The sequence below is a fragment of the Labrus mixtus genome, chromosome 4 (genome assembly GCF_963584025.1).
Source record: "Labrus mixtus chromosome 4, fLabMix1.1, whole genome shotgun sequence".
In the NCBI taxonomy this organism is placed as follows: Eukaryota; Metazoa; Chordata; class Actinopteri; order Labriformes; family Labridae; genus Labrus; species Labrus mixtus.
The window spans coordinates 30402412-30524307 of NC_083615.1; the positions used below are offsets into that span (position 1 = coordinate 30402412).

The following is a 121896-nucleotide window of genomic DNA, read 5'->3' on the forward strand; positions in this document are numbered from 1 at the left end:
AACTGGGGAGTTGGAGAAGTAAAGCGGAAAAGAGTGGGAGAAGAAAAGACACACAAAAAAAGAACCCTCTTGAAATGTTCCTCCATGACGACAGGATTTCCAGCTTGGGTTTATTTTTGCCTCACCTTTTCACTGTCAGGCTTTTCTTTTGTGTTTGTCAGTGTTAGGGGCAAAGATGTAAATTGTGAAGTTATCTCTTCTCGCCCCCATTCTTTATCTCCTCATCCTTCCTGCCCCGATAGTTCGCTTCACTCAGTTTCATTTCACTTGGTTTGAGATCTCTGCCGCTCGCCATCACATCCCTTAAAACCTCTGTTTGAGGTTGTCATTTATTATAGAAGCACTATCTTCTGATTAAATAAAGGAGCCACACTTCAGCTAAGAAACACACATGTTTCTAATCTGTGATGTTCTGGTGAAGTGTGACTGGCAGGGGTCTTCCCCCAAAGTCTTCCAGTCTGACCCCCAGGCCTTTGAATACACAGCCAGCTGTTAATGAGGAACAACCACTGTGTTTATTTCTCAGAAAACAACACACTCGCTTTGTTCACATAGAGAATTAAGCTCATCAGAGTCAATTCAGCGCTTTAGTTTTGACCTTCTGCTCCAGAGCTTTATCAATCTTAACTCGGCAAACAACTCTCTAATCAGCAGTTGACAGTTTCTAATAATTAGCACTGAAAAATGAACTATGAGTATGAGTCTGTTTGTTTGTTAGCTCTGAGCAAAATGTACAACATGAATTTACAAATAGTCCCCCCAATCAGATACATTTCATTTTAAGTTATAGCTGTTAACTTATAGTAATTGCAAATAAAAAATGAGATTTGTTTGCTTGAGTGAAGCAAGAGAAGCATCATTACCCAGCTAGAGAGCTCTCCTTTGACTTTGTACTGAGTGAAGGAGTCATGATGTCGATTTGGGCTGGTAGCAAATGAGAGAAAAATATCTGAAATGTTGTGTGTGAGGAAGCTCTTCCAGGACAGTAAATAAAATATGGAACAACGTTTTAAAAGCCTCAGAATAGAAAGAAAGCCTTTAAGTACACAAAAGTTGATTCAGGCCATACAGTACATAAAGAAAATCATCAATAGTAACATAGGGGAAACAGCCTGGGACAGGGTTAGGCGAACTGGGGATTTGGCACTCAGAGATTTGTCTTGAAAAAATGGAAGGTTACAGCTAGGCTGTGAAAGACCTGGTTCAGAATCAATCACATTCTTGTGAATATCAAGAAATTCACTCCTGCCTTGCCAGCTTGCCATGACACCGGGCTTGAATAAATGGGCTAGCAGGGCTGAGTCGTCACGTCTTTGTATGAGGTTCAATACATTTTTGTCCTTCAAATAACTTACAACAGATTGTTTTAAATTGGTGTGGAACCTGGACGAGCAAATGCACCAAAAATGTTTAAGAAAAACACACAATATCAATAAATGGGATTATTATTTATGTTTTTTGTATTTTTTTATTACACCCAAAGCCCTGTATCCTTCACTGTATATCTGTCACTTTTTCTTTGTTTCAGCTTCAGCTTCAACTTACACTGACTATTGATTAAATATTGAATTAGAAATGATGATTAGCTGGGCCTACTAGGCAATATAGCCATAGTATAAATAGTATAATATACAGTATTTGAAAATGTATAAAAGGAAACTTTAGTGAGACTGTTTTTTACTGTTTTAACACATAAAGCTGATGCTATACATCCTGAATTCATGTACTTAAAGTAATTCCAGGACTTATTTTTATTCATACTAGTTTTACTTCATACTTTTACTTTACTTCTTTGTATATGGAGAATATTTAGAAAGGATTGTCCATATGATAATGTTCACTGTTCAGCTGGAGCTGCTTTTGTTCTAATGTTGTTTTTTCCCTTTACAGAATCCTTGTGGCAGTTTCAGTCTGGAAGGAGAAATCAGAGGGAGGTGCTGGTCCAGGGACCCAATAAAGAAAAGTTGATTATGGTGTTTTACCTCTCCTCTGTGGTAGAAATAATCCTCTAACATCTTTATAGGTTATTTTCAATCTAGTCAGTTTTGTCAACATTTCAGTACTTAGCTGCTAGTGAAGCATAGATTTTTGTGACATGCTTTATGCACTCTTGTTCTCCTGAGAAATAAATTCCTAGAATTAGTATGAGCAACTTTTTCAGTAGTACATCAGTCTTTTGCAACCAAGTCACCCGTCTGCTCTTTGATGCTTTACTCTGATTGTTTTGATAGCATATGTTTCCCATGAAAGAGTATTATTAATACTGATGTGAATTCTCTCCATGGAAGTCTCAACGGCGACCTCTGGTGGACAGAGTTGTCACATCCACTTAATGTCCTGCTGGATGTCCTGCTTAATGTCTGTAGATCTGTCAGACCTCCTTCCACTACCTCTGCCATGCGTTCCTGAGCATGTTTCTTTAATTTGTTTGATTTAAAGGGATACTTCACCCATTTGCATTAAGCTTTGTATCATTAGAAACCTGGTAGTATTTTTGAATGGTCGTGCATCCCGCCCTCATTTTCCCCTCAGATGGGAAATCTTTGTATTTTTGAGTCTGAAAAGAGCTTCCAGTGACGCAGAAATCGTCATTTTGCGTCACTGGAAGCTGTTGTGGTTAGCAGGGTGAAACTACAACGCTAGTTCCTCATATCTTTGACCACTGAAGCTACAGACCAATCACAGATCAGTGGGTGGGACCGACAGGCCGGTCTTGTGCTTTGGCTGCTGCAGCCGCTTTCTGATTCTGATTCTGAACTAGAGGACCTTACTGGGAGTGGCCTGTGGTGCTGTGCATTCTGGGATTTGGTGTCTTTCATCAACATGAGCCAAAAAGACACTTTCTGCCTTTTCTCGGCCAAGAAGGCACCAACTTCAAAATGTATTTCACATTTCTACTACATATATGACCCAATGTCAATACAGATTCATGTTTCAACAGGTGAAGTATCCCTTTAAGTATTAATTTAATTATGATAGTAATTGTTTGGTGATTAGTTTACATTATTAATTTGGAATATGTGTTGTTGATACCACAGAAACCATGGCTTTGGATGGGAAATAAATCCTTTAAACTGCTGCCCTGTCATCTCTTTAATTTGGGGGTCTAATGCGGTCAGTCCATTCTTAAGAAGATGGTCCTTCGAGTCGGAGGCTGATTACCTACATTTTAAGACAACAGAAATGCAAGAGGATAAGAGAAATGAAACTCAATCCTCACATCAGAAGACCTATCCTAGAAGATAGAGGCAAAAACCACAACGTTATGGATTTCAGGATAAAGGATGAATCCAACAAATGAAGAAAAGCTGTCACCACACTTCACATGGATAAAGGGTCTTTGTCAAACATGGTGGAAACACTGAAAAGGAGGAAAATTATCATTTATAATTCCTAATGAATTGGAACTAATTTAAACCTATATATGATATAAAATGTATGAAGCTGGTTAGACATTTTTGAGAAGCCCAGTTAAAGTGTGAATCTACGAGTTGAAGTAACCATGGGGCAGCTTCTTGAGGTTTTACAGATGTGAGAGTCTCTACCAGTTCCAAACAGAAGTGAGAGTAAATGAGTTTGTGTTTGTATTGATTGTGTGCTTTGCCATCTCCCCTGAATTAAATCTTGTTTGGAGAGCTTTAGTCTTATCTCAAATGCAACAATTTCAACTTGTTTAATTCTGCTGTGTCTTGAGAACAAAAGGTGAAGTAAATGAACCATGAATACTCTTTATGTTTGCACTTTCTCCCCCCTCTCTTTAAGCACACAGCCAAGCAACTTTTTAACCAATTCAGTTCTTCATTACGCACTGTTTCCAAAAGTCATGAACATTTATTGAACCAGACTTTTTGTGACTGCTTAATAAGACCATAACATTTAATACATTTTTTATATTATTAAGAAACATATTCACAATTTCAAGCCATATTTGAAGAGGATATAAAGAATCAGTTATTTTTCCTCTGTCTATCAGGTCTTTGGATTATTCTATGCTGTCTTTCAGCCAGATAAATTTGTTCTCTTGATTTGTCATCCTATCCAACATATTCCATCAGTGTTTGAGCCTTCTCAGTATCCTGCTTTCAAGGCATGATGTAAAGCAATCAAACAACTTTGACAAACTCCTACATACCCTTAACATTTGATAGATTTGGCAGCTCACTGACAGCACTTAAATCTCCTGGGTCGATTCTCAGCACTTGTGCTGTCAGGCTGTCCGAATTCTTGGCACCTCCTGCTGACACATCCTGAACTCCTTCGCCTTCAGCGTGAGTTTTTTTTTTCACACTGTGTTTCAGAAGTGTAGCTCATCATCCCTGTTGACTACTCTAATGATCCAACGTCATCTGGAAACGACCTGTAACCTGAAATTATGTACAAGAGCATCAGGTAAGCCGTCGTGCACTGAAGTCAACTTTTTTGATGGATCTCGAAAATCATGTTTCACATCACAGACTGTGAACACTTTGCTTTGACAGATCAGAGAGGAGCTCATCAGTAGCAGAGGGGAACGTGGGAGGATACAGAACTTAAATCCTTGATGTGCAAAGGTCTGTGGACCCTGTGTTTTAGGGCGCACTCCCACTAGGCAATCTGTACCTGTATCGTTTGACTAGTGTGAGTGCTCCCTGAAGTATGGGGATATGGGGAATCAGAAGACACATATAATATAAAAGGCCCTGAAACTCTAGGAAGAGGTGTGCGGCGGCACAGTACACTTCATGCACGAGCACAAGCACGGGTACACAACATGGACAGCCTTCATTATTGAGAAATCCCAGAGTGCTCTGGCTGTATCTGACTAGATGACTCAAAATAAGTCAAGTAACTGTCATGTTCTCTGTGTTATTCTCCAATGTGCAGACGTGGACATGACCATGCGTCTGCCTGTAATTAAAGGCTTTCTATCTGATTTTTCACTCTTAAATGTAATAGAAATCAAGTATATCCTCTGAAAATAACTCTGTGAGTCATGACTGTCTACAATGGGTGTAACACCCGAGTCCCACTGTCTGTGATGTTTTCAGAGTTTTCAGAGTCCTATCTTCAATTTGTTTACATCGGTGGGACGGCCGGCTGACTCCTCCCCTCCCGTATAAAAGTTGTTTAACTGTTTTGGTTTCATGCTGGTGCTCAAGGGCGACATCTGCTGGATCAAAAAATCGCATATAAAGCCTTTAAGCACGCTGCATAATTACGTAAAGCCGTGCATGTGTTGTGTTACGACCTTATGTAGAAGAGGTAACCGTGCTCACTCCTGGAGCTGTGTGAGTGTAGGCCAGCAGGGGAATGGAGAGGGGGGACAATCTGGCCATAGCACGATATGGGACAACTGGGCCCAGTGTGCGCCCTAAGTAGGGTTGCCACCCGTCCCGTAAAATACGGAATCGTCCCGTATTTTTCACTCTGATATTGCGTCCCGTTTTGAGTCAGTACGGGACGCGGTTTGTCCCGTATTTCCAAGATGCCTTGAACTCAGCATCATTCAGCCGGCTAGTTCCTGCCTCCTCAGAGCGTCCGTTGGTTTGTTTGGTTCTTTTTTGGCATGAGCAATGAGAGCTCGTCAGTGATTGGGTGAGAGAAAGTCATGGGAGTCAGAAGGAAACATGTCTGCAGGTGTCTCTGATACCCGCACCGTGCACCACTGAAACGTAAACGGATGCAGAAATACAGACTGGCTTGACAGTGTCAGTGAAAATGAATATAATGTAAAGGAAACTATTGTAGGCCTACTTAATATATTTTCTCCGATGTTTATAGATAGGTTATTCCAGTATAGTTTGGATAGTGTGAACATTTTTCGGTACATAAAACAAGAAGATGACATTTATTTTAGCCAAATCTGTATTCACAGTATGGCCTGGGCGAGATATCATCAATACAACATCAATATATCGACAGTAGACACTTAATTAATACAATAAGAAAATAAATTAGTTCAAACTCATATTAATAGTATCATTCATGATTTCATGAGAAAACAACAAAAACGACAGACAGAAGGACAGAATAAATGAATAAAAATACTATTCAATTCGTACTGTTTATTTAATTAAAAATCTGTCATCCTCTACGGTGGCCCTGAAGTGCAAAACACAACAACAAATAAGAAAACACAACCAGAAATCACACAACACAACCACAAATAAGAAAACACAACCACAAATCAAAAAACACAACCACAAATCAAAAAACACAATGACATTAACTTAAACCGGAAAAGGTAGGTACCTGCAGTCAACAAGGATCGTTGCTGATTGGACGAACGCAATGTCCGTCTTTTTAACCGGAAGTAAATGCTTCATACGCCTTTGGAGCCAGGCAGAGAAATGTCAACGAAGTAAGCGGAGATTTAAAATGCATGACGTATTGCCCAAATTGTGGCAAAGAGCTCCCAGAAAATGTACGGCCGTGGTTTGCAGTGGTTGTGGCAAGAGGTTACGAGATTTTACATCCATCAAGAGTGATTGTATTATCCCCTGTGACTGCTGATAAACATTGTTTGACTCTGAGGCTGTCACTTAAAGACCTGGGGCCTGTTTCTGAAAGAAGGTTGAACAAACCCTCAGTCTAACCCTGAGCTCTGAGTTGATTTACCCTCAGGTGGGAAACTCTGAGTTTTCGGTTTCATATCAGCAGATTTGAATTAGTTAAATAAACTCTGAGTAGGTCCACTCGGTGTTCAGCGCGTGCACCACGACGATAAAAAGCCAACATGAATGGAGCCCCGATTCTACGATTCACCATGGCAACAGGTGACAAAAAACAGATCCTCGTACTTTAACCATCTCAAAATACATCAATATCTTCATGTGGCCACAGGCTACGGCGAATATGAACAGGTTTTAAGAAGGAAAAAAAGTAAAACTGCTGCAGGGAGTTACCCCTCTTTCTCGGGTTTGAGTGACCTCCTCTTCTGAAACGGAATACCCAGAGTTTCCCTCATTTCAGGGTGAACTGACTCAAGAGTTTACACAAAACCTTCTTTCAGAAACGGGCCCCAGATCTGTTAATGTATTTAGATGTTTTCAAACCTTGGAGACGGTTCACACTTCACGGTTCTTGTCCTGATTTTAGCGCCTTGTTTTTTAATTTGCTGTGTCTTTGTTTTCATGGCTTACTCTCATTTGAAAAAAATGCTATGACATTTTATTTACTAACAAATATGATGTATTCTGCATTTTTTTCCAGCAACATATGTTGGTTTTCAACAAATAAAACAAATACCTTTATAAGGGTAAAATACTGGTGTGTACAGATGTCAATTGTGTATTTTGTTGTGAATTATTTAGCTTGTGACTTCTGTAGCATTAATGCACAGTATCTGCTGTTAACATGGCATACTATACAAGGAAACTGTCTACTAGATGTTCTACATGTAGTGTAAATCGTGATATCAGTTCACACAGAAAATAATATTTTGTGCTTGCAAGAATTCCAGTTACCAAACCTGAAAATAGAAAGGACCACATTTGAGAATTTTGGTAGATCGTCCTTTTATTAACAATTAAAACCCTTTATGCCACTTATATGTCAGTTCACAATAAAGACTCAGTAGTTCCCAAAATATAAGCACTTACAGTCCAATCAGTAATGTATGTAATGTAAAGCCATCTCCTGCTAAAGCAGAAACATTTTTTCTCAGCTATAGGTTTACTGTAACATGGAATATGTGGTAAGGGCTTCAGTATAGTCCATATCTATAGCCCAGCTATTTTGTGGCTGCTGTAATCCATTTTGTTCCACAGCCTGTTGTAGATAAACCTGAATGTCTGGGTCACCGCATGAATCAATTGTTTGCCTGGCCTCCGGAAACACATTTAGTTCCCTGTCTTCAACAGCAAATCCACAGTCCCTTGAACCAAACCTGCAAATTCAGACAATAGAATTATGAAAGGGTTTTTTAACCAGATATTAGAAATGTAGTTTGAAATGGCCATTGTTGATAAGATGTGTTTGCTTGTTGATACAGAAATGTGAAAGTAAACAAAGGCAGGTCAACAAGCCTATAAATTATATTAAATACTATAATTTACAAAAATATACAATAATCCAAATATAGTTACCATAACGAGTGCAGTGCAATTTGTTATAATACAATATTCAGTTTATGATCATTTAACTCTGAGTTGATGTGGATTACCTGTGAGGCAACAAAAAGAGTTTGTTTTGGAATCCCTCCAGGACATGAGGCAAGTCTGGATGGTCGAACCCTGTGCTTGTTCCAGAGGTCCGTACATTCATCCAGGTCTTTCTGCAGAAGCACTGGTGTTCATGGCAAGCATTGAAGTGTCCAGAGTCTCCAAACAGGTCCATCCAAAACTGAGATCTAGGAATACATTAAATGCAAAGTTGTTTTTTTTTTTTTTTTACACACGAGGAGAAATGTTTAAATGAATAATCCAGAGGGCTGAGATGAGGAATGTTATCAGCATTTTAAAGAGTGGTCTGAGAACAATAATTCATAATAGTGAATATTGAATAATTGATCTGATCACTAGGCAATACATAGTTACATACCTTCCTCTTCTGAAAAAGGACCACCAGGACTCGATATGCTGATTCCCTGTTGATGAGCCGTAACTGTGGCTTGACGAGCCTCCATAGTAGTCCGTATGTGCATGGCAGAGGGCACATTGTGTTGCTGCAATTGTCCCATTTTCTGTTCCGAGGTCAGTTCTGAATCTCATTGGGATCACACCAACACTTTTAATATACAATTAATATAATTGTGAGCGATGACAGATGGGTTGTTGTTACTAGTTCCACACACAAGCCACATTATTCTCATCGAAAAGCCATCTATACATCCTGAGAGGGCCGATCCAAAGGGTTTCAGTTTGTCATAGCCATCTGCATGCCATATGTAGTTCAGACTCATGGAATGATACGTGCGTCTTGTAAACCTCTGGCGTGTTCTCAAAGCCGTCCCATGTGGATTTAGTTGTTTCAACAAGCTCATTACTACTTCTCGTTTCACACGTAGTTTGTGTTTTTGTTGAAGAACTTGCCACATAGTCCGATAGCCGAAGAGTTGCCCTGCAGCTCAGTCTGAACCTCGGCTAGTGGAGAATAGTTCCGTCGTCTGTACAAACCTGTTTCTTTTAAACGTGTCTTTAGCGTACGGATATTTGAATGTTGTGAAAGGTTGACAGCATATCCAATATCACCTCATATGTATGGCCTGCATCAAAATATTCTCCGGTTTCGCTCATGTTTTGAAAACAACTCGCGGAAGCATGCTGCTTCCGGTTAAAAAGACGGACATTGTGTTCGTCCAATCAGCGACGATCCTTGTCGACTGCAGGTACCTACCTTTTCCGGTTTAAGTTAATGTCATTGTGTTTTTTGATTTGTGTTTGTGTTTTTTGATTTGTGGTTGTGTTTTTTGATTTGTGGTTGTGTTTTTTGATTTGTGGTTGTGTTTTGTAATTTGTGTTTGTGTTTTTTGATTTGTGTTTGTGTTTTTTGATTTGTGATTATGTTTTGTAATTTGTGTTTGTGTTTTTTGATTTGTGGTTGTGTTTTGTAATTTGTGTTTGTGTTTTTTGATTTGTGATTGTGTTTTGTAATTTGTGTTTGTGTTTTTTTGATTTGTTGTTGTGTTTTTTGATTTGTGGTTGTGTTTTGTAGTTTGTGTTTGTGTTTTTTGATTTGTGTTTGTGTTTTTTTAATTTGTGGTTGTGTTTTTTGATTTGTCGTTGTGTTTTCTTATTTGTTGTTGTGTTTTGCACTTCAGGGCCACCGTAATCCTCCCCTCCATGTTACAGCAGTGTCAAAAGCACTTCAATAATACTCTGTTAATGAATTAATGTTAAGTTAATAACTTTATTTGAAGTTTAAGTTAAGTTGTAAATTAGATAGGCCTAGCTAGTAGTAATCATCTGCTGAAGTCCTGTTAGCTGCATTTCATTGTGCACTGAAGTTTTGTGGTTGTACATTTTTTTGGAGAAAAAAAATTATGTTAATAAAGTACTTAAAACTTTAAATATGACTCTTAAATATTACTTCTTTAAAACAACGTTTTAAATCCTGATTCACCACAACTGGTGCCCCACCCCACCGTTGGGCCAGTGGTGGTCAGGCCCCTGTTGAGTTGTCCTTTATTTTTCTGCTTGGAAGGTGGCAACCCTAGCCCTAAGTGACTCCCGGACTTCTGCAGCCAGCCTCAAGTGGACACTCGAGGAACTTCAGGTTTTTGCATTGGCCTCCTTATTCAACAACCAAGGCTGCACCTTGTTGCTCATAGACAGGCCCCCTTATCCCTCTATAAAGAATTCATGATGAAAACAATATGAACACAGATCATGAAAGAGAAAGAAAATTCTCTCGTATTGAAGAAAGTTGTTTGTGGTTCTTTTCTTGTAAGACCTAGAATTAACAGATTTGATATGGGGAATCAGAAGAAAAATAAAATACACAACCCGGGAGTGATTGAAAAGTTTGTTGTTTTTCACTCCAGCATGAAACTTCAGCTGTTTCAGATCAGTCACATCAGCATCTTCTAATCAATAACACATATATTTCCTTGCTTCTTGTTTCTCAGAGAGAGAGAAAAAATAATGTTCTGACTGTATTGGAGGGGATAGACCTGACAGAATTCAGCTTCGAGCAATAACACATGAAATATCTAAGACTCCTGTCCAATCAGTGGTTAAGTTGCAGTAGTCTTAGGGGCTGAAAAAATAAGTAGGGCACCAGTTTATTCAGGGGCCTGGCTGACTTCTGTGACTGAGGTGGCCAAACTGATGCACTATATTTAAAATAGGTGGCATTTGTTTGCACACACAGACAAATGTATATTTACATTTTATATCCTTTAATCATAGATTAAGTAACACGAGAAAATGGCAACATATAATCTTAATCCTTAAAGGACTCAAAAAGAAGATTTTTGTTTAAAGTTACCATTTAAAGTAGCTACATAAAAATTAGCATGAAAACTCCTGCACACTTTTTAACCTCCAAAGGAACATTTATTAGCTATGTTTTGGAACTGAAACAAAGTAAGAGAGTGTGCAGGAGTTTTCAGTCTTCTTGTAAACACATGTCTAAATAGATTCTCTTGTGTGACTCAGATCAAAACTCAACAGCTCAATACCAAAACAAACAAAGAGGCAACCTTTTTTTTTGCACTCAAGAATGGCAGCCTTTATAGTATCCTGTTTTCTCCAGCATCCCAGGGGTCATGTTATCAGGTTGTCTTGCACCTCAGGCTCCTGTAGAGGGCACTTTGTTGAGTCTGGTGTACCATAGGGGGGTGCTGCTAAACTCTCCAACTCTATCATCTTTATTCAGCTTTGATGGTGGACTTTGACATAATTGGGACGTTTAAAAACACTGTAATATTGAAATATGTGTTCTCTTGATTTATCTCAGCCTGATTTTAACTTTGACTTAAATTTGGAATGTAATTTTTCACAGAATGGTTTTTTTTGTCCCCTATCAGTCTCACTAAAAGTTAATGAATGATTTCACTGCCTTTAAAGATATGGATTGATGAGTTCAATTCCTTAATATTTAAACAAATATGCACATTTTAAAAATGTACAGTAAACTCTGTAAATTGTGCAGAAAAAAAGGATTAATCAAAATGTGCAAAACGATAATCACACATGAGGGCTTTTTCTTTTAGACAGACGTAAGAAACTTTATCGTTTTACTTTTTGCAGCAGTTTTACACACGTCATGTGACCTGACAAAATTAACGGCTGATTCAAATAAACAAGTTGGAGGAGGGCTCATGAGACCAGCTGTGGTACATCAGCAGGGGAGAAAATGCTGAAGACTTCTGGGCCTGCTGTAACAACTGATAAACAAAGTTCAGCTGTGTTGAGCCTCTGCCTCCTAGTGGCTGCAATGGGAAACAACAGGTAAGACAGTGAATACAAAGCAACAAATTATGCATCCGGGTTTAAACATAATACTGAACAAATGAGGAGTTAAAAGCAAACCTGGTTCTAAAAATATGAGGCCGGGAGGCAGACTGAAATGTAAAATGTTCATTACCTTTGAGATTCATGATTTCAAGATAAAGTTTCAACTGACATGATTCTCATCAAGGACAGAAAACATTGATATGTGGTGAGCACACACAAACAGACAGCCCCCCCCCCCCCCCCCCCCCCCAACACACAGAGGGTTAAAGGCCATATTTTATTGACTGTTTCTCTTCTTGGCAGAGTTAGATATCTGACAAAATGTCTGCACATGTTCAGGACCTCGTGTATGACATTTTACAGAATTTCATTATTTTCTTACATTAAATTTTGATAAGTTACTTCTCCAAGAACGAGGTATCTCTTCAGAATCATGCAGGGTAGGAATGTGAGAGCTACTTTGTTCAATACTAACAAAGGTCACGCCTATTCTAAATATACAAAACTACTCTTTACAGATGTACTTTTTGGAGTTATAGAAGTTTGGCATGATCACAAATATGTTGGAGCCCTTTGTGAAGCTGCTCGAGTGCCCAATAAAACGTGTAGAGTGCAGTCAATATGAACTTTCCCATCATGTAGACAACAGCTTCTTTCCAAAAATATATCTCAACTTACATAACTGATATAATAATAATAAAATAACAAGAATACGCACAATGGGAAACTCTTACTTAATGGTGTACAAAATGTGGTTTAACACAGCTTGTATTGCTTCTTATGGCAAGTGAATTTAAACATTTCTTATTCTATGAATGTTCATTTAAGATAATATTCTAAGACCAAAATTAATTTTTGTGTGGCCAAAAACAAAAACAATTTCCATGTATTCATCATACATGATCATTAAGATGTGTAGCGTTGTAGATTCTTCTCTCTCGTTTGTGAGAACTTGTGCCATATAAGTACCATTGGACAAGCCTATATTAGGCCAGCCTAGCTATAACAATATACTGTAGCTATGGCAACCCACCTGTCATCAGTAAGATGACAGCATATGTTACGATTTCTGGTTCAGTTTTTTTAAACCAGACCCAATAGTAAGAGCAGCAGACATGGTAAAAGAGGAAATGGAGATTTATTATACAAATACTGATGAAGTGCCCTGAAGACTTGATTATACTGAGGTCTGGTAGGGATAGGCACGCAGTGAGAGGCGGGCAGAGAATGAATAAGACGCTGAGGGGAGGCTGGGATGTGTGGCACTGAGGTGGCAGATGGGGAACGCCGTGTGGCTATAGGTCGTTGGAGGGGAAGGCGGAGCAGTGTGGTTTATTACAGCTCAGGTGGACAGAGGCTGGGGGGTGTGGCCGAGGCACTGAGTTTGGAGGTGGAAGGCGCTGGAAGAAAAAAAAAACACAAAAGCGAAGCAGTCAAAGGAAAAATCACAAATCAATGGAGTTGAGCCAACTATACCAGGTGAAGAGTGGAAACAACCTGGCAGCATGGAAAGTCCAACCAAGGTTCTTAACAGCCATCGATGAAGCTGAAGTGATGTGTGTGTGTGTGTGTGTGTGTCTGTGTGTGTGTGTGTGTGTGGGGGGGGGGGGGGGGGGGGGATGTTGGGGTAGTTCTGAAAAATATATTTCAGAACTACAGTATAAGTAGACAGAACTGTTAAAGAAGCTATATGTGACTTTAAAAACATTACAAATTAGTGAAAAAACAACAGTGGAGCAGCTTACCTCCGTTTGGTATTGGAGTGGTCTCTGAAGCGATCAGGCTGATTCGGGGGGTGAATACTTGTTATCCATAGTAAGACACGTAGCTGGCATGGATTGACAGGTGGGCGCGATGTAACGATAAGAGGCTTAAAACTGGCATTGGAGTGGTCTCTGAAGCGATCAGGCTGATACGCCTCGCCGTTTTCCTCTGTTTTTCTTACCTTTCCACCTTAACCTCTCCCACACAAGTGTGCCTGTAACCACCTCAGAGACCACTCCAAACGGAGGTGAGCTGCTCCACTGTTATTGTTTCAGTTATTAAATTAATTCACGTCTAAATTGGCCTCAAAGAGAGCTTTATCAGTAGCAAGATAGCACCCCTGTTTTTCATTGGGGGGACAAAGAAAAGAACTGTGCACATGTAACTTCGCCCTCATTATTCTTCAACACGCATCATTTTTTGCTACATTAAATCTTACTGTCACCTCACTCTCTGTCACACAGGTGTCCCACACCATATTATTTCCTCTACGAGGGGATACTCGACATTGAAAAAAAGAAGTTTGAGAGCTCTTAATTTTGCCGCCTTCCACTCCTCCACTCACACCCACTGACCTGATTACTCATTTAGTGTGAAATGACATTCTGCAAGCGCCCAAGCTCTGACAGGTGGCTCTTTGTCATCATTATTCCAGAGTAACACACACAAACACACATACACACAGAGAGCTGCTCACTATGCTGTGCTGCTGCTTACAATAACTCTGCACGTACATGAAGGCACAAGCACTGGGACTAACAGAAGTCAGCGTAAATATATGAATGTTTTAATGAGGATGAGGTTGATGCCGTTGGAGTAGTTAGCTTAGGAGTAATTTGTGTTTTAGCAGAAATATATATAAGGAATCTAAACAGAAAGCACACAAAGGCTAACATCCACACACACTATGAGGCCACTGAAAATGAAACAAAATGAGGTATTGACTGTTTGTCACAGAGGAAAACAACATCATTCATCCACAGCAGGGTGACACAAAGCACAGAGGAATCAATCAGGAGCAGGAGGGGAGGGGACTACATAAAGGGAGAGTAAAGGCCAAACTAATGACTGTTGAGCAGCAGTGAGTTGATAAAAAGGAACATTAAGAGCTTTAGTTTCACCTGCTATGCTTTAAGGTGTAACTTAGCTTCTTTATATCGATTTATCTTGCTTCAAATGAACAGTTGGTTTTGATTATAGGGATAAACCAATTGGGAAGATCAGGGATTATACTGATACCAATGTTTATAAAAAACGATTGTTGATTATGAAACTTTTTTTCTTATGGTGACTTTATCTGCCCCCCCAAAAAAAACCTTTCTCTGCATCAGCTGTTTGGTAGGTATGCTAACTCGGCCATAGATTGTAAATATTACAGCCTGAGTGACGTCAGCCATCTGTTCCTGCAGGGGGCTCCAGAGGCTCGTTGGCAGCAGCCGCCATGTCGGGAATGCTGTCTCAGTCTTTCAGCTAACCTAACAACCGGCTGAGAGCTGGAGCTGAGGCGGGGTTTAAGCCTCTTGAAAAACCGTTACATCGCGCCCACCTGTCAATCATGTCAGCTACTCGTCTTACTATGGATAACACATATTCACCCCCCGTACAGTGTGTGCCCATGAGAACAATAACTAGTCAGACCTATTTTGTTTTTGTACCAGGCTGTAAACATGTTCATTTCTGCTGTAACAACGTATTTTTTTGGCCTGTTGTGTGTATGTGACTTCCGGTGTTCCTGCAGCCAGCCTCAAGTGGACACTCAATGAACTGCAGGATTTTGCACTTCCTCCTTGGCTTCATTATTCAAGATCGGAGGTTGCAGCTTGAGTTTGACATGGCAGATAAAGTTTGAGAACCACTTGACTACTAATTCATGCCACATTATTTGCCGATAGGCAAGTTCTTAATTTCTAAAGCTCATGTCATTTGTACACACAATATATCAGTAGAATAATAATATAAACATAAATATGAATAAAATAATATAATATAAGGAATGTAAATAGAGCAATAAGTACAAGAGAGTGTTGTAGAATTGCAGCTATGTACCAAGCGCATGCTGATTAAAAATAAGATGTGTATAAAGCACAAATTATTAAAGAATTTACAAAATAGCGATGTCAACTACAAATGTGCAGAGAGAAAATAAACAATATATTCAATGCATTAAGTTTTGAACTTTTGGAAAACAAGTATGAACAATATAAATGTAACGTTTTGAGAAGAGTCCAATGAATAGACTAAGCAGGTCTTAGATTTTACTTTGTTTGTAGTCATGTTGACTGAATTAGACAAAATGAAATACATATGCAACTTTCTAATACGGTCATGTTTACTGAGTGTGTCAAAATGACTGAGTCAGTTTGATTTCTATCAGAACATTTAGTCCGTTCTCCTCCTCACAGGATGAGCCTCCAATGCTTCACTCCAACTAGATCCTTTTGAAAGACAGATAGACCCGTGTGAGGAGATGCAAAGAAACTGATGGGCAGGAAAAAATCTATTAAAATGCATTTTCTTTCTTCCTTGATTAGTCTGCTGCTACCCAGCGGAGGCTGAACTTTAGGCTCCACCTGCAGCTATGAGGCAATGCTGTGTTTCTCAAAATCAATCTCTTTAATCAAGCAAGTTGTCATCCCTGCAACACCACCGACTCGGCTGCCTTGCACCCCTGAGAGTAAACATTCAAATAAATAAATAAACAAACAAACAAGCAAACACCTTGAGGACATCAATCTTCATTAGGCCAGGACGGGTAGTGCTGAGCTTATTGGGGTAGAAAGCCTGACCGAGGGTTCATTCTTTAATGCTCCACTGGCTTGTCATGTTGTGACTAGTATACCAAACACAGCCTGTTAGACTAGCATGCAAATGTTATTTTATTACACCTCACGGCGAGTCTGGAAGCTGTGAGGGCTGCTGTGCGGCTTCTGAAGGCTGAGGCATTATTTTCTTTTAAAACGATGCATGCAAACCTGTCACTCTGAAAGTGATGTGAAAAGAATTGAATAGTGCACAGCTGAATAATGTTTTCCACTCTCTTTTGGATGGATTCACAAAAGGAATTCAGGTTTGGAGTCCTGATATGTGTGGTTGTTTGTTCATTAAAATACATTGTCGAGATGTTTTAAATATATCCAGGTTAAAGCCTTCATCATGGGTGAAGACTAAGCTGATCACAAAGGAAGTGAAAAGAAAAAGAAAGGCAGAGCAGTATTAACCTGCTTTAGAATATGGCTTATGGCTTATGACTCTATCCACTGTCCTGTCTCTCAAATAAAGCCGCAAAATAAACCTTTAACAAAATATAGCTTATACCTTTGGATCTGCAAAACAGAATAAGTAGCATACTAAGGCCAGAACAGAATAACTTTAACGCAGTGCAAATAAGAATGATTCATTATTTAAAACAAAAAATGTTAATCATGTGCATTTTCTTTGTTTTACATTTCTGTGAACATCTTAATCCCAGGCATTTGAAACACTTGAAACATTTTTTATGCACAGTATGCAATCAGATATGAGACAGATCTTGTGGAATGTAAAAATTGGTTATAGAAAAGCAAAAAAAACAAAAACAAGCAGAGGTAAATAAATACTAAATAATCTGCAGAGCTGAAAATAAAACTTCTAGTCTTCAGCTTGAAAGTTAGCTTTTCATTTTGAAATAGTAGATTGAAAAACAACTACTGCACAACAGCAACCTTTTTCACATCTACAGTCCTTAGGCTCGGTGGTGGTCCACCACCCGATCTGCTGATCTGGAACCCAAAACTCAGAGTTTCCCACCTGAGAGTAAATCAACTCAGATCTCAGGGTTAGACTGAGAGTTTGTTAAACCTTCTTTCTGAAATGGGCCCCATTTCTTCATCGAAGGACAACAAACCGGATCCAACAAAATTTAATTTAAAAAACATCTATCGTTCAAATGTTCACTTGTTTCTTCTCTAACCATTATAATTTATGTGAGTTAAAGTAAATTAAAAAAAAACCTGACTATTCCTCATACCAACAAAATAATATATCCACTGTGTTTAACACAGTTGTGTAAAAAAAAAAAAAAGAAATCACAAAGAAATCAGTGTCAGTGCTACATAACTGTACATGAACAAATAGGCTGTCGGAAATTAAATCATTTAAGGTATAGGAAATAAAGATTAGGAGGTGAGATTTTTAAATAAGTATTCCTCTTTTCTACGATTACCCCACTCATCAGGATTAAGATTAGGCAGCTAAACAGATATTTTCTTCTTCTTCTCTCATTATTTTTTGGGAGGATCACAAACAGTTTAAAGGTGCATACCGCCACCTACTGTACAAGAGTTTAGCATCATGTCATTCACCTTCCATACACTTTAAATGCTGCCTGCCAACCTTGTGTAATATAAGAATGACAAAAGAGCCCTCCTGATTATATCGACATCATTCACCTTCCACTTTCACTGCACTCCCAATACTACTTACAATTTCTTAAACTACCCTAACACCCTACTCCTACTTATCCATTATACCCTGTGAAAACCCCTGTGTTATACCCTGTGTCCCTTAAGAACTCTCATAGTACTTTTTTCTGTGCCCGCTCACCCTTGTTCAATAAACCCTTCAACATCACTTCCTTCATCCATAATCCCAACCAAACAATTAATTCCTAGAACTAGAAAACATTCAAACACATTGGAGAGAACGAATCCCTCTCTGCCGTGGCAATCACACCAAGTGATCTCAGCCGTGTGACGCAGAGTTTATTGGAACCTTTGTGGTCTTTCCTGCTTCAGATCCACTACTCATCAAAGTGCGTTATTGATAACACCTGAGGGCTGAGAGACAAACTGACTACAAACTCCTGTTTCTTTGAAGAGCACAACAGTAGATCACGCACACTTTGACTTTTCAAAAGCTTTAATTTGTTTGTCAGGAGCAACAGGTGTGTTTAATTAAGAGAGCATCTGCTTCAGAAAGAGTATACCTGACAGGGCCACAGTAAGGCTGGAAGGTTTCCAGGACAGACTGTAAGAGCAGCTGAAGCAGTTGTGGTTTGTGATTTCCTGATTAAAAGGTAACTCACTTTATTATCTACTAAAGTGCCTGATGTTATTTTGCCTTTTTTGGTGTAAATTATTTGTGTTGCATGGGCTTAACTTGTCTGATTTTAATATCTAATAGTGAGTGTTATTGGGAGTTGGACTACTCTCTCTTCTTGAATGAGTTTGAGATTTGAGTTCTGATTGGATCCTCCGTTGTGCTGGAAAAGTGCACGTTACACATAAATGATAAACTACTTTTTTTTTTTTTTTAAGTAACCAGCCTTCCATGATTCTGTCAAGACATTTCAAATGTGTTCACTGAGGTAAATTCACTGAGGTAAATCAGCTAACACAAAAACAAATCCCTGTTTTTTGGGGTTTTTTTTGCATTAATGTTCAAAATGACTTCTAAATGTTTAAAGCTGCTATAAAAATGTATTTGAACTGGCTCTGATCTACTGAGTGATGTGTAATTAATTTCATTAGCTGTGAAGAAATTTGCTGTGCGCAACATCAAAGATAACAAAAGACGAAAAACCTTTTTTAAGAAGCTTTTTAAAATACACTGTTTTCCAAACTTACTACAACAAACTTAAATTTATAAAATTGCTGCAGACTTGCATGGGGTTTTGTACATGCCATCTTTCATGCGTCTTCAGTCAAGGAATGGTTTACCTCGGGCACCGACTACTGGTTACTCGCACAGTCTATGTACAGATGCTGTTGTCCTCAAAGCGGGCTTGTATAAATGTTTATAAGCCCTTATAGTTTTAAGTGCTGTTGAAAGGTGTGACAGGGCTCCCTGTCAATTCCGAAAGAAATCATAACCATGCATTAATTATAATTTCCAACAAAAGAAAATCCTTTTTGTCGAGACATTTACTTCAGTGTTTACAGCTCTAGTGTACAGTAACCAGGAGTGAATATTTTAAACTATTTGCCTAGAGATAACTGAAAAAGCATCAGTGAAGTTAACATTCATGGTCCTTATGTGTTTTTCTGTTGTTTTTTTTTTACAGTTAAAAAAACTCATGACATGGTGTGCTGACTAAGCATGGTTTTTAAACCATCTGCAAACTCTTTCATGGTTTTAAAATGTACTAAATCTGTGCTTGGAGTAAATACTTGTGCTCTATCAGTGATGATGAACTGATCAGAACTTGTAACTTTAAGTTGTTGACCATATTTGGAAAGATGATCAAATCTCTTCTAAAAAGAATCAGCACACTGTTTAAGGTTATTATTATAGTGTCCATGTAGTGATTTTGTAGTACTTCTTCAAAGACCACTTTGAAGGTATCTGTCTCACAATCAAAGTATTTGTACTCGGTTTTGTCTCTATCCGACTGGGTGGACTCATTATTTTAAATCAACCACCACTGATATTTTTTTCGACCGTCATTACTGTGATTAGAAAAAAATGCCCCTTTCCAAAAGAAGAAATAACTTCAGTTTATTTGTTGTGTAGTTGGATTTTTATCCCCCAGTTACGGCCACGACTACCCAGTGTTGTGGTCTAAATGAGTGACACACCCGCTGCACACAAGATGATGTTTTTTTCTGTGATACTTATGGTCTTGTTCTTGCGTCGGTCTCGGAACTCTCTAGTGGGTATGTCTGGGTTAGTGTGGTCTTGAATATAACACTACTATGTACATTTGTTTTTGTTCAGTTAATGTATCGCAGAAATTTAATATGCAAGTGGGGTTTCCCTCTTTTTGCTGTTCTATGGGGGAGTATATTTGTAATTTCCTCGGCCACCTTAACAATGCTTTGGAGACAGACAATAAAGGACTTACACTGATGAGGTGGACAAAAACATAACTCCATATAAATGACAATCTTGGTATGAATCTGTTTTGTGTAAATTGGCCATATAATGAAATATATAGCAGTGTGCTTACAGCAAGAGTAAGGTCTTGGAAGTGGCCAAAAAAGAAGTTAATGCAGGTTTAAGGGAAGAAAAAAAACTAACAAGCTTAACTGCAGAGTTTGAATGCACACATTTCCATAGTTCCTGTTCTACACTTTTACAGTGTAAAAAATCAAATTCTGTTGTTTGTTTTCTCATAGGCAAACTTGTTGTGTATCCTGAATCATGGCAGGGTGCAAATGGGAACCAACAAGAGGGATATGGCTATGGAAATCCACGCCCCCTTCAGTATGTCCAGGCTCTGCGGCAGACCAACAGAAAACCCTTGAGAAAGCCTGAGGAAAATTCTTTGGCGCTTGACCAAAATGGTAGAATCTTGTTTGTTCTGGCAGGATAGTCATAGAAAATATATGACGGCTCTACGTCATGCTCGAGCTGCCTACTACTCCTCTCTAATTGAGGAAAACAAAAGCAATCCTAGATACCTTTTCAGCACTGTAGCCAGGCTGACAGAGTCATAGCTCCATTGAGCCTTGTATTCCTCTAGCCCTCAGCAGTAATGATTTCCTGAGCTTTTTCAACAACAAAATTCTAGACATCAGAGACAAAATTAGTAACCGCCTGGTGCTGATACGTCTGATATGGCAGAGACAGTTCCAGGACCTGATATTAATCTAGACTGTTTTTCTCCAATCGACCTTTCAGAGCTAAATTCAATTATTTCTGCGTCGAAACCATCAACCTGTCATTTAGACCCAATCCCAACCAAGCTTTTTAAGGAAGTCTTTCCCTTAGTTAGCAACTCTATATTAGATATGATCAATATGTCTTCACTGGCAGGCTATGTACCACAGTCATTTAAAGTAGCGGTAACCAAACATCTACTTAAAAAACCTACTCTAGCTAACTATAGGCCTATATCCAACCTTCCTTTTATCTCAAAGATCCTGGAGAAAGTGGTAGCTAGTCAGCTGTGTGACTTTCTCCATGACAACAGTTTATTTGAGGAGTTTCAGTCAGGATTTAGAGTCCACCATAGCACTGAGACTGCACTAGTTAAAGTTACAAACGATCTACTTCTAGCTTCAGACAGGGGAATTCTCTCTGTGCTCGTCTTGTTAGATCTTAGTGCTGCTTTTGACACCATTGACCATCAAATCCTATTACACAGACTAGAACAATTGCTTGGAATTACAGGGACTGCTTTAAGTTGGTTTGAATCCTACTTATCAGACCGATCTCAGTTTGTACATGTTAATGATAAGTCCTCTATGCACACCAAAGTTAGCCATGGAGTGCCACAAGGTTCAGTGCTTGGACCAGTTCTCTTTACATTATATAACACACTCCATACAGTTTCATTGTTATGCAGATGATACTCAGCTTTATGTATCAATGAAGCCCGATGGCACCAGTCAGTTATGTAAGCAAGAAATGTGCCTTAAGGACGTTAGGACCTGGATGACCAGAAATGTTTTTGCTAGTTAACTCAGACAAGACAGAAGTTATTGTGCTAGGCCCTAAAAACCTCAGACTTTTTCTAGTGATGTGACTGTCCTTAATGGCATCTAGCACCACTGTTAGGAATCTAGGAGTTCTTTTTGATCAAGATATGTCCTTTAGCTCTCACATCAGTCAAGTTTCAAGAACAGCCTATTTTCACCTTCGTAATATATCTAAGATCAGGAATATCCTGTCGCAAAATGATGCAGAAAAACTAGTTCAAGCATTTGTTACCTCCAGGTTGGATTATTGTAATTATCTTTTGTCAGGGTGCTCTGGTAAGTCTCTAAAGACTCTTCAACTAGTCCAGAACGCTGCAGCTCGTGTACTGACTAGAACTAGGAAAAGGGACCACATTACTCCTGTGTTGGCTTCTCTGCACTGGCTCCCTATACAATCTAGAATAGAATTCAAGATCCTTCTTCTCACTTAGAAAGTCCTTCTGCTTTGGATGGTTCTTCAGATAAAAGTCCCACCAAAAACTACAATAAAGGACCGGAAACTCCAGAAGTTGTCAAGCCAACCTTTCATTTGAGCTTATCTGGTCCTAAACCCCCTCCTACTCCATCTCCAGCACCATCCAGGAGCTATGTTTATTTTCCCGGAAACTTACTGATACCAGCAGGTAATGCTTTTGCTCATGACACTACTAGGAAGCCTGCAAATCAACAGTCAGAATGGGTTCTCTTAAATTCTGCTGGTTCTGTCCAGCAGCGAACAGAACACCAACCTGATGAGCCATTTTATACAAAACCAGCTGATGGCAAACTGGTTACCCTTCCGCCTGGGCATGCTAGTCAAGATACTTCATGAAGTGAACAAATCAGCCAGCCAGCTCTGCAAACTTAAGAGCAACCCCTACTACAATCTGAGAATGTTTACAATGGATATTACAGTTACTGAATGAGTCCTGTAAATGACTACTTTGGAAATAGTGACTATCACCTGACACAACAAATGTCCCTCTGTCTCCTTTGCAATATGAAAGTGATCAAAGTGGACATTATAATGCTGGTCAGATCAAACCAAATGGCAACAACTATGGCCAACTTCAAACCGTGCAATCAGTCAGTCCTCATCTTAACTTCCCTCCTGAACAGTACGGTTACAGCCAGTTTGTGCAATCGATTAGTCATGAACAGGACGTACAGACTGAACCACACCTGAGTCCGATTAGCCCTTCATCTCCAACCACTGATCATCCCGTTTTGAAATTTCTTCATATGGTTATTATAACCAAGAGTCTACTACCAGTGATTATTATGGAAGAGACAATGTGGAGCAAATGGGGCAAATGGATTTCTCTTATCAGTACAGCAGAGATCAAAGTGGATCGATTTCCAGGGCCTGTTGAATTATCAAACCGAAGTAAAAATCCCAGATCAGTATGATGGCACAGAGCAACTGAATGGGAAAACCCAAATACACAAAACTCCTTATTCATGTGGATGATGATGCAGAACAAGATGATGGACAGTACCACTCTTTTGCTGCTCCAACAGTTAACAATTATTCTCCTGATGGCTATCCAACATCCTTCATGGCTATTTACAGCAAGACTTCTGGCATGGACAGCGGACCAATATGCATATCAGCCTCAAGAACAAATGGAAACTGAGCAAATACAGACTCCTGAATCTTTTCCTGAACAGGCTAACTATGTGGGACCAAATGCGGGCGCAAATGTGGGCTCTGTTCAAACAAACTTTGTCCACCAACAATGGTCAGAACCAACCTTCCACACCATGCAAGATGTTTTTTTTTATCCCAATAATGGACCATATTCTATTGACCATTATCAACTTCAGCATCCATTCCAACAGAGCACAGAGTGCAAATATCCTTATACTGAAGGTTCAATACAGCAGTTTAATGCATATGGCCTCAATCATTACACCAACCCTTTACCATCTGCTGTCCCTGATCAGTACTGAGTTCAGCTCTTTGAAATCGAATCATCCATTACATGACTACACAATGCAATCCATTCCTGGCTCTATCGGGAATACTCAAAATCCTAAAGCTGCTTCCTTCCCAGTTTGAGCAAGTCTGTTTTAGCAGCCGACCATAACATTTTCTGCCCAATATGTTCACCAGTGATACCATTAAGAGGGATAGCGCTTAGTCAATGCAAGGCCACAAGCATGAACCCATACAAGAATTCAGCAAAATCATTCATTTGGGTTGAAGAAGTTGAGATGTCTGCATGCACAGCAGACCAACAACAGGCAAAGGGAACACAGGTGGGTTTATTCTGACCTATTTAATATGGGGACTCTCAACACATCCACATCTGTTTACTCAAAATATTATAATGGTGCCTTTCTAATGTTGTTTTCTTCTCTACAGAGAGCTGACTCAATAAATGGAAATGCTTTAGCCCTATCCTGGATGACTCTTTAATGAATGGCTTCTGGACTTCTGTCAGGAAATTTAAATAAATGGTTGAATGTTTTGGAAAAGACATATTCTCTCTCTTGCTTTATTTCTGCATGGTTACTGTGTTTTACCTTCTCTGATTTATCATGGGTTTAAGACAGGAAACATGACAAATTGCTACACATCATGGTCTATCCAAAGATCAACTCACTGACAAGCCCATTTTACTTAATGGTCAATTATTTTTTCCAAATCCAAACAAGCTGTTTTTTAAGGTGTTTGGTTTAGAGAAATTAAAGCCCAAGCTCAGGGACAACTTAGTTCTCATTTAACTCCCAGCAAGAGTAGGAAAAGAATTTGGCAAGTGATTTTTCTCTATTACACTGTATCCAAGTCTATAATCAAGTGTCTGTAAAAATCCTTTCTCAATCCTCTCGTCCTTATATGATACGACACCTCAAAAGGAAAAAGTTTCTGTGTTGACTTACTGAATAGAATGGGCTTATGGTCATGCTACAGTGTACAGTCTAATCTGGCATCCTCATGAATAAAGTGCTTGTTCAAAAGAATCCTTGATCAAAGACGCTCCTGATGTGACAGTCTCATGAGTGAGGTGTATCACTTCAAATGGTTTAACACAAATTGCCAGTTGTATTTGTGCTGTGTTGACGGCACCTGCAAGGTCACTTTGGTGTACAACTGTACATATTCCCACAAAAGTCAATTTGTTTTGTTTGTTTTTTACATGAAACAAGAACTCAATCTGGTGCAACATTATTCTAAAACTGCTCAGTCCCTCCTCAAAACATCTTTGTTGATCAGGGTTCCTTCAAGAACAGCTCCTGAATTTTCTTTTTTCTTTTTGCTTGTCATGACACTTTAAAACCAAACCTCTACGTAAATGTTTTAATTGGTACAGAAATGAATAACTGTACACATAATTTTGCAGTTGTGGCAACATATAACCTCTCCACAACATTCTTTGTTTGCCAAATTGAACACAGAATTTGGAATCGACCATTTATACTGTACAGTTATAGTTCAGTAGACTTCTGCTGCCATTTCTAAGATTTGACAAACTAACTGCAACTTCACATGAACTTTTCTGTAATTCCTCTTTCTGTTCTTAATGATAATTATGTTTCTTTTTTTAGTCAAATGATTGGGTTAACTGTGAAAGTTACTATCTCTTATAAATTCCCATCCATATGTTTTACTGTTTATCTGCATCAAAAGTATAAAAGGTATTTTTGGATTCTAAGCACATGCAAACATGCACTGACCTGAAGCACTGCAGTGAGTCTCCCTAGAAAGATGTGGAAATGTGGTCTTCTCTCATTGTATGGTAGTGCCAAGAATGGGATTAAGCATGCCTTTGATCACAACTGGTACCCGCCATAGAAAAGCCCAAGAAAGACATAATTCCAGGGTGTTAAATGTTGCAGCTACAGAACATTGTCTGCCTGTTTAAAATGTGTTGTCATTGAGTTTTGTGAATGCTGGATCAGATCACGAGTTTGTTTCTCATACCTTCCCTACTTGTAAGTTTAGCTTGTGGCTGTGTCAAGATACGATCACATTGGGGTTTTTAGCAGCATTGAAGGTCAAAGTAGAATCTATGATAACCAACTGTTGCAACTGTAACAATTATAATTACCACTTGGAAGAGCGAGCACAGAGGTAGTTAACCTCTGATCATGTGTTTAATTCAAAACAATGCTGGCCAACCATTTCCTGGAACATTTCCGCTTGATGTCAACTCACCCACTGACCGGACTGACAGGTTGGGAAATGAGAGAAAGAAATGAAAATTCAGAATCCAAACTGATTGATTTGAATCTGTTAATGATATTTGTATGTCTGATTGTGTATGGTTGATTTTATTACAGCTGTGGGAAAAACCTGTTTACACCAACTCATTGAAATGGTGACCAGAAAACGGTGACTTTGGCCTGTCCTTAAGACTGCTGTGAAAATATATTCAGTTTACCTTGTCAGTTAGACATTGTCGTTAATGGCTGTGTAAACAAATGTCTCAGACCATTGAACAGCTTGAAGCGTATTATGAGCTAACATTACATCTGAGCCAAACCTGAAAGGACACACCAAAGATTGTACATAGGCATTAGAGAGATGCTATGGATAAAGAAAAACAACACAAATATAGAACATTTATGATGTGCCTTCATGTCCGAAATTGACAACAGAGGCTGCTGGGTTTTTCTATAGTGTTTTAAAAAGTTGAGCTTTTATTAATTATAAATCACTTTCAACATTTTAGCCCCAAGATCAAGGGCTTACACAGCTGCAGAGATAAAATACTTGTTCAATCATTTAGCTAGTCTGAAAACTAAAGACGCAGTTCAGAAAAAGAAGTCTTCACCTTTCAGCTGAAATTGTGTTTCAGCTTTATCAAGGTTTTTTTTTATTTTGTTCTTTTCAATTTCAATCTCGGTTTGTTGATTTTGGGTTGAAGTAAGATTTTGATCTTTAAATGTAATTAAGGGGAAAGGACATTTGCTTTGCTTCAAAAAGATCATTTTAACACAAATGTTTGACTTTTCTGTTGTCTCATTTTTTTATTATAATACCAAATAATGATACCCATGTTATACATTTGTTGCAATAATTCATATCATCTCTTTTATTGCCCTCAAATATCACAGAACTCTAGTAATGAACACTTAAATGAGAAACTCATTTTTTTTAATAAAAGGAGATCGTACAGTGTTATTGCAGTAATGCTCTGCTGTGGGGAAGCTCCTACAATGGATAATGTGATGAATTTGAGGGAGAGATTATCATTTTATTTTACAGTTCATTCTTAAAGGTGCACTATGGAGATTTAGTAGAGAAATTTAGGAGTTGGAGAAGTGAAAAAATTCTATGCTATATTTTCTGAACTGCAAACACAAACTTCACTCAAAGAAAAAATGGGTCCCTGAACACTGTTTAGAACTTCAAAGATACCAGGAGAGTTATTGCTGGCCCCCCACCATAACGTGTAGCATTTATCTTCAGTGTTCCAGGGACCAGATATTCCTCTGAGGACAGTTTGTGTATAGAGTTATGAACATAGAATCTGTACACTTCTCCAACTTTTACATTTCTCTACCAAAACTCCATAGTGCACCTTTAATGTTTTTAATAATAATAATAACTGACTAAGGTTCCTCTTAAGATATTATTGATAAATAATTGTGTTTTACTCTGAGCACCTTCTTCCAAACTATGCATAGTATAGTAAAGTCAAGGCAAAGGTCTTTTGAAATCAATACCTAGGCAATTACACCTCTCTGCTGTTAACTCTGGATTTGTGTTTGTCCTCGGGCAGCTCAGAGCAAACGGATGCTTTGGTTGACCCTGTGATGTTAAACAGTCATGTCATGCTTACATGCTCCTGTAATGAGTCTTGTTTGACTGTTCACTGAACCTGCCTTCTCTCATGGCCTCAGGCTCTTCCTGCTTGGTTAAGGTCATTTATAAAACCAGCCTCCTTCATCCGTCTCAGAATGCAGAATGGCTCCATCACCTTGACAGACTGACTAGTGAGGACATATCATCTATATTTACAGAATCTGCACAAACAGTTTGACTGTTTTAGGTAAGCCAGTCCATTCTGCTTTCCTGAATGGAGTCACCAGTATTCAGTGACGGTGTTCACCTCGCTGCATACAGACCCAGTCTTCCTCTGTCAGTGACAAATAAAAAGGAAACTGCTGGAGGGTTTGAGGAGTCTGGCTGCTATCAGTGTTACGGTGATGGAAGCAGTATTGCTTCCCATGGATCTGCTCAACCTGGATATGAGACTTTGGACGCCCCACCACACTATGACTTCTATGCCAACACAGGGGTTTGGGGCCGGCGGAGGCGCTTCAGACCATCTCTGTACGAGCTGCATGCAAACTTTGAGGTGAAGAATCTCCTGTTCTATCAGCTCATTTCATTATCTTTTTCATACAACCAGATACATGCAGATCTCACTGTGCTTTTACTTAAAAAGTGAATGCAAGATATTCAGTAGTTAATCCGGCTAAATGACTCCTCCAGCTTTTATTGTCTATCCCTCTTTGAGTTGGAGTTGATCTAAGTCATTTGGGTTCTGTCTTAAAACCTGCTGGTTCTAGAAGTTTGCATACGTTTTGTTGAATCATTTCTATTTATTTAAGGTGTACATATGAATTGGGTAGCACAACTGCAGTCCTCGTCCTGCTGCCACAGTACTGTTTATGTGTGTCTATTTTTGTAATTTTCATTTTACACATCCATTTCTACATAACAATTACATGAACTTTAATTACTGTCCAACAATAGCTGAAGGCACCATTCACAAATCGCCATGAGGCTCAAATGTAATGACTCATATTTCTGCTGAAATGTGCGCTCACTTTAATGTCGACCAAATCTCTCAAAATAATTGAACTCAACTGACATGAATTTTAACTCATATTGGTCCAAAAAGGGAATACAAAATGAAAACTGCTCTGTCTCTGGTTGAGTTACTCTTTCATTGTTGCATTTCCTGAAACTTCCTTTTTTCTCACCACAAGAAGTTTTTAGGGTTAAAACAAAGCGTTATAGACTTTGCTGTTTACAAAGATTGATGCTTTGGGGATGTCTTTTCTTTTCCTCTTTTCTTCTTTTCCTAGAATGACTCCAAACCTCCCATATATGAGGAGACAACAGCTGGACGGATGGAAGGAGGAGACAGCTCTGGGGAAGATGAAGAAGAGCAGAAGGGGCCACCATCTGAGCCCACTCGCTTTGGCTGGGTGCAGGGGGTCATGGTAAATTACGCTGGACAAGTCTGGGTGTTACAAAGAGCAATGGACTGAATTTACTGTCCAATACAAATGCAGGGCCTGATCAATGACAGGATTGCGTGGCTTTGCGTCCGCTTAAAATGTGAAAATGAATTACAAAGACACAGTTCACAATTCACAAACCATGAAGGGGGTTAAATGAACCACTAACTCCGCTGCAGAGGAAACAGCGTCTCTGTGCGTCCGTGCTGGTTGCGAGGCATAGTGCACATTTAGGGAAAATTGGCCCCAATCTATGCAAAAAAAGCCTCAATGAAAGAAGTTATTTTCACAAACACTGGTGCTTAGAGCTATATGCATTTAGAGTGGGGCAAAAACTCAGTTGAGACCAAATGGTAACTGCCCCAGTTTTTATAAGAAATGTCAAACTGACCACTGACTTTAAAATGAATGATCTGCATATACAGTCAGTAAATATTACTTTGACAACACTATAACTAATAAAGACAGGGGTTAAATCAATGTACCTGTCAGCGGCTCAACACTTCATCTGAATTTGTTTTTACTCACTAGAGTTTTACTCAGAAGCTATGTTTTAAACGCTGAAACCCATTTTACATTTTTGAAGTCTGGCACCAAAATAAACCGCCAAAAATGTTCCCCTACCCTCCTAGTTCATCATCTTTAGTGGAAATAACAGCTCTGTCAGGATTTGTGTGCAGCTCTGCAACAGATTGAAGGTGCAGGCAGCTTCTCTCCACATTCCAATGAAAAAAATAGCGCTCATTAGCACTTTATGCTCTGTGAATCAGGCATTGACACAGAGCAGATAGTGGGATCACATGACGCCCATTTTTGGAGCAATTAGTTGCTGCAATCAATTCTTATCCTACTTTATAGGGTCTACAAATGTATCAAACATTAATAAATATATATGTCACCGTAATTGTATAATAATGTGAGAAATGGAGCTAAATATATATATATATCTCTGAGAACAGGGGCGTGTCCAGATAGGTGGCCAGGATTGGCATGGGCCACCCTAAAAATCTGATTGGCCACCCCAAGTGCCACCCCAAGTAACCTAAACTGTGATTGGCTATTTACCCTGTCAGAGGCAGAGTTCATGTTAAAGCAACTATAAGGTCTTTTTTGCAGAAGGCTTCTAGTATTTTCTTTACATATCAATGGAGCATATTTTATTTAAAATTGTAAATAAAAGCTTTGAACATATTTCTCATAAAACAGGTGCATGGGAAAGTAATGCAAAAAGTCTTACGTGAAATGAACTAACTGCCAATGTCTCGGGCATAAAAAGTTGCCTATTCATGTATTTTTTGCAAGTACGACTGTGCAGGAGTTTGCATGCAATTTGTTTGACTTTTTTCAGATCCGCTGCATGTTAAATATCTGGGGGGTGATCTTGTTCCTGAGGCTGCCTTGGATCACTGCTCAGGCTGGTATAGGTATGGCCAACAAAACCTTCATTTAATTAATCCACTTTTCAATGCTCTATCAATGCACTATTCATTATGCAGCCTCTGTATAGCTTTCAGTCATTATTTCTTTTCTTTTTCCTTTTGTCTACATTTCAGGTCTGACCTGGGTGATTATCCTACTGTCCTCTTGTATTACTGGGATCACTGGTCTCTCCACCTCAGCAATCGCTACCAACGGGAAAGTCAAAGGAGGTCTGTACACCCAGCAACACGTTTAAGTTTTTAAATTCCATAAACAAACGATATAACATTAATCAAAATATAAAGAATGTTTCTGTAATATTGTATTGAGTTTGATCGATTTCCAAGACGTATTTCTTAGCGCCACCCCTCTCGTCTTTAGGTGGCACTTACTTCCTGATCAGTCGCAGCCTTGGTCCAGAATTAGGTGGATCCATCGGTCTGATCTTTGCTTTTGCCAACGCTGTGGCTGTTGCCATGCACACTGTGGGCTTTGCTGAGACTGTTGTAGACCTCATGCGAGTATGTGGAGCAGCAGTGTGCAATGTGTACAATTGTACAGTAATGAGTTGTTTATTCTGTTTGTACTCACTTAAACTTTTTACAACTTTTGTTCCCTCAGGAACACGAAGCTGTCATTGTGGACAGAACCAATGACATCCGCATCATCGGCATCATCACTGTCACGTGTCTACTGGGCATCTCTATGGCTGGCATGTCCTGGGAGTCAAAGGTAAGCATTGCAGAACAAATGAGACTACGGTAAACTGTGAGTGCCACTGATAACACAATCAATGGTTGTGACTACATTATTTTGATCTTCATCAAGCACTTCACAAATAACATATTGCTTTATCTTGCTCATTATCTTTGTTGCAGAGATGGATGAGAAGATTTATTATTAATAATTAAGATAATTGATCAGTATTTTATGTTTAGATGTCAGTTTAAAGGTTTTGAAGTACAGTAAAGACATAGTCAAGCTAATTGTTTACACCCTCAAATGCTTAGTCAAGCTTATCATTCACTGATAAACCTCAACATTAACAGCTTGAATTCTATCCCATGGGGTTGGGGTTAAGAGTTGGGCTGGGGTGGGCTGGGCTGCGGTGATAGCTTTTTATTTGCATTAATAGTGTTTGTGAATCTAGGCTAACTATTCTGTTAAACTGCATTGACATACCATTAAATTATTCTTATCACAACTATTTAAAACAGAAAAAGTCACCTTACATAGTCTATTATGTTTGTTTTAAGGATTCCAGGTAGCCAACATGTTCATCCATATCTTCCACATTAAGATATTTGTTGGCATTTTTTGTTTTGGCTTTTGAAAATTTCAAAAAATCTGAGAATCGAAAAAGACCAAGTACTTTGAGTTTTCTGTTGTATTTTTCATCACAAGAAGTACACTGATTTACACAAGTCTTAAATGTTAGCTGAGAGACAGTAGCTCAATGTGTAGTGTAAATCTGTATGCATGTTTACTGTATATCCTTCCATCCACAGACTCAGGTTCTGTTCTTCCTGGTCATCCTGGTGTCTTTTGCCAGTTACATAGTGGGAACAATCATCCCTGCCTCACCAGAGAAACAAGCCAAGGGTTTCTTCAGCTACAGAGGTGATTATAAAGTCCCTGTCCTTCATAGGAAATGCAACTTTATATCATTCATTAAAAAGGGAGGCTATTACATTATTTTAAAGAATACAAAGTTCACCAGCATTCTTGTACAAAACTGCTTGTTGTAATTTTTTAGTAAAACGACTTTTTCACCCCCAACAGCTGATATCTTTGCTACCAATTTTGTGCCAAAGTGGCAAGGACCAGATGGAAGCTTCTTTGGTATGTTCTCGATTTTCTTCCCCTCTGCCACAGGCATCCTGGCAGGAGCTAATATCTCTGGAGATCTGAAGGTATGGTAGTTTTTACTCTCTGCCTTGATGCTATCTCAAGTTTTTTTTTTACATGAAATTGATTGGGCATGCATTATTCTTGGTGGGTTTAAAAACCCTTCCTTGTTGCCAGATAGAAACACACATTCTGTTCATGAAGTGTTTAACTTAACTGTTCTTCAAAGGGCTAAATATAAGCATCTTGTTCTCTTCTTTCCAGGATCCCGCAGTGGCCATCCCTAAAGGAACATTAATGGCAATATTCTGGACCACCATCTCCTACCTTATAATCAGTTCAACCATTGGTATTGTGAAAAACGATTTCCGCAGTCAGACTGTCTTTCACTCAAAGAGATAGAAACAATATGTCTGATATATTTTGACTGAATGAGACCTTCATGATCATGTTGCATCTCGGTAGGGGCAACAGCCTTGAACGGAGGTATATAGTTTTTGGTTTGCACATCTGTCCCTATGGTCAGAGCCATATGGTGAATATTTCTTGAATATCAAGAACTCAATGGACTTCAGCTTGTATAGCGCTTTTCTAGTCTTCTCAACGTGATTTTACATCACATGTCACACCTACACATTCACACACTGATGGCAGAGGCTGCTGTGAAAAGTGACCATTAGTATTAAGTAATCCAATCCATACACATTCACGACGAAGCATCGGGTGCAACTTGGGGTTTGAGGCTCCTGCAATATGCATAAAACAGCCAGATTGAGTCAAGAATGAACAGATTCAGTTTTGATGATTAATGTCTATCTCATGGCTGTTCTATTCTCTTGAACACAATATCTCAGGAAAACATCGAGGATATTTCCTTACATCGAGCAAAGCGGTCCACTTAGAACCCAGAGTGAACTTATTAAAATACGCTGGTCAAAGTCACTGTAACCAAAAACTATTTTTTTTCCCCCTGAAAACAAGTATTTAAATACTTACTAACAGCACTGACACAAGTCTAACTGAATAAAATGACAATAACAGTGACAAAATAATGGGATTTGTACAGATTGTGACTTGGTTGCTTTATGCAGCATAAGTAAAAATGAATGAAATGGAAAATACTTCAATAGAATCGTTTAGTGAATATGCTGCTCTAAGAGCTAGGATTGCCTCCAACTGTTCGTTATCCTGAATGGTTGGATGTACAGATGGATGGATGTATGGATGGATATGCAGCTATAATTGCAACATGCTAACACGTAGTCAGTACAGTACAACATATCTGCTTGAAGGTTTTAGTGAATGTATTTTATTAACACCATTTATAAGAGCAATAATATCAACACACAACATAAATTAAAATAATCATGTCGAGGCTCACAAACTGTTTTTCATTTTCAATATTTCAGGTTGAGGTTTATACATATTTAAATGTATTTTTTCTTACTTGTGGCTACTTGTGTTTCAGCATCTTGTGTGGTTCGAGAGGCGTCTGGTCTGTTGAATGACACACTGTCACTGACCTCCAGCAATGACTGTGTTAGTGTAGCTTGTAATTATGGATGGGATTTCACCCAGTGTATCAACAATAAAACATGCACCTACGGCATCAGTAACTACTATCAGGTCAGCACAAGCTCACACAACAGTTGGTGATAGATGGTGTCACTCCACATTTATTTTTCTTAAAGTGAAGTCTTGCTTTATATGAAATCGTACATATGCCTCTTTTTTTCCACTTTGGGTGATTAGAAGTAGAGAAGAAGGAGACAGCATAAAGTCAGTTTGAATGTCAGTCCACCTCTGTTTTATTAAAAACTCAGTGACAGTAGGTTAGCGTGTAGACAAACAGTTTCTGTCGTGAGAAAGACGTGATTTAAATAAGTAAACACTATAATTGTGTCTCTAGTCGATGAGCATGGTGTCAGCCTTCGCCCCTCTCATCACTGCTGGTATATTTGGAGCAACACTTTCCTCTGCTTTAGCCTGTCTGGTGTCTGCCCCCAAAGTGTTCCAGGTACGAACACACACACACACACACACATCAGATATCATGCATTGTCTCAAACCTGCTCAGCGTATTTTATATTTGTAACATTTTTCATCTTTAAACACAAGTGTGTACGCCTTTGTGTCAGATGTGAGGATGAAATATTTATTTTGTTTTGTCACTCATTTTTTTCTGGTAGTGTCTGTGCAAGGACAAACTCTACCCTCTCATTGGCTTCTTTGGCAAAGGTTATGGAAAGAATGATGAGCCGCTCAGAAGCTACCTGCTGACATACATAATTGCTGCCTGCTTCATTATCATTGGTGAGGCTTCATAGAAATCCTTTGACCTCTGTAGATGACCAACAGGAATGGCAGCAGTTATAGTCTGAATAAAAAGGGGAATAATACATATGGGCTGGAAGCAAGTTTGGTAAACTGGAAAATTAAGCAGACATAAACTGATAAACTGATTGGAGTTTAAAAAATGACAAAATACATTGTAAGCTGTCTTGTGTACGGAGCCAAACACAAATACAGTCATCTATTTCTGTTCCTAGCTAAATGGAAGTTATAATTCCTCAGGTACAGTCCTAGTTTTGACAGAGGCATATACCAGATATCAGGGGTGTATCCGGACTTTTCTTTTACTAGGAGTGGCCCAACTGGGGCATTGACTTATGAAGTCTGTGCACATGCAAACACAAATTAATTTAATTTATTTATTTATATCTGAACTCCTTTTGAGGATCACCTGAGAACGACATGTTACATCTTAGCTTATGCATTTAAGGACTCATAAAGATGTTTGTCCACAGTCATTATTGAAATCACAAAATTGCATGCTAACTCTTCCACAATGTTTAACTCACAAAAATATATTTATTGTCAATGTTTTGATACCAATAAATTGCTATTTCATTGCAATTGAGACAGTGTGCAGGAGATTGCTTGCAATTATTTATAGACTCATTTCTTTCCTACACTTTTTTTATGAAATAGATGTGTAAAGTATTTGTGAAAACTGAAAGTACTGAGAACATTTACATTTTTGGATTTAAACTTAAGCCCCACTTCTAAAAAAGCCAAATAGCCAATCATAGTTTGGGATTTTGGGGTGGCATGCGGGGTGGCTTATCAGATTTCAAAGAGGGCCCATGCCACCCCTGGACACACCCCTGCTTGGTATAGAATGGTTTATACTTCATTTAAAAGAAAATGATCTGTTTACAGTTGAGCCATACCTAATCTTACAAGAAGTCAGTCAGTAATTATTGTTATCATTGCATAATGTCAGGTTTAAAATAACAGCAGGGTACGTCGACAGGCCTCAGTTAACATGCTGATGAGTTGGGGTGTTCACATTTTCCTCTGACAGCTCCCTGTTTTTATTACATTACCTTGAAGCAAAATGAAAAATGAATCCTTAACATTACATAACATTAAAACTAGCACATGTTTTGACAGTTAGACACTCTGTATTTGACTCAGAGGCAGTGGGAAATGCTGGGTTTGTGTTAGCATGATGCAGCTTTGAAACCAGGAAAAGATTAAGCTGTAGAGACGCTCATATCAATAAGATAAAAGAAGAGTAGCCGTGGAGTGTTTGATGCTCACATTGGCCACTTGAATACAGTGTAGGATTTGTGGACCCTGCCACTAACATGTTACACTCAATTATAGAATGGAAATGAAATACATTCACCTATTATTGTAAAGAATAAAATATTAAGCTGACCATAAGTTCTCTTAAACTGAATCATCCCCCTTGGTTCTTTTTCTCCACCAGCCGAGTTAAACACCATCGCTCCAATCATCTCCAACTTCTTCCTCTGCTCATACTCTCTGATCAACTTCAGTTGCTTCCACGCCTCAATCACCAACTCACCAGGTGAAAAGATCAGCAGTGAAACAGAAGAAATTAACATTGATTATTAGGTTTATAGAGTTATGCCCATACATTTTTGTGTGTATTTTGTTGTGTGTGTGTGTGTGTCTATAGGTTGGCGTCCTTCCTTCAGATTCTACAGTAAGTGGCTGTCGTTGCTGGGGACCGTCTGCTGTGTCGTCATCATGTTCATGCTGAACTGGTGGGCGGCCCTCATCGCCTTTGGCATTGTCTTCCTTCTTTTGGGATACACACTCTACAAGAAGCCAGGTGACCTCTTACACATGCAGACAGAAGAAACAAACACCAACCATACTTATTCTTCTCTTTCCTAACTCTGTTGCTATCCTCTGTGGTTAGCTGTAAACTGGGGCTCCTCGGTGCAGGCGAGCTCCTACAACATCGCTCTTAACCAATGTGTCGGCCTCAACCATGTGGAGGACCACGTCAAGAATTACAGGTCAGTTAAGAGGTGGGGTTTAAACACTTAAAGGCTTTATTTTTCACACTTAAATGTAATAGAAATCAAGTATATCCTCTGAAAATAACTCTGTGAGTCATGACTGTCTACAATGGGTGTAACACCCGAGTCCCACTGTCTGTGATGTTTTCAGAGTCCTATCTTCAGTTTGTTTACATTGCCACGGCCGGCTGACTCCTCCCCTCGTGTATAAAAGTTGTTTAATTGAGGGACTAGAGAAAAGAAGAATAACATACTGTACTCACTGCTTAACTGTGTTTCTAGATCACTCTCATTTCAGGTAAATTTACATGCAGTGTGAAGATACGAGCATAATAAAGATCATTAGCATTAGCATGCTAACACAACAATGCAGCACGAGTTGTTTTGGTTTCATGCTGGTGCTCAAGGGCGACATCTGCTGGATCAAAAAATCACATATAAAGCCTTTAAGTCTTGGAAGTCCTAAAAGTAAGATTTGTGCAGGTTGACTAATTGAAAAGAAAAATAAATTGTTCTTTTTTTCCTTGAGGCCAAACTCTTACTGTAATGTTCACATCAATGCAGTTACATTTTTGTGTGATGAGGAAATAATGAATAGGCTTCATGGATGATCAACTCAAAAACAAGATCCAAGCCCTTCTCAATGTTGTGAATGTCCGTGTGAGTGTACGTGTGTGAAGAAGCTCTAGACTAGCTGTGGTTTTTCTCACCCATCAGGCCTCAGTGTCTGGTGCTGTCAGGTCCTCCCAGCAGTCGTCCAGCTCTGGTGGATCTGGTCAGCTCTTTCACAAAGGGTCTCAGTCTCATGATGTGTGGCAACGTGATCACTGTGAGTACAAATCTAGTGAAGTTGATATCTTTACTTTGATTTTTGAATTTGTAAAGACCCAAGACTAAACATACTTAATCTTCATACAGCCATGTTTCAGTACTCAGAGCCATTTTAGTTACAGACGGTTGGAAAACAAGGGAGGTGGACCCAAGTGCAGAAACCAAAAATATTTAATTAAACAAAAAGGCCAAAGGCAACAAAACTTAATTTCAAAAGGTCAACAAAAAACACAGGGATCAAAAACAGGGAGCCACAGAGGCGCACAAGCAAAACTGACATTCCAACAACATACAATGAACTGACACAGAAGGGAAGAAACACAGACTAAATAGACAAGGGAGTAATCAAACACAGGTGAGACTAATGACACAGGTGAAGACAGTGAGGGAAACACACAGAGGAAGAAATAAACACAAGACAAGAAACACTGAGGACAACTACAAAACTAAATCATGAAACATTAAAGACACACAGAACTCAAGAATGAAACAAAACACACTAGAACATAAAGAAACACTAGGATATGAAGTTACAAAAATAACACATGAAACATTAACCTAGAAAACACACAAGGGAAACAACACCATCAGACAAGAATGAGAACTAAAAACAACAAGAAAACCTAAACTCTGAAAATAAGAAACCAAATCATGACCATTTTGGTCTCTGAATTTCTTTATGTCAGGCTGATCCCTCCTCATCAGCAGTCGACAATACCAGCAGTGACGGTCATATAACCTGGTTGAACCAAAGGAAGGTTAAGTCATTCTACAGAGGTGTGGTGGCTACAGAGCTACGATCAGGTGTTAACATGCTGTTACAGGTAAGAATGACACCTCAACCATTCTTTTCTGTACTATAGTAATAAGCAGAATATGCAGATCATTATATGTTCTTCTTACTGTAGTAAATAACCAGTTTGATCACTAGACCCTGCAGTCCAAACAACTACGTTTCCATAGATAAGAATGTGTGTGTGGATGAGTTCTGATCGGGATCAGAAGACTGGGGAAGAATTATTCTGTAAAAGTGCAATATAGTAATTATTATGATTCACTTTGTGTGTGCCTGTTTCAAAACCCTGGCTTCTTTGTGTTAATAGGATGGCCCATGTTTAGCTTTCATTGACAATGTACAAGAAGCACATTTTGTAAAGGATACATAAAAACATTTACAACCATACCTCTGACAGCTCAATGCTCACAAGAAAAGTTCTTACATCTCTGAACATTTTGGAAGAAAATGCCGCTTTCATATAAAGTTTGGGTATTAAAGAGAGGAGCACAGCAACTTCTTAAAAGTACAATATCTACGTGATAATTTAATATTTACAAATCTCAAGTTTAATTATAATTATTCCTTGTTATGTGTAAGCAATCTAGTTAATTAAATCATAAAATGATCTTACTATATGATCATTAAGGAAACGTGCTAATTTGAAGTGCTGGCTCCTCTGACAAAAAACCCAGCAGCCAGTATGTCCTCCTCATAGTTTAGATTCTGGTTTGGATGAACTATATTTGTTTTGACTAGAGAGGATAGGGGGGTTTTAAGGCACCTCGACACGGTCGTTTTGGACACCCCTCAGTTTGTCAGATATGAGAGCAGTTATCAGGTCAAACCAACAGGTGTTGCAGCGATGGAAGCGGGCAAGAGAACTGGTTCAGATAGAAGTGATTGTACCCGACCTAAAAAGCCTCTGCATGTTTCAAATAAACTCCACGAGCAGAAACGTGCTCAAACTAGGACCAATATTGGAGATGCTTTTGAAAAATGGAGAGAGGTTAGAACACAGAAAGGTTTACAGATTGAAGCAGAGCTGGATAAACACTGAAGCTTCAGAGTCCACCACATGGAAACCCACATGTGCATCCACTCTAGGGAGGAGGGGTCAATGTTTTACATTTAGACTGCAGTACCAATGTTAAACACTGTGTGTCAGAGCTACATATTACTCCTTTAAAATACAACTTCCATTACATCACAGATCGAGGTATGCACTTTTTACTCCCTTATATTCCTGCGATACTATAACTACTCCCAACCTCTGTGTGTAACTAACTAAGTGTGTTTATTTATTGCAGTTTTGTACTCGCTTAATTATCTCAGTATATTTTAGACTTTTTAAATTGATTTTAGCAGTCTTGTATTATCTGTCCCCTGTTTTTCTTTTTGGTTTAATGTCTGTTTTCTAATTATTTCTGTAATGACTCGATGTCATTGTAAATGAGGGTTGCCCCTCAATGATCTTTCGAGTATAAATAAAGGTTGAAAGAATGAATGTTAAATCATTACTTTCTACAGCTGCTATTTATTTGTTCTCTAGAGGGAACTAAAACTTTGTTTAGTCTCGCTAAATGTGCTTTATATGGATTTTCTGTTTCCTTCATAATCCTATTTTATATGAAATTCCCTGCTACTAATGTGATGTTGTCAATGGCTTTCCATCATGTGCACAACTTCATAAACTCACTGGGTTTACAGAGCCAGTGATCCGTGATTGTCAATATTATGTTCATCTTCTATCCACCAGGGGGCAGGTTTGGGTCGTATGAGGCCAAACGTTCTCCTGATGGGTTTCAAAAAAGACTGGCGCAGTGACACAGCTCAGGCTGCACACAACTACATCGGAATACTGCAGTGAGTACAGACGGGGTTAAGAAACCTCTTAACATGTGCCCTGATTTATTATTGCACACCCTGATAACCAAAAGCTTTCCAATGTGAAAATTCATGATTTTGTTTTAGTGATGCATTTGACCTTCAGTACAGCGTGTGTGTGCTGAGAATAAGGGAAGGACTGGATGTCTCTAATGCGTCTCATTCACACGGTGAGAGCTGCATTTCAAATTAGAGTACACTGAGAGTGAATTCATTTAACACCATACTCTATCTCCATCAGTTTGTTACTCGTTAACAAGGGCCATGGTGGGAAGAGGTGTCCATTGTGGTTGGAATGATTGACTTCTGAATGCATGTTAGTAGAAAACCTCTCTTTTTTATTTAGTTAATCCAGCCTTCGATGCAGGACGAGAGAGCATAAACACCATCTCTGTCCCTCCCTGTCTTCAAACAAGCACTACATGTATGTATGCATGTGTAAATAATGTGATTCATTTCTGCTACGTTGCATGGCAGTTTTGTTTAAATACAGAAAAAAGGTGCATACTGCATTTTATTAAAACTGTTTGGCAATGATGTGCTTTAATACCAGAAATGATTAAGTGCCATTTAAATGAGATTAAATCAAAAAACATTCTGTTCAAAGTACAAAATCCCTTGCAGCTACTGTTTCCATCGATGGGAGGTCACAGCCTAGTTCTGGGTTCCAGAAAAAACAAGCGAAGAAGACCATTGATGTGTACTGGCTGTCTGATGACGGAGGTCTGATTATTTCTCCATCCATTTATCCATCACTTTATTTATTAAATTAAAGAGCATTAGAGCAGCTTTTCACAGAGATTAAATGTCACTATCACCTTTTTAAACCAGCACTTTTTCATATAATATTTAAAGCTCCTGTGAGTAACTGTTGGTTTGGGTTGATTTTGGTTCCCCCCTGTGGACAGAGAAGGAACTGTTATCTCTTTTCTTATCTTTTCCTGTACATGTTACCGTTTTTTTTAAATCATTGAATCTCATCCAGCATTCATTCAACAGTCAGATGAATCACTCATAGTGAATATTTGCCGGGGAAATTATAAAAAAAAACAAAAAAAAAACAGGCTGTTTGGCATGCTGTCAACCTCCTTGTCATATATATCTACCACACGGCAGCAGTTTCAGGCATGAAAAATTACTATAAATAAATAAATAATGTTTTTGTTTATGATCTTCTTTGCTTTTTTACGTCATTAAAATTAAAATGTAGTCTGTTTCAAAACAAGTTAAAAAATACCTCACAGGAGCTTTAAAGTAAATGAATTCATGAAATACTTTTAAATGCTTTTACTTTAATTTGAGTATATGTAGGACGCAGTTTTTGTGTGTGTGGTTGACCAGGACTGACCCTGCTGCTGCCCTATCTCTTGACTCGGAGGAAGCGTTGGGCCGCATGTAAGGTCAGAGTGTTTGTGGGAGGAGATTCTGACAAGAAAGAGGAGCAAAGAGAAGAGTAAACACTTTGATTTATTTCCCTAATAATTGAAGTACATTTGTCATTAAGGTTACAGATGAATGAAGCCTTAATGTTTTTTCTCTAGGGTGTTGGCACTGATCAAGAAGTTTCGTCTTGGTTTCCATGACGTTGAAGTGCTTCCTGATATCCACCAAAATCCTCAACCTGGAAAGTATGGCTGCCCACAACTTGTTTTACATCACTGAATGAAATGAAACATTAATATTGTGTGTGCCAAACAGGATTCAGCTGTGGTTACTCGCCACGTTCAATCCTACAATTCTGAGGTCCAGGCTTTACAATACATTTCAGAGTTATCACCACTAAAGAAATGAAATCTAGGATCCTATTGGTCCTCATCTGACAGAGATCCTCTAGGAGCAATAAGCAATGTTTGGGCCTTCTTGTGTAGCCAGTGGTTACTGAAGGACCTCTGACCTCTGGGTAAATGGACTTGGACTTTTATTGGACTTTTCAAACTTTCTGCACAGAGTGGATCTATTTCAGGTCACGCCCACAGCTGAATGAAGCACCCTTCGTTTTAGGAGGAGTAGTGTTGTTGTCAAACCACACTAACCAAGACTAAGACCCAAGACCAGAGTGCTCCAAGACCAAGACAAGACTAAGACATTTAGGGTCAAGACCATTCACACATTGATGGCTGCCACTTGAGAGCCGATCGACTACTGAGCCAAAGCCGCCACACTTCTATCCTTTGCTTTCTCCAAAAATCCTGTTGCTTTATTATATATTTACACAAAGCCTTCATGTCTGTATCATACTCCATGCTAACAGATTAAATGTTGTCTTAGATCTTAAATCAGATCCTTGTGAAATATAACTTTTTGGTTTCTTCATGAAGCCAGAATTTCAATCAGCCTCATGGCAGCGTCCGGCATCACCTGCAAACTGCCATTGGCCATGATCTGTGTGTGTCTGTGTGTTCCAGCGTTCATCAGTTTGAGAACATGTTAGCTCAATTCAGGCTGGATAAGAACCTCAAACTGGGTTCTGACGCAGGGACTCCTGGGCTACAGGAGGAGCCGTGGATGATCACTGACCAGGATGTAGAGAAAAACAAGGCCAAGGTCTGACACACAAACATAGAAACATCAGCACTGTTGTAATCTCGAGCACACACACTCTAATAGAGCACGTTTAATATTGAATATATTTATACAAAGAAAATATAAAATCTCTTTTTTCTCTGTCCTCTTTGACTAAAACTTCCTTGTGATTCAGTCTCTCCGCCAGATTCGTCTGAATGAGGTTCTGCAGGATTATTCCAGAGAAGCTGCTCTCATTGTTATGTAAGTGGAGTAATTCTTCTTTTTAGGTTCATTAAGTGCTGTTTTATTACAGGCTGAACAATGTGAGCAAAAGCTATGACAGTTTACCAACTGCACCCCTCCATTTCCTCACACTTTGATTTTAAAATAGATCAGCTGTGGATGTTCTTAAGTTACAGAAACACAACACCTTATTTAACCCTTTTGTCTGTGACTGTGTGTCCTGACAGCACCATGCCTGTGGGGAGGAGAGGGGCGTGTCCCAGTACGCTCTACCTCGCCTGGCTCGACTTCTTGTCTCGTGACCTTAGACCTCCAGTCCTAATGGTCAGAGGAAACCAAGAGAACGTCCTCACCTACTACTGCCAATGAAACATCTCCTTCAGACCATTGGACAGATGTGAATACACAATAACATCTGTACATTTCAATTTGATTGACACATGTCATAGTTCTGGTGACAATCGATCGTAATCTAGTCTTGTGATGAATGTATGATTCCTGAAATTACCTTGTACATTGAACCTGAATTCATCATGTCTCAAGAGTAACAATAGTAAATCAATGTAGAGAAAATATTGAGGATCAAAACATTGAAAATGATCAATACCAATCAATCAATCACATTTATTTATAAAGCACATTTAAAAACAGCTGACCAAAGTGCTGTACAAGTATTAAAAGAGCAATACAGATTAAAAAACAAAACAAAAATAACAATAACAATGCAAAACTCACATGTTTGCCTACACACATGCACACAGAATACTAACAATATAATTAGACAATAATATTATAAGACATTTGATAGAAGTACATTGGAAAGAAGTACAAGCAACCTAACTAGGACTCAAAGGCCAACGTGTAAAAGTGTGTTTTGAGGCGGGACTTAAAAGATTGAGTGAGAGAGAGCGCCGAGAGGGTGAGAGTGAGGTACAGCTAGGAGGCCCATGTTAGAGGATCTGAGGGGCCAGGCTGTTGTGTAGGGGCTGAGGAGATCGGTAATATGAGAGGGTGCCAGGCCATTTAGTGCTTTAAAAACAAACAATGCAACCTTAAAATCAATTCTGTAACGAATTGGAAGCCAGCGAATAGAGGCTAAAACAGGACTGATATGCTCCCTTTTACATGTGCCAGTAAGCAGCCTGGCTGCAGCATTTTGAACCATTTGCAGTCGTGATAGGGATGACTGGCTGATCCCCGAGTACAGGGAGTTACAGTAGTCCAGACGGGACGAGATGAAAGCATGGATAATTATTTCTAAGTCATGACAGGAGAGGATGGCGAGGATAGGTTTAAGTTTCGAGATGGTTAAAAAAAAATAGTTTTAATTACTGATTTGATCTGGTATTCAAATGTGAAGGCGGAATCAAATATTATTCCAAGGTTCTTAGCGTGTGGCTTGATGAAGGAGGAAAGATTACCTAAGCTGCTTGGGACCTGTTTTACAGCTTCAGAGGGGCTAAAAATAACCACTTCAGTTTTGTTTTCATTCATTTTTATTGGTCAATAAAAAATATTTAACACACTGGGCCATAGCCAAAACAAGAAACCTGCAGAGTCTCTGTCCGTCATCCATTGTGCAGAAATGTCATTCTACAATTCATTTATCAGACGCTTTTATCCAAAGCGACGTACATCAGAGATTACATACAACACAAGTAAGGATCTAGAAAGGAAACAACATCTGTTAGTGCAAACAATCAGCTTTAAGTCTGATCACACATGCAGGTGATGACAGGAAGTGACCAGAGGCAAAGCACAACATCGACAGCTGTTCTTCAAAACCATCCCGTGGTGGCCTCCCACAGTGACACGGGAGTGGGCGGGGCCTCCCACAGAGACACGAGAGTGGGCGGGGCCTCCCACAGAGACACGAGAGTGGGCGGGGCCTCCAACCAGGAAACAGGAGTGGGCAGAACCTCCCACAAGGACACAGGAGTCATAGGTGTGGGCAGGGCCTTCCACAGAGACAGGGGAGTCAGACGGCGCTCTGCCGGAACTGGTGGCAGACGGCGCTCAGCGGGAACAGGAACAGGGGGCAGACGGCGCTCTGCGGGAACAGGAACAGGGGGCAGACGGCGCTCTGCGGAAACAGGTACAGGGACAGGAACACAGGGAAGCTGAGGCCGGAGTTGAGGCCTGGGTTGATGCCTGGGCTGAGGCCTGAGTTGAGGCTCGGGTTGAGGCAGAGACTCTGGGGTACTGGGCAGTGGAGGATGGAGAGGACGACGGGCTCCATGGCCTCCAGTTCTTCTTCTCTGGCCTCCACGGGTTCCATTAAAAATAGCCAGCCGAGTTCCAGTCCAAGGAGACTGCTCGGCCTTAGCAGTGCTTTGAGGCTTGAGCTGAGGCTTGAGCTGGGGCCTGGGTTGAGGTTCGGGTTGAGGCAGAGACTCTGGGGTGCTGGGCAGTGGAGAAAGGAGAGGACGACGGGTTCCATGGTTTCCAGTCCTTCTTCCTTCGCCTCCACAGGTTCCATTAAAAATAGCCAGCCGAGTCCCAGTCCAAGGAGACTGCTCGGCCTTAGCAGTGCTTCTGAACAAACGAAAAATGTTCAGAAAATAATCCACTTTCGAAAAACAATCCATCTCCTCAAACATTTCTGCTGGATCCATTCCGGGTCAGTTCATTATGTCACGAACGGTTGGAAAAACAAGGGAGGTGGCCAAAGTGCAGAAACCAAAAATATTTAATTAAACAAAAATGCCAAAGGCAATAAAACTTAATTTCGAAAGTTCAACAAAATACACAGGGCTCAAAAACAGGGCGCCACAGAGGAGCACGAGCAAAACTGACGTTCCAACAACATACAATGAACTGACACAGGAGGGAAGAAACACTGAGACTAAATAGACAAGGGGTAATCAGACACAGGTGAGACTAACGACACAGGTGAAGACAATCAGGACAACCAACACTGGAGGGAAACACACAGAGGAAGGAATGAACACAAGACAAGAAACACTGAGGACAACTAGAAAATAAATACATGAAACACTTTAGACACACAGAACTCAAGAATGAACAAAACACACTAGAACATGAAGAAACACCAAACACTGAAAAACTAAAAAAGACCAAATCATGACATCAGGAGCCACAAAAGGTTGGGAACCACAAACCTAAACTGACATCAAAGACAGTCAATCAACATCAATGAACATGTAGTCATAAAATGAGTTGAGAATATATATTATGATTGATGGTATAGAGACACTCCCCTCAGTGCTTTCTTCAACACTTTCAGCTCCATCTTCAGGTTTTCAGTCTGAATGCTGATCCTGGTCAGGGTCTTACAGAGAAGAGTAACAGATGCTGGAACATTACCAAGTCTGTCTGAAGTTGTAAAATATATTAAAGGAAGAATGTGTGCCATTTTACACATAAATAAAGCAGAAATTAACATTCATGACTGTCTGATGAGTGAGAAGTGTGAGTCCCGCCAGCTGTATTGTTGTCGGGCTGTGCTTTACATCATGTTTACATGGACGGTACGGCCTTGTGTATAAAGCTGTTTCAGTCAAGGACTAGAGAAAAGAAGAACATACTCACTGATTATTTGTCACGTAAGCATTTTTAGATCACCATCCTTCTGTGTCAATTTATGTGCAATATGAAGCTATGAGCTAACCAAAGTGTGCTAACATTAGCATGCTAACACAACAATGCAGGACACAGGCAACTGCAGCTCCAGCAAAGGACACTTTTGTCCGCCTCTTGCGCTTAATGATGCTCAGCTATGGTGCATTATCATTGATAACATCTTCATGTGAACACGAGTGGAGAGGGGTTGGAGGTGTGTCTCTGGAGGAGAGCAGAGGCTTCAGTATGAAGGAGGTGTGGCCAAACAGCAGTTTGTTTTGGTTTCATGCTGGTGCTCAAGGGCGACATCTACTGGATCAAAAAGTGTCACATTCTTCCTTTAAGTATAAAAAGAGTAATTTAAAAAAGATATAACTGAATTAGAAAAATCTGCACTTTTCTTCTTCCCTAAAAACACTTTGTCAAATCAATTTCTCTAATAATATAAAGAATGCTTTAAATATTAAGACTCATATCCTCTCTAAGTCAGAAAAATGAATCTGTCTTTTAATGTGATCATTAAACAAATATATAAATAAATGACAACAAAGTGGACTTCTTTTGTTTTTTACAAAATAAAACAAAAGTTTACTTCATCCTTATGGTGTTCATGCATCACGTTCATTCACCAGTGGAAATGTGAACATCAGAGACAAGACTTTCCTTATAATTTTTATTTAAATGTTTCAAACAAATAGTAAGTCAAGGTATATATTCTCTTTGAGCTGGTAACTATATGTATATGTGGCTAAAAAGCTTCAGAGTTTTCTCATTACTGCAGAGTCTTCCTTAGAAACTCGACCAGGAGGTGATGAGGGAAACCAAAATCTGTCTGAATCACCACAAAGCCCTTCAGCAAAGAGAGCAAAATTAGTGACAGGTAAACCACAAACTGGGAAAAGTAAAAAAAAAGAAGTCACACTTACATCCCGAGGAAGCACCTCTGGGTTAAAGATGTCAAATTGGTTAGTTCCCTGTTTGTCCAACAGCCTGGTAAGTTCAACCTCAAGAACTGAAACACAACACAAAGTATCACTGAAGACCTCACATGTGGATTTGGCTTCATCTCTTTTGCAGAACAAATATAACTCAAATAATTGAAAGTAAATGTCCCCATTCAGTTTGAAATCAACTGCAAGAATCATCAGTTTGAAATAAATCCAGGATTTCGTGCTTACTTAAAAAATGTTGAAATAATTATTTGAAATAAATATGACCATCCTGCTGAAGCTGCAAATCATCTTGATATATTTCCGGTTTGTTTAAGTTCATCAATATATAAGCAAAAGGATTGATGATAAATAAAATCATATATTGACTATAATTTCATTTTTACACATTTGGGAAAAAAATGTATTATGAAGGTGTTATTGTTGTCTCACCTGATAGAACCTTGGGAATTCCTATCTTCTCCACTGCTTCTCTTACAAATTCCAGATGTGCCTCAGTCAGCAGCTGGATAAAGAGTAGGAGGTGATTTAACAAGTCATATCAAACATAGAAAATATAATCAACAGTTTAATGAACATGGACATTAATGATTTAAACTGCAGGAAACTAAGAGTTGAACATTTGTTTAATCTTTTCCCCACATAATCTGAGTCTCTGTGATTGATATGAAGTTACAATTCAGTTGAAATTCAACTTCTTCACTTTTATAAAAAAGTTTGACATATTACTATTCTGGGCCTTTGTAAACAGTCCTGTAGTGCAGCTTTTTCTAGAGATAAATGGTAAATCCTAAATGGACTTGAATACTCAAAGGGCTTTTATACCACAGGTCACACCTACACATTCACACACTGATGGTAGAGGCTGATATGGAAAGTGACCATCAGTATTAGCTATCCCATTCATACACATTCATACATCACCAACGAAGCAGAAGGAGCAACTTGGGGTTAAGTGTCTTGCCCAAGGACACATGGGACATGTGGTTGCAGTAGCTGAGGATTGAACCTCCAACCTTCCAGTTGAGAGACAGCCGACTCTAACACTGAGCCACAGCCGCCCCCAATAACTGGATTTAATGTTTTATTTCCCTCATCAGCTTACAACACTTTACCTGCTCATTTTGTAACAGAAGCTCAGCGCGGACTATAACGACCCTGAAAGAAAGAACATGGACGGAAAACCAGACTCAGTAAAAATGTTGAAACACAAAACTACACACTCAGAGATGATACAACTGAGCACAGTGACAAAAACAAGCATTATAGAGGTGGGCTAAGGCGGATTTCTGAAACTTTCCACAACTGAAAATCCACCAATTAGACACCCACTTTACATAAAGATGGGCCAGGTGTGTTTCCTCTCCTTTTACCTTCTCCTCGTCTGCTTCTGTCCTTTTACAGTGTGTACATCTAATTACAACACCATGACGAGCCAACGACTTCATAAAGAGGTTTGGGCTGCTGAACCCACAGAACACACATTTTGTGTCTTTTAGGTATGTGTACTGATTTAAATGACAAAAATAAAAGAATGATTCTCATGTTGGAGTCTGAAGTCCAACAGCAGTTTACTGAACGCTTTATGTGTTTGTAATTAAAAATCATCACATCAGGTCTTACTCTGACACATTTCCCTTCAGGAAGAGTCTCTTGTCAGCATAGGAAGCGGTGACATCCATGACCACATTCTAGTAAAGAAAAAACAAACATCACTCAAACACAGGGTGCATTCTGGCTTTAGTGTTCTGAACTACAGAGAAGCTGAACTGCTGTAAAGGTTGAACATCTTTTTAAAGCTGTCAACACTTTCCATGTCCTGTCATTCAATAAGTGCCAGATACCGTTTGAAAGAAGAGTGTTGGTGTGCCTTGCATCCCACAGCTGAGCTGCCCAGAGGCCTCTGCCCAGATAGTCGTCCCCAAGGTGGAGGTATTTAGAAAGGGAACAGATGAACTCCAGACTCGTAGCTCAGGAGAACCTGACTCCAACAGACACTGAACACACACCCACACACACATAATACAATATGTAATATGTCAAATAATATGTCTCATCTGACAAAGGTACGAGTATTTGAGAGTGTGCAGACTTGTAAGAATGTGTAACGATGTTTCACAGTTACCGTTCTGATAAATTCAGGAACAGCACTGGAGAGGTTTGTCTTGAAAAGTTCCTGAAATAAAGTCAGACACAACGAGAAACTAAAGTGCAAAAATTGGCAATTTGTTAATTATCAATATGTAGAGGTTCAAAGTTTGTTTTTTATGATTGCAGTATTTATTCTATAGAGCAAATCAATAAGAATATCAGTCAGGACACCACACAGGACTCAAAGGTGATGTACTTACAGTGAGCTCTGCTCCAGAGATGTTGAGTGTGAAACGACCATCTTGGTGGGCAGCACTAAGCAGTGGGTTAAAGACCTGGTCTGAGATAAAATACAAGTGAAAGGTGTATCACACAAGTTTATAGTAAAAAAAAAAAAACACTTCTAAGTCAAAAAGAAGGAGTGAGATCTATGTAGAACATCTACATAACAGCAGACAGTCACTGTCGTAAAGGCCTACTTACATGTTATCATGTTATCTAGTTTCTATGTAAGTTTATGTATAATAATGAATTAGAATAAAATGAAACATCTTTATCTTGTCATTGCAGCAGATATGATGTTACTGACTGTGCATCCTGCCATCAATGCAGCAACAAAAAAAGAGAAATAAAGTCAAATGTGCTATAATGAAAAGGCAGTTAGGATGTTATTGGGAGCATTTAAGAGCTGCTTTGGCTGTGGGGATAAAAGTGTTCCTCAAACTTGAGGTGCAGTCAGGACAGGCAATGTTTCTTAGAAAACATGAACACTGCATTGGGATGCGCCGCCATCTTGCCATATTGATCCAGTTTGCTTAATTGATTGCTACCACTGTCATGTCTCTGGCCTTCTCAACAGCTCACCTTGCTTTTATCAACTCAGCAGTGTTTATACCTCAGCTCTCCATCCACTCATCGCCCTGCTCTGGTAAGCCATCTTCCACTTCACTCTGCAAACCTCTGGAATCATCAACTCCATCTTCATCTTCCTTTTTTCTGCATTAGACCTCATTAAAAGTCAAGATCTCTGTTTCTGTGTTCTGGATTTGGTTACTTACTCACTGGTCGTCACATCATTTAAGAGACAAACAGCTTACAAATCTTCTCATGAAAAGGGGATTCGAAGTCTAGTCTCCCTCATGCCAGTCAAAGTGCCAGCTAAATTACTTTCCACTTTGGAACATAAAAAAAAAACATCAACAGCATTTGGACAAGTCATACTGTAGGACTCATCCTAAAATATATTTTTCTATTCTAATGAACTGCAACTTACAACAGTTCAAAAGTAAATGCAATGTCAACTGCTCACCTGACAGCCAAAAGTAGAGCATCCTGTTTTCAGTCAGCTGATTGGGGTGGAAATGTGAGTCGTTGATGACAGCTGAGATGTTGTTGTAGTTGGATAGTGCCTGATGAAATTGTAAAACAACAAAACAAAATGTGAAGGGGTGAACAGAAAATCATCATCACACACGCACCCAAGATCTTATACAAAACATATTTTATCCACACAGTTCTGATAATAAAGCTGCTATCATTGTGGAATACAGAAGGGACTGGTCAAAACTCAAAAGGCTCTACTAAAAGCCAGAACATTAAACTATAGCATTAGCAAGCCCAGGCTCACATTAAGAGCTGTGTCTTATCAATCTTTGAAAATGTCTTTCTCACAGTACAAGATAATTTAATCTAATCATCGTTTGCAGGTCACATACCCGTATTATGTACAATACACTTGACCATGTTTTACACTAATATTTGTATCTAGCCTGTCTACAAACCCCCAAATTATGAGAAAAGTATTTTCCCTGCTGCACTTTTCAGAAAATGTGTGCTCAAACAGGCCGTTTGGAGATTTTCCCTTCATGACATCACAAAGGGCAGTAACCCCTCCAACAGGTGGTAGTGACACTCCCACAGCTAGGTGTTTGTTCTGTCTGAAAAATTCTGTTTACTGTCGAGGACACATTTTACTTACAGCTCGCTTGAGAAATGCTACATTATATTAATTAATTATATAGTATATGAATATTCTTGTTTTGTCTTTACCCAAGATGAAGGTTTCTCACAAATAGGTAAATATCAAAGATACTCAAACTTAAAGTTTCCTTGACATTACTGATGTGTGACATGTTAAAATGTATGACAAAATGTATTTGATATTTGACTGCGCCTGTATCTGCAATCCTTATATAGGCATGAAGGTTTTTCTGTGAAGCATGTGTATATAAACCCAAGCATATTGTGATTACTTGGAGCTTTCCTTCCGACTGTATTGACACTCTGAAGCTTTGTTCCTTCTACTTGCAAGAAGAAATAAACTAAACAAAGACATTGATTGACTCATGATCCTTTCTTTTGCTTTGTTTAAAGAAATTTCCAGCACACCACCCAAGTGACTGTTAATAAAGGTAGTATTGACCTTGTGGTAAGATTCGATGTAGTTTGCAGTGATGACAGGAGCAGCAGTTACACCAATATCCATACTGATGGCTCCATCACTGAGAAACTGCCCTGTGAACACACACACACACACACACACACACACACACACACACACACACACACATAATCATAGGATGATGATGTTTGCAACATGTAACATCTGCACGCCAACATAACAGATTAGTGTTTCAGAATGTTTCATCAGACAACAAAAGAAATGTACTATGGGAGGTAGAGCCTTCAGTTATCAGGCCTGCTAGTGGTACCTACAGTCTCTAAATGTACTATGGGAGGTAGAGCCTTCAGTTATCGGGTCTGCTCATGGTACAGTCTCTAAATGTACTATGGGAGGTAGAGCCTTCAGTTATCGGGCATGCTCGTGGTACCTACAGTCTCTAAATGTACTATGGGAGGTAGAGCCTTCAGTTATCAGGCCTGCTCGTGGTACCTACGGTCTCTAAATGTACTATGGGAGGTAGAGCCTTCAGTTATCGGGCTCCTCTCCTCGGGAATCATCTTCCAGCCGGGGTCCGGGAGGCAGACACAGTCTGTTTTTTAAGAATAGACTTAAAACTTTCCTTTTTGATAAATCTTATAGTTTGGGCTGGCCCTTGTGTAGACCAGCTCCTAGTCATGCTGCTATAGGCTTAGAGGTAGAGATAAGAGCTCAAGGTGCCAGTTCCCCCGGTAGTCTCTCTCTCTCTCTCTCTCTCTCCCTCTCTCTCTCCTCTCTCTCTCTCTCTCTCTCTCTCTCTCTATCTATCTGTGTTTTCACATCATATTACTGCATGTTATCTGTGTGTTAGAAGCCCAGGAATAGTAGCCAGGCTCTCCAGTAGACGGAGCTCCCCCGACCTTCAGTGAGGTGATCTGGCACTACCATCCTGACGCCCAGCCACCACCATCAGACTGTTTCATCCCCTAAACCACCGCCGTCCTTATTCATGCACGGCCTGCTCCGACATCCACCTCAGCGGCAAGGAAGTGTGGACAATAGGAACGCGAGGAATACAAAGGAGAAATCCTTCCTGTGTCTTATTCCGTCTCCTCCTATCACATTTTCATGGTCTTTTACCTGCTCTTTTGTAAAGCATCTGGAGATAACACTTCTTATGAATTGGAGTTAAACAAATAAAGATTGATTGAAATGTGTTTTCAAAAGTTATAAAGACCAGAAAACACATGTTTTTGTTTTCTTTGTCACGGACACACACACACACATATACACACACACCTGCTGTGTCTTGAATGAAGTCAGCCAGTATATTTGCCACCTTGTTGATCTCGATACAGATCTGCATTTGAGAAAAGAAGATTTACAGCTTTACCTTAACTCTGTCTTTAAAACAACACAAACACGCTATCAAGGTCACAAGTAAATCAAGTTTCCTCTCACTTCTAGGGAAGAGATGAGTGAAAGGTTGAATCCTCACCTGTCCTTTGATGACCATCTTGACAGTAAAGGTGATGAAGTCAGTGAAGAGCTTCTTCAGCCAGTTCGGTCTAACAAACAAAACATAAAGAGGGTCAAGACACTGTCACTTTATGATGCATTTTTTTGTTCTGCTGATGATACTCCATCAGGGTTCACTTTTCAAACGTACTCTTTGTCCCCCTGCAGGTGCAGCAGGAGCTTGTGAAAGTTCAAATAACAGTCTGATGTGTCCGCTGCTACCTTCCCTTCTCCACAGTCTGACAGACGGGACAGAGATAACAGAGAGGACACATGAGGACATATGTTCAGATAACAGATTGTAGGAAGGTTCCAGCACATTGAAGAAGCAGCTGCAACGTATGTGCGACCTAAAGTATTGATTACATGGCAACAAATCAGAAATGATCCTCAGTCAGTGAGGCAGCAGAGGAAGAGAAATAAACTAAACTACTTAAAGTCAGCATGGTTAAGGATTAGGTTCAAGCTAAATGATATTTAATATCAGTTAGTATCTAACCTAAGTTCTTTTGTAAACTATTATGTATAGAGGTACTCACAAAGTTTTGGGTTGATTCCAAGATCGATCTGGGACTCAATTTCAAAGTCAACTGAATGTCCAACGTTGACACTACAGGAGAAAAAAAGAAAGATGTTTGGTCAGAAAGCAAATGACAAAAGTGCTGCTGGGACATTCTCTTGGCAGAATGGTCATGCCATCATGTCTGAAAATGCAACTTATAAACCAGCTAAATCAACAAAAAACTATCTTTGAGGGGTCAGAATTCTGCTTCTCTGTTTGAATGACAAGTCATCTTTAAAGAGTGCAATGTCGGAACTCAGCCATGAGCATCCAGAGAGTAAATCACTCATTATAAAATACATGTTTAAACATTATATTTCTGTAAACGATGTAACCTTTGCTAGAGAGCCAATACAAATAACAAAAGGCCTGGCCACACTAGGATTCAATTGGGAGCTTAACTACTTGAACTTGAATCTCCTGTCAACGCTTTAAAGTTCATCTTTTTGATCCCTTTTATACTCAAACTCCCATGAGCTGAAACGCTTAAAATTAAAAAAAAAAAAAACCATTGCTTGGTTAATGCTGAGAGAGTCCCTGATCCTTCTATGCTGGCCCTCTCTACTGAATACATCTTGCATGCTGGTTTTATTACATATTTCTCACATTATGTTGCATAGCATGCATGGTAACTCATATTTTCCCATAGTCATCATCTGTTCTCATCACCTGGTCAAATAAATCCAATATCTCTGCTCCTCTCCCTTATTGTAAGCCTATCATATTCCTGCTTCCTCCAGTTCATTCATGCCATTGTTACAGTACATGTGACCCTCCACCTGCCCATCACTGTCCAGTGGACTTCATCACTTCATCATCTAATCAGCCTTAGCCAACACCTCCAACACCAGTGTCTGGACTCCATGGGGGATAGATTTTCAATTTTCAACCATCCTAAAGCCCTGTAGAGTTCCAGAGTGGTTTCCAGCACCAACGAGTGTCTGACCATCTGTCATCATCACACCATCTCTGGAAAATCATCTTGACAATCTCAATGGGGACAAGGTTCTGCACGATTCACTAGTTGCCTTCAGATGTAGTGTCTTCATGTGTTTTCATGTGTTTTCATGTGTTTTCATGTGTTTTCATGTGTTTTCTGTTTGTTCTTATAAGTTGATTCTGTGAGATGTTGTTTATCAAACACTGTCAGACTCACAGCCAGCTGCCATATCCATACTGGATGGTTCCTCTGAAGACTGCAGACACATTCTTAATTTCCATGCTGATACCTTCACCTGGATGCAGCTCAAACTCACTCTGACCAATCAACAGGTTGTGAATCTCCAAACTAGTGGACAGAGAAACACAACATTTTAATTGTCATTCTGTTTGCTTGTGTGTGTGTGTGTGTGTGTGTGTGTGTGTGTGTGTGTGTGTGTGTGTGTGTGTGTGTGTGTGTGTGTGTGTGTGTGTGGGTTTACTTACTTTTCAAGGCCATATTTGACCGTTCCTATAAACAGCAGGGATTTCTCTCTCTTCAAACTTGGGTATCTTGCATTCTGAAACGCTGCCTCGATCACTTTAGTGGTTTTGTCATTCACTACCAGAAACACACAGAAAGTCTTGAGGTCAAAGACACTTGGATGAAAATAAATTGCAGCCAAGTGAGAAAACAAAAAAAAGTACATCCAAGCAGCTGAGTATTTATTAGAAGAAAAAAAAACAATCAAAATGGAATTATATTTCCTTTAGCATATCCAAGGATCGTTTCCACCTGCTTGTGACCCGGACTCACGTGCTGAAGCAGCTGAATGCTTGTGAGTGACACATTTCCCCAAGGGGACAAAAAAGTGTATCGTATCGTATAATAATAACCCAAACCAGAAGCAGTAGTGTATGCTGCAAAAAAGTGACACCAACTAGAAGTCTGTATTTCAATGTGAGTCCTTTTAAAACAGATCTTTAAACCATTTTATGTTCTGATGCCTTCCCATCACTTACATTTCTATTTATCTACAAGTGAACTGATTTTTAGATACTTTTTACATTTTATATTAAGGTACATTTTCTTTTAATACAATTAATCTATTTATTTTAATCTTTTTTTTTTTTTTTTACTTTTTCAATGCTCAAGCACATATACATACAGACAGCAACTTCAAACAGACCCCAGCTACAACAACAAGCAGAAACATGTACAGGACAATACATGTGGACATTATACAACAACATGAACACATACACAGTAACCTACATACTGGTCATTTTATAATTACGATTCTGAGTCTTAAACATATCGTGTCATCTGCATTTATTAAATCAATTTTCAAAACATTCTCATATGTTCGCAGAATAAGCCTGAGCCAGTAGGGCACACACACTTTTAAATCAATTTAATATAGGGCTGCTTACTATTGGTCGGCTTGAATTTCTAATATACAATGCTAAAACATTTTTTCTAAATGTAATCCCCAATTCATTCAAGAATTGTGTTCTATGTCGCGGAAAGTATCAACTACTCGTTCCATACAAAGATGATCAAAAAATTGAAGTAACCATGTATGTATTTTTGTATGTATGTTTGATTCTTCCAGTTTAACAAAATCAATCTTTTAGTTGTCAAAAAGGCTTGTCTTGAATGTTCCTATCTTTTCAATTCTGTTCCCATTGGGCCTGTGTCTGAGTGTTCAGGTGGATTAAATAAACATTTCTTTGTCTTGTATTTTAATATATATTGTATTTTAACCCTTGAGGAACTTTTAGTTTGTGTTCATTTTGGCGCCCCCTGCAGACATAGCTGTGTGTTTTATCGGCCCATCTTGCCCTAAACCTGCGTAGTTAGTGTATCTTCCTGCTTTTGTCTTACTGTCAAATGTGGAATTTTTGGAAAATATTTTTTTTAAAAGGCAGTGTCCTCAGCGTGCTGTGAATCACCTTGTCTGACACCTACCCCCTAGCAGTGGTTACAGGATTTTAAAAAATACCTAAAAGAAGAATTGATCTAGTCCCTGATGTTATTGTTTGCTTTTGTAGGTCATACAGAGACATCAGTATTCATTTCAGTCCATTTTATAACCAGTCAAAAACTCCTCATAGGAGCTTTAATGTATCTGTTCTGCTTATGGATGTTCTTAATGCTGTGTTAGATTGTGTACAGCTCTCTGAATTGCCTTATGTAGAAATGTTTCCCTATAAACAAACTTGCTTTGATCTGCCTCAGACTGATTTACACTGTTTGACACTGACAGGAGAAAAGTTAGGAACGGGGTCTGCTGACAAATATTGCACCTCTGCCTAAAGTTTACACAGAAGAGACCTGACACAGGAATAAGATATGTTTGCATCCTGAACCAGGAGCTGTGGTGAAAGTTCTCAGAAAATCAGATTATTGGTCAAATTAAATAACTGGGTCAGTGAGGCAAGTGGTCAAAATAAAAAACAAAACAGGGTCAAAGTTCCACTCACACACAACAGCTGCAGGATGGGTGAGCCGACATACTGCACCGGTGAATCTGTAGGCTGAAGCAGCGTCCTGCAGGCAGGCTCGAGATGCTCCAAACACTGAGACGAACAGCAGCAGGAGCAGCAGTGGTGAGAAAACTTCACACGGCATTGTGCAGGTAGATGAGCTCACCTCTCTCTGAAAATCAGTTGTGGTCTTTAACCCTTGGCACTGTTTGCACTTTGCTGTATACTCGTAGGAGGGAGCTTCCGTCACTACACTGTAGGTTGTTATTCCTCTAGTAGACTCAGCTCACCTCTAAATTCTTCTGATCATGAACTTGTCCAATTTCATTTCAAATCTCCTGTCAACCCTTTAAAGTTCATCTTTTTGATCCCTTTTGTACTCAAACTCCCATGAGCTGAAATGCTTAAAATTTTTTAAAAAACGTTCCTTAGTCAATGCTGAGAGAGTCCCGATCCTTCAATGCTGGCTCTCTCCACTGCCAGGGAGAACTGTGTGCTACAATGATCCAGTACATACTCTGCCATTTATCCAATCAGACATGGACAACTTGGATGATTCACACTTGATCGATGAACAAATACTGACTCAGGCTTATCTTTTACTCAAAGTCCCCTTAAAGTAAACTGGTCAAAGTACAAACTTTCTTACACATAATCTCAAAAAGATACACTTTTTTTTTTAAGCTATTCCGACCAAATACTGAGTAAAAACATGTTTTAATGTTTGATCAACTCATGGTTTGCACATGAAAACAATTGTGAGAACATACTTGACTGTGCAACCTTACGTGCAAATAAAACTTAAAACTTGAAAAAATAAACGTTGGATAACAGTTATTATAAACCAGTATACATACCAAACAAAGATGTCTTTTAAAGTTAATAAAATGATCAGAAGCACCACATCTTTAAAGTATAAACTGCATGCTTCAATCCAGATCAGTTTGCTCCATAACCCTCCTGAACGTACTCTACATCCACTGCTCTGATCAGGTGTGGAGACCAACTTTCTCTGAACAAAGACTCTTTTTAACCTCAGGAAAACTAGACACCGAAACTGGCTGAAATGTGAACCGTGCATTCCCTAGTGGTGATTCCCTCAGAATGTGATGTGTGTGTGTTTGTTCCCCGCCAAACCTTGCTGCTGAATATGTTTGGTTTGGGTGGACTTCAGAAGGACAGAGTAAAGGTTGGATACTGATCTAGCGAAATGACCAAGAGTCTCTGTGGTGCGTGGGTGCCATCTAGTGGTGGAATTATAACATGGTTACAACCTGCTGGTAGGTTACTGCAGATCAGCAAGTGCATGAATATGTAGATACACAGACTGTAACACCCAACACTAGCAAACACATTTCTAAATATCTGTTCAAACAAAATATACAGGAAATTGTGAACGTGGTAACCCAACATTTATTCCTCAGTAGATCGGTGAGTCTAGGGCATGTACCAAATTAAGGGACAGTTCATGGTAAAAATATCTATCAAAACAAAACACAGTAACAGTACTTGGAGTAGTACTGTTGGACAGTTGGGAACTTTAGCCACTGCCATCAGTGTGTGAATGTTTCCAAGTCTCTTTACCATTTAGCAATAAGTTGTGAGCTAGGGACTGGGGGTTGGGGGTTTGGCTGGTAGTTTGACAACAGGGACTAACCTAAACCTACCCAGGAGATATACTCTTCCTCTTACCAGGGTTTTCACTCCTCCCGTTTTAACATAATGCACTTGTGAACATTTCTAGAGAATTTCAGGAGGACTTCCCTTGAAATCCTCCTAGCTGTTCTGGTTGCTCACAGGTTCAAGTCCAGTTGTGTCTCCTCCTTACTTAAAACCTTAAAAACCCTCCTGGAATCACAGTATAAATGTTTCACTAAAACTCTGTTCCATCATTACTGAATATGCAGCTTTTTGTGCTTTTTTGTGTACTTGTTTCCTGGGTGTGTGTCTCTGTGTGTGTGTGTGCTTTTTCATTGTTTCTTTGATAGCAGCATGTTTGCCTTGAATGTACAAGTTTTGTTTTTTTTGCTCTGTGATTCTGTTTACAGGTCATGCCCACTGTTGTATAAGTTCAGGGCTTTGTAAGAATTGAATGTGTCTTGATCACTGTACTCATGTCCTCATGAGAAGAATGTGAGGAAGACAAAAAACCACAGGACAAAATGGTCTCAAAGAGATTGAAGCTCACAAAGAAGGCAGGAACAGGAGCCATTCCACAAAAGATTAACGAGGCCAAAGGTGTTTGGAATGAAGTGACAGTCACTACTTTCATTACTTCAGCTCTCACGGCCGACCTTTTGGAGCATCTGGACTATCTTGACTAAACCCACAACACAGTGGTTCCTTTGTTTTGACCACCTTCTCTGCTTGTCATCCAGAGTACACAGAACCCTTTTTACACAGTTAACTGAGTCTTCTTCTTCCATCACTCCAATGTTTTTTCACACAGATTTGAGCCTGAGTTTTTTTGCTTTACCAATTGATTCCTTACCACCCACAGAAACTACACCTTTAAAAGATTGTGTTTCTACAGTAAGTGCTGGTTCAATTTAACTTCCCACTGTGTTTTCTACTCCTTAAATACAATATTCTGTTTGTAGGTCCTGCATGGTCACTCTCTGCCCAGACAATGACCATGACAGATGTCCTTGGTGCCTTGGAAATGATCACCTAAGGTTAGCGCTGACAGATCATGCTTACAATAATTGAGGCTGAATGCATCAGCAGAAAGAAGCAAAAAAAGTTTGAGTTTTCTTGCAGCAGTATTATTGAGGCTGTCTTTCCTCAGGTTTGCCTGCATGCAGTATCTCACCAGGTTCTAAGCTCTACAGGCACACACAAGACAAAGCCTCTAGCAATAAGAAGAGAGGGATGAATGTTGAACTTTTGACTCTTAAACTAGATTCTCTTGATGAAGAATGATATGTATTTGAAACTCAATTTCCCACCTTGTTCTAGCTCGATCCACCACTCTTAAACATCTGGACTTCATGCCTCGATCAAGCCATGGGGGCAAAAAACATCATTCAGTGTGCTCCTGAGGCTCAGAGGCAATAGGAATCACCTCACCTGGACGATCTCAGGGTAACTTATCTGTCCGGTGTGAAGGGCAGTGTGACCAAACTTTTCACCTAGAAGCTACCTCAGGATCTGTGAGAGTCACAATGAAGGGAAAATCGACTTGTTTAATAAACACTGATACACTGTCCTCTGTGATTCTCCTTATTGGGGCAAGATGCACTGGCACACTCTTTGCCAGAACACCTCCTGTATGCCTTCCCTCTTTGGGGCGGCTGTGGCTCAGTTGGTAGAGTCGGTTGTCTCTTAACCGGAAGGTCAGGGGTTTGATCAACAGCTCAGACAGCTACAGGTCCGATGTGTCCTTGGGCAAGACACTTAACCCAAAGTTGCTCCTGCTGCCTCGTCGGTGGCGCATGAATGTGTACAAATTGGATTAGTTACTTCTGATGGTCTCACTACATAGCAACCTCTGCCATCAGTGTGTGAATAGGTAGGTGTGACCTGTGATGTAAAAGACTAGAAGAGCGCTAGACAAGTTCAAGTCCATTTACCTCTGCTTCCACTCATGCTGGCACTCCATCCAGTGGACAGATGCAACCACACAGGGTCACTGACAGCACTGAACTTCTCCCGGGGTTGACCCTACTCCTGCCTTGCCCTCTTCCAATCTATACAGGATCTTGTGTCACAGCAGGTGGGCTCATTTGGAATCCCAAATTTGTAGTGCAGGCGATCACCTTCAGCTGTCAACATGGCTGACCTCAACTAGCTCTCTGGTAGAACCTTAATATTTACAAAAAAGATAATTTCTAGGAACTTTTTTAGGCCCTGATAACCAGTGATAACAAGGAGCCTCACACAGGGTTTTTAAGGGCTTGAAAATGTTGAGAATTCGAAAGAACAAAATGTTAACCAGTCTTTTCATTTCCCTGAGATGACAACCTATTCCTTTAAAGGTATCAGTACTATGTTTTTAAAACAGTTTAATGTTACTCTAAAGCTTTTACCAAAGACCTTTTCTTTTTTTGTTATGATAAATAACATTTGAATCAACTTTGTTCTTCAATGCACTTTTCACTTGCAGCATATCCAGATAAGAAGAAATGCTATATTTAGTCCCAGTAAGATAAGTATTCATTTTCAGTGAGAGCCTCATACACGTGCATACAGTAAGCATTTACCTGGAGCAGTTTCCACTTGTATTTGTATTGGCGCTGGTGCAACTTTAGAGTGTAGTCAAGGTCATGTTATTATCATGCTACAGGACTCTATGTGAACCCCGTGTTGATTGACCCTCAGCCAGTTCAAGCATTTAAACACGGGGTGAACAAACTTGTGGCACTTTGTACTGACATCAGTTTAAAAAAAGAAGAAAAAAAGGTCAATACCAGAACAAAAAACACAACACTAAGGAACTGTAAAAGTAAAGAACATTTATTGCATGTCTCCTTCAACACACTTTATTATACAACATCCCACAATAAGCTAATCTCCCTTAGTGAGATGAGCCTACCGTTACAGTTTTTAATATACAAGGTGACCATTGTCAGACTTCTGCTCCTCGAGGGGAATCAGTGAGCAAAGTAAGAACAGGACTGATGCAGAACACGAGGACAGGGACTTCTCCCCTCTCTAGTAAATCAATAAAACATGATGTGATTGGAACAAGTCCATTAACCCAAGCAGCAGCAGAACGTCCTTACGTTTAGGAAATCGAGTAAACAACAATGAAGCAAAAAGTGAGGGTTATAATGCATCATGTTTAAATGCTTTAAATGATAGCTACAGCTGCGATGATGTGAGGTAGCTGCAGAATTCATTTGGAATGTTAAATGAATGAAGTGAAGCCCTGTTACAAAATATTATCAAAATGTGATCCCTTGGTGCAAAGAGAAGACGACAAGCCAACGAATACGTGAACTTGTGCTAATTCTTTTTGTCCTTTCAAAGATGCTATCTGACATTAGAAATAAACCAAACAGATTTAATTCTTAAGTGTTAAATTGACTTTTAAACCTAAAGACTCGTCTACCAAATAAACCCCCTAAAACACCACTCACAACTCTGAGCCCTCATGCCATTATTTTGTTTACATTAGAAACCAATCATGAGGGAGAATCATAACCCCCTAACCTTATATACAAGCTAAAGTGCTTTGTGATACAAACAACAAGTTGGCACTGTGTTAGCATTTTGTAACAACACCACATGATGCTCGATTAGAACTGGCAAAGAGGTGAATGTAACTTTCAATTTAACCATTTAAGTATTTTGACTTTTCCAGATTTATTTGTAAACTGAAGTTGTAGTCGCAGTCAAACTCTGCTCACATTGACATAATTAACTCAATGTAGAGACTGTGTCGGAGATAATAAGAGATGTAAAAGAAATGTGAGCAACTTAATTTCAAACTTCACTTCAATGACTGAAATAGAAAAAACTTGAATATAGTTTTGACTAAAGTGTTTTTGGTAATGTGATGGTAATTTTGTGAAGTCTTCAAATAACCTAGCTGATATTTAAAAAGGAGGGTAAAGGACAATAAACCCAAAACATTAGATCAAAACATTCACTGTCAAAATCAATCTGTTTGGGCCTTCTAGGCTTCCTTAGACCGAAGCAAAGTCTGTCAAAACAAATAAAATAAAATAAAAAGCCATTTGTAATGAAAAAGAGAAAAAGATCTCTACCTGGTAATTCTTTTGATTCAGATAGTCGAAAGATGATACAGAATTGGATCAGGTCTGTGTGAAGATTTACACTTCAACTGAACATGATGAATATAATCCTTACAAGTGTGAGAGAACTGAGCTGGATCAGATTCTCTTCAAATACTTTGATGGGCTGATTTTGAATCAGAAAGCACAAAAAGCTCTTCACAGGAAGAAAGATCCAGGCACAGCCGTTACAGTGGCAGCATGGAGGGTACATGTTTAGCCCTCTGCTGCCATCTACTGTTATTTTATGATCAAGGAAAACCATTCAGTAGCTTTACTTAAGACGTATGATGACAGAGCAGGGATCCAAAAGAACAGTTTCTTATTGCAAAAATATGTTTGATATTTTGAGGGTTTTTTTTTCCCACTTTGTTTTCAGTCCATATTTTTTCAAATGTAATGGTGTGTTGTGGCCCAGCTTTATTGTGCTGGTGCTTTCACTGTGTTTGATCACACTCAATACCACACGGGGGGATTTTGCACACGTTCCAGAAGTCTGTTCAAACTTGAAGTTCATTGTTGAGGAGTATCAATCCGATGTTCTTCTTATTCTTTATTCTTGAGTTTATGGCCTCTGACATCCTGCATCAATCAGCTTTTCAAGCATCTAATCCAGAGAGATTTTTTCCCCTGAATTACTTCTTCTTCTCCTTTTTTTGTAAAGTCTGCTTCGATGCTCAGTTGGCCATGCGCTGGGGAACCTCAGGTAGGAGAGAGGAGAAGAACGTTTTGAAGAAAACCCAGGTGGTCCACATCATTGACACCCTGTGAGGAGGCACTAAAACTGCTGTCATCGGTTCTTGTCCGTCTGCTGCAGGAGCTGGTTCCTCATGTTGTCTGCCAGCAAGCTCGTCATCCTATTCAGAGAGGAAGTCAAAAAAGAAGAAGAATCGTTATCAAACAGATCATTTATGGCCAGGGGTTTGGAGCATTTCATAAAGTAAAAGTGTCAAGTAATAGTTCTGCTTTATAAAAAAGGGCCGTCCATGTCTGCATGCAGGCTTACCCAAACCCAGACTGTAAATTCAACCAAGAAAAAGCCCTAAAGCCTAACATACAAAGACAGATACTCCAAAACTTCAATCAAATCCATGCTAAAATATGAGGGATTTCTTTCTTACTGGGTTTAGGTTCTGGTTCCTGTTCTCATTCTGCTGATTGTGCTGGACCTCAGGGGGCTGTGGGGGGTTTGGTTGTTGGACCTGTCCTTGCCTTCTGAAGGGAAACCAGCCAGCCGTGTGTCTTGGAAAGAAGAAAAGACACAGAACCATTTATAAAAAAAAGCAGTATTCACATAAATTCATTGACTAGCAGATCACGTGTAAAAAAATGGAATGATCACTTAAAAGTCATCGCAACATTTTCTTATTTACATATGGAGCAGACAAGGAGAAATTACATTTTGTTGAGTTTAAGGTTTGTTCACGGATGGACTTAAGTCCAATATTCTGTCCCTTTGGTTTGTTTTCCGTATGGAGTGCATCATATGTTAAAATGATTCTAATATGTTGCCCACCCTGTTAACATACATGTGAAGAGTAAAATATTAGGAACACTTTAGACAATAAGACCACCTGTCCAATCAGTGCACAGTAGAGGTGAGGTAAAAAAATCAATACAGCATAGTATCGAGATATTTTGTGTGGCGATATTATATCGTCTCATGGCGGCCAAGTATCGATAGTTTTGACATGATATTTTAGATATGCTTTTTTAACTGCTGAAGGGGTTGCACAGTTCATTTTGAACAAGTTGCATTATTAAGAATCCATGTTAAAGTACAAAAAAAGACTGAAGTGTATGAGGATAAGAGAGTGTGACATGTTAAGTAAATGAACAACGTGGCCTTAGCCGACGATAAGAGTGTTGATGTGGAACTATGTGGAGGCCGCCAGATGGAGCTTGAACAAATAACACCCCCCACATGTGAAACTCGACTGTGACTTCTCAAGAAAGGCTTGTGTTATAGTTTTATGTTTACATGATGTTTACTCACATAGCATGAAGAAACAAAGATAAGCCAGAGTTATCACAATACACAAAGAGACGCACACAAACAACAAGTAAAATAGTTTAAAAAATATGAGAGGTCATACAACTTTTTTTGCTTTATGAGTTAATTAAAGAGACAGTGACTACATCAGTCATTTGAATCAAAACGAGTGTAAGGAAGTGAGTAACCACAGCCTGCTTCAGTGGAAAGTCCTTTTAAAAATGTTTTTAGTACCACTGTTCCATCTCTGTTTCTCAGCTTTTCTACTCAGATGTTATAAGTGATCCCCTTCCATACTGAGACCCTCTAGACCTGAATGAGACCGCACAGTTTTTATTTGCTTATTAACAGCTGAGATAGTATGGTGCAGTACAAACAGAAAGAGATTTCAAAATGGCACCTTTTTAAAAAGATAAACAATACTTATTTATCTAATATAAGCAGTATGAGCTGTTCCCTCTGCAGTAATAATTATTCACTGGAGAATCACTTCAGACAAGTCTGCCCTTTGTTAGGCAAACTTTCAAAGTATGAGGAACCATTGCCTACTTAGTTTCAATATCTTTAGTCTTTTAGCCACAAACCCTAAAAGAGTGTCTGTTTGTTGTTGTTTCTACGAGTCATAGATTCTACATAAAAAAGGGGAAATAGGAGCATTTTCAGGTGTCCATGTGGATTATTCCTTACACACAACTTGCCCTACTCCTCCTGACAGGAAACACTCCAACTCTCTTGTTAGAATTAAAAATATGACTGGGCTAACTTATATTTGAAACCCATCAAACTGGAAGGATTAGTCTGACAAGAGCTACGAAATCAAACCAGAAAATGTAACAAAAATCAAACTAAATATATAATAAAATATATGTAATAATCATATATCAATCAAAACTATCATAAGATAAGATAATCCTTTATTCATCCCACAACGGGGGAATTTACAATGATCATGAGAGGCGCAGGTAGCCTAGTGGCGCGCCTCATGTATGGATAATAATCTGACCTGTGGCTCCTTTCCCGCATGTCTTTGCCCACTTTCTCTCTCCCTGAATTCCAAATATATCCACTGTCTTACTCTACAATAAAGGCACATCTTAAGTACCATGAAATGATCTGTAGCATATTTATATGTTTTAAAGATTTATTTTGGGGGTTTTATGGATTCATTCAGAGATATGGATAGCACCAGAAACCAGGGAGAGAGAGTGGGGAACGACATGTGGGAAAGGATCCACAGGTCGGATTGAAAGCCGGGCAACCCGCTCTCGAGCACCATAGCCTCCGTACATGGGGCACGTGCACTAACTGCTAGGCTACTGACACCCCAGGATATTATTTTTCAAATGACTTTTTGGTTAACTGACTAATAGTATCCATCATGAGCCCTTTAATCTCATCTGAAATTCAAAAAGTCACTGTCTGATCCAATGTTTAGTTTACTCTACGAGTCGGCTAAAGCATGTCGCTGTCAGCAAGTTATATTGTTTTGATCTTTTCTTATTTCTCATCCATTCCTGTGTCACTGGATAAACAAAGCAGCTGATGACGGTGTTTGCCTGCAGCCCAGCCTTCAGGATCTGTACCCTTGAAAACCTGTTATACCAAAGCTATAATAACAAACAAGTGAAAACAGCTGGGCCAGTGTACTGTGTGTACCTTACAGAATTAAACCCAATGACTGTGGCTCACTGGTAAAGATATCAGACGGGATTTTTATACATTTGATCAGCTGGTTAACTAGGCTCTTGTTCTTGGCATTTTCTAAATCATAATGATTCTGTTTTCCACTTTCCATCCATTCAGCTGACTCTGTTTCTGCTTTTAAAAGCTTTATATGTGATTTTTCACACTTAAATGTAGAAATCATGTATATCTTCTGAAAATAACTCTGAGAGTCATGACTGTCTACAATGGGTGTAACACCCGAGTCCCACTGTCTGTGATGTTTTCAGAGTTTTCAGAGTCCTATCTTCACTTTGTTTACATCGCCTGGACGGTCGGCTGACTCCTCCCCTCACGTATAAAAGTTGTTTAATTGAGGGACTAGAGAAAAGAAGAATAACATACTGTACTCATTGCTTAACTGTGTTTCTAGATCACGCTCATTTCAGGTAAATTTACATGCAGTGTGAAGATACGAGCATAATAAAGATTGCTAGCATTAGCATGCTAACACAACAATGCAGCGCGAGTTGTTTCGGTTTCATGCTGGTGCTCAAGGGCGACATCTGCTGGATCAAAAAATCGCATGTAAAGCCATTAATACAGCCAACCTTAAAAACATTTTTTTCAGACTTGTCTTTTAGCTGACATCATTTAATCAGAGCTCCGTCATGCAGATTTGAACTCTCCTGTTTTATTGTATTTACTTTCATTTGTCATAACTGTATGTCTGAATCTTTGCTTCATGTATCTGTAAGTGTGATCCTCTTTTTTAAATGACTTCTGTAAAATTTTATTATTATTATTATTATATTATCAGTGACGTGACATGTTAATCTTGAAATTATATTCAGAAAAACATCTTAACTCAATTTGAAAACATAAAGGTTCATAGTGCTTAGATTTTGACTTACAGGTACATGAGGAAGAGGGTGCTCATCACCAGCAGAAAGCGACTCAGGTTGGAGTTGAAGTACACGATCATGAGCAGAACACCTAATCTCGCAGCGGTGTACAACCAGTCCAGCCAATCACGCTCCATATCCTCCTCGTCCTCCATGACAGGCCCCCCCTGGGCATTCATCCGCATGTTCTGGTTGGCCTCACCAGGGTTGATGAAAGCTGCATCTTGCGCTGGGTTCTGATTGGCTTGCAGGTTGTCGATTGGGTTTTGATTGGCTAAGGGGGCTGCTACTGGCACATGTTGGGCGTGAACAGGAGGGTACTGGCCGATTGTTGGAGCTGGTGCAGAAGGGACGGTCCCTGCAGCGGCCAACGCTGCCTGACTGTTACACATGAGACAAACATGACAACTATTAGACACCAGCTGTGTGAAGCTGTCAGCCCTCCATGAGGTTCTAATGGCTTAAGAAAAGCAGAATTAATATATTTGATAAAATAATATAACTCACTATTGCATGTAATACTGTCTAGCATAGACATGCTGCAGCCACAGAAGTTGTTGAGGGCTGTACAGGGAGTAGGTGGGAAAGGCTGGTTGGGTGATCTGAGTTGATCTGGCCCTGCAGGGAAAGATGAAAGACTGTTAGCGTCTGTTAAAAAAGGAAGGGTAAGTGTATGTGACATTTTGACATCACTTATCTTCATATGTGCAAATCATGTAAGTGTTTCAATAGGTATGACACGCCCTCTTTCACTTCCCTTAGGAGTAGGTAATGCAGCAACTTACAGATCAAGGGTTTGAATAAAGTAGCCTTAATAACAGATCATAACATATGAATATGCTTCTTTAAGTTCTATGTAATATAGGCCGCTTCAAAGTTTGATGTCATTGATCTTATAGACAGTTTTATCAAGAGAAAATATTTCATGTTATGTTATATTTTGTGGGAACCAAACACTGAAATGAGCAAATAAATCAAATATGAAATGCAAGAAATGAAGACAACTTTTGAGTTTTCATACTGATGTCATTAAGTGTCAGTAAAAAGTCGTTTCCTTTCAATGTCCACACAATCAGGCAGAGATGCACTGATACACTTTCATTTCAGCTCAGATCCGATTCTGATCATTTTTTAATCATAATTATTAGTTCTATTCTTGTTGGTATTATGTGTAAGGCTACACAAAACTGTAATAAACTCGGCAATGCATTGGTTACTGAAGAAACAAAAATAAACAAAAATACATACAAATTAAAAAAACATTTCAAAGAAACAAAAGAATCAGAATTTGTGCTGGCTGCACAAACAAACACCAGCAACAAGTGTAAAGGTTTGAAAATGAAATATTTTAAACTGAAGTGTGAGAATTGTAATTTTATCATATAGAAGGAGCTGAACAATTTGAGTCTGTAGACCTGCTCTGTTTACACTCATCTGGACTTCACATGGACTTTCTACTTGAGAGCTGGCAGGGCAAAGGTAGTTTAATGTCCAGTAAACCTGATATAGACATTTGCTTCTCACAAACAGATCCTGTAGGTGAAGTCTCCCTATAAAATCAGGGTTGCAGTGAATGCACCAGAGGGGCTTTAAAGGGTCAAGTGTCCCTTTAAACGGTCACATTCACCTGATAAAAGTTTTTTTTTTAAATTGTGAAAAAGCAAAATCAGAGGTCTGCAAATGTTAATAAACAAGAGTAGAGCAACCTATTCTGGCTTACATTGCAGCAGCAGGCCATGTAGGCGTTTCTGGTGGAGACACTGGGGCATGTGTGTGGGCTGGAGCAGCAGGTGAAGATGGACTTGTCTGCCTCCTCTGTCTCAGTTCTGGTGTGCTGGGAGTCTGGTCTGTGGAGGACGGGCTGCTGGGACTGGGTGAAGCAGAGGCTGCCGCGGGCCTTGGGCTGGAGGGTTGTGGCAGTTGTGTCGCTTTGGTCTGCATAATAAAAAGTTTGAATTTTTTTTAATTCTTAGCAATGTCTGAACTAAAGCACAACCACTGTAGTCGTTATGAACAATCAGTAGATATGGGTCTTATTGTCTTACATGAACAACCACCTTTGCAGTATCTGACTTCAGTGATTTATCTTTAGCTGTACTTTAGATCTCAGAACTGAAGCTGAGCTCTGAAGCGTGACAGTGACAGTGAAACCGTTTCACTCTGTGCTGTTATGAAAATGAGGAAGGAGGTGAAGAGATGCACCTGTCAGTCTCTGAACCTGCTGCGACTGATGTGTCACAGGAGACTGGAGCGCCATTAAAACCCCTAAAGATGATGCATGTTGTTAGATACACCAAACTGTAAGCATCTATGAAAAATTCTCAGAAATATATATAAAATGATGGATTCCTATGGCTTTGATAACTGCTGGAAATATTTGAGGTAATGTAAGTGGAAATATATATAACACAGGTTTATACATTTTAATCAACTTAGATATTGGAATGTTAACATTGTAATCAAATTCAGTATAAAGGTTAATAACAAAACAACATTTAACTTTCAGTGTTGACGCCCAATTAATATTCGTAAGATGAAAGAAACAAGCGGTGGTAAGATGTGCATTAGAACAAGGGAGACATTTTGGACTTCGGCAATAATTGTTAAAGCATGCAGGGACCAACTCAGCCTATATCCAGTGATTTGCCAACATCGCTTCATGTCTTATAATTGGATTACTTTTGAGTGTTGGGATGAGTTTCCAAAATTGAAAAAAATAAAGAAATGCCCAAGATCACAAGGCCCTGTCCTGCTGCAGATAAATCTGACAAAAGCCACAGCCTGGGGTCACATTGGGTTTTAATACCAAAGATTGAGGCACAGCAGTAACAGTAACATTGTTATAGCTTTACAACCAGATTCATGAAAATAATTAAACTGTCTAAGACTTCACATTACGCACGGCTTTCAGACATTTCAACATAACATAACATATGTTATTATATTGTTCAGTCATTTGACAAAAAGTTCCTTTTCCATGCACATTCACTCGTAAACTTCAGAATGTCGTTATATGATCATCTCTTCATCAACACATTAGAAACCCCTGAGTGCTCAACAAAGCTACAGGACTTCTCATTTGTTGTGTTTTATTCCTTTAAAGGGATATTATTGTTTAAATAAAAACATAGTCCAAAAGTAAATGGCTCTCCGATATCAAGGGAAAGCGGTGACATTTTATAAAATATACAGCATACGCTTAAACCAAAATGTTTTTATATGTAGAATTTTAAAAATGTGTCTCATGAGCCAGTGTAATAGTTATGCTTCCTGCTGTGCTGCTGTCCTCTACAGTACTTAGTACACTCACTTTGATAAGTACCTCATACAACCCCTATTAAAAAAACACAAACTAAACCTTATCTACTGCAGATTTGCCACTTTTGTGCTAGAAACGCACCACTACACTTGCTGAGCCCTCCCATATTCTTTTTTTCAGGAGTCTCTTAGTTTTCTAAAATCAACATATTTTCTGTATCTGTTGCTTTTTGTTCCTACTACATATTTTTTTCAGTACAAATGCTGCATTCCTATTTACTGTATTTCTGCCTTGACATGCCAAATATGTAACCACATCTTTCCTGCACAACTTTCATTCCCATTTTCTCTCCTTCTCTGTTGATGAAAAGAGTGTACCAAATATTTAATTCAGTCGCTGCAGCACTCTCTTCAGATGTTGATGACCCCTAGTTCCAAAGAGCCAGCAGACTTGTCGATGGGATGGCTCACACAGAGCAGCCTCTCAAAGCTTTGATTATCTGTCATTAATGTCTCTGCAGTCTGGCTGAGCTGTTCGGACAAAAGACATTCACATTACAAGGATAGTCCACAGTTTCCTGTCAGCTATAGTTGGATGTCCGATAAATTGCTTCCAAAACGTATAATAATGTTTGGAAACAGTACATACTGCAGCTTTATGAGCAGCTGTACAGAGACTCTACTGATGAGGAGAACTAGTAAAGTAAAATGTTATCAACAAACTGGAACACTAGAAAACATGAGCTCATTCCTTTTTTTGATATTAGAGCTTATAAACTACAGATCAGACTATTTTACAGTAAACATCCAACTACCACACATCAGTCAGTTCATATGACAATGTGACAATGTTGTTAATGTCATTTGATTGCTTTTGTAGAGAACTCAAAGAATTTTAATTTCTCAAGTAGAGAAAGATCTACTGTACGATCCATATATAACACACCCCATATCTGAGTATTTATTAAGCAGTAAAGAACTTTTGAACTCTGTAGTCACACTGCTTCCTCCGCTGTGCTATCAGGATATTGACATGAACATATTCCATCAGGTATTGATTTATATGTCGCAGCCTTGTTTTTTGTTACTACTTCAAGAATTACCTATCAAACAGCTTTTTAATGTTTTTTGACCCCTCAGGGATTAAAACAGGGCTCGTCCAGGATTTGAACCCGGGACCTCTCGCACCCTAAGCGAGAATCATACCCCTAGACCAACGAGCCGTGTCTGAAAAACATGAAACAGACGTTTATATTCCCGTCCCCTGAAGTTATAGCTCTGAAGTTATAGTTCTGAAGTTCAGCCCCTCAACTGGTGATGTGGCAGCTGTAAGACCACTGTCTGTTGCTGAACAGCGCCCTCTGCTGGGAAAACTTATCACACAGTCTCTCATCTTTACATAATACAATAACATACATCAAAACAGAGCAAAAACATTGTGTGTAAAACCACAATAATATGTAATGTAAAAAGCTTAATTAGGTATTTCTGGAGTTCAAATGGTATGAAATGAAGACACAAAAGCACACAGTGAAACGTTGAAACTATCATGATCATGAATTTAAAAATGTAAATAACCAGTTTTTGTTGTTCTCCATGCAAAATTAAAACAACACTAATATTCCTAAGAGGAGTCTGGATCCAATAAACGAGTAGGTTTAAAGAAGCAAAAAAGATCCACACACCAAGGAGTCTGAGGAAGGGCATGTTGGCTCGTCACTTGTTAAATAAATCCTTTAACTGGAGCTCCTTGGTGTGTGTGATTTTCCATGCAAACATCATATTCTGGATGAGAATAAAAACAAAGTAGGGTTCAAAACATGGTTTTGGGAGGGCATGTAAATAAAGTAATTTGCATTCATTTAAAAGTGGGAAGGTTGAATTTGTTTCTGTGAAAACCAAGGACACTTTTCAGGAACAACAATGAGACCTATAGACTGTAAAGAAATCAAATCTCTGCAGCTAACTTGTGAATTGACTTTCTTAATTAGCTTACTTTTTTCATTTGGGTAAATATAAAGAGTATATTGCAGATAACTGCCAGCCTTTTCATGTATAAATATAGTTTTTAAATGTGATGTGTTTGTAAATATTCATTCAGTTAAAAAAAATCCTTCTGGAACCCATTTGTTGATAAATACGATGGTAAAATATTTATTTTCTCATCATCATTGAATGTAATCAAAATACATACTGTCCTGAGTTGGGGTTTGTGCGATCTGCTATAAGGTGCAACCACATTTGACTGTCAGTATCAGCCATAGGATATGAAACCCCAAGTTTGATTTTTAAACCTAAAGCAATAACCAGAAGCTATGAGGAACTTTACTTATGTCTTGCTTATTTTCACTTTTATACATGTTTACTACGATAGCAATACTACTTTAGGCTGCAGGCTACAGTTTGAGATTCACTGTAGTTCAGTTTGAATTTGATACGGTATGAATTATTTAGTTTTTAATTGTCATGCTCTGTTGCTTAGATATATTTATAAATTACATGGAAATATGTAAAGCTAGGCAAATGACACTACTAGCAATGTATGTTCACTGAAACACAAACATTCAGCTTGTGTGAGCTTGTATGGATTTATAAGCAGGACTTGACTTGAACTACTGCCTGTTCCATGCTCCTACACAACTATGCAAAAATACTTAGTCGGCAGCAATCACTCTCACAACAGCCATGAAATAAAAACAGTGACACGTTTGAACATACTGTAACACTATATGAAATTAAAAAAGGGCCCATTAACTAACTGAATATGCTAATTAAGGAATTGAATGAAGATTATAAATTAGCCCAAGCCCAAATAAACAACAGCCAACTCTCCCACAGCAGGAAAGATGAGAGAGATAGAGAGAGAGAGAGAGAGAGAGAGAGAGAGAGAGAGAGAGAGGATGGGGACAAAGGGGGAGGACATTACACGGTGTGTGGGCGTGGTCAGTACAAGCCACACCCATGGATGTTGTTGGATGATGATGATTACGGTCACGGCATGACATGATCATGTTTCTGTACAACATATAATAGCCTAGTGGTTGGTATTTCGGTTTGAAGGCGTTGACTATGAGTAAACTTGCCAAACTGGTCTTTATTTATTTTCTTTCATCATATCTTACCGTGGTGGTATATTCTAGTGGCCTATAGATCATTAGCTAAATACCCTGTAAATATAAATTTATTCTGTGTGATTGAATTCTGAATTGTGTTCATTTTCTTTGACTTAATTTAAACTTTTTAAATTTTGGAGGCTTTGGCATTCACCAGACATTACTCTTACTAGCCTACTGATTGTTTTCCAACTAAAGAAATTTAAGGGAATGCTTTCTGCAAGTGTTGCATTTCATTATTTCAAGAGAGAAATAAAATGATTGATTGGTCAAAGGTAATACAACGATTGTACACTGGAATAATAATTCAGCCGTTTCAGTTAATTCAATCCAAGTTACTCACTTTCCAACAGACAAGGTTTTCCAAGGTTAATATCTACTGAAAATTACAAGGGGGGTCGTTTTTTTGTTTTGGATTTTGAAAAATTTTGAAAATTTCAAAAAAATCAGAGAATCGAAAAATACCAAGTACTTTGAGTTTTCTGTTGTATCTTTCATCACAAGAAGTACACTGATTTACACAACCTACTTTTTTGTGCTCATGATGATTTAATATTGGGTCTAACAATGAGTACTGTTTTTAATAAAGTGTCTTGTGATGACATTTGTTATGAATTGGCGATATACAAATAAAGATTAAGAATTTAAAACAAAAAGGCAGAACCCCCCCCCCCCCCCCCCTCTCTGGACCAACCCAAAAATCTAATCCTCTTCCGTAAAATTGGAACGAGATTACGTGTATGAAGTGAATTCCCATATTATTTCCGAAATAAACGATCTTCGGAGCCGACATATTCGCGCATGCTCAGAAGGTGACGAATTACCAGGCCTCCACGTCTGAGCACGAACGGACAGTAACCAATCAGCGGCGGCCACCGTGTGTTTGGAAACAACATTCTCCTTCTTAAAGTCCCGGATGACAGCTTCAAGAAAGACATATCTAGCTAGACCGAGTCCCACGACTTTGTCTTTGTTGAGGATTATTTGTTTCACTTTTACTTTCTTACAAACCGAATCACACCACTTTTCTTTGTAAAACTGGAGCGACTGAGAAACAGTTTTACAAAGAAAAGAGACTTTAACGAGGGGAAGAAAAAATGGATGTGAGGGATTCTCAACAGACGACGATTACTATTTTCGTCAAAACGCCCAACCAGGCGCAGGAGGACCAAACTATTGAAGGCGTCTATCTAAACTGGACTGTGAGGGACCTTAAAACGCACCTGTCGACAGTTTACCCAACTAAACCGGTGAGTTATTGTGAGGTGGAGAAGCTAGCTGGCTAATGCTAGCGGAACTAGTGTTCTGGAATGTGATGACGTCAGCCAGCTGCTGCCAAGTTAACAGCTGTTTTTGTTATTGTTTTGTTTTGATACATACAGATATTATTAGATATTATTAATTTATAGGTGGCATATAGTGATGCATTAAGAATATTTCTCAAATGACCAACATGGACGAGTGAAAGTCAAATGTTTGTTAGTAATATCGCCACATTACAGGCTGTATTGAGAAATTGTATGTATAAAACTACGTGTCGAATAATTGGTTCAGAAAACGATATTTTTATCCCTTTTGTTGATGTCCCTTATTGATATTTATTTAGCTTTTTATGTGGATATGGACCTATTGGTTTAAAGTAAAGTAATGGCAAACTAGGAGTTTAGTGGGCCCCAACTGGTTGTCATTGAATGTATTTTCCTTGTACTGAATGTACAATTCCTTACATAAACACAACATACAGAGGGGTATAGTCACGTGTGGGGATGTTAAACAGATAAAACTGTTTCCACCAGCTATTACTGTCATTTATAAGAAAACTTCAGTCATGACTCAGTAGAGTTATTTCTAAAGCTGTGCGTATGCTGCATATCATTTATCTGTCCATCTGCACTTGGGATTAGAATACCTGGTTTATAAAGTGTTGACAACATTCAACAAGTCATACATTTGTGAAGCTTTGATAATCCGTCACAGTTGTTAAATTCCTAAAGAATTTTAATAACGTGTTTGCCAAGTTTAATCCATTCTGGAAGACTTCAGTTTCCTTTGGATCTGTTTGCTGTAGAGATGACAGAGAAAAGATGAGCAGAGGACGATCTATGCTTCATTGAGATTTAGTTGGTTCTTTTATGCATTTGCACAACTGAGGTTGAGGTAACACCAGACAGCAGACTTCACAGTATCCTGGACCAAGTGACAAGCCAAAGTAAAGTTAATAATTACTTATCCAGTCTATCTTCTCTTGGACAAATTAGCTATGTGCTTCTGACAAGGCTCAGTCAGGTTTTTCCACGTGTACACCTGAAGTGCAGTACATATCAGAATGCATAACTTGAATTACATAACTTAGACACTGAAAGAAAACACTTGTACAAAAGTATTAAAAACCGGGATTACAAACAGCTACAGCAGAAACACATTTACAATTATACACTCATACAACTTGAAAAAAATGGCCTTCAAAGTGTTTAGTTCACCCATCCAATATATTTGATTAATATGTTTTTTTAATGCTTTGACATGTACCATAGTAAACACAAAAACATGCAGCATAAACAAAGTTTGAGAAGAAATGTCAGGATCTAAGATTGTTGGGTATTGGTCTGTCCTAATACACAATGTAAATATATTGTGTGACACTTCTATCACTTCTTTAAAATCTCTGTTGTGTCCACTTCTCAAAACCAGCCATCTTATGCACACTTAATAAATAGCCTTTTTTTTCCTTTCAATCTCAGATTGTCTCTTGATTTCCACTTCTGCTCTCCTCTCGGTTGTTTTTGTTAAATGTCATTTGTGAAAACATAACCAGAACTGAAGCACCATTGCAGAATTACTTGTTGTTCACTAGAGATATGTTAACATACAAATTGAAACATACTCGTTTGGTTCCTGCAGGCTGTGACTGACCAGAGACTGATCTATGGTGGTAAACTGCTGCCCGACTATCTACACATCAAAGATCTCTTCAGACAGGTATGTGTTGCTAACAAACAGTACTAAAGCATTCTGTCTAAAGTAATATGTCATGATATTAAAGACTGACAACCACAAACACTTGAATGGAGTTAACAAGTTAATTACAGACCTATATGCTGCAGACAACAAACTAGCAGGAGAAGTTTTATCTACCCTACTTTTCTCCTAACAACCATTGTCTGATGTGTAAAAGGATTTCTATGGCCTTTGAATATGAAATAATGCTTTCTAACAAACAGTATATTATATTTCATGTGTCTTGTTTCAGTTTCTTTTTGTGTGAATATGCCCAAGGCTCATCTTGCTTTAGAAAAAACAAACAGCACTTTAGTACTGAAAAACAACCTGAAAAAGGAAGAGTTTATAACCTAATACATTTAGTTATTTTTAGAGGGCTATGGCTCATAGTGTAAACCAATAAAGATTTTTTTTTTCATTTCTCTTCCATCTTGAGACTGTATAGATGAGACCTCGAAGAATCCAGAACCAAGCGGTTCAATCTGATTTTGTTCAGGGTTGTGGGAAATAACAACAAGCTCATCTTTGTAGTGTGTAAACATTTGAATGTCGGCCTGACATGGTATTAGTCATGAAAATGTCGGGAACATGATCTCTCTTTTCCTCACCGCCCTGCTCTGTTGTCAATGTCAGGCTGGTGGTCATGTGACGTGAAATAACTACAAGAAGTCCTGGTTTTGCTGGTTTTGACATTTTTAGACTCCTTGCTAAACTTTTTGTGGAATTTGAGCGAGAGTGCAGGCCTATCTTCTTTCACATTTTTAGATTCTTTCATGCTCATGCAGTGACATTTACTAGGTTTAATATTTTAGCTCTACTCTGTGAGTGTATCTGTGTTTGTACTCTTTTGTAATCAAGCATTTATCTTCACTTTCTTAGACTGATACGAGTCCCACAATCCATCTGGTGTGTCCTATCCAGAATCTACAACAAAGACCACTAGGAGCAAGACCAAAGGTAAGAAGTGATGATGTGGACTTACTTTCCTCATGTTTTTACATGCAGCATTGTTATTTTTCAAGAGGAAATTTCATGTCATGTTTAGGGACCGTGCCTGTGATATCAATCAATCATTATTTGTATAGCACCAATTTATAGATATTTTTATCTATAAAGCCCTTACTGGAAAGCTTCCATCATATATCACCTCATTGTTACATCTGAACCCTGGTCCATTTTAACCCGAGAGAGAGAGAGAGGCTGGTTCTCCAGGTTCCTCATGCCAGGACTGACCTGGGGAAAACTGCTTTTAGTGTTAGTGCTGCAAACTCCTGGAACATTTTACAACAGGACCTGAATTTGAGCACTTTTATCCCTTATGGACACTTTAGAAATATTATTTTTAACCGCCCAATAGCTGACTGTAACTGTTTTATTTGATTTTAATTACTGACTTATCACTGTAGTCATTTCAAGCTTTTAAATGATTTTAGTGTTTTATTGTTCTTATTGATTTTATTTTCTGTAGTAGCTTTATCTCATTTCTCGTTGTTTATCATTTATGTATGTTTTCTCGGCATCGTTGTACATGAGGGTCACCCTCAATGATCTCTCCGAGAACTTAAATAAAGGTTGATGACGATGATAAGGATGAATTCATATCAAGTGTTATCTCAAGACGCTTTACAAGAGAGCATATGGGATAATATGCAGGAAGGATTTCTCCTTTGTTTTCCTCTCATTCCTGTTGTTCATACTGCCTTGTCTCTGAGGTGGAGGTCGGAGCAGGCCGTGCATGAATGAGGACGTTGGTGGTTGTGGGGACAACACAGTCTGATGCTGGTGGCTGTGTGTCAGGTGGTGGTGATGATAGGCCGACATTTAGTGTTGTGCCCTTTAGCATGACACTTAAGCAGGAATCAAACCAACGTGCCCCTTGGTCAGGAAATGATATCACTTACCAACAGGCCAAAGGCACTGACCTAAACTAAGGTTATTTTGATGTTTAAATCTGATTTTGAACTGAGAAGTTCTTGTAAGTTATGTAGCTCTGAGGTTATTCTAAAAGGCTGCTCTCACTCTGAAGAGATGTGACATTATAAAAGGACGTTTTTTGTCCACAGTCAAGTATGATGTAAAATATATAAAATAGTAAGAAAAATTGGATATTAATTTTTAGACCATTTTAAAGGGATTTGATGTTTTTTTTCTCTTAACTGATAATCAAATGCCCAAAACTTACATGTACAATATGCTGAATTTGATTACAATGTTAACATTCCAATATCTAAGTTGATTAAAATGTATAAACCTGTGTTATATATATTTCCACTTACATTACCTCAAATATTTCCAGCAGTTATCAAAGCCATAGGAATCCATCATTTTATATATATTTCTGAGAATTTTTCATAGATGCTTACAGTTTGGTGTATCTAACAACATGCATCATCTTTAGGGGTTTTAATGGCGCTCCAGTCTCCTGTGACACATCAGTCGCAGCAGGTTCAGAGACTGACAGGTGCATCTCTTCACCTCCTTCCTCATTTTCATAACAGCACAGAGTGAAACGGTTTCACTGTCACTGTCACGCTTCAGAGCTCAGCTTCAGTTCTGAGATCTAAAGTACAGCTAAAGATAAATCACTGAAGTCAGATACTGCAAAGGTGGTTGTTCATGTAAGACAATAAGACCCATATCTACTGATTGTTCATAACGACTACAGTGGTTGTGCTTTAGTTCAGACATTGCTAAGAATTAAAAAAAATTCAAACTTTTTATTATGCAGACCAAAGCGACACAACTGCCACAACCCTCCAGCCCAAGGCCCGCGGCAGCCTCTGCTTCACCCAGTCCCAGCAGCCCGTCCTCCACAGACCAGACTCCCAGCACACCAGAACTGAGACAGAGGAGGCAGACAAGTCCATCTTCACCTGCTGCTCCAGCCCACACACATGCCCCAGTGTCTCCACCAGAAACGCCTACATGGCCTGCTGCTGCAATGTAAGCCAGAATAGGTTGCTCTACTCTTGTTTATTAACATTTGCAGACCTCTGATTTTGCTTTTTCACAATTTAAAAAAAAAACTTTTATCAGGTGAATGTGACCGTTTAAAGGGACACTTGACCCTTTAAAGCCCCTCTGGTGCATTCACTGCAACCCTGATTTTATAGGGAGACTTCACCTACAGGATCTGTTTGTGAGAAGCAAATGTCTATATCAGGTTTACTGGACATTAAACTACCTTTGCCCTGCCAGCTCTCAAGTAGAAAGTCCATGTGAAGTCCAGATGAGTGTAAACAGAGCAGGTCTACAGACTCAAATTGTTCAGCTCCTTCTATATGATAAAATTACAATTCTCACACTTCAGTTTAAAATATTTCATTTTCAAACCTTTACACTTGTTGCTGGTGTTTGTTTGTGCAGCCAGCACAAATTCTGATTCTTTTGTTTCTTTGAAATGTTTTTTTAATTTGTATGTATTTTTGTTTATTTTTGTTTCTTCAGTAACCAATGCATTGCCGAGTTTATTACAGTTTTGTGTAGCCTTACACATAATACCAACAAGAATAGAACTAATAATTATGATTAAAAAATGATCAGAATCGGATCTGAGCTGAAATGAAAGTGTATCAGTGCATCTCTGCCTGATTGTGTGGACATTGAAAGGAAACGACTTTTTACTGACACTTAATGACATCAGTATGAAAACTCAAAAGTTGTCTTCATTTCTTGCATTTCATATTTGATTTATTTGCTCATTTCAGTGTTTGGTTCCCACAAAATATAACATAACATGAAATATTTTCTCTTGATAAAACTGTCTATAAGATCAATGACATCAAACTTTGAAGCGGCCTATATTACATAGAACTTAAAGAAGCATATTCATATGTTATGATCTGTTATTAAGGCTACTTTATTCAAACCCTTGATCTGTAAGTTGCTGCATTACCTACTCCTAAGGGAAGTGAAAGAGGGCGTGTCATACCTATTGAAACACTTACATGATTTGCACATATGAAGATAAGTGATGTCAAAATGTCACATACACTTACCCTTCCTTTTTTAACAGACGCTAACAGTCTTTCATCTTTCCCTGCAGGGCCAGATCAACTCAGATCACCCAACCAGCCTTTCCCACCTACTCCCTGTACAGCCCTCAACAACTTCTGTGGCTGCAGCATGTCTATGCTAGACAGTATTACATGCAATAGTGAGTTATATTATTTTATCAAATATATTAATTCTGCTTTTCTTAAGCCATTAGAACCTCATGGAGGGCTGACAGCTTCACACAGCTGGTGTCTAATAGTTGTCATGTTTGTCTCATGTGTAACAGTCAGGCAGCGTTGGCCGCTGCAGGGACCGTCCCTTCTGCACCAGCTCCAACAATCGGCCAGTACCCTCCTGTTCACGCCCAACATGTGCCAGTAGCAGCCCCCTTAGCCAATCAAAACCCAATCGACAACCTGCAAGCCAATCAGAACCCAGCGCAAGATGCAGCTTTCATCAACCCTGGTGAGGCCAACCAGAACATGCGGATGAATGCCCAGGGGGGGCCTGTCATGGAGGACGAGGAGGATATGGAGCGTGATTGGCTGGACTGGTTGTACACCGCTGCGAGATTAGGTGTTCTGCTCATGATCGTGTACTTCAACTCCAACCTGAGTCGCTTTCTGCTGGTGATGAGCACCCTCTTCCTCATGTACCTGTAAGTCAAAATCTAAGCACTATGAACCTTTATGTTTTCAAATTGAGTTAAGATGTTTTTCTGAATATAATTTCAAGATTAACATGTCACGTCACTGATAATATAATAATAATAATAATAAAATTTTACAGAAGTCATTTAAAAAAGAGGATCACACTTACAGATACATGAAGCAAAGATTCAGACATACAGTTATGACAAATGAAAGTAAATACAATAAAACAGGAGAGTTCAAATCTGCATGACGGAGCTCTGATTAAATGATGTCAGCTAAAAGACAAGTCTGAAAAAAATGTTTTTAAGGTTGGCTGTATTAATGGCTTTACATGCGATTTTTTGATCCAGCAGATGTCGCCCTTGAGCACCAGCATGAAACCGAAACAACTCGCGCTGCATTGTTGTGTTAGCATGCTAATGCTAGCAATCTTTATTATGCTCGTATCTTCACACTGCATGTAAATTTACCTGAAATGAGCGTGATCTAGAAACACAGTTAAGCAATGAGTACAGTATGTTATTCTTCTTTTCTCTAGTCCCTCAATTAAACAACTTTTATACGTGAGGGGAGGAGTCAGCCGACCGTCCAGGCGATGTAAACAAAGTGAAGATAGGACTCTGAAAACTCTGAAAACATCACAGACAGTGGGACTCGGGTGTTACACCCATTGTAGACAGTCATGACTCTCAGAGTTATTTTCAGAAGATATACATGATTTCTACATTTAAGTGTGAAAAATCACATATAAAGCTTTTAAAAGCAGAAACAGAGTCAGCTGAATGGATGGAAAGTGGAAAACAGAATCATTATGATTTAGAAAATGCCAAGAACAAGAGCCTAGTTAACCAGCTGATCAAATGTATAAAAATCCCGTCTGATATCTTTACCAGTGAGCCACAGTCATTGGGTTTAATTCTGTAAGGTACACACAGTACACTGGCCCAGCTGTTTTCACTTGTTTGTTATTATAGCTTTGGTATAACAGGTTTTCAAGGGTACAGATCCTGAAGGCTGGGCTGCAGGCAAACACCGTCATCAGCTGCTTTGTTTATCCAGTGACACAGGAATGGATGAGAAATAAGAAAAGATCAAAACAATATAACTTGCTGACAGCGACATGCTTTAGCCGACTCGTAGAGTAAACTAAACATTGGATCAGACAGTGACTTTTTGAATTTCAGATGAGATTAAAGGGCTCATGATGGATACTATTAGTCAGTTAACCAAAAAGTCATTTGAAAAATAATATCCTGGGGTGTCAGTAGCCTAGCAGTTAGTGCACGTGCCCCATGTACGGAGGCTATGGTGCTCGAGAGCGGGTTGCCCGGCTTTCAATCCGACCTGTGGATCCTTTCCCACATGTCGTTCCCCACTCTCTCTCCCTGGTTTCTGGTGCTATCCATATCTCTGAATGAATCCATAAAACCCCCAAAATAAATCTTTAAAACATATAAATATGCTACAGATCATTTCATGGTACTTAAGATGTGCCTTTATTGTAGAGTAAGACAGTGGATATATTTGGAATTCAGGGAGAGAGAAAGTGGGCAAAGACATGCGGGAAAGGAGCCACAGGTCAGATTATTATCCATACATGAGGCGCGCCACTAGGCTACCTGCGCCTCTCATGATCATTGTAAATTCCCCCGTTGTGGGATGAATAAAGGATTATCTTATCTTATGATAGTTTTGATTGATATATGATTATTACATATATTTTATTATATATTTAGTTTGATTTTTGTTACATTTTCTGGTTTGATTTCGTAGCTCTTGTCAGACTAATCCTTCCAGTTTGATGGGTTTCAAATATAAGTTAGCCCAGTCATATTTTTAATTCTAACAAGAGAGTTGGAGTGTTTCCTGTCAGGAGGAGTAGGGCAAGTTGTGTGTAAGGAATAATCCACATGGACACCTGAAAATGCTCCTATTTCCCCTTTTTTATGTAGAATCTATGACTCGTAGAAACAACAACAAACAGACACTCTTTTAGGGTTTGTGGCTAAAAGACTAAAGATATTGAAACTAAGTAGGCAATGGTTCCTCATACTTTGAAAGTTTGCCTAACAAAGGGCAGACTTGTCTGAAGTGATTCTCCAGTGAATAATTATTACTGCAGAGGGAACAGCTCATACTGCTTATATTAGATAAATAAGTATTGTTTATCTTTTTAAAAAGGTGCCATTTTGAAATCTCTTTCTGTTTGTACTGCACCATACTATCTCAGCTGTTAATAAGCAAATAAAAACTGTGCGGTCTCATTCAGGTCTAGAGGGTCTCAGTATGGAAGGGGATCACTTATAACATCTGAGTAGAAAAGCTGAGAAACAGAGATGGAACAGTGGTACTAAAAACATTTTTAAAAGGACTTTCCACTGAAGCAGGCTGTGGTTACTCACTTCCTTACACTCGTTTTGATTCAAATGACTGATGTAGTCACTGTCTCTTTAATTAACTCATAAAGCAAAAAAAGTTGTATGACCTCTCATATTTTTTAAACTATTTTACTTGTTGTTTGTGTGCGTCTCTTTGTGTATTGTGATAACTCTGGCTTATCTTTGTTTCTTCATGCTATGTGAGTAAACATCATGTAAACATAAAACTATAACACAAGCCTTTCTTGAGAAGTCACAGTCGAGTTTCACATGTGGGGGGTGTTATTTGTTCAAGCTCCATCTGGCGGCCTCCACATAGTTCCACATCAACACTCTTATCGTCGGCTAAGGCCACGTTGTTCATTTACTTAACATGTCACACTCTCTTATCCTCATACACTTCAGTCTTTTTTTGTACTTTAACATGGATTCTTAATAATGCAACTTGTTCAAAATGAACTGTGCAACCCCTTCAGCAGTTAAAAAAGCATATCTAAAATATCATGTCAAAACTATCGATACTTGGCCGCCATGAGACGATATAATATCGCCACACAAAATATCTCGATACTATGCTGTATTGATTTTTTTACCTCACCTCTACTGTGCACTGATTGGACAGGTGGTCTTATTGTCTAAAGTGTTCCTAATATTTTACTCTTCACATGTATGTTAACAGGGTGGGCAACATATTAGAATCATTTTAACATATGATGCACTCCATACGGAAAACAAACCAAAGGGACAGAATATTGGACTTAAGTCCATCCGTGAACAAACCTTAAACTCAACAAAATGTAATTTCTCCTTGTCTGCTCCATATGTAAATAAGAAAATGTTGCGATGACTTTTAAGTGATCATTCCATTTTTTTACACGTGATCTGCTAGTCAATGAATTTATGTGAATACTGCTTTTTTTTATAAATGGTTCTGTGTCTTTTCTTCTTTCCAAGACACACGGCTGGCTGGTTTCCCTTCAGAAGGCAAGGACAGGTCCAACAACCAAACCCCCCACAGCCCCCTGAGGTCCAGCACAATCAGCAGAATGAGAACAGGAACCAGAACCTAAACCCAGTAAGAAAGAAATCCCTCATATTTTAGCATGGATTTGATTGAAGTTTTGGAGTATCTGTCTTTGTATGTTAGGCTTTAGGGCTTTTTCTTGGTTGAATTTACAGTCTGGGTTTGGGTAAGCCTGCATGCAGACATGGACGGCCCTTTTTTATAAAGCAGAACTATTACTTGACACTTTTACTTTATGAAATGCTCCAAACCCCTGGCCATAAATGATCTGTTTGATAACGATTCTTCTTCTTTTTTGACTTCCTCTCTGAATAGGATGACGAGCTTGCTGGCAGACAACATGAGGAACCAGCTCCTGCAGCAGACGGACAAGAACCGATGACAGCAGTTTTAGTGCCTCCTCACAGGGTGTCAATGATGTGGACCACCTGGGTTTTCTTCAAAACGTTCTTCTCCTCTCTCCTACCTGAGGTTCCCCAGCGCATGGCCAACTGAGCATCGAAGCAGACTTTACAAAAAAAGGAGAAGAAGAAGTAATTCAGGGGAAAAAATCTCTCTGGATTAGATGCTTGAAAAGCTGATTGATGCAGGATGTCAGAGGCCATAAACTCAAGAATAAAGAATAAGAAGAACATCGGATTGATACTCCTCAACAATGAACTTCAAGTTTGAACAGACTTCTGGAACGTGTGCAAAATCCCCCCGTGTGGTATTGAGTGTGATCAAACACAGTGAAAGCACCAGCACAATAAAGCTGGGCCACAACACACCATTACATTTGAAAAAATATGGACTGAAAACAAAGTGGGAAAAAAAAACCCTCAAAATATCAAACATATTTTTGCAATAAGAAACTGTTCTTTTGGATCCCTGCTCTGTCATCATACGTCTTAAGTAAAGCTACTGAATGGTTTTCCTTGATCATAAAATAACAGTAGATGGCAGCAGAGGGCTAAACATGTACCCTCCATGCTGCCACTGTAACGGCTGTGCCTGGATCTTTCTTCCTGTGAAGAGCTTTTTGTGCTTTCTGATTCAAAATCAGCCCATCAAAGTATTTGAAGAGAATCTGATCCAGCTCAGTTCTCTCACACTTGTAAGGATTATATTCATCATGTTCAGTTGAAGTGTAAATCTTCACACAGACCTGATCCAATTCTGTATCATCTTTCGACTATCTGAATCAAAAGAATTACCAGGTAGAGATCTTTTTCTCTTTTTCATTACAAATGGCTTTTTATTTTATTTTATTTGTTTTGACAGACTTTGCTTCGGTCTAAGGAAGCCTAGAAGGCCCAAACAGATTGATTTTGACAGTGAATGTTTTGATCTAATGTTTTGGGTTTATTGTCCTTTACCCTCCTTTTTAAATATCAGCTAGGTTATTTGAAGACTTCACAAAATTACCATCACATTACCAAAAACACTTTAGTCAAAACTATATTCAAGTTTTTTCTATTTCAGTCATTGAAGTGAAGTTTGAAATTAAGTTGCTCACATTTCTTTTACATCTCTTATTATCTCCGACACAGTCTCTACATTGAGTTAATTATGTCAATGTGAGCAGAGTTTGACTGCGACTACAACTTCAGTTTACAAATAAATCTGGAAAAGTCAAAATACTTAAATGGTTAAATTGAAAGTTACATTCACCTCTTTGCCAGTTCTAATCGAGCATCATGTGGTGTTGTTACAAAATGCTAACACAGTGCCAACTTGTTGTTTGTATCACAAAGCACTTTAGCTTGTATATAAGGTTAGGGGGTTATGATTCTCCCTCATGATTGGTTTCTAATGTAAACAAAATAATGGCATGAGGGCTCAGAGTTGTGAGTGGTGTTTTAGGGGGTTTATTTGGTAGACGAGTCTTTAGGTTTAAAAGTCAATTTAACACTTAAGAATTAAATCTGTTTGGTTTATTTCTAATGTCAGATAGCATCTTTGAAAGGACAAAAAGAATTAGCACAAGTTCACGTATTCGTTGGCTTGTCGTCTTCTCTTTGCACCAAGGGATCACATTTTGATAATATTTTGTAACAGGGCTTCACTTCATTCATTTAACATTCCAAATGAATTCTGCAGCTACCTCACATCATCGCAGCTGTAGCTATCATTTAAAGCATTTAAACATGATGCATTATAACCCTCACTTTTTGCTTCATTGTTGTTGACTCGATTTCCTAAACGTAAGGACGTTCTGCTGCTGCTTGGGTTAATGGACTTGTTCCAATCACATCATGTTTTATTGATTTACTAGAGAGGGGAGAAGTCCCTGTCCTCGTGTTCTGCATCAGTCCTGTTCTTACTTTGCTCACTGATTCCCCTCGAGGAGCAGAAGTCTGACAATGGTCACCTTGTATATTAAAAACTGTAACGGTAGGCTCATCTCACTAAGGGAGATTAGCTTATTGTGGGATGTTGTATAATAAAGTGTGTTGAAGGAGACATGCAATAAATGTTCTTTACTTTTACAGTTCCTTAGTGTTGTGTTTTTTGTTCTGGTATTGACCTTTTTTTCTTCTTTTTTTAAACTGATGTCAGTACAAAGTGCCACAAGTTTGTTCACCCCGTGTTTAAATGCTTGAACTGGCTGAGGGTCAATCAACACGGGGTTCACATAGAGTCCTGTAGCATGATAATAACATGACCTTGACTACACTCTAAAGTTGCACCAGCGCCAATACAAATACAAGTGGAAACTGCTCCAGGTAAATGCTTACTGTATGCACGTGTATGAGGCTCTCACTGAAAATGAATACTTATCTTACTGGGACTAAATATAGCATTTCTTCTTATCTGGATATGCTGCAAGTGAAAAGTGCATTGAAGAACAAAGTTGATTCAAATGTTATTTATCATAACAAAAAAAGAAAAGGTCTTTGGTAAAAGCTTTAGAGTAACATTAAACTGTTTTAAAAACATAGTACTGATACCTTTAAAGGAATAGGTTGTCATCTCAGGGAAATGAAAAGACTGGTTAACATTTTGTTCTTTCGAATTCTCAACATTTTCAAGCCCTTAAAAACCCTGTGTGAGGCTCCTTGTTATCACTGGTTATCAGGGCCTAAAAAAGTTCCTAGAAATTATCTTTTTTGTAAATATTAAGGTTCTACCAGAGAGCTAGTTGAGGTCAGCCATGTTGACAGCTGAAGGTGATCGCCTGCACTACAAATTTGGGATTCCAAATGAGCCCACCTGCTGTGACACAAGATCCTGTATAGATTGGAAGAGGGCAAGGCAGGAGTAGGGTCAACCCCGGGAGAAGTTCAGTGCTGTCAGTGACCCTGTGTGGTTGCATCTGTCCACTGGATGGAGTGCCAGCATGAGTGGAAGCAGAGGTAAATGGACTTGAACTTGTCTAGCGCTCTTCTAGTCTTTTACATCACAGGTCACACCTACCTATTCACACACTGATGGCAGAGGTTGCTATGTAGTGAGACCATCAGAAGTAACTAATCCAATTTGTACACATTCATGCGCCACCGACGAGGCAGCAGGAGCAACTTTGGGTTAAGTGTCTTGCCCAAGGACACATCGGACCTGTAGCTGTCTGAGCTGTTGATCAAACCCCTGACCTTCCGGTTAAGAGACAACCGACTCTACCAACTGAGCCACAGCCGCCCCAAAGAGGGAAGGCATACAGGAGGTGTTCTGGCAAAGAGTGTGCCAGTGCATCTTGCCCCAATAAGGAGAATCACAGAGGACAGTGTATCAGTGTTTATTAAACAAGTCGATTTTCCCTTCATTGTGACTCTCACAGATCCTGAGGTAGCTTCTAGGTGAAAAGTTTGGTCACACTGCCCTTCACACCGGACAGATAAGTTACCCTGAGATCGTCCAGGTGAGGTGATTCCTATTGCCTCTGAGCCTCAGGAGCACACTGAATGATGTTTTTTGCCCCCATGGCTTGATCGAGGCATGAAGTCCAGATGTTTAAGAGTGGTGGATCGAGCTAGAACAAGGTGGGAAATTGAGTTTCAAATACATATCATTCTTCATCAAGAGAATCTAGTTTAAGAGTCAAAAGTTCAACATTCATCCCTCTCTTCTTATTGCTAGAGGCTTTGTCTTGTGTGTGCCTGTAGAGCTTAGAACCTGGTGAGATACTGCATGCAGGCAAACCTGAGGAAAGACAGCCTCAATAATACTGCTGCAAGAAAACTCAAACTTTTTTTGCTTCTTTCTTCTGATGCATTCAGCCTCAATTATTGTAAGCATGATCTGTCAGCGCTAACCTTAGGTGATCATTTCCAAGGCACCAAGGACATCTGTCATGGTCATTGTCTGGGCAGAGAGTGACCATGCAGGACCTACATACAGAATATTGTATTTAAGGAGTAGAAAACACAGTGGGAAGTTAAATTGAACCAGCACTTACTGTAGAAACACAATCTTTTAAAGGTGTAGTTTCTGTGGGTGGTAAGGAATCAATTGGTAAAGCAAAAAAACTCAGGCTCAAATCTGTGTGAAAAAACATTGGAGTGATGGAAGAAGAAGACTCAGTTAACTGTGTAAAAAGGGTTCTGTGTACTCTGGATGACAAGCAGAGAAGGTGGTCAAAACAAAGGAACCACTGTGTTGTGGGTTTAGTCAAGATAGTCCAGATGCTCCAAAAGGTCGGCCGTGAGAGCTGAAGTAATGAAAGTAGTGACTGTCACTTCATTCCAAACACCTTTGGCCTCGTTAATCTTTTGTGGAATGGCTCCTGTTCCTGCCTTCTTTGTGAGCTTCAATCTCTTTGAGACCATTTTGTCCTGTGGTTTTTTGTCTTCCTCACATTCTTCTCATGAGGACATGAGTACAGTGATCAAGACACATTCAATTCTTACAAAGCCCTGAACTTATACAACAGTGGGCATGACCTGTAAACAGAATCACAGAGCAAAAAACCAAAACTTGTACATTCAAGGCAAACATGCTGCTATCAAAGAAACAATGAAAAAGCACACACACACACACAGAGACACACACCCAGGAAACAAGTACACAAAAAGGCACAAAAATCTGCATATTCAGTAATGATGGAACAGAGTTTTAGTGAAACATTTATACTGTGATTCCAGGAGGGTTTTTAAGGTTTTAAGTAAGGAGGAGACACAACTGGACTTGAACCTGTGAGCAACCAGAACAGCTAGGAGGATTTCAAGGGAAGTCCTCCTGAAATTCTCTAGAAATGTTCACAAGTGCATTATGTTAAAACGGGAGGAGTGAAAACCCTGGTAAGAGGAAGAGTATATCTCCTGGGTAGGTTTAGGTTAGTCCCTGTTGTCAAACTACCAGCCAAACCCCCAACCCCCAGTCCCTAGCTCACAACTTATTGCTAAATGGTAAAGAGACTTGGAAACATTCACACACTGATGGCAGTGGCTAAAGTTCCCAACTGTCCAACAGTACTACTCCAAGTACTGTTACTGTGTTTTGTTTTGATAGATATTTTTACCATGAACTGTCCCTTAATTTGGTACATGCCCTAGACTCACCGATCTACTGAGGAATAAATGTTGGGTTACCACGTTCACAATTTCCTGTATATTTTGTTTGAACAGATATTTAGAAATGTGTTTGCTAGTGTTGGGTGTTACAGTCTGTGTATCTACATATTCATGCACTTGCTGATCTGCAGTAACCTACCAGCAGGTTGTAACCATGTTATAATTCCACCACTAGATGGCACCCACGCACCACAGAGACTCTTGGTCATTTCGCTAGATCAGTATCCAACCTTTACTCTGTCCTTCTGAAGTCCACCCAAACCAAACATATTCAGCAGCAAGGTTTGGCGGGGAACAAACACACACACATCACATTCTGAGGGAATCACCACTAGGGAATGCACGGTTCACATTTCAGCCAGTTTCGGTGTCTAGTTTTCCTGAGGTTAAAAAGAGTCTTTGTTCAGAGAAAGTTGGTCTCCACACCTGATCAGAGCAGTGGATGTAGAGTACGTTCAGGAGGGTTATGGAGCAAACTGATCTGGATTGAAGCATGCAGTTTATACTTTAAAGATGTGGTGCTTCTGATCATTTTATTAACTTTAAAAGACATCTTTGTTTGGTATGTATACTGGTTTATAATAACTGTTATCCAACGTTTATTTTTTCAAGTTTTAAGTTTTATTTGCACGTAAGGTTGCACAGTCAAGTATGTTCTCACAATTGTTTTCATGTGCAAACCATGAGTTGATCAAACATTAAAACATGTTTTTACTCAGTATTTGGTCGGAATAGCTTAAAAAAAAGTGTATCTTTTTGAGATTATGTGTAAGAAAGTTTGTACTTTGACCAGTTTACTTTAAGGGGACTTTGAGTAAAAGATAAGCCTGAGTCAGTATTTGTTCATCGATCAAGTGTGAATCATCCAAGTTGTCCATGTCTGATTGGATAAATGGCAGAGTATGTACTGGATCATTGTAGCACACAGTTCTCCCTGGCAGTGGAGAGAGCCAGCATTGAAGGATCGGGACTCTCTCAGCATTGACTAAGGAACGTTTTTTAAAAAAATTTAAGCATTTCAGCTCATGGGAGTTTGAGTACAAAAGGGATCAAAAAGATGAACTTTAAAGGGTTGACAGGAGATTTGAAATGAAATTGGACAAGTTCATGATCAGAAGAATTTAGAGGTGAGCTGAGTCTACTAGAGGAATAACAACCTACAGTGTAGTGACGGAAGCTCCCTCCTACGAGTATACAGCAAAGTGCAAACAGTGCCAAGGGTTAAAGACCACAACTGATTTTCAGAGAGAGGTGAGCTCATCTACCTGCACAATGCCGTGTGAAGTTTTCTCACCACTGCTGCTCCTGCTGCTGTTCGTCTCAGTGTTTGGAGCATCTCGAGCCTGCCTGCAGGACGCTGCTTCAGCCTACAGATTCACCGGTGCAGTATGTCGGCTCACCCATCCTGCAGCTGTTGTGTGTGAGTGGAACTTTGACCCTGTTTTGTTTTTTATTTTGACCACTTGCCTCACTGACCCAGTTATTTAATTTGACCAATAATCTGATTTTCTGAGAACTTTCACCACAGCCCCTGGTTCAGGATGCAAACATATCTTATTCCTGTGTCAGGTCTCTTCTGTGTAAACTTTAGGCAGAGGTGCAATATTTGTCAGCAGACCCCGTTCCTAACTTTTCTCCTGTCAGTGTCAAACAGTGTAAATCAGTCTGAGGCAGATCAAAGCAAGTTTGTTTATAGGGAAACATTTCTACATAAGGCAATTCAGAGAGCTGTACACAATCTAACACAGCATTAAGAACATCCATAAGCAGAACAGAGACATTAAAGATCCTATGAGGAGTTTTTGACTGGTTATAAAATGGACTGAAATGAATACTGATGTCTCTGTATGACCTACAAAAGCAAACAATAACATCAGGGACTAGATCAATTCTTCTTTTAGGTATTTTTTAAAATCCTGTAACCACTGCTAGGGGGTAGGTGTCAGACAAGGTGATTCACAGCACGCTGAGGACACTGCCTTTTAAAAAAAATATTTTCCAAAAATTCCACATTTGACAGTAAGACAAAAGCAGGAAGATACACTAACTACGCAGGTTTAGGGCAAGATGGGCCGATAAAACACACAGCTATGTCTGCAGGGGGCGCCAAAATGAACACAAACTAAAAGTTCCTCAAGGGTTAATATACAATATATATTAAAATACAAGACAAAGAAATGTTTATTTAATCCACCTGAACACTCAGACACAGGCCCAATGGGAACAGAATTGAAAAGATAGGAACATTCAAGACAAGCCTTTTTGACAACTAAAAGATTGATTTTGTTAAACTGGAAGAATCAAACATACATACAAAAATACATACATGGTTACTTCAATTTTTTGATCATCTTTGTATGGAACGAGTAGTTGATACTTTCCGCGACATAGAGCACAATTCTTGAATGAATTGAGGATTACATTTAGAAAAAATGTTTTAGCATTGTATATTAGAAATTCAAGCCGACCAATAGTAAGCAGCCCTATATTAAATTGATTTAAAAGTGTGTGTGCCCTACTGGCTCAGGCTTATTCTGCGAACATATGAGAATGTTTTGAAAATTGATTTAATAAATGCAGATGACACGATATGTTTAAGACTCAGAATCGTAATTATAAAATGACCAGTATGTAGGTTACTGTGTATTACCCTATGTGTTCATGTTGTTGTATAATGTCCACATGTATTGTCCTGTACATGTTTCTGCTTGTTGTTGTAGCTGGGGTCTGTTTGAAGTTGCTGTCTGTATGTATATGTGCTTGAGCATTGAAAAAGTAAAAAAAAAAAAAAAAAAAAAAAGATTAAAATAAATAGATTGATTGTATTAAAAGAAAATGTACCTTAATATAAAATGTAAAAAGTATCTAAAAATCAGTTCACTTGTAGATAAATAGAAATGTAAGTGATGGGAAGGCATCAGAACATAAAATGGTTTAAAGATCTGTTTTAAAAGGACTCACAGTGAAATACAGACTTCTAGTTGGTGTCACTTTTTTGCAGCATACACTACTGCTTCTGGTTTGGGTTATTATTATACGATACGATACACTTTTTTGTCCCCTTGGGGAAATGCGTCACTCACAAGCATTCAGCTGCTTCAGCACGTGAGTCCGGGTCACAAGCAGGTGGAAACGATCCTTGGATATGCTAAAGGAAATATAATTCCATTTTGATTGTTTTTTTTTTCTTCTAATAAATACTCAGCTGCTTGGATGTACTTTTTTTTGTTTTCTCACTTGGCTGCAATTTATTTTCATCCAAGTGTCTTTGACCTCAAGACTTTCTGTGTGTTTCTGGTAGTGAATGACAAAACCACTAAAGTGATCGAGGCAGCGTTTCAGAATGCAAGATACCCAAGTTTGAAGAGAGAGAAATCCCTGCTGTTTATAGGAACGGTCAAATATGGCCTTGAAAAGTAAGTAAACCATCGACACATCAGACTGTTATTTGAACTTTCACAAGCTCCTGCTGCACCTGCAGGGGGACAAAGAGTACGTTTGAAAAGTGAACCCTGATGGAGTATCATCAGCAGAACAAAAAAATGCATCATAAAGTGACAGTGTCTTGACCCTCTTTATGTTTTGTTTGTTAGACCGAACTGGCTGAAGAAGCTCTTCACTGACTTCATCACCTTTACTGTCAAGATGGTCATCAAAGGACAGGTGAGGATTCAACCTTTCACTCATCTCTTCCCTAGAAGTGAGAGGAAACTTGATTTACTTGTGACCTTGATAGCGTGTTTGTGTTGTTTTAAAGACAGAGTTAAGGTAAAGCTGTAAATCTTCTTTTCTCAAATGCAGATCTGTATCGAGATCAACAAGGTGGCAAATATACTGGCTGACTTCATTCAAGACACAGCAGGTGTGTGTGTATATGTGTGTGTGTGTGTCCGTGACAAAGAAAACAAAAACATGTGTTTTCTGGTCTTTATAACTTTTGAAAACACATTTCAATCAATCTTTATTTGTTTAACTCCAATTCATAAGAAGTGTTATCTCCAGATGCTTTACAAAAGAGCAGGTAAAAGACCATGAAAATGTGATAGGAGGAGACGGAATAAGACACAGGAAGGATTTCTCCTTTGTATTCCTCGCGTTCCTATTGTCCACACTTCCTTGCCGCTGAGGTGGATGTCGGAGCAGGCCGTGCATGAATAAGGACGGCGGTGGTTTAGGGGATGAAACAGTCTGATGGTGGTGGCTGGGCGTCAGGATGGTAGTGCCAGATCACCTCACTGAAGGTCGGGGGAGCTCCGTCTACTGGAGAGCCTGGCTACTATTCCTGGGCTTCTAACACACAGATAACATGCAGTAATATGATGTGAAAGCACAGATAGAGAGAGAGAGAGAGAGAGAGAGAGAGAGAGAGAGAGAGAGGAGAGAGCGAGGGAGAGAGAGAGAGAGAGGGAGAGAGAGAGAGAGGAGAGAGAGAGAGAGAGACTACCGGGGGAACTGGCACCTTGAGCTCTTATCTCTACCTCTAAGCCTATAGCAGCATAACTAGGAGCTGGTCTACACAAGGGCCAGCCCAAACTATAAGATTTATCAAAAAGGAAAGTTTTAAGTCTATTCTTAAAAATACAGACTGTGTCTGCCTCCCGGACCCCGGCTGGAAGATGATTCCCGAGGAGAGGAGCCCGATAACTGAAGGCTCTACCTCCCATAGTACATTTAGAGACCGTAGGTACCACGAGCAGGCCCGATAACTGAAGGCTCTACCTCCCATAGTACATTTAGAGACTGTACCATGAGCAGACCCGATAACTGAAGGCTCTACCTCCCATAGTACATTTAGAGACTGTACCACGAGCAGACCTGATAACTGAAGGCTCTACCTCCCATAGTACATTTAGAGACTGTAGGTACCACTAGCAGGCCTGATAACTGAAGACTCTACCTCCCATAGTACATTTAGAGACCGCTTCGCTTAGTGCAGCATCTCTCAGCATAATGAAGAAGCGACGAGAGTCTGCAAACAAAGAGCGTCCAAGGGAGAAGCACAGCGCCACACTGCCTCCTACTGGCAACACTGACATGTGCAGTTTATTCTAAATTGAAACTCTTCTTCAAAGAAATATTTCACTGGCCAACATGGCTCATATTAAAGTGCCCCTTTATATTATTTATAAAATAAAACAAACCAGATATAAACATAAAATGTGACAACACCTTTTGTGTGCGTCACACGCTCCCTGACAAAAAAGAATGGCTCCAGACACTTCAAACGCTTACATTTCTTACAACCTTGGAACATTTCAGGAACATACATATACCCAAAGGTATGTGAAAGGTGTGTATATGTGTGAGTGTATATGTATATGTGAATTTCAATCAGTACATTATTAATGGTGCAGTGTATGGTCGTGTTTGTTCAGATCTCCAATTGGTTGGTAAAGGATTGGAGTTTCCCTGAGGCTCACGGACATTCTTTGCTTGTGTACACTCAAGTCCTCTTCTTACTGGTATTCTCAACCAGTAGTGAGGTTCGTCATCATCATCTTCATCACTGCTTGTGTTCAACTCACTCTGTCTCTGTATATTTGACTGACCCTTCGCTGCTCTCCTTTGATTGGGTTGGTCTACAGGGGGAGTTGGTAGGACACCTGAAGAGTCCCTCTTCCTCCCACATGGGGATTTCTGTGACTGCTGAGGCAGATCTATGGGTAAGTCATTGACCAAGTGAAGGAGGTTGCGATGTAATGTCCTGACCCTATGTCCACCTACTTCTGGGGTCACCCTGTAAACAGGTCCATCAGCAATCCTCTCCCTGACAACATGAACCATGTCCTCCCAGTATGACCTCAGCTTGCCTGGGCCCCCTCGACTACTCAGGTTACGCACCAGGACACGGTCACCAGGTTCAAGGACAACACCTTTTAAGCAGCGATCATAGTATTTCTTCCCACGAGCACTTGACTGCTGGCTGTTCTCAGAGGCAAGCCTGTAAGCTTCTTTCATCCTTGAGGCCCACTTCTCTGCATAACCTCTTGGAGAAGTGTCTCCTCCGGCAGTACCCAAACCAAATATCATGTCCACAGGCAGGCGTGGGTGGCGCCCGTACATCAGGTAAAAGGGCGAAAACCCAGTCGCTTCATGCCGGGTACAGTTATAGGCATGGAGAACTTGTGGTAGATGTTCTCTCCATCTCTCCTTTTCTTTCTCATCCAAGGTCCTGAGCATTTGAAGCAAGGTACGGTTAAACCTCTCTGAAGGGTTTCCCTGAGGGTGGTATGGGGTGGTTCTAGAGTGACCCACTCCACTCTGCTGTTGCAGGGTTTTGAAGAGATCATTCTCAAATTCCCTTCCCTGTTTATGGTGTAATTTCCATGGGTAGCCGAACCGAGGAATGAAATCGTCAAAGAGCTTCTCTGCCGCGGTCTTCCCGGACTTGTTTCTGGTGGCATAAGCTTGTGCAAACCTGGTAAAGTGGTCTACAACAACCAGTATGTACTCAAAGCCACCTTTGCTGGGTTCCAAGTGGAGGTAATCTATCGAAGTTCTAAGGGTGAGCTGGTGGTAATGCTCCCCATAGGTGCTCTGATATGTAACACAGGTTTCTTCTGCTTTATGCACCAACATTTTCTCGTCACATAGGTCTCAACATCTTGTTTCATGTATGGCCAATAAAATCTGTCTCGAGCTAGATCTAGAACTCTTTCAGTGCCCATGTGAGCCATATCATCATGGAGGTGTTTTAAGACCAGCGGACGATATTGCTCAGGCAGGACAAGTTGACTCCTCTGAGTAGTTTTCCTGTATAACAGTCCATCTTTGAGGTGAAGTTTCTCCCATTCATGTAAAAGTTTCCTTGCAAGACCAGAAACTCCTCTTCTCATGTCACTTGTCAGGGTTTTGTTAGCCTCCTTGAGCCTGATGATTTGACCAATGGCAGGGTCAGCTCGCTGTGATTTCAAGAGCTCGTCACAGCTTATGGTAGGGAGAAGCTCTGGTGACTGTGAGCTTGTCAAACTATTCAGTGACAGGTTGAGGGCAGCAACATAAGCAACATCTCCTTTCCTCCTTTTCCTCGCCAAAAGAGTGTCTCTGGGAAGCTCTTCTGTGCATGAGTCGACGTAGCTGTCAATGTCTAATGGCAACCTGGACAGCGTGTCTGCATCCACATTCGCTCTTCCTGGTCGATACTTTATTTCAAACCGAAAATCGGCAAGCTCACCAACCCACCTGTGGCCAACTGCATTGAGCTTGGCAGTGCTCATCACGTAGGTTAATGGGTTGTTATCTGTATACACAATGAAGTGGGGCGCATAGAAGAGATAGTCTCTAAACTTTTCACTTACCGCCCACTTCAAGGCCAGAAATTCGAGCTTGCCTGAGTGAAGGTTGTAGTTCCGTTCGGCAGCCGTCAGTGTCCTGGACCCGTAGGCAATCACTCTGAGCTTCCCTCCCTGTCGTTGGTAAAGCACCGCACCCAGACCTTGCTCAGACGCGTCTGTGTGAAGCACAAAGGGGAGGTTGAAGTCAGGGTAGGCCAGCACTGGTGGGTTGGACAAGATATGGATGAGCTGGTCTAATGCCTCTTGATGTTTTCCAGTCCACTGTACTCTGGTCCTGGATGACAGCTGGGCTCCTTTTCCATTCTTTTGTGTGGGCTGAGGTGTCGCGTTTGCAACGCCTTTTGCCTGCAAGAGCTCATACATAGGCTTGGCGATCCTTGAGAAGTCTTGAACGTACGAGCGGTAGTAGCTGAGGAATCCCAGCAGCTTACGAACTTCTCCCACAGTGCTGACGGTCTTGTCTCTCAAAGCCTGAATAGCCTCCAGGTCCTTTGGGTCAATTCTTACTCCATCAGTGGAGACCAACCTTCCCACGTAACGGACCTCCTTCTTAAACAGCTCGCACTTGGTAGGTCTGAGCTTCACCCCGTATTTCTGAAGGGCTCTCAGGACCTGTCTCAGTGTCTCTACATGCTCTTCAAATGACTTTGAGTAGCAGAGAACATCATCTAGATAGGGTATGCAGTGTTCATCTCGCAAGGAGTTGAGCATGTCCTCCATACTCCTCTGGAATGCAGCCGGGGCATTAGAAAGTCCAAAGGGGATGCGCACCCACTCATACAAGCCCCATGGAGTGATGAATGCTGTAAGGTGTCGCGACCCTTCCTCAATGAAGCCTTGGTGGTAGGCTTTTCCCTGATCCAAAATTGAGAACCAGCTGTACCCACCTAGCGTGTCGATCAGATCCTGAATACGTGGCAGAGGGTGTCTGTCTGGGACTGTCTTTTGGTTCAGGAGCCTGTAATCAATACAAAGCCTCAAGGTACCGTCCTTCTTGCGGACACAAACCACTGGAGCAGAATAAGGGGACTTTGATTTCACTATCCAGTTCTTTGCCAATAAGTCCTGGATATACTCCTTGACTTCTTTGTAGAGTGGTTTCGGGATTGAAGCATAGGACCGCTGCACTGGGATGTCATCCTTCAGAGTAATGCTCATTTGGAGGCTCGGGACACATCCTATGTCGTTATCATCCCTAGAGAATGTGTTTGCCTCCTCATAAAGCATTTTTTTCAATACCAACTGTTGTTCATCACTCAAATGGCTTACGTCGACTGGGGGATGCCACAGCTGAGGAAGTTCCTCTCTTTGACCTCTGTCACCCTGCTGTACAAGAAGAGGTGAGTCGACGTTGTTGACCTGAATGCTGTCTGTCTGATCTGTCTCCACTATCTTGTCAATCGGCTGAATGCTGCCTAATACTGTGAAATTGCTTAATGTGATGTCGTGTTGTGTGTTGTTGCCTACAGGGATCTCAACATAAGGCCGTGTGGTATGGTGTACTTCAACCAGGCCATCACCAACGTCAAGTTGCTCAAGTCTTAGATCAGGATGGTTAACCTCAAACAGTGCTACAGATGAGGTGAAATCAGCAGGCACTTTACATTTGATATGAGCAACCTGACCAGGGTGAATGACAACATCATGCCAACCAACTCGCACGGATGCATGATCATGTATGGGTTCCTGAGTCTGTACAAAGTTCACTATTGCCTCAGCTTGGTCATTTTCGATATGCATGGCCTCTCTCAGTAATTTGGCAATAACAGCGAGAACTTCAAGGCCAACATCCTTCCCTAGGATGAGCTCTTTGATCACATTAAAGCCCACTATTGGTCTTGCAATGTCCACACAGCTGACCAGGAAGGTCACTCTAATGGCGAGGCTTGGGTCATCATTACCAGGTAGGTTAAAGGTGAGTTCAACCCATCCATCATATGGCATTGGCTCCCCATTAGCTACAGTAAGATCTAGTTCTCGGTTTCCCAAAAGTTCACTGATAGGGCGCACCTCTTGTTGAGGTAGGTACTTTTGTTTCCATGGCCTGTCTATGATGCTAACTTGTGCGCCAGAATCTAGAAGAGCAGTAACAGCATATCCACTGAGATTACATCTGAATAAACATTTTTTTCCTATCAGCTTAGCTATTCGCTGTGCAGCGGACTTGACATCAGTGGCTGAATGAGGAGAAGCAACCATATTGTGGTCAACTTGTGCTGATACCGGATTGCTGGGATCTGGGTGGGACTGATAATTACTGTCGGTCACAGGCTGTCCCCTTGCCGTGACCGAGTTGCGTTTCCCGACGGCTTGGATCTTTTTAGGCATCCCACCGCGCGGTGCCCCACTTCACCACAAACAAAGCAGTGATTGCAGTTAGCCTGGTTACTGGCAATACAGTTCGGGCAGCCATGTGATCTCTCTCTCCTTAGTGTTCTGCTCTGTTTATTGGGACACTGGCAACCACATTGTGGTCGAGGCTCAGATGTTTGTGGTCTTGCTGTTGCTGCAACATTTGACTGTAAGGAGCTTACTGCTTGGGTCAAGGCTTGTACTTGAGCGTTTATCTGATGGATTAGTTCATCTTTAGCATTTGTGTTTGTGTTCCCCTTTTCATTGCTCACATCGCTTGTAACTTCACTACTCTGAGCGTAAGCTACTTTTGGGCGAACACTACGACCCAGGCGTCGCTTTCTCTCACTCTCCTCGCTTGTTGTCTTGGTCACTTGCTTGAGTAGTGCCTCATCAGTAACTGTAGGATCTGAGAGAAGGGGTCTCAATTCACATCTAATATCATCATGCTTCTCACTCAAGTCCTGGTAGACTGTGCGAAGAAACACATTCTGTGCTGTTCGTTCCTTGTACTTAATATCAGAGTCTGTCTGTTTGGATGTGAATATCACCTTTTGTTTGAGCCCCATCATTCTGTAAAGAAACTGCTGTGGTGTTTCTTGTTCGTGTTGTTTGGCATTCATCAACTCCTGAAACAATTCAGTGCTGCTTTTCTCTCCTAAGTGTGACTGTAGAAAGCTTTTTAGCTCGGCTATTGTCATGTCATCCTTACTGGCGAGCATATCCTTGAAGTTGCCAGGCTTTATGATGCGAAACACTGCTCTAGTGATTTCGTCCTCAGTGTGTTTTTCTTTCAGTCCTTGGTCAATCTGTTTGCAGATGTTGCTATAGCTGATCTCAGATGCCTTGTCCCGGACTTGTCCACCATGGATTTTGAATTCTTTCCTCTGCAGGAGGGGGAGGTCTTTGAGAGCGATCATGCTTTCAGTTGTATTGGTGGAATGTTGATAAGTGTGAGGTGACTGCATGGCATGTTGACCCTGAGACTGGTTATTGTGTGTGTGTGAATCATGTGTGTTAACAACATTAGGTTGTGATGACGACAAAACATTTGCATCAGACACAGTGACATTCTCCCTCACCTCTGTAGACATTTCAGTCTGATGTGGCCGATTAATCATCTCTTCAATCCTATCTTTTAGGAAAAGTAACTGTGAGATGCCCTCATCCTCTAACTCAAGCAACAAGGTGCTATCCATGTAAGAACACACATAATCAATACAGCTCTCTTCGTCACTTAACTTAGCTGGATCTTGGTCTTTAGTCCTTGGGATGTTCTTTGTTACCTCAAACAAATCATCAGAAGAAAGGCGAAACAGACCTTTCTTCACCATCCAAACCACTTTCTTTCTTTCGTTGTCTGCCATTGTGGACATTCACCAGGTGCCATTGGCCCTCAAAATCCCTCGCTCTGGCAGCAGTCAGACGCCTTGGAATCTCGAAGCCCCTTGCTTAGATGACGTGTCACACGTAGGCCCACAGGTTCAAGGATCACTAGATCGGCGACGCTCTCTCACCACAGCCGTTGCCGATCCCGGACGAGCCCCCACAAATTGTTACAGGTCTCAGGCTGGGACCCATAAACAATTAAGGTTCCTGTGTAAACAGGAGAAAGATGAGGAAGATGATGTGGATTCCCGTTGTTGATATGTTTGATGATGAAGAAATTCGCCGTTGACACTGACTTGCTTACATAATGATCATTTTATTGACAAACAAGTTACAGCATCGCCAGGCTCGCCATGGTTCGACCTGGGAGAGACACAGCCAAAAGTGATCTCTCCCGAACATACACTGAGAATGCTATTTATACACAATGTTACAGGGCACATGAGGACATCTGTTTATCTGTTTGTTTTTTAGGACAACCCCTCCTACTTCAACAGCAGCAGGGGCCTCTGCAATTATATGTATGTCATAAACTTAAAGGCCAACACAGGTCACAGGTACAATCTCCTGTCTAGATGTCCCTGGGCAACCGTCTGGACATAAGGGTCCATTTGTTCACATTCCACTGTGGGGGATCCTAGCTTTGCTCTAGCATTTCCTGACACTCATAACTCATCCTGCGAACCACACCTCTAAACAAACTTTCCACTGAAGGAAACCCCTTTAACAGATGTGTGCAGTATACACTTAAAGATCACTATAATATCTCTGTCCTATTTAATACACTTCATTCCCCCCTTCGAGACGATAGTCTCGCAAACAAGAAAAACATACAATCATGATGTTAATTGGCCTCATAAGAATCACTTCTATCTATGCTTAACCTTAGCAATATAGTAAAATATTTGTTTGTTCTAGAGTGTGAGAGCAAAAAACCCATCTGGCAGCTATCTTTCTTTTTTATCCATCAAACAATCTAGACAGGAAAACTCTCTCACGGTCCCTCTGCCCCAGGCAACCACATATAATACTCCAAACCAATCAAATCAAAAAGAAAAAGGTTATAAAAACTTTATAGGACGATATAGAAATGCATACATTTAAACCCTCAGAAATAAAATCAAAAAAGTTGTCCAAAATCAGGCTGGTCGACCCATCGCACCTTCCAATGGACCTTTCCCTACCTAACACCACTTTCCCTAAGGATCGATAAAGAAATAAAACACCTGAGGTCCCAATATATGCATCTCATACAGTTCCTGAAAACTCCAATACTAATCCCAATAATATGTTTAACTAAAAATATCTACTATAGAGTAAAAAGTACATTATAATAATCAATAATACAAATTACATTGTAATGAAGAAAATCCAATACTATAAAAACATACATAAAACATACATAAAAACATACATATATATCAAAACTGTTGCTTTTTAGCAGCATCAGCTTCTACTGTAATAACCCCTCAATGATTTTTCAATCGAAACCCCTCATCATGATGTCCTCATTCAGGTTTCCACTGTCCATGTCCATCCTCCATTGTCCTAAGTTTGGTTGTTCAAGTCCATTAGGCTGGAAGGATCTCTGGACAATTAGCCACCCTCACTTTGGTCTTCCCAAATATTGTCCTAGGAAGAAAAATCAACAACCAGTATCTTTGCACATACAAAAACATCAAAAATATTCATCTTTGTATCATACTTTCACATTATTCCACTACATGATTAACCTATTCAATTTCCCCCCTTTTATCCATTCACTTCTTTGTTCAAAATAATAGGGAGTCAATGATGAAGTCAGATATTCAAAATCGATATTTCTCCTACTATCTCTATGACCTCCTCATCTTCACTCAGATCATTACCACTCAGTAGTATCAGAATCTGAAAGACTATAGCTCCTACTGGTCCTAATTGTTATTGCATCCAAGCATTTGCAGACCATCCTGCTCCTTCTGATGGACCAAATGAATTCCTTATAAGTTTCAACGCATCTATGACACTTGTCATATTGTCAGCAGCATCAAGGATCAACGTATAACAGTCACCTCCAGTTAAATTTAAACTTTTACCTCTAAGTGGCTTTAATCAAAACACCATTAACACCAACAGAAACACCTTCATCAAATTCAGACCTATGTGTTGGCAGATTTTAACAATACATTTTTTAACACATCATTCATTTTTTCACAAACACCTTGGAATCGCAGATGATAAACAACTCCTAGACGTTATTTAATTTCCAATTTTTCAAAATTTGTCTTATTGTTTTATTCACAAACTCCTTTCCATTATCCGAAGATATGCAGTCTGGGAGACCCCACCTGCTTATGATCTCACAACACAAAAACTTAAAAACTTGAAAACTTAAAAACTTAAAAACTTAAAAACTTAAAAACTTAAAAACTTGGCAGCAGACTGAGCATATTTCCGCTTAGTTGGACAGGCTTCAACCCATCTTGAAAATCTATTCACAACAACTAGCATACATCTTTTATCTCCTACCGGTCTTATCATATCAACAAAATCCACAACTAACTCACACATAGGACCTATTGGTGTCCTAACATTGTTTTTAGACACATTGTACACCTGCCTATGACATAATCAATCTGCTCAAGCGAATACAGTACCCAAAAACCATACTCTTTCTTAATCTTTCTCCTAACTCCCCCCTTGCACATGAGCTAAACCATGTGCTTCCTAAAGCATCAGACCTAGCAGGTCTAACAATTTAATTATCTGAGCATTCACTTATCTCTCTACTTCCTGAACCTTCACTATTCTACCTTACAATTCCTTCAACATAAATCTAACTCCTTGACCTTTCCTGTAAACAACAGAAAAGTCCTCTCCAACCTCAGCATCTATCTATACTCCTCTGAAACTTCCTCTATTCTTCCTTTTTTCTGTAACATTCTCAAGCAAAGTGGCTTAGCTGTCCACAATTATGACACATTCCTAAAGACTGTTGGAAATTTCCTCCTCTACCTCTTCCTAAACTTCCTATCTGTGGTTTATCAAAAACTGACTGTGGAAAAGGTACATTGGGAATCACTGATAACAGCTGAGTTAGCTGAAACTAATCTGTTCATGCTGCGATTGTGGTGGTAATTGATTTGGTTGAGGCTGACTCTGCATAACCACAGCTTGTTTCTTCTCTTTCTTATTGTCCACCAGCTGTAGTTGGTTAAATTTTCTCCAGAGTCTCCTGGTCCTGTTCCTTCTGGTCATGCTCCTTTTTCCGACATAGCTCAACTTGATGTGCTATGTGATCTGTATACACACTTTTTGCCATGCTACCAAGACCAACTACCTCTGCCAACTTGCTCCTCACTGGTAGGGGCAACCCCTTCTGTATCTTAGCTCTCAAAATTGATTGCTCCATTTGATTTAAGTCTGGGTCATTTCCTGTGACATTTCTTCACACTTGATTAGCCCTAGACACATAAGCTCTTGGGTTTTCCTGTGGGTCTAATGATTCAATGAGAATATTATCAGGGTGCACATTTTATCAAGTCTCTTTTCTTTTCTTGGACGTAATACATATCCCAAAGTGTCATACTTTTGAGACTTCTTCTGTATTTTCTTCTGTGTTTTTTTTTTGCAGTTCCTGTAATTGCTTTTCCAATAATCGCTTAGTTTCTGGACTGGTAGATTCACTTATGTTCACAAGACATCTATTTATAGTTCTCTCAACCTCTCTTAAAATCCTGCATCCATCATCTTCCACCCCTGCACTGGCTGCTAGCAGTGAAGATATGTAGGACCTTCTCTCTCTGAGTCTCCATCACTATCACTCTCATCTGTGATGTGATAGTTGCCCTCCTGTCTAATCACTGGGAGCTGAGGATAAACATCAGCAAACTTCTCTTCCTTCTCATAAGGTGGGGGCTTCTTTGCTAATGCAGTATGTGAAAAGGATGTGTTAACCTTTTCCATTAACTTTCCTGCTGTCTTATCATTTTTCTGTATTTCTTGCATACTGTGGTCTCTTTTTTCTCTCGCAGCTTCTAACAATTTCTGTCCCTCATTCTTAAACAACTGCAGAATGTCAAGTTCAATTTGTCTTTTCTCCTTACGTCTTGTTCCCATTTTACCTTTCTCCTGATTTACCTTATATGCAGACACAAGCACCTGTATTGTTTTGATCACATCCAGGTTCAAAGTCCCCTCTACTGGCCAAGGCTGTTCAATGTCAGGCCAACGCTTGCTCCATTTTTCCCCTCTATTTTTGGAATATTTTTAACTAGAGGATTCGTCTTCTGTACTACATCAACAGAAGTGATTGCTTTTGTAATTTTGACATTACAATGACCCTCTTAGTTCCTTGTATTGTAAATCGAACTGAAATAGTTAAAAAGTACCGTGTTACCACACTTGAAAGTGAATAAATTTGCCAACCCCAAAGGAGACCAAAGGCTTCTTACTATGAAAGCAAAAGCACTTGTTTATTACCTAATACATCTAATCACACCTATTTATCTTAAATTATGGCAATAATGTCAATGTTCCATCTCAAAATAGCCCCAAATCAAGATAAATCATACTCAGATAATGAAACCAGCATTCACAGCATTTGAATCAAATCAACTTCTCCACAAATAATCAATCAACTCATCAATACTCCATTAATTAACCAAATGCTTCAATTAGTCAGTCTGTTGCCAAGATTTCCTCCTAAATAATTGCAATGTGATGTATCAGAAGAATTACTATAAGCCCCATATGTGAAAACAAACTAAGCATATGTCAAAAATGTTGACTATAAAGAAATGTATTCACATATAGAGAAATGCAGCTGTTTGTTGAACGAGTTTGTGGATAAAACCGCACTGGCCTTGATCAAGCTGGATTCAGGATCCCTACTCGCTGTCATCTGCTCACTTCCAGTGTTTGTGAAATAATGCCAGGTTTCTCATCATCTGCCTTTTGGACTGATCCAATTCAGACACTCCATCTCCTCCAGTTCTCGCACAACATAGTAAAAACAGAGAAGACAAAAGAAAGAAACAAAACAAAAGTTTAGTGTCTTAGGGTCGCTCTGAATTTGTATACACAATGCAATAACAATTCAGTGAAATATGCACACATTATCTGTCATTCATTTTTTTTTTCCCTCTCTGTGGCAAAAGCTGTCTCCCTGCTGGGGGTGTGTTTTCCTTCCCTCTGTGTCCCCCAGAGAGAAGAAGAGTGGAGGAAGGGCTCTCTCTCTCCACTCCTCATCAAGAGGAGTAATCTAATTGACTCTCTATTTGAGGCAACGCCTCTTGGTCCGCCTCCTAAATTTCTCAAAAGCTTCCAGTATGAACTGGCTGTCAAAGAGTTAACATCATCTCCAAACCCAGTGCAGTTAATGCACAAAGTCTACAGACACACAAAAACCAGCACAATATTCTCCCAATCAACAGCCAAATACAAAATGTATCCTCTGAAAAACTAACTTCTCCACCTATTTTAAAGAAGACTATTCATTCTTTTGAACAGACAAAATTCACAGCATAATGTGGTCACACACATACACACAAACAGACAGAAAGAGGAGAAAAATTCACACTCCAATCAGCCAGCAGTTTTAACTTTCTCAGACAATTTTCTTTTCTCTATTCCCTGAATATGTGCAGACTATCCTCACTGCACTCTCCACTTCTGTTAAAAACAGATACTATATATATTTATCTATAAACGTCCTTTATTAGGCTCATTAGTATTTATCAGATTATATAAACATCCTCTGAGGGGCTCATATTTTATCAAGTCGTATATATAAACGTCCCCTGAAACAAAGGCTCATAGGTATTTTAACACTTATGAAACAAAGAAAATGTCCCCTTATCAGTTACTAAATCACCTTTAACCAATCTCCTGCTATATATGCCTATTTAATAATACATCTATTCTATTTATCAATCACACACAAACAAGAACATTTCCGGATCATTTAAACAGCAACAAAAACATCACTTCAGCCTTTTACGCACAAACACATTCCAGCGCACCAAGACTGTCCAGCAGCCTTTAGACACACACACACACACACACACACACACACACACACACACCTCAAAAACCACCACACCTTAGTTAAAATTTTAAAGTCGACTTATTTATAATTTTCCCTCTATCAAAAATGTTTTACTTTGGCCAAACTTTTAACAAATTGTCTTTTAACAAATTACTTCACACTGCATGCTTCAATGCACACTGTTTCTCTATTCAGCACTTTCATTTTTCCACTTTTCTCAAAACTCTTTTATCTCTCTTTTCATCTCTTTACTTCTCTTCTTTATTTCTCATCTATTTAATCTCTCTGTATTACCTACATTATACGTTTAATTTCTCCAATTTCCCATTTCCCTGGCCAGGGATCCCCTTTGTTTTATTTTTACTCAATTTGACTATTTTTTAAAGCCAACTTTCACTTTCAGTGTCTAATTTACACATGTCTTACCGTTAAAAGGATACGGGCCCTGTCCTTGTTAAACTTGCATAGTTTTTTAGCTAACTGTTCTCTAGTTACTTGTTGCGCTTATACTAACTCTACCTTTCCATTTTATTCTCTTTTCTTTTCTTTATCTCTTATTCTCTTTTCTTTATCTCTTATTCTCTTTTATTTTCTTCATCTCTTATTCTCTTTTCTTTTATTCCCCTTTATTTATATACTTTTTAACTCAATAAACCCCAATTTAGACAGAGAATTACTCCAACATCAACACATCATTGCACTTCAGTTCTTTGACAGTGGAGCCAAATTTCAGACAGAATCAACTCCCCAATGTGTAAAAACAACACTCACGCTCTGAGGTGATGGAGAAATGCTCCCACTGAAACTCTCATCCACTGCAGAAGGCCCCAACTGATCCTGTTCGTGACGCCAAAATTGATGTGGATTCCCGTTGTTGATATGTTTGATGATGAAGAAATTCGCCGTTGACACTGACTTGCTTACATAATGATCATTTTATTGACAAACAAGTTACAGCATCGCCAGGCTCGCCATGGTTCGACCTGGGAGAGACACAGCCCAAAGTGATCTCTCCCGAACATACACTGAGAATGCTATTTATACACAATGTTACAGGGCACATGAGGACATCTGTTTATCTGTTTGTTTCTTAGGACAACCCCTCCTACTTCAACAGCAGCAGGGGCCTCTGCAATTATATGTATGTCATAAACTTAAAGGCCAACACAGGTCACAGGTACAATCTCCTGTCTAGATGTCCCTGGGCAACCCTCTGGACATAAGGGTCCATTTGTTCACATTCCACTGTGGGGGATCCTAGCTTTGCTCTAGCATTTCCTGACACTCATAACTCATCCTGCGAACCACACCTCTAAACAAACTTTCCACTGAAGGAAACCCCTTTAACAGATGTGTGCAGTATACACTTAAAGATCACTATAATATCTCTGTCCTAGATATTTAATACACTTCAAAGACAACAGTGCTTCTGCTCAGTGCAGCTTCTCTCAGCATAATTTATTTGTTAATATTCAAAATAAATGTATTTTTTTCTGACTTGTATTTTCTCTGCATGACAGCATATTACAGCATTTTGTACAGAATCCACAACAACATGGGTACACAATTCACCATACTTCCAAATGTGAATAGTAGAAAATTACCTAAATAAATCTTTATTCAGCCATTAAACTGAGATAGTTTACCTTAACTTAAAATATGAGGTAAGAGAAACTAGCACATTGCTAGTATCAAACAAAAACATGCATGAGCCAAAGACTGACATAATAATATTAACTTTCAAACTTACAAGAAACACTATATTTATTCTGTACTGGAGCACAAAATTTAACCAGACTCTTATTTTGAAATAACCAAAAAGACGTTACAATCGGCAGCACCATCTTAGACTGCACTTGACACAGAGTACACACAAAGTCCTGCTTCTTCACAAAACCATTCTTCAAACATACTTTCAAATTCGACTTAACTTGCTTTTAGTTTTAAACCAAATTCTTACATGTTGACATGTTTTAAAAGCTTCACAAACCTGTGTAAACAGGAGAAAGATGAGGAAGACAACAGTGCTTCTGCTCAGTGCAGCTTCTCTCAGCATAATGAAGAAGCGAGGAGAGTCTGCAAACAAAGAGCGTCCAAGGGAGAAGCACAGCGCCACACTGCCTCCTACTGGCAACACTGACATGTGCAGTTTATTCTAAATTGAAACTCTTCTTCAAAGAAATATTTCACTGGCCAACATGGCTCATATTAAAGTGCCCCTTTATATTATTTATAAAATAAAACAAACCAGATATAAACATAAAATGTGACAACACCTTTTGTGTGCGTCACATATGCTTGGGTTTATATACACATGCTTCACAGAAAAACCTTCATGCCTATATAAGGATTGTAGATACAGGCGCAGTCAAATATCAAATACATTTTGTCATACATTTTAACACGTCACACATCAGTAATGTCAAGGAAACTTTAAGTTTGAGTATCTTTGATATTTACCTATTTGTGAGAAACCTTCATCTTGGGTAAAGACAAAACAAGAATATTCATATACTATATAATTAATTAATATAATGTAGCATTTCTCAAGCGAGCTGTAAGTAAAATGTGTCCTCGACAGTAAACAGAATTTTTCCAATACAGTGGCTTGGGCTTTTATTGCACCATTACAATTAGAAGGCAGACTCAGAGGGCAGAACAAACACCTAGCTGTGGGAGTGTCACTACCACCTGTTGGAGGGGTTACTGCCCTTTGTGATGTCATGAAGGGAAAATCTCCAAACGGCCTGTTTGAGCACACATTTTCTGAAAAGTGCAGCAGGGAAAATACTTTTCTCATAATTTGGGGGTTTGTAGACAGGCTAGATACAAATATTAGTGTAAAACATGGTCAAGTGTATTGTACATAATACGGGTATGTGACCTGCAAACGATGATTAGATTAAATTATCTTGTACTGTGAGAAAGACATTTTCAAAGATTGATAAGACACAGCTCTTAATGTGAGCCTGGGCTTGCTAATGCTATAGTTTAATGTTCTGGCTTTCAGTAGAGCCTTTTGAGTTTTGACCAGTCCCTTCTGTATTCCACAATGATAGCAGCTTTATTATCAGAACTGTGTGGATAAAATATGTTTTGTATAAGATCTTGGGTGCGTGTGTGATGATGATTTTCTGTTCACCCCTTCACATTTTGTTTTGTTGTTTTACAATTTCATCAGGCACTATCCAACTACAACAACATCTCAGCTGTCATCAACGACTCACATTTCCACCCCAATCAGCTGACTGAAAACAGGATGCTCTACTTTTGGCTGTCAGGTGAGCAGTTGACATTGCATTTACTTTTGAACTGTTGTAAGTTGCAGTTCATTAGAATAGAAAAATATATTTTAGGATGAGTCCTACAGTATGACTTGTCCAAATGCTGTTGATGTTTTTTTTTTATGTTCCAAAGTGGAAAGTAATTTAGCTGGCACTTTGACTGGCATGAGGGAGACTAGACTTCGAATCCCCTTTTCATGAGAAGATTTGTAAGCTGTTTGTCTCTTAAATGATGTGACGACCAGTGAGTAAGTAACCAAATCCAGAACACAGAAACAGAGAACTTGACTTTTAATGAGGTCTAATGCAGAAAAAAGGAAGATGAAGATGGAGTTGATGATTCCAGAGGTTTGCAGAGTGAAGTGGAAGATGGCTTACCAGAGCAGGGCGATGAGTGGATGGAGAGCTGAGGTATAAACACTGCTGAGTTGATAAAAGCAAGGTGAGCTGTTGAGAAGGCCAGAGACATGACAGTGGTAGCAATCAATTAAGCAAACTGGATCAATATGGCAAGATGGCGGCGCATCCCAATGCAGTGTTCATGTTTTCTAAGAAACATTGCCTGTCCTGACTGCACCTCAAGTTTGAGGAACACTTTTATCCCCACAGCCAAAGCAGCTCTTAAATGCTCCCAATAACATCCTAACTGCCTTTTCATTATAGCACATTTGACTTTATTTCTCTTTTTTTGTTGCTGCATTGATGGCAGGATGCACAGTCAGTAACATCATATCTGCTGCAATGACAAGATAAAGATGTTTCATTTTATTCTAATTCATTATTATACATAAACTTACATAGAAACTAGATAACATGATAACATGTAAGTAGGCCTTTACGACAGTGACTGTCTGCTGTTATGTAGATGTTCTACATAGATCTCACTCCTTCTTTTTGACTTAGAAGTGGGTTTTTTTTACTATAAACTTGTGTGATACACCTTTCACTTGTATTTTATCTCAGACCAGGTCTTTAACCCACTGCTTAGTGCTGCCCACCAAGATGGTCATTTCACACTCAACATCTCTGGAGCAGAGCTCACTGTAAGTACATCACCTTTGAAGAAGTCCTGTGTGGTGTCCTGACTGATATTCTTATTGATTTGCTCTATAGAATAAATACTGCAATCATAAAAAACAAACTTTGAACCTCTACATATTGATAATTAACAAATTGCCAATTTTTGCACTTTAGTTTCTCGTTGTGTCTGACTTTATTTCAGGAACTTTTCAAGACAAACCTCTCCAGTGCTGTTCCTGAATTTATCAGAACGGTAACTGTGAAACATCGTTACACATTCTTACAAGTCTGCACACTCTCAAATACTCGTACCTTTGTCAGATGAGACATATTACATATTGTATTATGTGTGTGTGGGTGTGTGTTCAGTGTCTGTTGGAGTCAGGTTCTCCTGAGCTACGAGTCTGGAGTTCATCTGTTCCCTTTCTAAATACCTCCACCTCGGGGACGACTATCTGGGCAGAGGCCTCTGGGCAGCTCAGCTGTGGGATGCAAGGCACACCAACACTCTTCTTTCAAACGGTATCTGGCACTTATTGAATGACAGGACATGGAAAGTGTTGACAGCTTTAAAAAGATGTTCAACCTTTACAGCAGTTCAGCTTCTCTGTAGTTCAGAACACTAAAGCCAGAATGCACCCTGTGTTTGAGTGATGTTTGTTTTTTCTTTACTAGAATGTGGTCATGGATGTCACCGCTTCCTATGCTGACAAGAGACTCTTCCTGAAGGGAAATGTGTCAGAGTAAGACCTGATGTGATGATTTTTAATTACAAACACATAAAGCGTTCAGTAAACTGCTGTTGGACTTCAGACTCCAACATGAGAATCATTCTTTTATTTTTGTCATTTAAATCAGTACACATACCTAAAAGACACAAAATGTGTGTTCTGTGGGTTCAGCAGCCCAAACCTCTTTATGAAGTCGTTGGCTCGTCATGGTGTTGTAATTAGATGTACACACTGTAAAAGGACAGAAGCAGACGAGGAGAAGGTAAAAGGAGAGGAAACACACCTGGCCCATCTTTATGTAAAGTGGGTGTCTAATTGGTGGATTTTCAGTTGTGGAAAGTTTCAGAAATCCGCCTTAGCCCACCTCTATAATGCTTGTTTTTGTCACTGTGCTCAGTTGTATCATCTCTGAGTGTGTAGTTTTGTGTTTCAACATTTTTACTGAGTCTGGTTTTCCGTCCATGTTCTTCCTTTCAGGGTCGTTATAGTCCGCGCTGAGCTTCTGTTACAAAATGAGCAGGTAAAGTGTTGTAAGCTGATGAGGGAAATAAAACATTAAATCCAGTTATTGGGGGCGGCTGTGGCTCAGTGTTAGAGTCGACTGTCTCTCAACTGGAAGGTTGGAGGTTCAATCCTCAGCTACTGCAACCGCATGTCCCATGTGTCCTTGGGCAAGACACTTAACCCCAAGTTGCTCCTTCTGCTTTGTTGGTGATGTATGAATGTGTATGAATGGGATAGCTAATACTGATGGTCACTTTCCATATCAGCCTCTACCATCAGTGTGTGAATGTGTAGGTGTGACCTGTGGTATAAAAGCCCTTTGAGTATTCAAGTCCATTTAGGATTTACCATTTATCTCTAGAAAAAGCTGCACTACAGGACTGTTTACAAAGGCCCAGAATAGTGATATGTCAAACTTTTGTATAAAAGTGAAGAAGTTGAATTTCAACTGAATTGTAACTTCATATCAATCACAGAGACTCAGATTATGTGGGGAAAAGATTAAACAAATGTTCAACTCTTAGTTTCCTGCAGTTTAAATCATTAATGTCCATGTTCATTAAACTGTTGATTATATTTTCTATGTTTGATATGACTTGTTAAATCACCTCCTACTCTTTATCCAGCTGCTGACTGAGGCACATCTGGAATTTGTAAGAGAAGCAGTGGAGAAGATAGGAATTCCCAAGGTTCTATCAGGTGAGACAACAATAACACCTTCATAATACATTTTTTTCCCAAATGTGTAAAAATGAAATTATAGTCAATATATGATTTTATTTATCATCAATCCTTTTGCTTATATATTGATGAACTTAAACAAACCGGAAATATATCAAGATGATTTGCAGCTTCAGCAGGATGGTCATATTTATTTCAAATAATTATTTCAACATTTTTTAAGTAAGCACGAAATCCTGGATTTATTTCAAACTGATGATTCTTGCAGTTGATTTCAAACTGAATGGGGACATTTACTTTCAATTATTTGAGTTATATTTGTTCTGCAAAAGAGATGAAGCCAAATCCACATGTGAGGTCTTCAGTGATACTTTGTGTTGTGTTTCAGTTCTTGAGGTTGAACTTACCAGGCTGTTGGACAAACAGGGAACTAACCAATTTGACATCTTTAACCCAGAGGTGCTTCCTCGGGATGTAAGTGTGACTTCTTTTTTTTTACTTTTCCCAGTTTGTGGTTTACCTGTCACTAATTTTGCTCTCTTTGCTGAAGGGCTTTGTGGTGATTCAGACAGATTTTGGTTTCCCTCATCACCTCCTGGTCGAGTTTCTAAGGAAGACTCTGCAGTAATGAGAAAACTCTGAAGCTTTTTAGCCACATATACATATAGTTACCAGCTCAAAGAGAATATATACCTTGACTTACTATTTGTTTGAAACATTTAAATAAAAATTATAAGGAAAGTCTTGTCTCTGATGTTCACATTTCCACTGGTGAATGAACGTGATGCATGAACACCATAAGGATGAAGTAAACTTTTGTTTTATTTTGTAAAAAACAAAAGAAGTCCACTTTGTTGTCATTTATTTATATATTTGTTTAATGATCACATTAAAAGACAGATTCATTTTTCTGACTTAGAGAGGATATGAGTCTTAATATTTAAAGCATTCTTTATATTATTAGAGAAATTGATTTGACAAAGTGTTTTTAGGGAAGAAGAAAAGTGCAGATTTTTCTAATTCAGTTATATCTTTTTTAAATTACTCTTTTTATACTTAAAGGAAGAATGTGACACTTTTTGATCCAGTAGATGTCGCCCTTGAGCACCAGCATGAAACCAAAACAAACTGCTGTTTGGCCACACCTCCTTCATACTGAAGCCTCTGCTCTCCTCCAGAGACACACCTCCAACCCCTCTCCACTCGTGTTCACATGAAGATGTTATCAATGATAATGCACCATAGCTGAGCATCATTAAGCGCAAGAGGCGGACAAAAGTGTCCTTTGCTGGAGCTGCAGTTGCCTGTGTCCTGCATTGTTGTGTTAGCATGCTAATGTTAGCACACTTTGGTTAGCTCATAGCTTCATATTGCACATAAATTGACACAGAAGGATGGTGATCTAAAAATGCTTACGTGACAAATAATCAGTGAGTATGTTCTTCTTTTCTCTAGTCCTTGACTGAAACAGCTTTATACACAAGGCCGTACCGTCCATGTAAACATGATGTAAAGCACAGCCCGACAACAATACAGCTGGCGGGACTCACACTTCTCACTCATCAGACAGTCATGAATGTTAATTTCTGCTTTATTTATGTGTAAAATGGCACACATTCTTCCTTTCATATATTTTACAACTTCAGACAGACTTGGTAATGTTCCAGCATCTGTTACTCTTCTCTGTAAGACCCTGACCAGGATCAGCATTCAGACTGAAAACCTGAAGATGGAGCTGAAAGTGTTGAAGAAAGCACTGAGGGGAGTGTCTCTATACCATCAATCATAATATATATTCTCAACTCATTTTATGACTACATGTTCATTGATGTTGATTGACTGTCTTTGATGTCAGTTTAGGTTTGTGGTTCCCAACCTTTTGTGGCTCCTGATGTCATGATTTGGTCTTTTTTAGTTTTTCAGTGTTTAGTGTTTCTTCATGTTCTAGTGTGTTTTGTTCATTCTTGAGTTCTGTGTGTCTTCAGTGTTTCATGTATTTATTTTGTAGTTGTCCTCAGTGTTTCTTGTCTTGTGTTCATTCCTTCCTCTGTGTGTTTCCCTCCAGTGTTGGTTGTCCTGATTGTCTTCACCTGTGTCGTTAGTCTCACCTGTGTCTGATTACCCCTTGTCTATTTAGTCTCAGTGTTTCTTCCCTCTTGTGTCAATTCATTGTATGTTGTTGGAATGTCAGTTTTGCTCGTGCTCCTCTGTGGCGCCCTGTTTTTGATCCCTGTGTTTTTTGTTGAACTTTCAAAATGAAGTTTTATTATCTTTGGCCTTTTTGTATAATTAAATATTTTTGGTTTCTGCACTTTGGCCACCTCCCTTGTTTTTCCAACCGTTTGAGACATAATGAACTGACCCGGAATGGACCCAGCAGAAATGTTTGAGGAGATGGATTGTTTTTTGAAAGTGGATTATTTTCAGAACATTTTTCGTTTGTTCAGAAGCACTGCTAAGGCCGAGCAGTCTCCTTGGACTGGGACTCGGCTGGCTATTTTTAATGGAACCCGTGGAGGCGAAGGAAGAAGGACTGGAAACCATGGAACCCGTCGTCCTCTCCTTTCTCCACTGCCCAGCACCCCAGAGTCTCTGCCTCAACCCGAACCTCAGCCCAGGCCTCAACCCAGGCCCCAGCTCAAGCCTCAGCTCAAGCCTCAAAGCACTGCTAAGGCCGAGCAGTCTCCTTGGACTGGAACTCGGCTGGCTATTTTTAATGGAACCCGTGGAGGCCAGAGAAGAAGAACTGGAGGCCATGGAGCCCGTCGTCCTCTCCATCCTCCACTGCCCAGTACCCCAGAGTCTCTGCCTCAACCCGAGCCTCAACTCAGGCCTCAGCCCAGGCATCAACCCAGGCCTCAACTCCGGCCTCAGCTTCCCTGTGTTCCTGTCCCTGTACCTGTTCCCGCAGAGCGCCGTCTGCCACCAGTTCCCGCGAAGCGCCGTCTGCCCCCTGTTCCTGTTCCCGCTGAGCGCCGTCTGCCACCAGTTCCGGCAGGGCGTTGTCTGCTCCCTGTTCCTGTTCCAGCAGAGTGCTGTCTGCCACCAGTTCCGGCGGAGCACCGTCTGCCCCCTATTCCTGTTCCAGCAGAGCGCTGTCTGCCACCAATTACGGCAGAGCGCCGTCTGACTCCCCTGTCTCTGTGGGAGGTTCTGCCCACTCCTGTTTCCTGGTTGGAGACCCCGCCCACTCCCGTGTCTCTGTGGGAGGCCCCGCCCACTCCCGTGTCACTGTGGGAGGCCCTGCCAACTCCTGTTTCCTCGTTGGAGGTCCTGCCCACTCCTGTTTCCTTGTCAGAGGCCCTTCTGACTCCTGCGCCCTCGTCACAGGCCCTGCTGATTCCTGCACCCTCGTCGGCGGTCCTGCTGACTTCTGCACCCTCGTCCGAGGCCCTGCTGACTCTGCCCACCCCTGTGTTTCCGTGGGAGGCCTGGCCTCTCACTGGTCCCGTGTGTTCATCTGGTCGGCCTTCCGGTTGCCCACCCGAACTGCTGACCTGAAGGTCCGGATGTCAGTTTAGCTCGTGCTCCTCTGTGGCTCCTTGTTATTGATCCCTGTGTTTTTTTGTTTAACTTTTGAAATTGAGTTTTATTGCCTTTGGCCTTTTTGTTTAATTAAATATTTTTGGTTTCTGCACTTGGGTCCACCTCCCTTGTTTTTCCAACCGTTTGTTACACCTGATCCCACTTTGAATTCACATAAATCAGGTGACCCCAGACATCCAAACACACACAGCTTTTTGCTCAAATTTATTTGTTTTCAATCATTTAACATTTTTTCTACTGTGTTCCATGAAAACACATTTATGCTTTTTTATATAGATTATTGTGGACAGAGGAAGAGAGGCTGACGTGACATGAATACCGACACACTCAATTTGATTACTGATGACGATAGTGATGATGGTTTTGTTTGATAATGATGGCTTTAGGATGGTTTTGAAGAACAGCTGTCGATGTTGTGAGAGAGTATATAATGCACTTCTTGTCAAAAGTGACAGGTCTATTGTTCTCATTGTTCTGTTTGGACCAATGAGAATACAGCATTAGGATCAACCCCCTCCCCCTGTCATCCAATGAGAATGCAGCATTAGGATTAGTCCCACCTCCTGTCCATCCAATGAGAATGCAGCATTAGGATTAATCCCGCCTCCTGTCCATCCAATGAGAGGCAAGGTTACCTCATCATTCTTCTGATCAGGGGGGTCGACGAGACGCAACATTGTCTAGGTTTTTTTTTAATCTATACTTTTTAAAATCTTTTTAACAACCGAATTAAAAAATATATTTACAACGGATCGAAAAAATAAACTGCAACGATGCGTTGTAAACAGAAACCGTTAAAAAGACACACAGAAACACCCGAGGATTCTTTAGTATCAGATTCTTTAGCGATGCGTTGGAAACTAGATTCTACAAAACGAGATAGCAGGGTGCTTTCTGAAACTCCTGTGACATGGTTTCAGGAAAAATGGGAAAGTCCAAAGAAACGTATAGCACATCTATGCCGCCTTCAGGCACCCCCGCCTATGCTTCTCCATAAAAATTGGCCGTTGTTATATGGTGGTTGCTGGGGTTACTCGTTCAACTACAGCTCTAACGAATCCTGTTTTTATCAGCTTCGAGAAGGGGAGATCTATAGCCCTTCGACTGAGTTTAAGGCCAACCTTACCTCCACAGATTGGTCTATCTTGTGCGTGTTTGGATCAACAACGTCAAAGCCAGAAGCCCCTCAAAATGGTGAAAATGGAGAAAGAATTGTATCCAGCATGGTTTGGGAGTCCAAAACTTCAGTCTCCGGCAAATGGTACTTTAGAGCTAGCCATCAGATGTGTACAGAAGCAGAGAAGACCGCAGAGTATTTTGTCCTGGAGTACTTTAGCAGCGAATGTTGGATATTTCAGCCAACATTGCGCATTCCTCTCGAGGAATGGTTGAAAGTGATGGAGGTAGAAGACCGCAATGTTAAACAGCTATATGTCATCAGCCGAACCTTCAGCGATATAATGAGGGTGAAGACGGTTTTGTAAACCGTAGACACTCCCATCTTCTCTACAACAGCCAATCAGGAGCTTAGCCCTCCTCCTCCTCACCATCTAAAGTGTTTAAAAGACACGAGAATTTGTATCTACAAGTACTTTTTTGCCCGCCTCGAGACAATGGAACTCACTCAGGAAAATCTGCAGCCCACTCCTCCTCCTTCACCACCTCCTTCTGACCCTGAGTCAACACCGTCGCCGACGCGTAGACAGCCAAGACCAACCATCCTGGTGCTTAAACCTAAGCATACAGCTTCACCACGGAGAAGGGTTAGTAGTAGTAGTCCTTTTCCAGAGTGTCGCAAGAAGTTGTTGAAATTTTTTTCGGAGCCTGAGCTTCCGTACCATTCTTGTTCTTCTCTACCATCAACCATGCAGGAAGAGATCGAGCCAGGGTCTCTGCTCGACTCTCAACCATCACCACCGGCGGAACCTCAACCGCTAATACCGGTGCCACCTCCTGCATATACACCGGCATCACCATCAACCCCGCCATCTCCTGAGCAGCGAGAGGACGAATCAGAGGACGTTTCAGAGGACGACTCGGAGGCCAACAAAGAGAATGAGACCGACGGTCATCTGTCCGCCGTTCTCATGAACACGGTGAAAGCTGTGGTGGTGTACGTGTTGGACCACGTACTGAAGTTGTATCAACAGGAGATTTGCAACGGCTGTGTGGTGAGTCATCCTAGCCAGCATCAGCACCCGTGCTTGGACGACGAACCCGACTTCTTGTGAACAACCTGTGAACAAAAGACTGTTGAAGGAGACGCTTATTTCAGCCGTCTCAGGTGCTCTTGAGAGACGATTCATTCGTATCTCATCCGGCAGGATCCTCGGGCTCGTGAAGGCCTTTCTGTATGATCTGAAATACGCCACTCGCATTAGCAGTAAAATACAAACGGTACTTGACACGTTGGTTGGCGACAGCAGAGCTAAGCAGTGCATGTTGAAGGATGCGTTTGAGATATGGGAAGACAAACAACCAGAGGAGGGTAAAATTGTGCGTGTGGAATTCTAAATCCCGCAAGTTGTGTTGTCGTGATTAAAGATTTCTTCATATTCTCCTGAAAACAAGTAAAAAAAAAGAATGTGGGCCTGTGTAGAAGAACACACGATCGTTTAGTATCTGTTTTGAATCAAGTTATTAAAAACAAGACAAATTGCTCTCTGTTTAGAGACGATGAGGTTATTCACAGATTGTGTTTTTGCTCTTACTTTTGTTGTAGCTAAAAATGAAAATAATGTGGTGTGAATAAAAAACAAAATGCTATTCATGTTTTGTCGTTTTTTCATAAACTTTGGAGAGACGTGGGGTAAACATGTCTGAGAAACGTGTCATGAAAAAATGTTTTTGCTCTTACTTTTATTGTAGCTAAAAATGAAAATAATGTGGGGTGAATAAAAACATAAAATGCTAATCATGTTTGTCGTTTTTTCATAAACTTTGGAGAGACGTGGGGTAAACATGTCTGAGAAACATGTCATGAAAAAAGTGTATTATAACCCCTCTCACCCGGGGAGTTTTGGAGGGTTAGATAGACTACACAGAGCTGTGCAGGATGAAATCGGCGAAAAAGTAAATATCGAAAAAGTCAAAGAATTCCTCTCAGAGCAGGACACTTATACTCTCAATAAACCAGCCAGAGTACATTTTACCCGAAATAGAGTGTTTGTACCCCGACCTCTGGTTCAATTTCAGGCAGACCTTTGCGATATGCAGGCTTTGGTGAAACACAACGACGGTTACAATTATCTCTTGACCGTTATAGATGTATTTTCAAAAAAGGCCTACGTAAGGACACAAGAGAAAAACAGCCCTCGAGGTTGTCAAGGCCTTTGAGTCTGTTTTGATAGAGAGCCAGAGCCCTGAAAAGTTACAGACAGACGCCGGTAAAGAGTTTTTCAACAGAAATTTCAAGAGCCTGATGAAGAAACACGGCATTACTCACTTTGCCACAGGGAGCGATCTCAAAGCCTCGGTGGTGGAGAGATTTAACTGCATGTTGAAAACGAGAATGTGGAGGTATTTCACAGCCAAAAATACACGCAGGTACTTGGATGTGTTGCAGGATTTGCTCAAAAGTTACAACAGCTACCACAAGAGTATAAAAATGACCCCTGTGCAGGTCACGGTTGAAAATACTCCTCAAGTTTTTCAAAACCTGTATGGTTCTTTTCCTCTCCGCTACAAAGAAAAGTTTAAGCTTAATTTTAAGCAGGGGGATCTGGTGAGAATATCTAAACTGAGAGATGTGTTTGATAAAAAGTACGAACAGAGCTTTTCCGACGAGCTGTTTACTGTATCTGAATGCACTCCTCATCTACCCCCTGTTTACAAACTCAAAGATTTTGATGGGGAACCAATAAAGGGGACCTTTTATGAAGCCGAGTTGCAAAAAGTACAGGTGGCTCCCGACAAACTCTACCGAGTGGACAAAATTTTAGACAGGAGAGTAGTACGAGGTGAAAAACAGGCTTTGGTACAGTGGAAAAATTGGCCCGAAAAGTTCAACAGCTGGGTCAAGGTCAAGGATCTGAAAGACGCATAAAACCGCTTCTCTACCACCCCACAACCTTCACTCTGTTACTACAAGTACTCCATCATGGATCAACGGCTCAAGGAGGGTTTTTACATTACCCTACCCTCTAACGCTAGCCTCAATGTGTTTAAAAATAACACAGCCTCTAGATTTCAGGTGGATTTAGCCCAGCATATAGATTTAGAGGGTCCCTGGCAGGTTGCATTGACGGAAATCTCCTACCCTCACACCTGGTTTAACGTGCCTATAGACACA

At 39.7% G+C, this 121896-nt stretch overlaps 5 protein-coding genes and 1 non-coding gene across 6 annotated transcripts; 3 read left to right on the plus strand and 3 right to left on the minus strand.

Moving 5' to 3' along the window:
- Positions 1–27956: 27956 nt before the first annotated feature.
- On the plus strand, positions 27957–43651 carry LOC132973399 (solute carrier family 12 member 3-like). The gene is made up of 26 exons (XM_061036842.1): positions 27957–28332; positions 29069–29206; positions 30573–30648; positions 30778–30873; positions 31025–31164; positions 31265–31375; positions 32152–32263; positions 32426–32556; positions 32756–32840; positions 33960–34117; positions 34401–34508; positions 34681–34804; positions 36270–36371; positions 36483–36638; positions 36729–36828; positions 37549–37660; positions 38349–38486; positions 40197–40303; positions 40412–40494; positions 40671–40748; positions 40949–41047; positions 41666–41777; positions 41866–41952; positions 42730–42868; positions 43023–43090; positions 43300–43651. Exons 1-26 carry the CDS (start codon positions 28051–28053, stop codon positions 43439–43441), a joined length of 3084 nt encoding a protein of 1027 aa, XP_060892825.1. The 5' UTR covers positions 27957–28050; the 3' UTR covers positions 43442–43651.
- Positions 43652–47383: 3732 nt separating this feature from the next.
- Positions 47384–58667, minus strand: cetp (cholesteryl ester transfer protein, plasma). The gene is made up of 18 exons (XM_061036847.1): positions 58421–58667; positions 57561–57735; positions 55581–55695; positions 55312–55443; positions 54133–54203; positions 53745–53832; positions 53574–53643; positions 53375–53435; positions 52118–52209; positions 51005–51104; positions 49956–50035; positions 49730–49780; positions 49449–49601; positions 49228–49295; positions 48720–48762; positions 48037–48109; positions 47581–47666; positions 47384–47504 (listed from the first exon to the last, which is right to left on the minus strand). The coding sequence occupies exons 2-18, from the start codon at positions 57706–57708 to the stop codon at positions 47427–47429; spliced, it is 1509 nt and encodes a 502-aa protein (XP_060892830.1). The 5' UTR covers positions 57709–57735; positions 58421–58667; the 3' UTR covers positions 47384–47426.
- On the plus strand, positions 57761–114730 carry LOC132973505 (cholesteryl ester transfer protein-like). Its single transcript, XM_061036994.1, is given in 19 exon segments — positions 57761–57801; positions 92001–92195; positions 94077–94199; positions 94201–94267; positions 94369–94438; positions 94577–94802; positions 96945–96965; positions 97110–97258; positions 99295–99410; positions 99540–99608; positions 110975–111120; positions 112087–112166; positions 112346–112396; positions 112513–112665; positions 112819–112886; positions 113352–113394; positions 114005–114077; positions 114448–114533; positions 114610–114730. Coding segments are annotated over 18 exon segments (1767 nt in total). The 5' UTR covers positions 57761–57801; positions 92001–92047; the 3' UTR covers positions 114688–114730.
- Positions 61998–70102, minus strand: LOC132973401 (homocysteine-responsive endoplasmic reticulum-resident ubiquitin-like domain member 1 protein). Its single transcript, XM_061036845.1, has 5 exons — positions 69582–70102; positions 68369–68479; positions 67871–68242; positions 64423–64543; positions 61998–64158 (listed from the first exon to the last, which is right to left on the minus strand). Exons 1-5 carry the CDS (start codon positions 69800–69802, stop codon positions 63979–63981), a joined length of 1005 nt encoding a protein of 334 aa, XP_060892828.1. The 5' UTR covers positions 69803–70102; the 3' UTR covers positions 61998–63978.
- Positions 72271–72342, minus strand: trnap-agg (transfer RNA proline (anticodon AGG)). Its single transcript has one exon. It is a non-coding gene; the product is annotated as a tRNA-Pro (tRNA).
- Positions 75123–87759, plus strand: LOC132973400 (homocysteine-responsive endoplasmic reticulum-resident ubiquitin-like domain member 2 protein). The gene is made up of 8 exons (XM_061036844.1): positions 75123–75482; positions 77134–77211; positions 78112–78189; positions 79961–80175; positions 81278–81388; positions 81515–81886; positions 85214–85334; positions 85599–87759. Exons 1-8 carry the CDS (start codon positions 75330–75332, stop codon positions 85776–85778), a joined length of 1308 nt encoding a protein of 435 aa, XP_060892827.1. The 5' UTR covers positions 75123–75329; the 3' UTR covers positions 85779–87759.
- Positions 114731–121896: the final 7166 nt, after the last annotated feature.

What these genes read in the sequence shown, in the direction of transcription:
- cetp (XM_061036847.1), bottom strand. Translation starts at nt 57,708, where the DNA reads ATGCCGTGTGAAGTTTTCTCACCACTGCTGCTCCTGCTGCTGTTCGTC. An exon ending in CCATCCTGCAGCTGTTGTGT is followed by an intron (nt 55,696 to 57,560) that starts GTGAGTGGAACT and finishes TGTTTCTGGTAG; the next exon opens with TGAATGACAAAACCACTAAA. An exon ending in CTGAAGGGAAATGTGTCAGA is followed by an intron (nt 48,763 to 49,227) that starts GTAAGACCTGAT and finishes TCTTTCTTTCAG; the next exon opens with GGTCGTTATAGTCCGCGCTG.
- LOC132973401 (XM_061036845.1), bottom strand. Translation starts at nt 69,802, where the DNA reads ATGCAGACCAAAGCGACACAACTGCCACAACCCTCCAGCCCAAGGCCC. An exon ending in ACATGGCCTGCTGCTGCAAT is followed by an intron (nt 68,480 to 69,581) that starts GTAAGCCAGAAT and finishes CTTTCCCTGCAG; the next exon opens with GGCCAGATCAACTCAGATCA. An exon ending in GGAACCAGAACCTAAACCCA is followed by an intron (nt 64,159 to 64,422) that starts GTAAGAAAGAAA and finishes CTCTCTGAATAG; the next exon opens with GATGACGAGCTTGCTGGCAG.
- LOC132973400 (XM_061036844.1), top strand. Translation starts at nt 75,330, where the DNA reads ATGGATGTGAGGGATTCTCAACAGACGACGATTACTATTTTCGTCAAA. An exon ending in TCAAAGATCTCTTCAGACAG is followed by an intron (nt 77,212 to 78,111) that starts GTATGTGTTGCT and finishes TCACTTTCTTAG; the next exon opens with ACTGATACGAGTCCCACAAT. An exon ending in CACTAGGAGCAAGACCAAAG is followed by an intron (nt 78,190 to 79,960) that starts GTAAGAAGTGAT and finishes TTTATTATGCAG; the next exon opens with ACCAAAGCGACACAACTGCC.
- LOC132973399 (XM_061036842.1), top strand. Translation starts at nt 28,051, where the DNA reads ATGGAGTCACCAGTATTCAGTGACGGTGTTCACCTCGCTGCATACAGA. An exon ending in CTGCCCCCAAAGTGTTCCAG is followed by an intron (nt 34,509 to 34,680) that starts GTACGAACACAC and finishes TTTTTCTGGTAG; the next exon opens with TGTCTGTGCAAGGACAAACT. An exon ending in TAATGCGTCTCATTCACACG is followed by an intron (nt 40,495 to 40,670) that starts GTGAGAGCTGCA and finishes TTTTTTATTTAG; the next exon opens with TTAATCCAGCCTTCGATGCA.